This window comes from Xyrauchen texanus, chromosome 39, assembly GCF_025860055.1.
Source record: "Xyrauchen texanus isolate HMW12.3.18 chromosome 39, RBS_HiC_50CHRs, whole genome shotgun sequence".
NCBI classification, from domain to species: Eukaryota; Metazoa; Chordata; class Actinopteri; order Cypriniformes; family Catostomidae; genus Xyrauchen; species Xyrauchen texanus.
In genome coordinates this window covers 22999638-23104837 of record NC_068314.1, presented here as the reverse complement: position 1 = coordinate 23104837, position 105200 = coordinate 22999638, and the positions used below count along the sequence as shown (strand labels likewise).

The following is a 105200-nucleotide window of genomic DNA, read 5'->3' as shown; positions in this document are numbered from 1 at the left end:
TTAATTTTAATGTGTTCTAAGCTGTAATCATCCTTGTGTCTGAATAATGTTTATTTGTTATCTAAAGATATAAAACAATGGGGTTTTGTTGCTGTAGTCATATGTGCACTTTGTTTTTCAGAGGTTCTTTATCTAATGCTTTATTGTCGGTATGTTGCTTGAAATTATTTAATAAAAACAAATATTCAAGAGTTAGTTTAAAGTGTGTTCCTTTATCCTATCTATCAATGCCATGACTTTTTTAAATAACAATTTGTAAAACTGCATGTAAATAAAAACAATGTAAAACATGCGTCATCTAAATTCTGCATTTGAATTCTGTCCCAAATGCACACTTTTACCAATCATGACCCCTCGTGGACTTGCTGAATAGTGCCCCATCAGTCTGTACCATTTGGGACAGGGTTTAAAGTAGTGTCACCGGCAGATAAAGCTGCAGGTCCATTTCCATTACGATGCAAGCCTGTGCTACAGCTGATTACAGCACCTCCTGCTGGACACGTGTAGCACGTTATTCATTAGGCAACAGCGCTTTCTATTGGACATACTGAATGTCACAAGTCAAACGCTGTGACCGGAACACCGATGCTTTGTGTTTTTGATCTACTGTTGAAATGTCAATACAGATTTATCACTCATAAATAATGCAATATTGGTTTAGGTTTCGATTTAACGTGGATAAACTTGCAGAAAACTACTGCATTGTAACACAGTTACTGTAAAGTAATTTGAGAAAGAACTGCGTCTGCTGTAGGATATATATCTGACCTACCCATTACATCTGCCGCCTTTGATTCACAGCTCAGTTTATACGCTGTCAATCACAAACATCACAGTTTTAATTATTGGCCGTTGAGAAGTCCCGCCCATTTCAGGAGGGATAAGAATAAATTGATTGAAAGCCCAATGTCCAATTAAGTTAATAATCCAATGCTTTTTCCAATGCAAATGGCGCGCTCATTAAAAGAATAATCGACACAAAAATTAAACTTCTCTCATCATTTACTCACCCTCATGACATCCCAAATGTGTGACTTTCTTTCTTCTTCTGTACACAAATGAAAGACTTTTAGAAGTATATCTCAGGTCTGTAGTTGCAAGTGAATGTTGTCCTGAACTTTGAAACAACAAAAGGCACATGAATGTAGCATAAAAGTAATTCATACGACTCCAGTGGTCAAATTCGTGTCTTCTAAAGTGATATGATAAATGTGCCAAAGAAATAGATCAATATATAAGTCTGTTGTATCATATAAATTCTCCTCCCTGTCCAGTAGGTGGCGATATGCATGAAGAATGTGAATTGCCAAAAACAAAAGAATGTGCAAGTAAAAGTGGAGATTTAAAGTAAAAATTGGCTTAACTATTGATCTGTTTCTCACCCACACCAATCATTTTGTTTCTGGAGATATGCATTTAACCACTGGAGTCACATAGATTACTTTTATGCTACCTTTACATGCTTTTGGAGCTTCAAAGCTTTTGCCACCATTCTCTTACATTGTATGTACCAACTGAGCTGAAATATTCTCCTAAAAAATCTTTGTTTGTGTTCTGCAGAAGAAAGAAAGTCTTGCATATCTGGGTTGGCATAAAGGTGGGTAAATAATGAAAGAATTTGTATTTTTGGGTGAACTATCAATTTAAGCTCAATATTGGAGCACAGAGAGTAAACTTTATTTCCACATTTTTTATGAGATTTAGGGGAATCCATGCTTTACTGGGGTTTTAAAAATGGGGTCCATGGTCCCCATAGGGGTACTAGGGGGTCTTTGGAAATAATTAAAAAATACTTTTTGGAAATCATTAGATTAATCATGATTATTGTATTCTAATGACAGACAACTGTAAGAAATAATAATAATACAAATCTGCAATTACTGTAGATTTGTGATGAAAATACATTTCTTGAAACTTTAGTTGTCACTTTTAGCTTGTTCACAGGGAGTTGTAAGTCCATATTCTCAGTACAGCTGCTTTGGAATTACACTATTTATAGTGAACACATAAAAAAACATTCATTTCAAACTCCTCTATTAAAGTGTCTGTGTGTTTGCATGTTCTGCGACATGGCTGATTGTTTGTTTTTTGTTTTTGACAAAAATTCTGACCATTAATTTCTGTGTGTTTTGCATTGTGGATGTTTAAAGTGTCTCCCCTTAATTTATGTGTGATTCTGTTTTGCATTGTCTGATTAATTGATTTTTATTTGACAAATAAAACATTTGCTCTGTGTTATAGTCTCACCCATTCATTTCCTATGGTGGGTCAAATTTGACTCAAACGGTACATATGGGGGATTGTTTGATAAAACCACCTAGGCTCATAAAATCTAGTCCAGTGTTTGAGTTCAGAAGGGAAGTTTAGGAAAAGTCATCAAGCCTTGTACCGCTCAGGTTAAACTAAACCATATTTATTACAAAAACAAAAGTAACCCAAACTTTTAGAAATTAAGGGTTAAAAGATTTCTAGCATGAAACTTTCCAAATACTCTGAACAGTGTTCTCTAATTCAGAATGCATTACACATAAACAAGCATACATATCTTGATAACCATCTGATTATTTGAACTTATCATTCGGTATAATTTAATGCCATAATGAAATGTTTATTCCTTTATTTTTAAATCCATGGTAAATATAACAAATTATAAAACATTGTAAAAATACATCTTAATTGTCAGTTTATTTGCAGTCACATATAATCTGATGAAAATTTCTCACAGTTTTAACGATACATGTTCATTTTAATTAATCATTTCATAAACAAAAGAAGGAAATAATTCAGATTTTACAGTGACATTAACAAAACTTTATACTGCATACATACAAGATGTAAGTGTCTTTCAAATGCGAGTGTAATTTTGACAACAAACACTGTAATAACATGAAAACATTCATTTCACCCACTCTACACATATTAAAATCTAACCATACATTAAATAACTTTGTTATTTATCATTATACACATAGACAAGGTATATAATCACATGTAGGTGTGTTGATGATAAATGTCCGATTGGTTTCTGGTAAGTACATGGTTTAATTCCCCTCTTATAAAAAGGATTATTATTGCATTTCTTGTATGATTTTTGTATTATTGGCAGTAATTCTTTTGGGTAATGATGTCTCTTCTCAGCTTAGAAATGAGTCTTGTAGAGGAGACAGATGCCCTGTCACTCAGAAACATTTGAAAACAGCACCATACAGTTATGTTATTAATTTCCATGGTCATTATTTGCAGCGTTTTAACAAAATATATTATTACTCTTATTTGCATGGTCAAGTGCTACACAGAATGTTTCAAATATGAAATAAAGCTGTTCATGAATCATTTTCAAAATCAAAAAATTATTATAACTAAAAAGTAACTTTAAAGAGGCAAGACAAGTGAATTTATGAATATGAATGTGTTTGTAGGCTAGAATTAGCACAGTCCTCATAAATTAGTTTAAATATGATAAAATTCACAAAAGGAGAAAATTGTTCATAAAAGTACTTTAAAAATATTGAAGTATATAAGTAGTAAATGTTAACATCAAGTACCTCATGAAGTGATGTGAAGAACATTTTGACAATCACACAGACATTTAAAAAGTGTAATGTGATAAGCTCTATTTGAAATATTAACGTTGGCATCTTCCATTAAAAATAGCTTAACGAGTATTATGATATTTTAACTATGCTTGCAAATGAATATTTATCATTGATGCAAAATAAAAAAAGAATTAATTTTACATTTAATACAAATTATATTCATATTAATTTATTCTAAGACAAGGGATATCAAAAGGATCTACTGACAAAAAATATAAAACATACAAAATACACTACCTGGTTTTAAACAAAAGTAATCGTAATATTTACTTTTATATAGGTGAAATTACATTGGACCATTAGACTAGAATACACATTCCCACAATTCCCCTTCTCCTTGTGGGTGGCAAACTCAGATACATATTCAAATGCTCAAAAACATACATCTCCACACACACACACACACACACACACACATAAAAACATGTAACGGTGCCTTGGCACAGACTGGCACACAACCTACTGAACAGAAGCATATACTGGTGCTTTTAGTGTGGCACGATACAGAGTGTTTATTAAAAAACTCACAAACTTGTCTCTATATCCAAATCTGTCTTCTCTTCGTCATCTTGCGGTTTCATGGCACCTTCAACAATTGAGCTGCAGAATGTGATAGAGAGAAAAAGACAATAGAGTACTTGTAGAACCAGAAGGATGTTAGCTTGACAGTCGACAAGCTAACGAACACGAGCAACAAGAGCTTGTTCATGAAGCAAAGGAATCCTATTTTGTGTGAGCTCATGCTTTATGATCCGAAGGTAAAGCAATAGAGCATGTACAGTGCTGTGAAAAAGTATTTGCCCCCTTCCTGATCGATTTTTCAAACGAAATTAAATCTTCAAATGATATAACGTAAAATATATCTATATTTTCTAAGCAAAAAAGTTATCCAACACCTATACTGTCCCCCACTGTGTTATAAATTACTGTCACTTTATATCTGTCTGCTCAATAACTGCTATGTGCATAGAACACATGTTTTTAGAAACTGTCATCTTTTTGCCCTACTGTGTACTGGTCGGCGCTGCACTGTCTCTCACTGTGCCTATTGTCCTGTTCATTGTCAGAAAATTCTTGTACGGTCTCATACTTTTTGCACATGCACTTTATATAGGTATATACACTCACCTAAAGAATTATTAGGAACACCATACTAATACTGTGTTTGACCCACTTTCGCCTTCAGAACTGCCTTAATTCTATGTGGCATTGATTCAACAAGGTGCTGAAAGCATTCTTTAGAAATGTTGGCCCATATTGATAGGATAGCATCTTGCAGTTGATGGAGATTTGTGGGATGCACATCCAGGGCACGAAGCTCCCGTTCCACCACATCCCAAAGATGCTCTATTGGGTTGAGATCTGGTGACTGTGGGGGCCATTTTAGTACAGTGAACTCATTGTCATGTTCAAGAAACCAATTTGAAATGATTCGAGCTTTGTGACATGGTGCATTATCCTGCTGGAAGTAGCCATCAGAGGATGGGTACATGGTGGCCATAAAGGGATGGACATGGTCAGAAACAATGCTCAGGTAGGCCATGGCATTTAAACGATGTCCAATTGGCACTAAGGGGCCTAAAGTGGGTCAAGAAAACATCCCCCACACCATTACACCACCACCAGCAGCCTGCACAGTGGTAACAAGGCATGATGGATCCATGTTCTCATTCTGTTTACGCCAAATTCTGACTCTACCGTCTGAATGTCTCAACACAAATCGAGACTCATCAGACCAGGCAACATTTTTCCTGTCTTCAACTGTCCAATTTTGGTGAGCTCTTGCAAATTGTAGCCTCTTTTTCCTGTTTGTAGTGGAGATGAGTGGTACCCGGTGGGGTCTTCTGCTGTTGTAGCCCATCCGCCTCAAGGTTGTGCGTGTTGTGGCTTCACAAATGCTTTGCTGCATACCTCGGTTGTAACGAGTGGTTATTTCAGGCAAAGTTGCTCTTCTATCAGCTTGAATCAGTCGGCCCATTCTCCTCTGACCTCTAGCATCAACAAGGCATTTTTGCCCACAGGACTGCCGCATACTGGATGTTTTTCCCTTTTCACACCATTCTTTGTAAACCCTAGAAATGGTTGTGCATGAAAATCCCAGTAACTGAGCAGATTGTGAAATACTCAGACTAACTGTATATGGTTGAAACGACAATAAAAACCAATTGACTTGACTATATCACCCATGTGAAAAGCTAACTGCCCCCTTAAACTTCATAGCTGGTTATGCCACCTTTAGCATCAACAACTGCAACAAACGCTTCCGATAACTGGAGATCCGTCTTTCACAATGCTGTGGTGGAATTTTGGACCAATCTTCTTTTCAGAACTGCTTTAGTTCAGCCACACTGGAGGGTTTTGAGCATGAACTACCCGTTTAAGGTCAGGACTTTGACTTGGCCACTACAAAACTTTAATTTAGCTTCTAAAGAGAGCCATTCAGAGGTGGACTTACTCCTATGGTTCGGATCACTGTCTTTCTGCATAATCCAATTGCGCTTGAGCTTCACCTCATGGACTACTGACTTCTGGGAAGGTTCACTAATGTGCAAAGTTTTCTCCATTTGGAGATAATGGATCACACTGTGGTTCTCCGGAGTCCCAGAGCATCTGAATTAGCTTTGTAACCCTTCCCAGACTTATGTATTTCAATCATATTTTTCCTCAATTTCTGGAATTTCTTTGACCTTGGCATAGTGTGCTGCTGGGTGAGACACTTTAGCCAACTTCATGCTGCTGAAAAAGATCTATTTATGTGTTGATTTGATTGAACAGGGCTGGCAGTAATCAGGCCTCAGTGTGTCTAGTGCAGCTGAACATAAAAGCATTATGAATGCAGATTAGATTTGGGGATTTAGTAACTAAGGGGCAAATACTTTTATTACACAGGCCCAATAACATTATCATTTAAAAACTGTATTTTTTGTTTGCTCAGATTGCCTTTGTTTTATGTTAGATTTTGTTTGAATTTTTGAAATTTAGTACGAGATATACACAAAAACAGTTCATATCAGGATGGGGCAAATCATTTTCCACAGCACTGTATTACGATTTATACATTATTACTGGATTATCAGGCCCCGCTGTGTTATAATTGTGCAAGCACTGACATTTCAAGCTTGACCTTTCCACAACTCATGCTTTTCCATGCATTTTACAGTACATCCTCTACAAATACCCACAAACAAGCCCAAGATAATGCTAGTTTTGTAAGGACAAAAAATTCCTTGTTATTTCCAGGTTTTTCATGACTGTGGGAACCCTGTAAAGAGTTTCCTTGAAAAGAGCTGAATATTAGTATTAACATGCAATCAAGGAAAATGCAAAGTAAGAGTAGTTTTTAGAAAAGGAGAGACAGATAAGATTGAACATTGAGAAAAAAAATTAACCATTTAAACCAAAAGATTGATGCTCAACACCCACAGCGCTAGTTTATATACAGTACATTGATCGTGCAGAGAAGGTTTGGGTTGCTTCTTACCTTTGGAAATCAGCATCTAAGACTTTAGGAGAGGGAGCTTATGAGTGACAGGGGATGAAAAATTCAGTCATGATGTGAGCCTGATTTACACATGTCCAAAAAGTCTAAATAAGTCATTAAATCCAAAACCAGAAACTGTCCCCATATTAAACTAAAATACTTCTACTATATGTATTTGATCTATCCTAACACAATGTTTGCACGTGTGTGTCAAGATAAAGGAAATTATTTGAATTGTCATGCACATTCAAAATACAAAAATAATTGAATTAATGCTATTCAAACCTTTCTGAGCTTTGATCTTTTTTGGTGCTGTCAGTGGTGAGGCTGTTCCAGACATTTCCAAAAGACGCCTTTGTCACTTCATCTGAAATGTTGACGGTTGATGGGTCATCCCTTAATTAACACAAACACATCAACAATTCAGTTCTCTCTTTTTTTTGGTGTCATGTTATCAAAAATGTTATTGATGTTGTGCACTTTTATTTGATTATACATTTTTTATATTAATATTACATTGTGCTCACATCAAACAATGTTTTCTTCCAACTTACTTGTAATGCCCTTCTAGGGGCACTTGGACGATCCCTTCATCTTCCACTAAGACACACTGATTCTCCTGAAAGAAAAAGAGAAAGAACAGACCTTTAATCAACCAATCACTAAACTGTCCTTTTTATAACAGGGGTTGTCAACCTTTTCTGACCCAGGCACCCCCATCCAGACTTTAAGCCAAACCGGGGACCTCATAATATAGTAATGCGATAATTGGTCAACAACACTGTAAAACATAAACAAATACATTTTAGAAATAAATTACAAAAGTTTTGTATGTTTTAAATATCTTTCTATGGATCCCCTGCAGTAACTTCAGAGGTCTGCAGACTGCCCGTTGAAAAAACTAATCGACAATGATTGAGCAACGCTAGTCAAACACATTGTCACTGGCTGTAACCAATAGCTGTATGTGATGGAGGGTGGTGGTACCTCTTGTTGTGCATCTTCCATTTTTTTCTTCTTGCTCTCAGGCATGAGGTCATCAAGCCAGCTGAGATCTCGCTTCGAAAAGACAAAGTCCAACAGCTTACGAATGAACACCAGAGCTAACACCTGCGTGAAAACACACAAACATCAACGGTTAATATATTTTTCATTGGGACGAGGGAATAAATAATATTTATTGCAATATTTTTTTCTTCCTGAAATTATGATTAATGATGATTAATGTTGTCCTCTTTGCAACCTGAACTTCAGAACGCACCACAACGAATGAAACACAATGAATGTGTTTCGAGATGTGTTTATAAAAATGTATGTTCTTTCTAACTTTACTTGATAAAAGAAAAAAGAAAAAACTGAGATTCAGCATCAAAGCTGTCCATCCAGCTCTTGTTAAAAGTATACAGAAAAACAGTGAAGCACTCAAAAGCATGTTTGAACAGCCCCTAACTCACCCTATACATGAAAAACTGACCCAAACGCACCTGGAAAACCAGTTTGTCTAAACTCGTCAAGTTTGGATCGGATTGAACTCCTCACTTGCACGTGTAGAATAACTGAACAGTGATTTTAGTACTCGAATAGAGACGCATCAAACAGTTAGCGGAATGTTTACTGTCCACGCACATATATAATCATAACATGATGAAAATAAACATTGGCAATTTCCTCCCTAAGACATATATGAGATACACACAAATGGCATACCATCATAGGAAAGACAATGGCAGCTCTGGAGGTTTTGATGACCCAGAGAAGCACCAGGCAGCTGAGTTGGATGATGGTGAACAGATGGACCTTTCTCAGAGGAACATGTCTCAGATAGATCAAATCTGGCTGGTGTTTTGCTGGCATCCCGAACAGCTTCAGACGATCAAAGAACTGAATAGCAAACACACAACATATGCACACTTAAAGACAACACAAGAATGAGTTTTCAGTGATTGTAAAAAATAATAAGCCAAAAAGTTAACCTATTTTGTGAGTCAATTGCATCAGTAACAAAGAGCTCAGTTTGGTTCTGTATATACAAGGTGGATTTAAAGAAAATGACCCAAGTTCAGCCATGAAACTCTATGTGGCACAAGCTGATAGGTTCTTTGAACTTGTTATTATCTGTTAGCCAATTGGTTCACTCACATGTGACATGTTAAGCCAAATGGCTTGCATGGTGTAAGCTGATTGGTCCTTTGACATCTAATTGCGCATCCATCAACTTGCATCTCTCTCTTTCTCTAACATTTAAATTGCTCAGTTTCCAGAAAAGCTGGTTTCACTGCAGGGCACTGCGAGAGTTTTTCTCTGGAAATGGTATTTACTCAGGTGATTACTGGGACATTTCTTATATCAGCTTGCATGGTACGGTCTGCTTTTCACATTGACACAAAGAAGCACATCTTTAGCAAGGCTAGTCTTAGACAAATCTGGCCTGGCACACATCACTTTCTTTGGTCATTAGATTAAATACAGTAAAACCAGTCATTACCCGTTTAAGCTATTTCGCCAACAGACCCATGCACATAGAAATTTAGTTAATTAGCACCATTTAGCCAGTGGCCAAGGCAAACCTGACTAGCATACACTTTGTGCACATTGCTCTTTGAGAAGCAGTACACAAGTCTTGTCGATAGATCTGCTTGGTTGGGGGGATATTTTGTGTTTATGTGCAATTCATTTTGTGCAGCTTCCCTGCATTGTTGCAGGATTGTTTGTATATCTATTTGTACTGCAGCATTTCCTACATGCTGGATGTAGCATGTCTTGCGTTTGGTTTAATTGTGTTGCTAGTTTCACTACATGGCCTAACTAAATTACTTATTTCTTATAGCATCTGATTCTGAGTTTAACTGACACATTTTATTGAATAATTAGATAATAGCTTTAATATTTGCAGTACCTGTATGCCCCTGAGAGACGATGCACCCATGTAGAGAAAAACTCCATACAACACAGGCATCGGTATATACTGTGGACAAAACACTTTTAATAAATAAAGAGTTATAAAGGAGCACACCACAAAAGTACTCTAAAATGCTAACATTTATTGTATTTGACTATCATTTGTTGATCAAAATTGGCAGTCTTTCTGAATCCATTAGCCAAAGATAACTAACCTTTAGTACGGAGGTCATGAACACTGAGCAGCCCATGAGCAAGAATATCATGAGGCCGGTGAAACGTTGCTCTCTGATGCCCAAGAACTTGGGCTGTTCACCAGGGGCTGAGCATTCAGACTCCAACTTCAGGCTGTTCACATGAGAGATCGAAAGAACCGTTGCGGCCACAAACCATGGCAGGCCCATCAAAGAGCACACGCCCAACATCACACCCACCACGAACAGATCCAAATGGTACCCACAGCCTTTCTGAATATGCACACATATGGAAAGATGTAAGGGGGCACATTCTTGAATCAAAACCCAGCTAGATGGAGTGCAGCAAGATTTTCATAAAGTTGAACTTGACATGTGAGAAGCTGAAACAGTAAAATGTGTCTGAAACAATAAAGACAACAATCTAACGCATGTATCCATATACCAACAATTACAGAAATGAACAACACTTGTGTGAACACACCTCAAAGCCAGGAACATACTACTGAAGCTCGTCACCCTCTGATGTGATCAAAATGCCTCTAATCACAGATGCAATGACAGATTTAAAATTGATTTCAAGCTAAATTGTGTCAAATGAAAATCCTGAGGCAGTAGAATGTGAAGGATTTTAAATGCAGTAGCACTTGTGGATAGAGACACATCTGGTCTTGGTACCTTCAGCTTGTGTTCCTTTCTGTTAATAATGACGGCAGTGATCTGTTGATCCATAAAGATGAGGATGGTGCACAGGAGAGCAGGGATGAAGGTTACAATAATTGTCCACCACGGGTTTGGCCCCAGGGGACTGATGAACCAGCCACGGTCGTCTCTGGTTGGCTGTAAGAGACCAGGTGATCAATCACATTTATATGCTAAGGATCAAGGCTGTTGCCACTATAGACGTTAAGGCACTGTAATGTCTTATCATAATGTAATCCTCCAGGGGATGGTACCCCTGGCAGAGGAGCTGAACTGCTGGCTTCATTATGGGCGGTCAAGTATTCTGTAACGTTGCTGGCATGGCAACGATGGAGTGACTAACCCAAGTGCAGTTTATTAAACAAAACGTGAAATCCAAAAACCATAACTATGAATATGAATGTAACTTTGTTGTTTTGTTCATGCCATGCCATGCCAAGTCAAGTCCAGTTTTAGTTCAAGTCAACTTCATGTTTATGTTTAGTTCACATTTATAGTTAGGGTTTTTGGATTTCACGTTTTGTTTAATAAACTGCACTTGGGTTCGTCACTCCATCGTCATCGTCTTCATCACTGTCCATGCCAGCAACGTTACAGGTGCATATGTAGCCTAATATTCAGATTAGTGGTCACTTTAATGGGGTTCCCAATGGTTTATTCTTAAATTATTACATTATGGTTTCAAACAGCTCACCCAAACAGAATTTAGAGTCAGAACTATCCCTTTTATAAGTAAAAATAACTGTCAAGCACACAGTTATGTGAGTACTATATGTTGGTATGGAGATTCTCTTAAATCACTTTAATCTTGACTCACTTTAAAGTTGTTAGGAACCTGTAGTTTTGGGGAAGGGATTCCCAGGGCGTAGTCGACCAAAACCATGGTCATGATGGTGAGGAATACTGCAAAATCACTGATCACTGCCCTCACCTGTAGAGAACACACAGGTAAGATTAATTCTTGAATGGCAGTTAGCATGATAATAATAATTTTACAATATAAATTATTGTCCAGATTGCTGCAAAAGTGACACATAGACAGTGTTGCAACATGTACTGTATCTAATATTTTCTCCATGCTAGTCAGGATGGACCAATGATTACTGTAAATGGTTTTTAAAAATAATGTTACAGCGATTACAGGTGCAGAGTTCCATTTGTATTCCATTTCTATGAATTTAAATGTACATTAAATTTCTGCATTTGGCAGACACTTTTATCCAAAGCAATTTACAGGGAATTCAATGTATATATGTTTTATAGGTTTGTGTGTTCCCTGGGAATCAAACCCATGATTTTGGCGTTGGTAGCACCATGCTTTACCAGTTGAGGTACAGGAACCTGATAGAATAAATAACAAGTTGCTTTCTGGTGTACAAATGTCTACAATAAGACAAATGACATACTGAAAAAATGTCGGTCTTGAATAGACCCCCACAACATATAATGACCTAGATAATAGCCAGACAATTAACCTCAGGTAATAACCTATAGGCCCTTTACCACTTACAATCCTGGTACTTTTCCCTTAGTAACTTTCCAGATGAGAAATCTTAAGTGGAAGGGACACCCATGGAGACTTTTCCCCTGTAGCATTCACACTCACCTAAATAACTACCATAGTGACGTCACGTAGTATCAACCATTTTTCTTGTGACGTTATTTGCATGTGTGATTCCTTAGCAACAACAACAACAAAATCAACAACACAGACAGAGAATGCCGGAATCAGAGTTACATTTTGTTAGGGCTTTTATACAAACTTTGGCTGCATCGGAAAACGTTGGCAGCTGCCTAAACAGTTAACTGCCATAAAGTTGGCTTGATGTTGGACGTTTGATATTCTGAAATAATCGCAAATTTAGGGACCATCTCTAAAGTTAAATATGACATTGCTGTACACATTTCCAACTTCAATAGCATTTGAAGCACATCACCTACAGTCACAATACCAACTCCAAAGTGTTCATCTAGGTGTCAGCAATAATGCACACCTTTTGTTTTATAAATGTTTTATATTTATTCAAATAAACTGTCAAATCATATGTAAACATAGCTTTGTGTATCCCTACTGTAAAGACTTATATACCATAATTTGAAGCTCATTAGCATTTGAAGAGAATTACTTACAGTCATACAACAAACTACAAAGTGTTCATCTAGGTGTCAGCAATAATGCACACCTATTAGATATAGTAGCACTTCCCACAGTCCCTGTATGCCCCAAAATTGCCTACCCCGGACAGTGGCGTTGCCCTAGGCAAGATCCAACATGCCACCCCCCTTAAGAATTAATAATGAATATCCATAATCCTTATCATATAGAGCCTTCAAGGCTGATTAGCATGTCAGGAACAACTTGGGGCACCTTTCGCGATCTTGCCAGCTTTGTGCGGGGGTGGGGTGGCACGTTTTGGTGCACCTTTATCCCATCACGATTTTTTGAGCTCTGTGTGGGGGAGGCTAATCAGGTACCCTGTCGGGCCACACCAGAGAGCGCTGCCTATATCGCCTATGCCAGGATCAGCTAGTGACCCCAGATTAGGAGATAAAAACGTCCCCTATAATGACTTGAACAACGTTAAAACACACACACTCCTTACCTTAGTGGGGAAGTAGCGGCTGGTTTTGAACTCCTTGAGGAAGGAGGACATAGCAACCGTTGAGAAGAAGAGCACGATAGACCAGAAGAGAACATCAGGGATGTACGGACCGTGATGTCCACAGGCACTGCCTACAAACTCACCCCTGTTCTCTACACAGCCCTGAGACAAAATGAACAAATCAACCAATCAATCAATTAAACCTCTTACAAAAAAACACAACAAATATAGGATAAAATCTTATAAAATAATGTGTAAAATCAACGGGATTTGTTTTTAGTGGATTAGATTGTGTGTGTGTGTGTGTGTGTGTGTGTGTGTGTGTGTGTGTGTGTGTGTGTGTGTGTGTGTGTGTGTGTGTGTGTGTGTGTGTGTGTGTGTGTGATTGTGAGCGTGTATTTATCACTTTGTGGGGACCAAATGTCCCCATAAGGATAGTAAAACCCGAAATTTTTGACCTTGTGGGGACATTTTGTCGGTCCCCATGAGGAAAACAGCTTATAAATCATACTAAATTATGTTTTTTGAAAATGTAAAAATGCAGAAAGTTTTCTGTGAGGGTTAGGTTTAGGGGTAGGGTTAGGTTTAGGGGATAGAATATAAAGTTTGTACAGTATAAAAACCATTATGTCTATGGAAAGTCCCCATAAAACATGGAAACACAACATGTGTGTGTGTGTGTGTGTGTGTGTGTGTGTGTGTGTGTGTGTGTGTGTGTGTGTGTGTGTGTGTGAGAGCTTAAAATATAAAGCAGAGAGAGGCAAACTGAGCCGAACAGGCAGTGGATTTGCTTTATTAAATTCTGAGTCTCTGAAATGTATTGACCCATTTCTGAGCCAAAGAAACACACACACACAAGAGACTAGTATGCAGTGTATGAACACAACAGGACATACTTTTTTCCACAGTGAGCTTTACTTTCCATTTTGAGTTTGCCGAATGTAATATCCGATGCAAGTTTTAACTTTTTTACAACAAATTGGATAAAGTTACATCCAATTGCATGTACTTTCATTAAGATTCTTTTTCATTTATATACAGGTTATCTAAAAAAAAATATCTTTCATATTAAAAGTTGCACATATCCCTTTATATTACTCTCCACTTTGCTAAGACTTTTGAGTTAATAAAGGGTTCATAACAAAAATTGGGGTCTCATCCGGGATCTTCTAAAAATAAATAACAACATTTGGATGGCACTCGATGAATTAAACATCCAATGTGAGGAGTTCATGTGACCAGAATTCAGCATACTACTGTTTGAAAAGTTCATCAGTGCATATTGCATACTATTTTCACAAAGCAGGCAATATTCAGTCTATACTGCCCAGTACACAGTATGTATTATGTCATTTAATATTCCATTCCAAACAAGGCTATGTACAGAATGGAATACCAGCTTAATACTTGCTGTATACTGTGCAGTATACACAGTACAATGCATACTATTATAAAAAAAAATTGTTAGTGAATCAGTATTAATGAAAAAATCGTATTACTCTTACTACAGTATTTCTACTGTATACAGCAACGTCAGAAATAGTATGGAAATTTGTGATTCTGATTTTAGCCATTCTCACCTTGACATCTAGGCTCAACCAGTCGATCTCAGATGCACTGATGTTTTTGCCCTGCCAGTAATGCATTGTGGCATTGCTGGGCTCTTTCGGCATTGTGCACACACATCTGCAAAACACAAACACACAAAAACACACTGCATTATTTTTGTCAACATGTGTACAGCTGAGTTAATCCTATGGCTGTGACTATTGCATGAGCATTTGTAGACTCATAACTCAGCAAAAAAAGAAACGTCCTCTCGCTTTCAACTGCTTTTATTTTCAGCAAACTTAACATGTGTAAATATGGGGGGGAGCCCGGACCTCACCCTTCGATCCAACAGGTCCCAGACGTGCTCAAAGGAATTGAGATCAGGGCTCTTCGCTGGCCATGGCAGAACACTGACATTCATGTCTTGCAGGAAATCACGCACAGAACGAGCAGTATGGCTGGTGGCATTGCCATGCTGGAGGGTCTTGTCAGGATGAGCCTGCAGGAAGCGTACCACATGAGGGAGGAGAATGTCTTCCCTATAACACACAGCATTCAGATTGCCTCCAATGACAACAAGCACAGCCTGATGATCCTGTGACACACCACCCCAGACCATGACGGACCCTCCACCTCCAAATCGATCCCGCTCCAGAGTACAGGTCTCGGTGTAACACTCATTCCTTTGACGATTAATGTGAGTTCGACCATCACCCCTGGTGAGACAAAACTATGGCTCGTCAGTGAAGAGCACTTTTTGCCAGTCCTGTCTGGTCCAGCGAAGGTGGGTTTGTGCCCATAGGCGACATTGTTGCCAGTGATGTCTGGTAAGGACCTGCCTTACAACAGGCCTACAAGCCCTCAGTCCAGCCTCTCTCAGCTTATTGCAGACAGTCTGAACACAGATGGAGGGATTGTGCATTTCTGGTGTAACTCGACAGTTGTTGTTGTTACCATCCTGTACCTGTCCCGCAGGTGTGATATTCCAATGTACCGATCCTGTGCAGGTGTTGTTACACGTGTTCTACCACTGCAAGGATGATCAGCTGTCCTTCCTGTCTCCCTGTAGTGCGGTCTTATTCGTCTCACAGTATGGACATTGCAATTTATTGCCCTGGACACATCTGCAGTCCTCTTGTCTCCATGCAGCATGCCTAAGGCACGTTCACACAGATGAGCAAGGGCCCTGGCCATCTTTCTTTTGGTGTTTTTCAGAGTCAGTAGAGATTGCCAACCATCTGTAAGCTGTTAGTGTCTTAACGACCGTTCCACAGGTGTATGTTCATTAATTGTTTATGGTTCATTGAGCAAGCATGGAAAACGTTGTTTACACCCTTTACAATAAAGTTATTTGGATTTTTACAAAATTATATTTAAAAGACAGTCTCCTGAAAAAGGTACGTTTCTTTTTTTGCTTAGTTTATGTTTCAGTACTCACGAGTACTGAGTGAGTTTGTTGAGGTCGTTGTGCATGTTGAAAGGGTACGTCTCTCCCATATGGATGAGTTTTTCCAGAGCTTCATAGATGAAGATGATGCAGATGAGAGAAGCAAAGGCTTCCTCTGTGAATCGGGTGATATAACACACCAGCGAACTTGCATCTGTGGCAACCAGCAATAGACAGAAAAAGGCCGTCCATAGACCAATGCACACACGTAGGGAGAGGTAGGACAAGCCATACTCTCTGAGAAAACACACACACATGCCCAAATGCTTAATTGATAATATAGCATAATATAATATAGAAAATATTAAATATATATCAGTATATCATATTATATAATAGCCTATTATATTATAGTCATTATAAAAAAATGCTGAGTTTGACTTGAGTTTACACTTAAAGGTATAGTTCACCCAAAAAATTCAAAGTCTGTCATAATTTACACACCCTTATGTTGTACTAAACCTGGATGACTTAGTTTCTTCTGTGGGACACCAAAGTACATGTTAGGCATAATGTTAGCTACAATCACCATTCATTTTAGTAGTATAAAAACAAAAGAGGCAATCAAAGTCAATGGTGACTGTAGCTAACATTCTGCCTAACATCTGCTATTATGTTCCACTAAAGTCAGAAAGTCTTTCTGATTTGAAACAACATGAGAGTGTTTAAATTAAGAAGAAAAAGAAAAATCAGTTTTGGGTGAACTATCCCTTTAAGTTTGTGTCCTGCATTTACAATGACACTCTTTATCACTAAAACACTTAATGATCTGAATGAGACAAAATATTAAGTGCAAATCATTGGAAAGATCCTCACTTGCAAAATTTGAAGAGGATTTTCTCAAAGACCAAGACCGGCCCAGTGCTGCCCAGAATTGTTAGGGGCTGCCCAGCAAACAAAGAATAAGCTATTCCTGTCATAGATGCTCCAAACAGAGACTCTATCGCACTCTAAGACAGAAAGAGATTGGGGAGAATTATAACATCAGTCGCAGAGCATAATTAACCCTGCAAAATTAATACACACAAGCATGTTCTTACTATGCGTCCTTCTGTAGCTTCTCCAAGCAGGCCTCCAAAGGTGATAACAGGAGACATACAGGCACAGTACAGGAAAAGGAAAGAGGCCAGACACTGCAGACTGATGGCATCTGTGTAATCTGACAGGTAGTGAGGAGCCTTACGCTTGATGTCCAGCCAAAGCCCACCAAATAACCTGCATATATCAGTAATAAGTATATAGAGTTATTTTTTTATGTTCAGACTCTATGCCACTTGATGGTGATAGTCTTAATTGCAGGGCCACAACATGGGATGCTGGTGTGCTGGTGTCCCAACAAGGTTTTCTGAATGACTTACCAGCACCAAACCAGCATAAATCAGCCTAGACCAGCATGGGAACTGCATTTTGGTTAAGCTGGTCTTTTCATAAGAGAAATGACACATACACTCACCTACAGGATTATTAGGAACACCTGTTCAATTTCTCATTAATGCAATTATCTAATCAACCAATCACATGGCAGTTGCTTCAATGCATTTAGGGGTGTGGTCCTGGTCAAGACAATCTCCTGAACTCCAAACTGAATGTCAGAATGGGAAAGAAAGGTGATTTAAGCAATTTTGAGCGTGGCATGGTTGTTGGTGCCAGACGGGCCGGTCTGAGTATTTCACAATCTGCTCAGTTACTGGGATTTTCACGCACAACCATTTCTAGGGTTTACAAAGAATGGTGTGAAAAGGGAAAAACATCCAGTATGCGGCAGTCCTGTGGGCGAAAATGCCTTGTTGATGCTAGAGGTCAGAGGAGAATGGGCCGACTGATTCAAGCTGATAGAAGAGCAACTTTGGCTGAAATAACCACTCGTTACAACCGAGGTATGCAGCAAAGCATTTGTGAAACCACAACACGCACAACCTTGAGGCGGATGGGCTACAACAGCAGAAGACCCCACCGGGTACCACTCATCTCCACTACAAATAGGAAAAAGAGGCTACAATTTGCAAGAGCTCACCAAAATTGGACGGTTGAAGACTGGAAAAATGTTGCCTGGTCTGATGAGTCTCGATTTGTGTTGAGACATTCAGATGGTAGAGTCAGAATTTGGCGTAAACAGAATGAGAACATGGATCCATCATGCCTTGTTACCACTGTGCAGGCTGGTGGTGGTGGTGTAATGGTGTGGGGGATGTTTTCTTGGCACACTTTAGGCCCCTTAGTGCCAATTGGGCATTGTTTAAATGCCAGGGCCTACCTGAGCATTGTTTCTGACCATGTCCATCCCTTTATGGCCACCATGTACCCATCCTCTGATGGCTACTTCCAGCAGGATAATGCACCATGTCACAAAGCTCGAATCATTTCAAATTGGATTCTTGAACATGACAATGAGTTCAGTGTACTAAAATGGCCCCCACAGTCACCAGATCTCAACCCAATAGAGCATCTTTGGGATGTGGTGGAACGGGAGCTTCGTGCCCTGGATGTGCATCCCACAAATCTCCATCAACTGCAAGATGCTATCCTATCAATATGGGCCAACATTTCTAAAGAATGCTTTCAGCACCTTGTTGAATCAATGCCACATAGAATTAAGGCAGTTCTGAAGGCGAAAGGGGGTCAAACACAGTATTAGTATTGTGTTCCTAATAATCCTTTAGGTGAGTGTATACCGTTCATTCACATGATTCATATATGATCACTCACCTTCCAGTGCGCTGTAGCTCTGGTCCTCCATGACCTCCGTGTTCCTCGGATTCCCCCAGATCTGCCCCTCCATTGGCCAGAGGAGGAACCCTCCGTTTTTCCTGCAAGATGGAGACACAACACCATTAATACAAATGGTCTCAGTTGGTTACAAAACATGAAGATGGGTATTCTGGACTCTTTGTCCCAGCATTAGTTAGTCAGTGGGATGTTTAAGAAGGTGTGTCACCTGAGAGGGCACATTTTTGGGCGGCTCTATTCTAATGGTGGGATCCCACTCGCCCGGGGGCAGCACAGTCACCTGGTCCAAAAACTCATCGATTCCTGCTACAAGATCAGTGCGATCCTTTGCTTTATAAGCCACGTCATGGAAAACCTGTAGGAAAGATCGTCAAGTAAACTCAGTACACAATATATGGAAATAAGGCACTTTCTATAAATACAATACTGTGTTCCTTGATATCCCATTACTTTTTAAACCTGTTGATATGCACCCCCTTTTTGAGCACAAACCATGAAAATGACATACCTGAACTTAAAATGGTTGTATTTACTGGACACTTTGGAGTATGCATACAGTTGTGCAGGGGAATTGCGTATCAACAGGTTAATAAATTAGAGGCACAAATCCCAATACCATCTCATCCCTTTAGTTGTGAGATCTACAACCTATTAGATATGTTACAGTAGATAAATTATTATCTAACATAAATTGAACCTAGTGTACGTAGTAACAAAGTTTTGATTTTATCCTGTCCCATCTCAGAAGTCATGACCTTCTTGACAGTATCCAACAGTTAAAATCATACAATATTATCATTTGCTGACATAATCTGTTGAATCAAAAGTGAATTCATATGAATAAGGCCCTATTTTGAACTCTATTTGTGTAAAAAAAAAACATGCACATTTCTCTAGTGGTATTGCTCATAATACTGACCTCATCTGTCATCAGCGTGGCAATAGAACGCCCAATCTCATGGTACTGAGGCCCCTTCCCCATTGGCCCAAGCAGGATAAAGAGAAACCTGCAAAATCACATGAGGCCACACAATTGAGCAAAATGAAATGGATTGATTGAGACTTGCTAGCATAACTATTATGGTACTGTATGCAGAACTTTCTGCTCTTACCTGGTCGTGATTGGGACCTCTGCCAACCCGTTGAGCAGCACAGCGGGGGACAGACGGATGAAGGAAACCACAGGTTTCTCTAAAAACTCCAGCTCACCCACCAGGATGTTGGAGGCCTCTGCCCCCGGTGGGATCTTCTTCATGAAATGGAGGTCTATCTACCGCAGCACACAAACAAGCACGTTTTCATTAAAAATACTGTAGCACGACACAATCATTTGGGTATTCCGAAAGGACAGCTTTCAGGTTTTCAGTTTAATTTAATATTCAGCATTTCGAAAAGAAATACTTCTCTTTTGAGCATTCGGTACACGTTATTCGATGGTTATTAAAATTAATTATAAGGGATTTTAAAACATTTTGATTTCCAGTCTTATGTCATGGAATTTAATAAAATAGCAAAATCCTCCCAAATTAATTTTATGAATCTCTGGAGCAAGATTTACTACTGTCTGGCATGGGATTCATACCTTGCTAAAGTCGACTGCACTGTTCTCACGACTGCCTTCCCCATGCCCCTCTGTACTGGCGGGTTGAGCTTGAGGGGACACCATCTGACCTGAGAACAGAACACAAGCCATATAAAACAAAGAGGAAATATATATATTGATTGATTGGCAGAAAGTCAAGTTTATTATGATCGTTTAGGACATTAGGTCTATGAGCACTTACCTGAATATGAATAAGAAGGAGGAAAAGGTTGAGTTTTGTCATGGGGTTTCTGAATTTAAATCAATTTTAAAACTGCAACTGAATGCACCAAAGAAACCATTAGATGAGGGTGAATATTCAACAAAACTGTACTTCATGTACTACACTATATTGCAAGAACTACTTCCTCTATAGTCAAATGCAAAGCTAATGCGTATTGTTGGTTAGAATTTAGAATACCTATGAGTTAGTGTATATGTTAACTGCTAATCTATGATCATATTGCCTGATAGTGGCTCTTCCTCAGGGTCAAGATTGTACATTTCGAGGTGGCCATAAGGCAGGCTGAGTCGCTTGCTGAAGGGGATGTGGGTGTGGGGGGGCAAAAGAGATAGTTGTCTGGGGCAGGGGGGGCAGAAGGGCATAGATGGGGTTTCTTGGGAGCGGACATACACTTGGGACCGCAGAGGGACGAGTCTGGACATAAGAGCACCTTTCTAGTCCTGTCTCACATTTCGTCTGAACCTAGACCAGAGAGAGGAGTGGAGACTGGGAAGTGGATGGGTCATGACTATAACTGGGACACACACAAACACACACACACACACCAACAAAAGGGATGATAAGACAGAAGCATGGCAAATGTAGGAGAATATATCTACTGGAGTGTGTGGAACAGTACCATTCTTATCCATAGAGTGCGGTTCAGACTGCTTCTTGCCGATATCTGCAAAAGAGCGCACAATGGGGATCCGGTTGGCCAGTTTCTTCTGGTTCTGATGGTGGTGCTGTTTAAGGAGGGCGTTTCGTATCTTTTTCCTCACTTCATCTCCCAAAGCACCTGACATCTCATGCTGGTCCAGAACCATATCTTAAAAAGAAAAACAATAAATAAAAGGGCAAATAAATGTATGCAACTTTTCAAAATACATAAAAATAAAAATGGTCTATGGCTGCATCACAATTTGTATACATGTATACTGCACTAAAACATAATTTGCTGGAGGTGGGAAAGTATATACTTCTGAGTGTGTAGTATACACTTTTGAGGGTGTATTATTGGGACTTTGTGTATTAGCCCATCACAAAATTGTGTTGAGATACCACAGGCCACCTTGTTGCATACTATAAGTCCATTTTGTTCTTTTAAGAGCCCTCCAAATAGTTTTGGTTACTGGCAAAACATATACTATAATAAAATGACTATGTTTACTCGGAAACTAGAAGGCATTTATTGCTAGAAAGCAGCTTAAGGATTTAAATAAGTGTATGCGTTAACATGACCTGTGTTTGTGGCTTTCTCTTTACTCCCGTATACATGTGGCTTGTGTACATAACAAACATGACATCCGAGGAAGTCTTCACCATTTTATTCTCGTTGCTTCGCTTTATTTCAAGATATTCCAGAGTTGTTGATGTTTGATTCCTTAACTTTCTATCGTGACCTAAAGAGTCTGTTGTACTGCAATAGTAGGGTTTCCCTCTAACGTAAAACTCTGGGATTCCCCCAGTGTACAAGCGTATATGCAAACTTGAGGAACAGACAATATTTTACATTGGTGTTTATAAATGGGTATAGTTAATAGTATATGTGCTTTTCCCACAGTACTCCAAGAAATGTTGAATTATTTCTGCTGTGCTGACTTGTTGTTGGGCTCCATTCAATGACGTTTGTTATCCGGTCTGTTCGCTGCACAAATGTTGCTATTCAATGTCCGTGGACAGATTATTTTGGTCCAGGAATGGTGCAGTTACTGCATCTGCCAACAGGGGCTAACTATGCTAATGCAAATCCTTGACCCTTTGATTCTTTCAAATGCAAAATGGTGAAAAAGGTGAGAACAATTTTATTGTGGGCAATATTATAGCCAAAAAACCTGCATCCATGCACACATACAAAGTATATCATCCGGGCACACAAATTTCTTTGATTTGGGACAATAATTATAATCTATTATGCTATTTAGAACACATGTGAATTGGCAGACAGATATTTGTGATTTGTGGCCCTGTATCATCATCCCTTTCTAATAATTTTGTAAAGATAAACAACTAATCCTAATAGCTCAAAAGTGGACAAACAAGCAGAAAAGGTTGATCGCTTTTAATTCTTAACAAAGAGCACCCAACCTTAAAAGATCTGCGCCCAGTTGCAAAAAAGTTTAGAAATAATTGTCTTATTGAGACTATTGTCACTAAAGGTTTTGTTAAAGGAATATTCGTGGTTCAATAAAACTTGAGCAAAATCGACCGTATTTGTGGCATAATGTTGATAGATTGCTGATTATTTTGAATCGAGGTTACAGTGGGGGCAATTTATAATTTTGTGAAACATATCATTTTCTAAAAGCACTTACATTAATTCTTCTGTTAAAAAATTGTGTATTACTTGAGCTGTAAAGTTGCTTAAATGGTCACTTTTAAGGTTGCTATAGGGTTTTAGGGTTTGCGGCATTACATTGGCAACAAAGTTAACTTAAAACTGAAAAGGTTAATAAGTGATTTTATAAAATTAAAGTCATGTTAAAATGCATACTATTAACACCTTGTGGCAATACTTCTGAAACAGAGAGTGTTTTTCACTTACATTGTAGGCGCCCCAATGTAACCCAGATTTTTGCCTTTTGCTTTTTTTTTTTTTTTTACAAATGGACAAAAAGGTCAAAAACATTTTTTAGTAATCAACATTTTGCCAAAAATGCAGTCGATTGAGCTAAACTTGTTTTTCACCCGGAATATTCCTTTAACTGCAGGGTTTTAGAGCCTGTTTTTTTTTTTGCAGGGTTTTAGATACCTGCGATCTCCTCCAGTGAGCCGGCCCTCATGTCCAGCATGACGTTGCCGTTGAGAATGCAGCTCCGCAGCTCGAATAGGCTGTGCAGAGAAAGAGTAGCAACGTATGGCTTACTCCACCTCTCCCCTCCATCCTCTACATCCTCCTCAAACTTCAACCATCTAGGGATGGGTGAAACAGACAGAGAGAGAAACAGACAGTGTGAAGGAGAGAATGAGAATCTGATTTCACTTGATTTTCCCTCAGTCTGCTTTTGGGTCAAAAACTCACTCCTGTTTGACTTAGTTTGGCCAGTGTAATCTCCTGTACCAAATGGCGCACTTGATTTTGACTTGTGGTCTCAAGACCTTCATTTTTGCATATCTCAGAAGTCCAACAAACCATTTTATGAGGGGGCACTCGTGAGCAAACCCGTACAATTTTCAATCTTCAAATCAATTCTATTCAAATTGATGAGCTTTATTGGCATGACTGTATTACAAACAATGTTGCCAAACTGTTTTTGTGACAATTAATAATATTAAAAGAACAAAAAAGTGTTAATATTGAGCATCAAAAGAAACTATTGCTATTAACTGCTATTAAGAAAGAAAAAAAATAATTATGAATGAATAAAATGGTCATATGGATCAGTGCTTGTTGGTTTCTCAGGGTATCACATATTTCCCTGCCACCCTGCAACATTCCTCATTCTCTCCAATAGGATGGGAGGTTTGTCTTTATTACAATCATTTTTTAAATCAGGGAAGATGTCTGCAATTTATGGAAAGTATTCTTCCAAAATGTCTTAATATTTTGTGCTTTGAGTCAAGAAATATAGCTCTGCCATGACTGCTTCGTGATTGCTCAGCCTCTTACAATTTTCTTCCTTTGCAACATCTGTTCACCTGCAATGCCCCCTTTTGCAGAACTTTCAATGGTGCAGAATACTACCCAACAGTGGACTCGGAGGAGGACTGCAAGGGCTGAGGATGGCATTTGGGACAAGGCCTTGTGTATGTGAGCTTTTGCATGTGTGGTTGTGACACTCTACCTGGCCATCTCTTTCCACTCCGCGTCCTCTCCCTCTTTCAGGCAGATCTCATCCAACTCGGTGAAGAGTGCATGAGGAATGTGCTCCTCGTCATCCTCCATACCCAACAGGAACTGCACACGCTGTGATGGTGTGTCAGCTAGACAGAGATAAGAGTTAATTCAGTACAACGCTGAACATGTCCTTCTTTAACATGTCCCCGTTTACTCACTCAAGCATGTGACAATCTTACTGTATGACGGAGATTCTCTGCCATCTTCGGTTCCAGAGTCTCTCTCCCGTGACCTCTTCCTGTGGCGGTGTCCATGGTGATGATGCCGTCTATGTGACCTCCGACCCAAAGGTACATGCACCCCAATGTAGAGGGTTCGATGGCCTACCAGGGTCAAACCAAAGAGTACAATTACCACAAAATAAATCATCCTTCACAAAATAGCTTTACATCAAATCTAATATAATTAAAGGGATAGCTCAACCAAACACTGACATTAAATCTAGCATAATATGTTTGGATACATCGTGTGAATATGCAGAAGTGCAAATGAGATTTGAGAGCTACAATGATAGGGAAGATTATCACTGAATACCTATTTAAATTCTGGTTTGTTTCTAACACAAAGCTATCATATGGCTTCAAAAGACTTGGAATATAGTAGATAAATCATATGTACCACTTTTAATATTCTTTTTTATTCCTTTCTGGAGCTTTACAGTCTCTGGTCAATGTATGGATTGGTTGTGGGGGGGCGTAATTTGTGTTAACTTTGGAATGGCATGAGGGTGAGCAAATGTAAATTCAGGGTGAGAAATTTCATTTCAGGGTTAACTATTCCTTAAGCATCATCTTAAAATTGTCTAGTAGATGCAGTAAGCTGACTGTCTATACATTTTGTTTCTTTATTTACCATCACAGATTAAACTATGTACATATGTATTTGAACATAAAAACACCACACAAACACACACATTGATTCTTTGATACCCCAGGTAACTTCTGAACCTTACTTGACTCCATAGGATCAAAAGAACATTGGAACAAATATTATGATGTATTTTCTGAACTTTCACATTCACTCACACACACACACACACACACACACACCCTTCAATATCCCAGGCAACTGAACTATTCTTGACCCCACAGGAACAAGGGAAAAATATTATAACAATGTGTTTTGGGAACTTTCACATGCTCACAAAGAGTAAGAACAATGTTTACTAAAACAATAATTGTGTGATAAATAACACAAACATTTTTGTGAATGTTTTTTATATAGTCATAATAATCAATAAATAATGCTATTTTAGTTCCATAGTCCCACCAAAAAGTGTAAAAACTGTTCCAATTACTAGAAATCAATTTAACAAAAAGATCTAATGCAATATTAGTGATAATATATTCATAATGAGAGAATTATATACATTTAAATGGACCAGTAATTTTTGACCGGCAACACATTTCTGGCATTTTTTACAAAATAAAAGAGTGTTTTTAAAAAATATATATATAATTCTGGTTAAACATTAAAAGAAAGTAGTGTGATAAACAGAACAGATAATTGTATGTATGGTATTTAATATAGTATAAATATCCATAAAAAATGTAGTTGCATTAGCTCAGGTTATTTAGGCATATTGTCAATCAAAAAGAGGTACAAAAACCTGTTCTAGTTAATCGAATGCAATATTTAGAGATAATATATGGGTTATTTAAGATTCATAATCCATTTAAAAGGGTTGATAATTTTGACCCAGGAACACAAGGTGTGGACAACGAGGAACACAGCACAAGGTTAAGGGACCTCACAAGGTTTAAGCAAGGATGCATTTTAGAAATAGAGAGGTTCTTCAAGGACAGACACTCTCAGGGTCCAAGTGTGTGTGTGTGTGTGTGTGTGTGTATGTGTGTTTCTCTAAATTGAATATTTCCTTAGGAATAAGCAAAACTAATGTCTAAACAGTGTATTAATTTCCTCTCTACTTTTCTGCTCTCTCAAAATTAGGGCACGAATATACAATACGTTTGAGATCAAGTGAAAATCTTGTTTTTAAGTTGTGTGTTTTTCACCAACTGTGTTTAGAATGCATAAATGCACAAAGTGTTATTATTTGGTTTGTTTGGAGCAGCAGTTTACAACAAAGAAAATATTTTCTGAGCAGGTAAAAAAAATGCTATAACGAGGATAGCCATATAGTATTTTACTTAGAACATTGTTTGTTCCAGTGTTAGGCTGGTAAATTACACTTCTGCTATTTTTAAGCATTAACAAAATTGTCATTTTTTTCACCCTTTCTGTTCAACCCGGTCTCATAGAATCATATTAATATACATACATATTTGCAAACGCTTTTTACGTGCCTCATTGTATGTTTTGCCTCAGTTTCCTGATGAAATTAATAAAATAGAGCTACAACAACTATTACTTTTATTCACTTTCACACAAATCACAAATAAAACAGCAAATTCTAAGTTATAAACACGTACTTTACACCCAGTTCATCACTCAATGCTATCTAATGACACTGAAACCCTTTAACAATAGAGTATGCCTTGTAAGGCAGCATGTTTTAATGTTTGCATTACGCAATCACGCAGAACATTTATACGCTTATTCGTAACAGCTGCATTACGTGTAATTAACCACTTAATGTAATTTGCAAAGATTTTGCCACTGTCACATAATTTTCTTGTGATCAGGCTGGATTGTTGGGCCTATGAACTTCAAGGTAATTTAACAAAATGTCAGTGTTTGATTTTAAGGTTTTTTATTATTTGTATGATAAACAATTCTGGTAACATGTCAGATCAGCACCTGATATCCAATGTAAAATCTGATCCTTCAGCAAAACCAGCTGATAACCACTGCATTAGAGTGTGTGTGTGTGTGTGTGTGTGTGTGTGTGTGTGTGTGTGTGTGTGTGTGTGTGTGTGTGTGTGTGTGAGCGTGTATTTATCACTTTGTGGGGACCAAATGTCCCCATAAGGATAGTAAAACCTGAAATTTTTGACATTTAGTCGGTCCCCATGAGGAAAACAGCTTATAAATCATACTAAATTATGTTTTTTGAAAATGTAAAAATGCAGAAAGTTTTCTGTGAGGGTTAGGTTTAGGGGTAGGGTTAGGTTTAGGGGATAGAATATAAAGTTTGTACAGTATAAAAACCATTATGTCTATGGAAAGTCCCCATAAAACATGGAAACACTACATGAGTGTGTGTGTGTGTGTGTGTGTGTGTGTGTGTGTGTGTGTGTGTGTGTGTGTGTGTGTGTGTGTGTGTGTGTGTGTGTGTGTGTTTTCAGAGGATCTATTACCTTCCAGTTCTTCTTTCTCAAAATTGGTGTTGAGCATGGATCGAGTCCCACCCCTATCCAGCACAGCTTCCTCATCATGCCTCTGCAAAACAAAACACATTGATCAGAGATTACTCACACACAAAAATCTATGTTCTCTTACAGTATAGATGATAAATAGCAGATAACTAAAACACACATATACAATTTATATAATGTAGCAAAGCTAAAAAAAAAAAACAACAAATGAGCTCTACATACAAACAAATAAACACATGTATATGACATGTTATATTGTCATGGCAGAAACTTGGCACTTTGTGACACCCAAGGTTACAAACAACATCACATTGATAAGAAATTAAAGGAATGGTTCGAATCAAGTTAGCCTCTATAGACAACATGTGTGGTATAATGTTGTTTACCACCTCAGCTTGTAATGAAGCAATAGGCCACTCAAGCATGTGCATAGTAAGCGATTTTATCACATCTCATGTTAAAAAGACTTGTGGGTATATTTTTGAAACTTTAATTTAATGCTTATTCCAATGCAATGCCTAACCCCATAGAATTATACTCCAAGTACGTTATTGTAATATTTTTGATGTTGAAATTATTTTCTATGGTAATCGTCAGCATGCCACAAAAGCTATCGACAGAGCTAGACTGATACTCAAGTGCACTTAGGAGGGAGGTGTGGACTCTTATGAGTCATGCCAGTTTAAAAGAGGAGACCACAAGCTCAGTGGGATAAATATTTTCATTCTCATTATTTCTTTAATCTATTTTCTTTCGAACAATGACTATACCAATGGGACCACTAAGAAGAACCCTGTCACAATTGTCTTTAGTGTACTGACACCACACATACATGTCTCCAGACAAACACTACAGACACATACACATTCAATGACTTCCAATAAACAAACACCGAATGTGTAGCACTTCACATATCAATATTGCATCATTATACTCTCTAATCTATGCAATCCTAGCATCACAGCCCATACCTGTATTTCCATTATAACAGGAATATTAGGAGTATTACAAGAAGCCGCTTTTCAAGATGGTTCAACAGACAGACCAAAGCTGCCATGTTCACTTATTTCCAGAATACTTTGGGGTTGTTAATGCTTGGCCCTCATTGCACAATTAATTGTCACCAACCAGTTATCAAAGCTAACAAATCTTTCCGCCTACTGTTCTAGCCACACGCTACATAATCTAATTGCAATTAATTGCTGTAGTTTGTCTGCTTTCGTCCTGTGTTTCAATGTTTGCGACTTTGCCTTCTGGTGACATCTGGCAACACTAAGACAGACTCTCATTCACTCTCACATCGCCAGTAGATGACATCTCTAAATAAGCAGCCATCTGCCTAAGCCTAACCTTAACAGACAGTTTCCATGACAACTAATTTGGCCTGCCACTAGTTGCGTCCAGAACACAGATGACATTGTTTTAGTCACGGTTTCCTCCGCAAAGCCAAAGACTTACAAGCCTTGTGGATCAGAACCTAGAAAACCACAGATGAGACCGTCCAGACCCCCTGTTAAGCCTCGCTCACACCCCTAGCGACAAAGTGTCCTGATCATATTCATTTACAATAAAGGCTGGTGAATTTCGACAACAGCGACCATTGGCGACAGGATGTGGGCCAGTCAAGCAACACAACTAAATAAAGTAAAGTTAAACTTTATGCAATTGAGGAGCGACATTTGTCAGCAACTTCATGTAGGAGTGAGAAGTCAGTGGAGCTCAGGTGAACCACCTATTGTGAGATACTGGAGCAAGATGGAGAGGTTGAGTGATTTCACTGTTCTATATGATTTATCTGCAACCATATGCTGTGTAAAAAAACAATGTCAGAAAATGTCAGCATTTAGATTGTTTGTCTTGTTCATATGATGCACTGAGCACTGCTGTAGTTCATATACAAAAAGTCACTGGTGGTGTGAACAGGACTTTATGGAAGTAATATTTAGGATATTCAGGATGGAATATTCATTCATACTCTGTAGCAGGGTAAACAATTGCTTGCACACAATCAGTTCCACATCTTTAGGGTAACATCTGGTTTCAGCCCAAAGCAGAACAAAAGCAATTCTTTTAAAAAGTGAGATGATCTGCTTGTATCTGGACAGAATGAATGATGGTATTGTGGATGGATGACATTAAGAGCCCTATCAAGAGAGCAATGAGATGTCGACAGGGCTAGAGACAAGAGCCGTTAAGCACAGATCTCTAGGAGCCCTCATGGCTGATGAGCATTTTAAACAGGGAAGATGCAGAAAGTGGACCACATGGGAGGAGATTAACATTGAGTGCTGGAACATCTCACACATACACACGCGACCGTCCACGTGAGAGGACAAGAGGATCATGGGAGAGGTTAGCATATGCTGTAGGTTGGCTGGTTAAACCGCAAAAAAACAGGCACTAGGCTGGAATCATGCAGGATCACCCAGTTTTCTAGATGAATGTGTTACAGATTCATTCAGAAATGAGATCCAACTAGATTTTTGCATTTCCAGAAGAAAATATAAGTGATGCTTGCTCATGCAAAACTCACCACCACAATGGTAAGATGTTGTAAGTGATTGCCAGGACATTGCTCTGCAGTTGCTTAGGTGGTCTTAGGAGTGTTTTTTAGTGTGTTGCTACGCTGTAAAATTTTAAATATGCAATTGTTTCCTTATTTCTACCTAATATAACACAAAATAATTACTTTTGTTGATGTAACCTAATATAGTCATTTTGATTCAGTCACATTAAATAATGTTTTTAACTTGAATAAAAGCAGTTCACTGTTGATGCTACCATATCTGACAAAACGTTTTGTATGGTTTCCAGGTGCTCTGTGTAGTTGCCTGGCCATTGCTAGGTTCTTCTAGGTGGGTGCTTACTGGCCCAGTCAAAAGACCCCTTCCCCAAGTCGCTATGACATTCTGGTCCCTAGATAAGTTTCAGTTTCCTCCAATATAATGTATATGGCTTTTTATTGATTAATTAATTTATTGCCTATTTTATAATTTGTCATACAAAAATTTTAATTTCGATTGCTTACTGCTGAAAAGTAATAGTCCACCTCTCAAAAAGCCACATGATTTGAGATATCATTCATGGGTCAAATCCCAAACCCAAAGCAATAGTAATTGTGATGCTTGCCTTGCATGCACTAAAAAATGCATCAATGATGATGTGAGTCATGTTCTTTTGCTGTGATGCATGTGTGTATGGTCTGAGGTGGTGGTGGAGCAGTCATGCGTGCAAAGGCATAAATGGAAATCCAGGGTGAACTATATAGATTACCATGACAACACAGCCCCGAAGACTCCTGGGAAGTCACTTCCAGCCTGCCTGTGATGTCATCAAAATGAGCCCTAATCTCTCCATCTTCTCTTAGAGGAGAGATGAAGGACACACACATGACACAGATACTCTGATGACTCATTACCACATCTACAGACCATTTCATATTTACAGAGTGTGAAGGGAACTCTTAACACATAGGCCTATAGACACAAAAAAAAACCTGTTGACACTGCTTCAGAGGGAATAACACCTGTGTAAGCATATGAAAACACACACAAATACAAACTCACTACACATGTTCAGCCCTCACTAATAAAAGGTAACAGTGTGTCCCGCAGGTCTGATTCTTTTTATATTAATAAGCAGCATCCTGTTTGCAGCTGAGATGTGACATTATATCAGAGATCCCCCTAGTCCTTTCTTTCCTCCCCCCTTTGATTTCGCTCTTTCAATCCTAATCTTTCACACTTCCTTTCTCCCCTATCCATTTCCTCTTCTACTTTTCTATTCTATTCAATGCAATGTATTTTTTTTAGCATTTTAAATAAACAATACTGTACATGTGAAATACTGTACATGTGGAGCATTTTTATTGCAGGGCTCAACTTTTTAATGCTGGAAAAGTCACATTTTTTCATGCTCTGTCAATGCTGTCACTGACATCACAACAAAAAATTATTACATATGTTATTTTTAGCAACACATGTGAGAAAAATATATTTGATTGAAAACTCTGTGACACCCATGGTTACAAACAACAGCTTGTAATGAAGAAACTTTTACAAAAACATAGGGATGTTTTCATAGTAATTCAAACCATTTGTTTTAATTTGTCAAACCAATTTTAATTCAGAATAAACACGCTTTTGCTGAAAAATACCATTGTGACCCACTGTGCAAACATTACTTAAAAAATTAGTTCAGTATTACAGTGGGGGGGGGGGAGGGGTTCTTCTCCTGCAGTTAAAGGAAGTAGAGGGAAGCTCTACAAGAACCCCCCCCAACTGTAAACACTGTAAATTAAGTGAAAACAACTCTCCGATCAAAGGAAATGAAATTGGTACAGGGACTTGCCTTATTTTTGTTGTAGTGAGAGGACGTCCTGATAAGACGAGGTCCTCAAATGTGGCTGCTACTAAGGAGAGAGAGAGAGTAACGCATGGCAGAAAGCGATGTGCCTGCAAGCAGCAGAGGGGGAGAGGGCAGCTTGCCCCTCGTGGAGAAAGCAGCAGAGGGGTGCCCCTCCCCTTTTTTGGCAGCAGGGGAGAGGGCAGCATGCCCCTTGTGGAGAAAGCAGCAGATGGGGGCCCCTCCCCTTTTTTAGCAGCAGGAGAAAGGATAGCATGCCCCTCGTGGAGAAAGCAGCAGCTGTTTTTCCTAGCTTGTATGTACTCCACGAGTAAGTTCCTTACTCTTCCCTCTTACATTTCTTGTAGTGTGGTTCAACACTGATATGTTGAATGTGTATCCGCTCGTTTCTGAATCATCTTCACGAGGCTCCAGCCTGTCATTAGTGAAGTCCATTATGCACTGTTTTAGTTGTAGCTTGTATACTATATAGTCATGGGGTCCGTTCATCATTTCTTGGAACTAAAGTCATGGAATACACCTATATAGTTTGAGATTGCTTGATTTCTACCGTTTCATTCTCTAACAGCAGCATGCTCCCCACTAATTAATGCCGAGCATGGTTGTGTGAACAGTTGAGATTAGCTGAAAGCGGTCAATTCGTTAAGTGATTAAAATAGTTAAATGAGGTAGATGTCACGGAAGGCTGACATCCTGACGGCTGTGATGATCTGAGTTCATATATCCCCAATCTCTCTCTATGCCTAATTGAGACAACGCACGCTCTCTGGAGTTTGTGCTGCGAATCATATAAAGTATATCATGTCTGATCTCTGAGACATCTTGAATATTATCCATTTATTGACTTGGGTAACAATTCCTCAGCTGGCATACGCGACAGAAAATGAAGTGTCACTTATGCTATTTAGGCTAAAGTTTGGCTCATCTAATGGAAGGCTCGGTGTGTAATCAACAACGACAATTGTTTTTGAAAATCCAGCCGCATAGATTGTGTATCGAATATACATGGCTGCTGCATCCAAAGGTAGTCTTTCAAGCTACAATTTAGCTGAGAAGGGCCACTTCTTTAAAAAATTAAGTGATGATTGGAAAGCCCAACAAAGGAGCTCTAGCACCCGGTGATCCACTTATGTGAAATACCAAGTACCAATCTGTGAAGTGGACCAAGGAAGGGACGGAAACAGATGTCCGCTTAAGGGGTAAGCTTTATTATTACAGTTAATTTTACTTGTATCACACACAACTATTCTTTGCTTTGTGTCAGGCTCTCTCTCCATGCTCTGTGGCTGCTGGCTTTTTATCCGCTCTCCTCACGCTACTGCAATTAGAGACAGGTGTTAGACATAATTTAGCTCAGGTGTGAGCGCCCTTACCGCTTTTCTCTCCCGGACGGGCGCTTGACCACGCCCCCGCTGCCACACAATCTTAATCAGTAATCAGTAAGCCAATCACCTTAAGATATGGTAATATCTTGTCATGAGCCATACACACCAAATTATTTAGCTTTATAGAGATTATTTAGCAGATATATCCCAATGGTCAATGGATGTAGAAGGGAAGTACTGCCTTACAGATAAAGAGTCAATCCCCTTTAGATATGGACATCACCTGTCAATCACTAGAGGGAGTTCTATGGCTTTCCCTAGCTCTGGCGGCAGTCATTTGAGACCCTGTTTACAGCTGGTAATAAGACACATTTCTGATGATCCTATAGCAAATGGTCAGCATCATATATACTGTATATATATATATATATATATATATATATATATATATATATATGTGTGTGTGTGTGTGTGTATGTGTGTGTAAACAGGGTGATTCAAACTTCAAACTTGGTGATACATCCGCAACACTGCGAGCATGATATAATGAAGCTGAGGTTGCATGGAATGTTGCAGCTAGGTCTTTCTGACCATTCTGTCTATCATTTTTTATTTATGTACTTGCATTACATACTGTATAGACTTTCAACAATTCTATGTAAAACAAAATTGAATATAAATCGAAATTTAATGCCTAATGATAACATTTGTTTTGTAATTCAACGTAGTCCCTTAAAATGCATTGGCAATATGCTTGCACATGTGAGCTCCCGCCACTATTTTGAGAAATCGCTGAAGTGAAAAGATGTCTGAAGATTGGACTCGTTTGTGGGTAAATGGGGCGGCTATCTGGCGTCTCTGGAGGGCTCTCGGAAAGGGGCAGTGGAGAGAGAGAGAGAGATGTAGTAGAGAGAGATATGTGTGATTATTTAAATTTTTTTTATGTATCATTTTTTGTGTGTGTCTTTAATCATGTATGACCACTGGGATGTTGTTGGGGGCCAGGGTGCAGTTGAGGATTGGGAGGGGTAATAGTGGGGGTTCTGTGTATATATGTTTTGTTTTTCTGTGTTTAATATGTGAATTAATAAAAGATTGTTAATCAGAAAAAACTAAGTGAATAATTAATCTAAACTAAAACAAATTTACAGGTGTACATTTTTATTAAATCATTTCCTAGTGATGTTAAATGAATACACAGGGGTTCAATACAAGTTAAGCTCAATTGACAGCATTTTTGGCATAATATTGATTACCAAATAAATTTAAAAGATTCAATGTTCTGAAGAAGCTCAGTTGTCAAAGAGGACTTGTGGCACCATTACACTTGATCCCAGATTGTAAAGTTTCAGTTCAAATAAAGTTTCAGCGTGTAATAAACGGTAAGCCAATATTTTTTCCCTTCTTCTCTGGTTTGCTGAGGAGCCACTGTGCCTTCTTTAAACTGTTTATTGTTACTACACTGTTACAAAAGTTGTCTACAATGTTTACATGAAATATAGCCTTTTACAACAAATGTACTTGCTTGGAGAAGAAATTATAAAGAGAGTGATCAATTTTGAGTTACAGATTTTATTAACCATGTAGGAACAGTTTAAGAACATTTCAAGAAAAATGTATTTGATTTTATAGGATTTATTTGAAAGAATTAAAATAATAATTTGATGTCTATCCTTTCACTGTCCATCTGGTCAAAGTTGATATGCATTTTAGAAAAGTAATTAGCAATGAGTAATTTAATTACTTTTAAGAAAGAGTAATTAGTACAGTAATCTAATAAAAAATTTTAAGATGTAATTATTTATTAGTATTTCATTCCTTTTTTGGTGTAACTTACCAAACACTGGTAGTCAACCCCAATAATTGACTAGCTATTGGATGAGTAGTCTGTAAGCTGACCACCCTGGCACATCTTTGGTATGGGGTGTGTCAGTGCCTGTGGCATGGGTAACTTGCACATCTGTGAGGACACCATTTGTGTAGAAAGATATGAATATATGAATATGATATGCTGCATTTTCCAGCAGGACAATGCTAAACCACATACTGCCTGAATTACAAGTGCCTGGATGTGTAAGCGGAGAGTGTGAGTGCTAGCTTGGCATGTTAGCAGTCCTGACCTGTCTCCAGTTGAGAATGTGTGGTGGATTATGAAGCGCAAAATACAGTAATGAAGGCCCCGTGCAATTGCGCAGCTGAAGACTTGCATAATGGATGAATGGAGGAAAATTCTGTTTGCTAAACTTTGTCAAAAGCAATTCCCAATCTAAAATGTTTTAGTTAATCAGAAGTCCTTAGGGGCATCTAGATGTGGCTATATTGGTAGATTAATTGGTTGATATTTGGCAATGTCTAATGACTGTGCCCATTTGGCCTATTAACAGTCTTAAATTTGAACTTCACAGAGCTTAGAGATTTTCTGTTTGCAGAAGGTCAGCCTGCTCTAAAGATATCTGTAACCTTTCAGCCATTAAAAACCTTTATGAATCAACTGCTAATGTGGTACAAACGTCTTCAGGATAAAATCTGAATGTTTTCAAAGAATCATCTTCCTAAACACCATCAACTGGCCTGTCTTACTCCAAAAGTCTAAAAGTATCTCCACCAATTCATCCTTTCCAGTCTGGCCCTATTGCTGTCCTCTGTCCCCTTCATGCCCCATTTAACGACAACAAAGCCCACTGTTAGAAGAAAAAGAGGAGCGGTGGAAGGAGGGCGAAGGTGATGGAGATGGGACATTTTGAGATGCAGAGTGAATGCATTAAGCTTCCATATATATTATAACTGTGGTTTCAGAGACATTCTCTTCTGGCAGCATGATTCTGACAGAATTATAAGCATTCTCCAAACAGTATCCATTAACTCTGAAGAAGTGCATGGATATGTATATTCACACTACATTCCTGAATAGCAATGGATCTCGGGAGACATTAAACTGAATACTAAAAGTTCCTAAAGTGATAGGACCTTTTATTCCTTCCGCTGTGCTCCGTTAAAAGTTACAGTCAGAATTTACACACAAAAATCTCTGCTCGAACTCAGTAAACTGCTTACCCTAATAACACAAGACTTCAACAGTGTTGAGACAAAGAGGCCTTTTATGAAGATCTGAGGAAACATAATCCATCATCAGAGGTTGCATGATACAGCATTAGCTAAAGATCATAGAGAAGTGGCCTTATGAAAAATGTTAATAGCGGATAAAAAGGGCTAAATGTCATTTGCGTATCGTGTGCGATGGATGTAGCTTTTCTGCTATTCCCTGAGTTAGAGAGTCTGTGATGTGGGACTTTAAGTTGCAAGGGATCAGGTGCATAGGGTTATCATGATAGCTTAATGCAAAGAATAATCACCAAACTACAGCAAATAGTTCTGTGCGGGGGTTTGTATAACATTGTGACGTCTTCACAACAAAAATCCAGAAGGATCTGCAACAGATGAAGAAGACCAGCTACACCAGAACTAACAGCTGTGAGACTGACTTTTAAAATCAGACCAGACAGAGCAGCCCTTGACGAGGCACGCCCAGTCAACTGTAGCTGAACTGCATTGAGAGCCTTTAGGGTCCTTCAGCCTTTAGGGCAGTTTTCTCTCAATAGAATAGCACAAATAGACCACAGCAGATTCAGAGCGGTTTTAAAGCACAAACAGAGATTCATATGGTTCAGGCATATTCTGGATTTTTGGTAGAAAAAAAAAACATTAAAGCAAAATAATGCATCTCTATGAACTACTTAATTCAGAGTCTAATCATTCCAATGTTGGAACTGTGTCCTTGTGGTAAATGTTAATGTAATGTAGGAGACTTGGTTTCAAATCCGGCCTGGGTCATGTTCCAATCTCATTCTCCTCTCTCTCTTCCATTATTTTCTATCCTCTTTCTCATCTTTGTCTATCAATAAAACGATCCACCATTGATACTTATCCACCATTTTTTTTTACAGGTTTTTTAATGTTTGAATGTTTAATGTTATCTGATGATTTTTCAGAGTTAGTATGTAGCCTATTTTGGGAGAAAAAAATGTTTAGTTCAGGAAGCATTTTATAATTTTATGCTGTTTATTTGCATAGGATTTTGTGTCAACAGTCCTTTGTACTCTGAAAGGCTATCACTTCCAGTAATCTTCTACATGATACAAAGCTTTTTGTCGGTTTCTGGGATGCATTACTTTGTGACCCAGTTCTGCCTATGGATGAAATCTTTATTAAACAATAAACTACAACTGAAGAGATGAAGCAGTCTTCTCCATAAAAGATGGAAACAGACTGAAATTACCACACCTCGACCTTCAAGTTTCAAGTTTTATTTGTCACATACAGAACATACACAGTACGACATGTAGTGAATTTCTTGATACGACTTTTCTCCCCACAGTTTATGATAAAGATTATATATATATATATATATACTGTACATATACTGTACATATGAATAGTGTGTTGTGACAGATGTAGAGTAGCAGCAACAGTTTGACTGGCAATATATATATATTGGGCAGGGTAAAGTGCAATTGTGCAGTCAATACAGACAATTAAAACTGGATGCGTGCAGTTGTTGCCTTCAGAAGTTATTTTGATGTGCTCTAATCCTTAAAGGGTTATTTTACCCAAAAATGAAAAATCTCTCATCATTTATTCACACTCATGATATCCCAAGTGTATATGACTTTCTTTCTTCAGTAAAATATATCTGAAGAAAAATTATGTATCTTAGATCGGAAGGACACTCTTCCACCCACGCCCATTTGCACTTTGCGCTGGTATGAAAATTGCCCTTCAAATTAGCACTCACGAAAAGTGGATAAGACATTGCAATCGGTCATAGAACATAGTGCTGCGCTTTGCACGCTCATGACAATAAAGCCTGTAAAGTTGTTTAAATATGCATTGTTACATTCGCTTTAGGGTTTACATATGTAGCGTATATATATATATATATATATATATATATATATATATATATATATATATAAAAGCATGTTTATACTGGGGTGTTATGAACAGGTGGACCCTATATATTGACAGCACTACACAGTGTGACACTAGACATCGGTCACGTTAGTCAACCACAGTGTATGTACCAGTGTTTCCCAACCGCTGTGTCTCGGCACACTAGTGTGTGTCAGGTGTGCTGTAGAAAATTCCACAAAATAAATAAATGCATGAAAATAAATGATCATTTCAGGGATCCAAACTCACCTTTCGGAGAATTCGCCGTTTTGAAACCATAATCGGTCACTTTTGTGATTGTGAAGAGCAATGATTAATGTGCAAAGTGACTGATATTTATACTTGTTAAGTGTCTTTCACATGACTCGCATCAGCGCTGCAAACATTGAAGTCTATGAAGTGACGTCACACCAAAGTGTTTTTCACACACACGTTTTTGCTTCACCAATAATGTCTTTGTGAGTACTAAGCAACAAGAAACATTCAAAAACTGTCCAAATTGGTGAAGAGACATTGAATGTCTCATCAATTCTTTTAATTAAATATTACCTTATCGTTTACGAATATCAGAGACCCAAGTTATTGAACTAATTTAAATTCACCAAGAAAATGCTTATTAGACCTAAACATAAACGAGTCCTTTTGTTACTAAAGTACCTTTTATTATTTCTGCTATCAAAGCAACTGCAAGCTTTTTTTCTCTTCCAAATAATGTTTTCAATGTTTATTGTGCACACCTCCTGCTTTTTTATGTGGTAAACTCGTAAAACTGGCCATCTGTGACGCTTTCTGCAACTCTTGTCATGTGGAGGGAAATGTTGCACTTGACGCTGGTGTTGAACGGAGCGTTGACGCCTCGACTCAACTCATGTGAAATGAGCTTTACAATGACAAAATAACATTATGGTCTTTTCCGATAAAAGCCATGCTCAGCAGTTTAAATAGGCTACTGTAGAAAATGATACCATGGATCTTCTTTGTTTATAATTCTTAAATTGAAGTCAGTAGATTTGTAGCCATGCAGGTTTTAATAAAGGAGAAGGTAAGGACATTATTTAAACTCACTATTATTGGATGAAAAATAATGCTCAGACTGAAGGAAGACTATAGATCTGCTTGTTCTTTTAATGCTTTAACATTATAAAGTCTCTTGGTAGATTTTGGTCATGAACGACTCAAAATGATTCACTGACTCACTCATAGCACATAAGATGCTCATTTGTCACCACCTAGTGACATTTCCATAAGGGTTCACTGAACTAATCAGACAACAAATTTGTGAAACAGAAGTAAGCCTCACCAAAATACTCTTTATTTTGCAGATACTTCTTAACAATTGTAAACTTGAATAAACTTGAATCACTAAAATAGCTGAAATTGATGCTTTTAGCATATTCTTTAAAAAATATATCACCAGAATAATTTTTCGTGGACCAGTGATTGTCTCAACTTTTTCGCCCCTCAAGAGTTTGCATCCCTGTAATATGTTGTGCCATTACAAGAACAAATCTACATATTAGAAAAGATGCAAATTGGTTGTTTTTTCATTACCCATTTAGCGCTCTTGCCACCTGTGACCTCACACAGTGCAGCCTACCTACTGTATGTGACTTGTTTTTGTTTTTCAAATTTCCAAATTTAAAACATTACAAGTAAACACGCTACTAAGACAAGACAAGTTCTTGAAAAGGAAAAATATTGACGATGGCTAGCTTATGTGGGATAGTGGTATGGTTTTTTTAGTCGTAAAAATTGTGCCATGGCAGAAAAAAGGATGGAAAACACTGTTCTAAACCATGTGATCATGCAGTAGCAACCATGAGTGGTGAAAAGGATTATTGGAGTTGTTGAAGAAGGTGAGTGGGGGGTCCAGAGCTGTTTGATTGGTTGAGAGTGGCATGACTGATCCCAACAGATGGCTGTGGTTACCATGGCTATGGAAGGATCAGCATCAGCATCCTTCCAGAGAGCCGAAAGCAGAATGCACTACCATGACACTCACACAACCATGGGCAAGCACAAAGCCACTGCCTCATCAGCATAATTAAAATGCATATTTATGACTTCTTTCACCAACGGTCCAAATATTTTTGTCCATCACACATGAGACAAAAATGATAATTATTATTCAAATTCTTCCTCTGACCTTGTCTTCATTCTTCTCTTGTCCAATTTCTAATTTTCTATTCTATTTATGCCCTAGGCATAGATACCCCCCCCCACACACACACACACACACACACACACAAACACACAAACACACATACCCATACATACAGTACATCTGTGCCTTCATTCTAAGTGAGGTATTCATCTCTCCAGTCTGAGGGGGGGCTGCCACTCAACACCCCCTCTGACAACCGGATATAATTTCTGTCCCTCACATAATAACAGAGAAACATGAAAGGTACACAAGGAGAGAGAGGAATGAGCTGCAGAACAGAGGATGTGGGATGCAAGAGACCAAAATAGCTCTACGAAAAACAAAACAAGAAGGTAGAGGAGAAAGGGTAAGAGGAAAAGCACATCAATTGTACCAATGTCTTTAAATGACAATGACACAAGCACAGCGTGTTCTGTCTCTTTATATAACAATAATTCAGCACGTTGCAAGCCAGTCTCCACAGGCGCACACAGACACAGCATCCCTTTCAAGGACGCAGCAGAGCTAGCCTAACGCTCCAGCCTGCCAGACCGCAAACATTCCTCCATCCTACCTGACAGTTAAAGCTCGTATTCTCTGAGGATCGGTGCTGCATTCTGCCTGCAGCGGGTGTCTTATCCCAAGGAGAGGAAATGAGCTGAGAGGTTGCGCCGGAGCACGGCTGATGTTCCTCTGCACACCTCTCGCCGAGATAACCCTTCTAACACGGCTGCAACCCTGTCGCCAGGACTGTGTTGTCCAACTGTAGAGATCCAAACGTGCTACATGTGTTTTTGAATAGCAGTCATCCACCAATCAGGAAGGAGATTAGTGGGCTGGCACTGGCTGCGTGGACTGGTATCTAAGCTCTGGGTGAATGAGCTTGTGTGCTCTGTGATGCACGTTCTGTTTGTATGGTTTGGTGTAGTCTTTGGGTGCTGTAAGCAGTTCTGAGCTCTGAGCTCCCTCCTCTGTGTGTTCTAGCTAAAACCTTTTGCTGCCTTAACATCATCAGGGGAAAGTCTAATGCATACTAGGAGATGTATTGTTTCACACTTTAGCGCTAATGATCAATACAGTCCAGTTTAGCCTTCAGGGCCCAACTAAAGGGACATAGGGTATTATGACAAGTTTTACTTCCTTTTATGAAGTTTTAACAGAGACATCTTCTTTGTCGACATGTTGCTTCCAAATGTACCAGTACAGATTTACTGAGTAGAAAAGAAACCAGTGTTTTATTTTTCCCTTTTTTCTTTTCTATTTTTTTCCCCAAAAATCTTTCAACTTGAGTGTGTGTAAACAGAGCAGCGCCATTCAATAATGCGCTGGCGCTGCGCATACTATATATTTACTTATTAAACACAGCCTTTTGTGATTCATAGAGCTATCACACGTCTTCAAGTGGCTTTTAATAAAATGAGTCATATGAACTGCTTTAATGGTGTTTTTATGGTTCTTTTATGTCATTTTTGGAGCTTGACAGAAACGAACATGCCTAACACACAGTATTTGGATTGGGCTCGTCGGACCGATACCCGATCCGTCAAAAGCTTCAGTATCGGAACCGTTACTGATATATCGGGTATCGGATCGGTGCATCCCTAGCTCTCTTCCCATGTAGAAACCAGGAAGTAATCACGTTCACATAATGAGTGATGACTGTGATTCATGGGTTCCATTTTCCCTCTGAGATGACATTTTTACTCGATTAACTGAAAGTGAAGCAGTGGGGGATTGTGATGTGCGAATGGTTTTCACGTGCTGCAGTAGTCTGTTGGGTATACTGCAGTCTCATCACATTAAAACTTTTTGTTTAGCCTCCGATTCAGCTCATGAAAACACACTGCGTGATCATGAGGAAGGACTACATCAAGATATAGATTGGAATTCAAGTGCGGATTTTATATAAATAAAACAGTCTTCTCTCTCGCTGTTGCTTGCGTGCCAGTGATTACCTCTCCGCGTGCCAATGCTGGCATGCGTGCCATAGGTTACCGACTTCTGCTGTAGTACATCCTTAACAGCCAAAAACAACTCACTTTACAGCTCGCTTTTGGCACCCCTGAGGGAATTTGGGGCAGTGGTGGCTCAGTGGTTGAGGCTCAGGGTTACTGACCAGAAGGTCGGGGGTTCAAGCCCCAGCACCACCAACATGCCACTGTTGGGCCCTTGAGCAAGGCACTTATCTCCAGGTTGCTCCGGGGGGATTGTCCCTGTAATAAGTGCACTGTATATCACTTTGGATAAAAGCGTCTGCCAAATGCATAAATGTAAATGTAAATGTAAATTTCACCAGGAAAATGCAGCACGCATGTCCACAAGTTCAAAACACTTCCTGCTTCAGCCACTGGGGGGTAGTGCTCGAATTTCGGTAAGCACAGACCAAGTTTAGCTTGAGAAAAGTCAACATTCTATATCCAAATTCACTGTTAGATCAGTCTGCCATATGAGACTACATTAAATCAAGCACCGTCATGTTGACAGCTCTGAGTACGATACATAAAAGCCCCTTTAAACAAAAAAAAATGTAAGATTGTACTATTTAACTTGTATAGGGCACTATATTGAGTTTTTCATTATGTATTTTTTTCCTTTTACTACTATATTATATTTATTTTCTGTACTTTTTCCTTTTTTAATAAATTAGTTTTTGTTGATTTATTTTATTGTTTTTTTTATTATTATTATACATTTTCAATTAAATTTTTTGTAGGGCTGTTGATTTAACGCAATAATTCAGTGCGAATAATTTGACAAAAAATAACGTGTTAAAAAAATGTACGCAATTAATCGCACCATAATAAGGAAGATTCCTGAGAAATGCAAGCTTGTAGTACCACCTGTTTACTCCAGAGGGCAGTAAGTGAAATTTCAGCTGTGTGAGCAACGCACAGTTTATACAGTGAAGAAAACACTTCAGCAGGAAGAACAACGCAAACATACCTTACATTCTTGCGTTCAAAACACTCAGAGCGCAAATGCGATCTAAGGGATCTCAAGATGTGTTTAAAGATTGAGTATTAAACTATATTTAACTTGAAACAGTGACCTAAACATTTTATGTTTATGAATCAACACAACCGAGACGCTACACAAGCATGTCTGACGCAGGTGTAGATTGACGGGCTCTTAAACAAACCCTCATAATAAATTTCCAACTGATTGACAAATTCTCTTGTGAAATGGATTTCTGTGAACTGTATGCCAATGATTGGCTTATGATCAATAATATGGTAGTAAACAATACATTGTATTCTAAAGCCGCTTTTTGTATCGTCTTATCAGTGATGAACTCTTCTGCTAAAAGAATGTAGTGCATTTTAATTATCTGAATATTTTTTATTATATATATATATATATGTGTGTGTGTCACGGTTTCGTGTCACCCGCACCATGTTTCGTGTCACCTACACTGTGTTTCGCGTCATCTGCACGATGTTTCGCGTCGTCTGCACCGTGTTTCGTGTTGTCCGCCCCGTGTTTTCTGTTTCACCCGTCACTAGTCACTTTCCAGGTCACGCTCCCTGGTTGTCCGCCCGTGTTTTCTGTTTTACCGTTCACGCTCCCTGTCATGTCTTCCTTGTTGTCCCCCAGTGTTTCACTGTCTCTGTGAAAACTACACTTCCCTTCTTCCCGTCGTTTCCGGCCCTGTCTGCGTGTTATAGTCCTCACCTGTTCGTCATTTTGTTATCACCGTGTCTGTCCATTTAAACCCCGCTGTTTTCCCCTTCCGCTGTCGATCGTTGACGTTACATGTTCTGTGTTAACCTCTCTCCCTGCTGCTCTTGTTCCCAGCTCTCAGCCCGTTCGAGGATTTCCCTACCCTTCGTGTATGGTCGCTGTCCACAGTCCTCCTGTATGTTATCCAGCATTTTAGTTTCCTTTTCCCATCGTGGACCTTTTATTTTCCCCAGTGTTTGTGTTATTTCAAATAAAGACCGCTTTTGGATCCACACCTCCCGTCTGCCTTCCCCTCCTTCCACACAAACGTTACAGAAAGATCGACCACAATGGATCCAGCGGCTTTCTTCGTGGGACTGACGCATATGGAGCTAAACATCCGGGAGTTCTCCCACTTTTTCTCCTGCATGGCCGGCTACACCGGTTGGGATGACAACCTCCTGAAGACCGTCTACAGGATTGGTGTACCTACACACCGGGGTGATGATTTGCCGGAGATTGGAGACTACACCTGGCAGGAATACGTAAGTCTCGTCGTGGAGGAATTCGCTGCCGGGGAACCTCCTCTCTCGATCCCGGCTCTCACCTCTGGGCTCCCTGTCATGCCTACCCCAGAGCCCACGCCTGCCCCGGTCTGCGAGCCAGTGCCCACGCCTGTAACGGTGAGCGAGCCTGAGCCCACGCCAGCCACGGTCAGCGAGCCTGTGCCCACTCCAGCCACGGTCAGCAAGTCTGTGCCCACTCCAGCCACGGCCAGCGAGCCTGAGGCCACGCCAACCACGAACAGCGTTCCAGCATTGTCAGCCTCATCCGCCCGGAGGAAGAGGAGAAAAGGAAGGGTCTCTTCTCTCCAGCCTCCGTCTACCGCAGCTCCGTCCCCAGAACGCCCCTTGGCTCGGCCCCCAGCATCCAGCGAACCCAAGCTTGCGCATACCACGGTCAACCAGCCCATGCCTGTAGCCTCGACCGTCCCTGAGCCAGCGCCTGTAGCTTCGACCGTCCCTGAGCCAGCGCCGGTAGCCTCGACCGTCCCTGAGCCAGCGCCGGTAGCCTCGACCGTCCCTGAGCCAGCGTCTGTAGCCATGACCGTCCAAGCGCCAAGGCCTCCCGAGCTTTCCAGAGCTCCGCCTTCCGAGCTTTCCAGAGCTCTGCCTTCCGAGCTTTCCAGAGCTCCGCCTTCTGAGCCTCCCGAGCTTTCCAGAGCTCTGCCTCCCGAGCTTTCCAGAGCCCTGCCTACCGAGTCTTCCAGGGCTCCTCTCGAGCTTCCCAGAGCTCCACCTCCCGAGCCTCCCAGGGCTCCTCCTCTCAAGCCTCCCAGGGCTCCGCCCCTCAATCATCTCGAGCCTCCCAGGGCTCCGCCCCTCAAGCATCTCGAGCCTCCCAGAGCTCCGCCCCTCAAGTCACTCGAGTCTTCTAGGGCTCCACCCCTCAAGCCTCTCAAGTCTTCCAGAGCTCCGCCTCTCGAGCCTTCCAGGCCTCCGCCTCTCAAGCTTCTCGAGCCTTCCAGGGCTCCGCCTCCAGAGCCTCTCGAGTCTTCCACGGCCCTTCTCCCCGAGCCTCCTATGGCTCCGCCTCCCGAGCCTCCTACGGCTCTGCACCCAGAGACGCCAGAGCTTTCTAGGGCTCCGCCTCTCGAACATCCTACGGCTCTTCTCCCCGAGCCCCCTACGGCTCCACCTCCAGAGCCTCCTACGGCTCCGCCTCCCGAGCCTCCTACGGCTCTGCACCCAGAGACTCCAGAGCTTTCTAGGGCTCCACCTCTCGAACATCCTACGGCTCTGCCTCCCGAGCCTCCTACGGCTCTGCTCCTAGTGACTCCAGAGCTTTCTAGGGCTCCGCCTCTCGAGCAACCTACGGCTCCACCTCTCGAGCCTCCCACAGCTCTGCTCCCAGAGACTCCTGAGCCTCCTACGGCTCCGCCTCCCGAGCCTCCTACAGCTCCGCCCCTAAAGGCCCCTACAGCGCCACCTTCCTCGGCTCCACCTCCTGAGCCTCCCTCGGCTCCACCTCCAGAGCCTTCCAGGCCTCTGCCTCTAGAGCCTCCTACGGTGCCACCCCCATCGGCTCCGCCTCCAGAGCCTTCCAGAGCTTCGCCTCTAGAGCATCCTACGGCACCACCTTCCTCGGCTCTGCCTCCTGAGCCTCCCACGGCTCTGCCTCCTGAGCCTCCCACGGCTCTGCCTCCTGAGCCACCCGCGGCTCCGCCTCCTGAGCCCCTCGAACCTTCCTCGGCTCTGGCTTCCTCGGCTCTGCCTCTTGAGCCTCCCTCTGCTCTGCCTCTTGAGCCTCCCACGGCTCCGCCCCCTGATCCTCCAGAGGTGTCCATGGTTCCGCCTCCCTCAGCTCCGCCTCCTGAGCCTCAAGAGCCTCCCTCAGCTCCACCTCCTGAGGCCCCAGAACCTCCCTCAGCTCAGCCTCCTGAGCCTCAAGAGCCTCCCTCAGCTCAGCCTCCTGAGCCTCAAGAGCCTCCCTCAGCTCCGCCTCCTGAGCCTCAAGAGCCTCCCTCAGCTCCGCCTCCTGAGCCTACAGAGCCTCCCTCAGCTCCGCCTCCTGAGCCGTCAGAGCCTCCCTCAGCTTCGTCTCCAGAGCCCCTCGCAGCTTCGCCCCCGGGAACTGTCCCTGTCCTGAGGCTGCCTCCCAGGCCTCCTGGACCTGTCCCTGTCCTGAGGCCGTCTCCCAGGCCCCCTAGACCTGTCCCTGTCCGATGGCCTCCTCGAACTGTCTGTGTCCTGTGGCCACCTCCCAGGTCCTCTGAACCGGTCCTTGCCAAGTGGCCAGCTCCCAGGTCATCTAAACCGGCCTCTGTCCTGTGGCCACCTCCCAGGCCCCCTGAACAGGCCCCTGCTCTACGGCCTCCTCCCTGGCCTCCTAAACTTGTCCCTACCCGATGGACGCCCCCCAGGCCACCTGACCCGGTCCCCTTCTCACACCCCCATAGACTGCTTACCTGCCCTCTCGGCCTCCCTGGTCTGCCTGCCTGCCCACTCGGCCTTCCTGGTCTGCCCGCCTGCCCTTTGTACCCCCATGGTCTGTTTCTATGCCCCTTTTTTTCCCCCTGGTCTGTCTGTTTTCTCCCTAGTCTACCCCCTCTCTCCTGGGTTCTTCAGTCATTGTTATGGTTTTTGTTGTTTATTTTAGGACCGTCTGGAATCCGGTCTTTTTGAGGGGGGGATTATGTCACAGTTTCGTGTCACCCGCACCATGTTTCGTGTCACCTGCCCCCCCCCCCCTTCTCTTTGGACCTGGTCTACTTGCTCTAGACTAAACATCTCTGAAATACCTTGCTGTTTCACTCTTTAATCGTGACACTCACCAAGAACTAACAGATACTGACAAGTTTCAGAGCATGTCCACAGATACCCAATCAAGCACAATCACCCTCTCAAGAACACGTTAATAATTCACTTACAATTAGTCACAATAAATCACATCATTTGGATGGGTTTTAAAGATCAGTCACAAAACAGAAATCAAAAATTTATTAAATGGGCAACACTGAGACAAGCATGAAGTAGGGAATAAAGAATTGGGACTCACCCCGTTATCACTAGCAGGACACTGAACCTGCAGAGGAGCAGAGAGGCAATAAAGTAACTCTCACACCACTGAACAATTCTAATGCACACATCATTACAGTCAAAAAGAGCTCAGGAGTGTTTTAAATATACATGCAGTGTTTTTCTGAATGTATAGGCTTGTGTTGTTTACATTATTACTGGAGAAAAGGGGCAGGTGTTTCTAGGACACACCCCATGAAAAGACCCCAGGCAATTACAAGTTTTATTTTCTGTGTGGGTGCATTTCATATTGAAACAGGAAGTTGGGGTGGGACATATCAAAGAGCTCATCTCTTTAAAAAAAAAAAAAAAAAAAGCCAAAAACATTTAGTTTTACAATACAGCTGTGAACCATATCATGAAGTTGCCAGTTTAACACATTAATTTGGTATGATTAATTATATAAAAAATATAGCAATTAATCATGTCACCGATCCATAATATGAATTATTCCTTACAGAGGAGCAATTCAAGCTTGAAGTACCAACTTCAGCAGGGGGAAGAAATAATTTGTATAGGAAATGCACAGCTGTTGAGAGAACAAGCCAAACTCAAGCACGCTTGACACCTGCGACAGTACAAGATGAGATCAGAAACAGTAGGTTGACTTTTCTTTGGCTAAAATCAACCTGTGCTTACCCAAATTCTAAACACTGCCCTCAGTGGCCAAAGCGGTTATTCACAGTAACTTTATTCACAGTAGCGCCATCTTTGATTTTTAACGGGAATGAAAACAAGCCCAAACATGGCAGAAAGGTGGCATCATTGTAATCCATATGACTCCAGTAGTTTAATCAATATCTTCTGAAGTGATATGATAGGTGTGGGTGATAAACAGATCAATATTTAAGACCTATTTTTTTACTATCAATCTCCACCTTTGACCAGCCGGTAGCTGAATGTGAAAGTGAAAGACACTTCCACTCCAAAATACTGAAGTGAAAGTGAAAGTGTAGATTTACCGTTAAAATATAACTTAAATATTGACCTGTTTCTCATCCACACCTATCATATCACTTCAGAAGATATGAATTTAACCACTGTTGTCTTTTGGATACTTTTATGCTGCCTTTTGGGCCATCAAAGTACTGATCACCATTCACTTGCATTGTGTGGACAACATAGCTTAAATTTCTTTTAAAAATCTTCATTTGTGTTTTGTTGAAGAAAGAAAGTCATACACATCTGGGAAGGGTGAGGGTGAGTAAATGATGAGCAAATTTTCATTTTTGGGTGAACTATCCCTTTAATTAGGTTATGCAAATGTAATTTCAACATGATGAAAGCTATTTCAAAAAGTGGTAGAGAAAAAATTGGCAAAAGCTAAAAAAAGGTGGGGATATGTCCCACCTGTCCTACCTATTAATGACTCCTACGACTAGCACTAATAGACATAAAGCCACAAAATGAATCACAGAAATAAAGACTTGACACTTAATTCAGAAGATCAGGTGAGTTTACGACAACATTTTTGTCCATCTACCAACACAATGAACAAAAAAATATGTACTAATGTATTGTACCAATGAAGAACAAAGATTTACTCACTCTGCTTTAACCTGTTTTAGCACACACACCAGCATTCAGGACAGCAGCTGCAACTAAGTGGACAGTGACTTACAATGGTCAGAAAAGACCCTCTGGGACACAGTTCTCTGGCATCAATTTAGCTCACATAGAGAGCTACAGATAAATGTACCAGCAGCCAATGAGGATTCAACCTGCGCACCAGAGACAATTCAACCTACTGCTGGATCTCTGCCAATGACATTCAGTTCAATCTGTTCCTCACATAGCAGACAACAACAACCCAGTTCATTAGCATAGACAGGGCTTTCTCAGTTTATTACACATATATAACACATACAGTACACTGTTATTAAGTGAACTAAAAGCTGAAAAACAAAATAAGATGTTGATAAAGCACACACAGAATGCCTCAATAAAAAAGTTAACATGATTAAATTGTGCATTAGAAATGGGTGAAAGATGCTGACAGATATAGGCTATGTGACTGACATTTATAATAAGCATAGTTCCTACACTGTATTACACTCTACTTAATAAAATCTGATTTCCCAATGCATTACGTACATGGGTTTGAAAGAGTGTGCAGCTCATCATCACATCCGGTCCCTTATCAGGCTAATTAAGCCTCCGAGAGAGATAAAGGCCGACTGCGGAAGGTGGTGCGGGGAGAGCGAGATCGTTTACGGTCAGCTGACCGTCATGTGTGTGTTTGTGCCATTGGTTTAAGTTTCTCATTAAACTATTATTTATATTGTCAAGCAGATTCTCGCCTCCTCCTTTCCATTATTCCCTTTACACTGGTGCCGAAAACACAGGAAGGAGGAGGGATACGCCGTAGTAGAGTTCTCGCCACTGCCATCCACCCCAACGGAGCAGCTGCGACCACTTGGAACGGTCAGGGCCACTGCCAGGGGCGGAGGAGTCCCCTACCAGCCGCTGAAACGCGGCAGGGTGTGAGACAGCCGACCGCGAGTGGGGAGGGGCTCGCTGCCAACCGCCTGGATCGGGAGAACCACTTCCAGGGGTGGGGGAGGCCCCTTCTGTTCCCCAAGAACACGACGAGGCATTCCATCCGCCAGGGGCTGGAGGACTGCCTCAGATCCACCCGGAGAGGCATGCCTGTAGTCCATTAGAGGGAGGAGGAGTGGCCGAGGACCAAGTTACAGCGTATCGGAGAACTGGCGAGCAAGTGCAAGTTGTGCAAGTGTACATCATGCCGGGGGCTCCCAGCCTGAGAGAACGAGGGAGGATTGTGACAGGGCGAAGGGCAGTGCCGGGTCGTGATTAAACACACCCGGTCCCTTATCAGGTTAATTAAGCCTCAGAAAGGGAAAAAGGCCGACTGTGGAAGGTGGTGCGGGGAGAGAGAGATCGTTTACGGACAGCTGACCGCCATGTGTATGTTTGTGTCATTGGTTTAAGTTTCTCATTAAACTATTATTTATATTGTCAAGCCGGTTCTCGCCTCCTCCTTTCCATTATTCCCTTTAGAGCATTTATAAAAGGAGTTTTTAAGTGTACACCAGTCTAGGAATGTGAATCCTTTGAACAATAAGGGACAGTAAAATAAATGCACCATCAAAAGATTGTGTATCTGTGAATATCCTCAGAAGCTGAGACTTTGTTCAGGAATTCAAAGATAGCAGAATCCACTGGATGTCCAAAATGTCACTGTGGAAGGAGCAGAGACCCCGCTCTGTCAGGTGGAGAGCAATTACAGTAAGAGGTTAGAGAGAGATTACAAAACACAGGCAGGTACTGCCATAAAATATGCTGTGATTAATCCAGGTGTTTGCCACTAAACAGGGCCGTAACCATAACTACTATAGACTTTGAGGGGGACATTGTTCCCCTAATCCTGAATATGCAGTTGGGTTGGGTCAATGATCTATTAAATCATTCAAAAATAAATGCAATTCACATGAAACAATGACTTGAATACAAGGTCTATGATGGACTTGTTTTCAATTTCTGAGTTCAAAGTCAATTTTATATTTTTTTCAGAGGCTTAAAGTAAAAACAAAATGTCAAGTTTAATCATCCAGAGACAGTAGATCAAGTCGAAGTATCATTTGGCTACTAACCCTCATGTAAAAAAGGACTTAAATATGGATCTGTTTCTAAACCACACCTAACATATCGCTTCAGAAGATCTGGATTTAACAACTGGAGTCTTATGGATTACTTTTATGGTGCCTTTATATCCTTTTTGGACCTTCTGAGCTCCGGTCACCATTTACTTGCATTGTGAGGACCAACAGAGCAGAAATATTTTTCTAAAAATCTTTGTTCGTGTTCTGCAGAGGAAGGAAAGTCATACACATCTGGTGTGGCATGAGGGTGAATAAATTATGAGAGAACTTTCATTTTTGGGTGAACTATCCCTTTTAAAAGCTGAAATAAGTTTGCATGATAAACGCAGAATAATCTTTTATAATTATTTATTATTTATAAAGAATTTGCTGAATTTAAACTAAATTAAAACCACCTGCCTAATATTGTGTAGGTCCCCCTTATGCCACCAACCAAACAGCACCAACCTGCTGTTCAATGCTATTCTGAGATGCTGTTCTTCTCTCCACAATTTTACAGAGTTATCTGAGTCTACGGTAACTATTATCTGAGTTACCGTAGACTTTGTCAGTTCGAACCAGTCTGGCCATTTTCTGTTGATCTCTCTCTCTCAACAATGCGTTTCCGTCCACAGAACTGCCGCTCACTGGATATTTTTCTTTTTGGTACCATTCTGAGTAAATTCTTGAGACTGTTTGTGCATGAAAATCCCCGGAGATCATCAGTTACAGGAATACTCAAACCAGCCCATCTGGCACCAATAATCATCCATGCGATTATCTAATCAGCCAATCATGTGGCAGCAGTGCAGTGCATAAAACCCCCCAACGTTCAAGCCAAATCTACGCCCTTGCAGTCAACCCATTAAACAGATTATTTAACTGATCAAATATGCATACCTATCATCTCCATTCCAAACTCTATGACCCCAAACTCCACCCAACCTGTGTAAACCTTAGTCAAACATGCCGTATCCATGTAACATGAAGCCATTTTCACAGTAAACGAGAGTCTGTATTAACAGTGTAATGAATAAAGTATTCCATTGGTGGTGGGAAAATGATGGCCATGATGGGCTCCACCAGCGCACATTTTACCCAATGCAGCTTTAACCACATAAAACGCTTTTACCTAACACACTATAGCATCATGCCATTGTTCTTCCATTCACGGATCACAGATCCAAGATGAAACAGGCTCTTACCGCAGGAAGCAGTGGCTCCATCTGCGCTCCTTGATCTTTCACATCCATCCCTGATCTTCTCCTCTCCGGCGCTGTCCCTCAATGGGAGTTTTCTGAAAGCTATTGTGGGGATCGTGGAAATAAATGGCATGTAGGTGGATGTGGAAGCGGGGTAAATACGGCGTAAAGTGTTTTTTGGAGAATGGAGAGCGAGCGCTCTTTCTTTACAAGCGCGCGTCCGTGCCTGCTCTCCTTCAGCGTTTCATTTGCGCTCGCGTGACGCACCTCCAACCGGCAGCACGTGAGTTAACAGAAACCACCGGGACGACGTGATGGATGGATGTAATACCGGGGAAACACACGGATGATACTTGAGGCTTCGGTTTAGGCAACAAGAATATTAGAAACGAACGAACCGCAGAGGATGAGTTTAGAGTTCGCTCAGATACACAAATTCCAAACTTTATATAAATGTGCTCATGTTTAGGTAACCCACAAAATGTGTTTGATGTTGTGACATGTACATTTACTGGTTTTATTTAAGTCTAAATATAATTTCATGTAGCTGCATAAATCAGACTACATTAGTTTACACCTAGGCTATTTTAAGCGTCAGATCAGTTAGAGATAGCTGAAGAAACTGCAGTACGTTCACTTCAGTGTAAAGAGGGGTCGTTCACTTTGAACTCGTTTTTCGTCAATCTTGTTTTTCGTAAAGAAATATAAATTCTTAGAAGCCCTGTTATTTAACCTACAAAACAGCTTTTAAAACTCGTCTCGAGACTGTTCTGTTATATTCATTACGCGTGACATTTCTTGTTGTGAACGGTGTTGTAAAAATGCCTTATTGATACACTCGGCAGAATAATTAGTTAATATACACACAATATTTATAGGCTACCTTACAGCCTTTTCAGAGGAGTGGCAGTCACATAATTTAAGAATTAGCTGTACTGACTTGTAAATGACATAATTACAAACCAACATAACGCCTTTATCAAATAAATATGTAATTTAGAAAATATCGACCATTTTGCTTCAAGGACTGAGTGCCCCCTAGGCTTTTCCTTGAGACTGTGGCTCCATCTTGTGTTGTTCTAAAACATTGCTGAACCGCTAATTAAACTCCCGCGGTTTTGGAAGCAGCATAATTCGTGTTCCTTTGACTTTACCTTGATGTATTGTTCATAAAAAATAATGAACACACGTCAGGAACAGTATTAGGTCAACGGGTTGCATTATGGAGGTGGGTCTTTGGTTATTTCTGGTTCAGCAGCTGCTGAAAGGTGGAAAGAGTTACATTCTTCTCTTGATCCCTTGACTGTAATATACACTAAGAGAGTTTGTAGCGGTATGTAGTGATGTATTTCTGCAGCTCTGTTTAAGCCTGTTGCTTATGGGAGAATTAAACTCCTCTTTCCTTCAGGTCAAGGACACACTCTCCACAAGTGTGTTGCCTAATTGTCATGGCATGACAATTGATTGTCTTGCATTCGCCGGAAGGTGGCACTCCATACTAACGTGCAACGTTACAAACCGATCAAAGTCAATCAACACGATCAGTCGCCACTGAAACCGAAGTGGTCTGTAGTTAATATACTTTTGAATTAATCAAATGTATTGTATTTTTATTTTTTTTTTTTTTTTTTTTTTTTGCTATCTAACATAAAACATTCTAACACCAGTAGAATGATATAATTTAACATTTACATCACAGAAAGCAATCCAATCTAAAGAACCATTTCTCAAACATCAAGGTTATATATATATATATATGAACAGCTGTTGACATCCTCTCATTAGCATGTAAGCGCAAAGGAAAAATAAATAAGGAACAATATACAGAAATACATTTATGATTAAACATCATAAATTTCACGAAACATCATACAGGTTGAAATTGCATTTCCTCAACCATGTATTTATGTTTTGTATTATATTATTTTGCATTGATTGGTGCATTTATTTATCTATTTATTTGTACAGTGCCCTCCACAATTATTGGCACCCCTGTTTAAGATGTGGTCGAGGACTTCTAAAAATTCTCCTTTTTTTATTAAACAACATAGAACCCAAATGCAAAAAAAGAGAAAAATCCAACCTTTTATTTAAGTACATTACTTTGGTGGTAAAAAAAAAAAAATCACACATTCAGAAAAAATAAAAACTTGAAATCATGTGTCCCACAATTATTGGCACCCCTGATGTTAATACTTTGTACAACCCCCTTTTGCCAACAAGACAGCACTTAATCTCCTCCTATAACATTTCACAAGATTGGAGAACACAGAGAGAGGGATCTTTGACCATTCTTCTTTGCACAATCTTTCTAGATCATCCAGTGTCCTGGGTCCTCTCTTATGCACTCTCCTCTTTAGCTCGCCCCACAGGTTTTCGATTGGGTTGAGGTCTGGGGACTGAGATGGCCATGGGAGGACCTTGAGTTTGTGACTGCTGAACCATTTTTGTGTAGATTTTGCCACATGTTTTGGATCATTATCCTGCTGAAAGTCCTGGTAGTTCAAAGTGTTCATAATGCCATGCACCCTAACAAGGTTCCCAGGGCCTTTGGAAGAGAAACAGGCCCACAGCATCACAGTTCCTCCACCATACTTCACGGTGGGCATGAGGTGCTTTTCGGCATACTCATCTTTTGTTTTACGCCAGACCCACTTAGAGTGTTTGTTGCCATAAAGCTCAATCTTAGTCTTATCTGACCAAAGCACACGATCCCAGTTGAAGTCCCAGTGCCGCTTAGCAAACTCCAGACGTTTACGTTTGTGAGTGTTAGTGAGAAAAGGCTTTTTCCTTGCATGCCTCCCAAACAGCTTGTTGGCATGTAGAGAGCGTCCGATAGTTGTTTTGGAGACTTTGTGACCCCAAGATGCCACTCTTTGATGCAATTCTGTGACAGTGAGCTTAGGTCTTTTTTTTACTTCTCTTACCATCCTCCTCACTGTGCGTTGTGGCAAGATAAACTTGGGACCTCTTCCAGCCTTGTTTGTCACTGTTCCAGTTGTTTTAAACTTCTTAATGATTCCTCTGACTGTAGATACGGGCAAGTTAAGGAGAGTGGCTATTTTCTTGTAGCCATTGCCTGACTTATGAAGGTCGACACACATCTGCCTTACTTGAATGGTGTGTTCTCTTGTCTTTGCCATGTTGCCAAATGGGTAAATTAGGCCTCTGTGTCACGTCATATTTATACCCCAGGGAAACAGGAAGTCATGAATTACTAATTAAAAGTTCCTAGATACCCTGACCAACTTTAGCAACTACAGAAAAATATATTTTAAAAAAATCAATTACATTTTTCAGCGGAATTGTTAGGGGTGCCAATAATTGTGGGACACATGATTTCAAGTTTTTATTTTTTCTGAATGTGTGATTTTTTTTACCACCAAAGTAATGTACTTAAATAAAAGGTTGGATTTTTCTCTTTTTTTGCATTTGGGTTCTATGTTGTTTAAAAAAAAAGGAGAATTTTTAGAAGTCCTTGACCATATCTTAAACAGGGGTGCCAATAATTGTGGAGAGCACTGTATATCCCCTAGCAATAGTAATTATTTACATATCTATTTAAGCATGAATATACAGATTCATTTATGTATATGTTTGTGTATTTATTTAATTATTGTTTTTGCAGGTTTTGTCCTCCATACAGGCTGAATCAAGTCTGATTCTTTGTCTCCATTTTTTGCATTGTCCTGTGAGACCTGCATGTCTGTTTTCAATGTATTCTGAACTTCTAAAACAGGGGCGATGGTGGGAGATGTACTCTGTTGTGGCTCTTCCAAAATCCTGAAATCACTGGAATCATCTGATTCCATGTCGCATCCACAATATCTGAACCATCAATGTTCTATACCCTCAAAGGCGATCTGTTTATTTCCAACTTATCTCCATCCTCTGGCAAGTAATTTTGTTGTGTTGATCTTTCAAGTGTTCCATCTAGGACCCAACCAGGCTTGAGGTTTTGTTGCGGTTCTCTGACGAACCGTGGGACTCCCATCTGGGCGGGCTGGAGCAATATTCCAAAGCTCCACCAGTGTCAGGAAGAGGCAGACCTTTGACCCCCACTGTGGCATTAGAGAGGGGAGCTGCTGTATAATTATCAGTTTCATTTGATGGAGCAGCTGGAGGAGAAACAAACCAGCGCTGCCTGGAAGTCGTGGTGTTCTCTTGAGTTTGCGTTAAGGTCACAAGGCTGTCAGTGGTACTAGGGTCAGTGGCAAGGGTTGGAAAACCTGAATTAGTGTTGTTGACAAACTGGTCCTGGAATAAAACACTTGGCATTGAGTACCGAGAGCGAGAAGTCACCGGGTGAAGGGTCAGTTGGTCAGTGTTGCAGCTGGTGTAACTTCTGCATATGAAGAAACAAAACCAGGAGGAAATCAGGCACACTTTACATAAGCATGTCCATATTAGTTTGTAATTATATTAGTAAATACAAAGAAATACTACTGAGCAACATTATTTTGTGGAAGACCTTTAAATTACACGGTTACTGTTATTGCTTCTGTTGTTAATTCTGTAATTTCTGTAAAGTGTGATCCTATGTGTAACATGGCCACTATAAAGGCTTCTATCTATCACATGACCAGTCGACTACTACTTGCTTAATCTCAAGAACTGTCCTGCTTCTGGACACATTCACGTATATATTCAATTATTAATGGATGACACTGAATATTATTTTCGACAAATATTTGCATTCTTGCCCCTAGGTTTCAGTGTACTACTGTACGTCCAAGACAACGTATTCAAAACAATTACTGAGTGTGCCTTTAATGTTGATAAATGTTTGTTAAACAAAAATAATGAAACTTGTACAATCTGACAATATAGTCAATTACTTTAAAACAAATTCTCATTTCAGGCGAGACGATTCACGCAGCTGAAATAGTCTTCATAATGAAATGAAGAATGTGTACACTAAATTGAACAGTGCTGATTAACAATTAATTGAATCAAACGAAGGATGCATATTTTAGATTATTATTATATCGGATTGCATTTACATTACATCTAAAAAGATTTATGAAGTAAGGTTTGCATCCCACCTTGATTACATTTTAAATAAATCATGGTCATTTTCGTAATCTAATCAAATGCAGGAATTTTGGCACCTTAAAGGACAAAAAAAAAAAAAAAAAAACAGCAGGCTAAGAAATAACGCATACATCTTTTGCACGTTTATTTTAAAGAGACCACATTTCCATCATGCTATTCAAACCAGACAATATTCAAACTACGTTCAAAATAAAAATTATTATCCTGGATTCTTATCATTTGGAGCAAATCAAATTACAGCTCACCTGAGAAGAGAAGCTGGAAGCTCCCTTGATGTTTGTCAGCTTCAGTTTTCCGAAAGAGATTGAAAATTAAAAATATAAGAGATTAAAAGAATACAATTGTATTAAGAGTCATAAATGCTGTAAAATATATTTTGTTCGTTGTGCATTAACTAATGTTAACAGAGATACAAGCCTATTATTAATTATTAAAAATAACTTATTGTAAAAACGTTTAAGTAGGCTATTATAGTGTTTAGAGAATAAGCAAATGAAATAAAACTTGAGTTTAATTATTAAATTAGAGTAAGCTACTGTACGTAGAAATTAGGCTACTAGTAAATAATATAGATTATATAAGTAACACTGGCACTGTAAAATAATGTTATCATGATTTTATGTTTTTATTTTATTAATAATAATGTTAGTAATTAATAATAATTAGCTATAATAAATAATAATAATAAATTATTATCTTAATGATTTGTTTTAAAATATATAAATTACACTATGTAATAAAATTTTTGTTCCTGGTAGTAAGTGTTATTTCCTAATTGCTTATGCCTCAAAAGTATAGAAAATGGCTATTATTCCCCACAAACTTTGCTTTAGTGACCAGGACAGTGATATTTTGAAATGTACCTATTTCCAATGGGAAAACAGGTGAATTTATTTATTTTCGTTCACAAAGTCAGAAAAAAACAACATATGAATCCAAATTAAAATGTATTTATTCTAAAGAAATACAAAAATGACTACAAAAGATTTAGAAGTGAATAGTTTTTCGAGATTTACAATTATACTGTAAATCACTTTCACGAATCAGCCCCCAAATGTACTCATCATACTTCAAGGCGTCCAGCAAGGTCTTGATGCTGTTGTAATCCTCTCTGAGGTGCACCGAGTGAGCCAGGAGAAGAGACGGGCAGGGACAGATTACCGACCGGGCCAATGGTGCCAGTCCCCAGGGGGCCCTTGACTGCCCAGGGGTGTCCTGGGCTTTTAAGGCTGCGCAATCTAGTTTGGTGATCCTCCCCGCTTGAAAACTCTTTAGGTCATAAAATAACTTTATAAAGGAATAGTTTACTCAAAAAATGTAATTATCTCATCATTTACTCACTCTCATGCCATCCCAAATATGTATGACTTTTTCTTCTGCAGAACACATACAAAGAAAACATTAAAATAAAAATAAATCTCAGCTCTGTAGGTCCATACAATGCAAATGAATGGTGACTAAAATGTTAAAGCTCCAAAGAGCACATAAAGGCAGCATTAAATTAATCAATATGACTCGTGTTTTAATCCATGTCTTCTGAAGCAATCCAATCCATTCTTTCCATTGCAGTGTCTAGGCACAATCATGATTTCACGGAGCACTAGATGGCAGTAGGAAGTGTAATCAAGGTTGAAATCATGATTACCAAGGAAATTGCCATGTCAAGATTTCAAGTGAATAAGGAATTTTATTTTTGCTGTTCTCGCCCAAAAATTATTAGATTGTTCAGAAGACATGGATTAAACAACTGGAGTCTTTTGGGTTATTTTTATGCTACATTTATATGCTTTTTGGAGCTTCAATGTTTTGGTCACCATTTTTTTTTAACTCTTCATTTGTGTTCTGCAGAAGAAAGTTATGCATATCTGGGATGGCATGAGGGTGGGGAACAGATGGGTAATTATTATTTTTGGGTTAACTATCCCTTTAAATAGAGTGAAACCTCCTAGACCTGAACATCCATGTTTACTGAGCAATACAATTTCACAATGACACCCAGTTAGATATAGAGCTGAAGTGCCATCTTAAATAAGGGGAAATCCAAGGACAGCTCTTAAGTTGAAACTGCTTTCAGATGCAGTAGTAAACAAAGATGAAAGCAATGCATGTTTTGGCCATTTCTAGAGTTTGCCCAGTTGTTTTCTAATGTGGTTTAGAATGCAAGACGTTTATCATCTGCACACTCTGAATCCACTTAAGGAGGATAGACAAACACAATACTGGAATTTTATGTTTATTTCTTAAAAAGACAGAACAGTTGTAGAATATGAACACTTTTGCACAGAGGGGTGGAAAAAAATAAAAATTCACTGGAACACAACTGTGTCCAGCATTGCTGCGAGGCACTGTACAATATTGGATGTCATGAGAACATCCACATGCTCTTCCAAATGCCGCTTGGGATCCTGCATAAAGAGAGAGCAGATAAGTGGTCTATGAAGTCCTGTAATCCTTTAAGATAACCTTAGGATGTGAAATGCGAGAATTCAACACAGTAAATACAAGACAGAAAAGGAGCTTGGATTAATCACCTGTTTTCCAACGTTCTTAATAGCCAGCTGCTCAGGGGTCATTTTGTCCTCTTCCTCTACAGCCTGAATGGACAAATAGAGAAAATTTAAAACAAATGCCCCATATCTCACAAAACATCTTTCATAGGCTAAAATAAAAATCCTGCAGTTGCTCACCTTATTGTAGTTCTTTGCCAGTTCGAGCATCTCCTTGACGATGGTCTCGTTCAGTTTGCAGTGTTCGCTGTAGTCCAGCAGGGTAAGACCCTCCATCCAGCTTTTCTTATTGAGGTTTAGTAACATCTAAACAAAAAAAGACAATGTGATCTCGCAAATATAAAAAAGGTTGTCTTGGTACTGGGAGAAGCAAAATTCTGTCTATCTACAAGCCCATACCTTCTGCTCCAATTCGTTCTTCCTGTAGTTGATGGTAATGGAGTAATAATGTCTGTTGAGGCCATGAATCAGAGCCTGTGCAAAAAACACAACTTTATTAATGCTCTTCTTTCTTCTTTTTGCTTTGTTACATTTAAATCAGTTTTGATTGTTCTAGTTTGTGTGGATACGTCAGGTATTAGCAAGTGAGAGACAGAGAGGACGAAAGAGAAGAGAGGTGAAATAGGTGGGAGTGTGGCAGAAATACATATATTGAAATGTAACCTGAATAGATGGTTTGTTGAGGTGTCCAAGGTTAGAGGTGGTCTGCCGTGGCTCATGGCCCAGAACCATCATATTGGCATTTATTAGCCTAAAAGCATCAATAACAACCTGCGGTGGAAAGGAAAGAGTTGAGTAAGATGACACGCTTTCTTTCTATGCGTTTGCCATTCACGCAATAAATCATCAATAATTTATAACTAACATTCATTTTAATACATTGTGGGATCTAAATGCACTCGCAGACAAGTAACCTCAATCTCTTTCTAGACTGTGTGGACACCAGCAAATCAAATCTGGTCCAATCCAAAAGAATAAAAAAAGACTAGAGGGAAGGGAGAGAAAGACAGAGATGCTTGTAGTAAGAGTACAGGCTTAGAAACAATAGCTAATGCTGTTTGCTGCCACATCACATATGCAGTGACAGTACATCTGAGCTCACACACAGGTCAAGCCTGAACAGTATGTATGTAGAGCAGAGCAACAGTCACATTCAGAAACATTACAACTATGTAGACACAACTACACAACAGAATAGAGGGAGATTGTGACAACAAAGCCAACACAGAGAAAAGTGGAAATAGACAAATTAAGACCTATGAAAAATGGAGAAAAATAGAGCCAGAGAAAAAAACTTTGTGCTCATTAAATCCTGACTAAACCAAACTGGTGTAAAATCCTGTAGTGCCCCATGTCTTTGCTGAGGGGGACACTCTTTCTGTCGTAACGTGCGGTGTGGATCTGGGTGTGGGATGTTTGAAGGGTGAATTATCAGCCACAGGAGAAAGACAAAGTGAGGACCATGTTGTGCTGACACCACAAAGTCCTCATCATACATTTTTTTAACCACTCTTATGGAGTTCACAGAGAGATACTGTGAAGGTGTGAGTGCAATGCAACCTTTAAATCCAGGGTTTTCAAAATGTAAAAAAATTAAACATTATGTGAATCCACAAAGATATTTTAGGTGGTCTATGGACAGATTTATAAAATATAAATAATTTTTTTGAAAAAATGTTTGTTTCTTTATTAGGCAATCATCGATTTATTGCCATTGATAACTACTCTTGATTGATTAAATTATTAAACTAAACTGCCATTCTGATGAAATGAGGAGAGCACGCATGTATGCGATAAGCATAAGCATGTCAAGTCACTCCGTAAAGATTACCTCAAGAACAACAGTTTAACATTGTATTTGGACTCGTAAAAAAAAAAAAAAAATAAAGAAATTCTACAAAAGCCACATCCATTTATAACTTTTATGCAAGTCTGTGTGCTTTTACATCCAAATAATGACTTTTACTCAATATTCTAACTTTGAAATAAGAAGCTTGTTGCGGTCTATTCGTTGCAACCTTTTCCCACTGACGTAATCTGTTTTATGTTTTGACTGCATGTTTGAAAGTATGGTGTACAACAGTCATATTTCAGAAGTTATGAGAATGGACCGCTTCTAATTTGTAAGCAAATTTACAAAGCACTTTGTTGAGAGTTGGTCATATTGCCTAAATGCATTGTAAAGTCCAGCTTCAAAGCTTTAATACAACCCCATTTTGTGTTGAAAAAGTAATTAATCTGATGATTAATCTGATGATCAGAATCAGAATGAGCTTTAATGCAAAGTGTGCTCACGTACACAAGGAATTGTTTGGGTGATAGGAGAAAGTGAACACAGAAATTAACACTGAGACTTGAATATAAAACAAGGTAAGATTGTAAATAGACATACAAAAAAATAGGACATATAACATAGAATGGCATATGTACATGTGAAAGTGGTAATATATGTGCAAGGTAGGGGTATGTACAGTTATTGAATTAAATATGAGTGAATTTACATATGTACATGGCATATTTATACATTATTGCACTAGTTCTGAAGGCAGTTTAATTGTTTATGTGGTAAACGGCCTGATGGTAAAAACTGATCTTGTGCCTGGGTGTCCTGGCGCTGAGTGCTCTGTAGCGCCGGCCAGAGGGTAACAGTTAAAAAAAGTGAGTGGGAAGGGTGTGTGGGGTCCAGAGTGATTCTACATGCACGTTTCTTCTCTCTGGAGATTTACACGTCTTGGAGGGTGGGCAGGGGAGCACCATTAATAAATGTATTTGTACGGGTAGTTGGGTATATTAGTACAACACGTCCTACTTACTCTTCTTATAATACCATCTTCTCTACCTGTTCCCATCCCCCAATCTAAGAAGATGGGAGAGATAGAGTCCTCACACAATCTAATGTGATTCAGAAGGTGCTAGCAGAATTCACAGCAGCAGACCAAAAAAAAAAAAAAAAAAGACATCCCAGAACTCTCACACTCTGAGGAAAAGTGTGAGCACACATTCACACACACACAGATACCAAAAAAGGTGCTCAAGGAAGAGACAAGACTCTTCTCTGAATCACTGAAGAGTTGATTGGTAACATCTGTAAGTCTTGAGTATGTACGTGTATATGGACCATTACCTTTCCCTTGACGCTCTGGATGGGGTCGACCACCACGGCGACAGCACGTTCTGACAGAGCCTCAAAACTCTGCTGTGTGTTAATGTCAACACCCGACAACCAGCAGCCAAAACCGGGATGACTGTGGTACCAGCCAACCACCATCTCAGGCCTACAACACAGAGACACACAAACCTTAATAACAACGCTCAGCCACACATGACTTCAAGCAGTATGTCATTCTTCCAGAATTCTCAGTGTATTGATCAGAGGATCAGAAGAGTGTCACCGCTTGGATTCCCTCACCTTCCTGTCTGCTTCAACATGTCCAACATCTTGGCTTGAAAAACAGGGTCCACAGCCTCTACACTTACACCCTGTCAACAGAGCAAACATTGATAATCCTTAAACATTTTCCTCCAATATTTGGTTGCATGATGAAGCATCACTTTCACAAAACCCTTGGGTGTGCAAGTACTATAAAGCTTGTGCTCAATTATGTTCTCACCTAATGTTTAAAACGATATTTGACTACATTTAAAATGAAGTATGGGCAAAGGCAAAACCAGCTTTAGTAATCATGATGTTAATTGATGTTTGAGGTTCTCACCGTTCCTGACTGCGGCATGGCAAACACATCGATTACACGTACAGTGTAATCATCCACAAACTCTCCTAACATCAGACCCATGACTTCCATGGGCACGCCAGCACGGCCGTGTTTCAGCATCTACACACGCACACAGATACAGTTGAAGGGCAAATGACCATGCATCTTCTGCTACAGAATGCTTAATATTTTATATAGCATGAGAAAAAAAGAGAGCGTAACTGTGTATTCTGACCTTTAGCAGGGCGAGAGAGGAAATGTACACTTGTTCAGCTGTGTCCACAGCGGGGGCATCTGTGGGAGGACCCTGAAGAAAACACACACAGTTATGCTTCAGTATGCCTGACATCAACATGCAGTGACACTCTGACGTAGTAAAATCATAATCAGAGATCTAAAACGTTTTGGGATTTGGATTATTCTACCAAATCAGTGCCTTTTGAGTTCTTCAATTACGTGTAACCAATGTGTGGCAGGGCGGAGGGAGGGGCCGGGTCGTGATCCTACACACCCGGACCCGTATTAGGCTAATCAAGCCTCCCGAGAGGGATAAAGGTCGACTGCAGAGGATCGTGCAGGAGAGAGAGATAGTTTACGGATATGTCTGTCATGTGTGGGTTTGTCTTTTGTTTAAGTTTTAAAAACTATTATTATTATCCGCCCTGCCACACAATGACTTTAATGATGAATTGCTGATGCCAACTTCTATGATGTGTTATAACAGGGAACTTTCCTCACATGGCAAAAATGTTATACAATTTTAAGTGGGTTTTTTTTCACCGTCTTTCTTATGAGGATGGCTTTTGGCCTGTCCCCAGCCCTGTGTTTCTAACTTCTAATTGGGTATCAGCAGATTTTTATAAAAAAAATATAATTAAAAAAACGTATAAATAAAAGGTAGTATTTAACATCTGTTCTCTCGCTTAATATATATATTTATGTTTTATAGGACAAAATATATTTTTCAAGAAAGTATTGTGCCCAAGTTGTGTGTCAACTCTGTTACCATCATAACTCCCCTTACTAAAATAATGTACAATTCCATAAAAAACTCCTAATGACATCATCCTCCCTGAATGTGAATGCTACAAGTACAAGTTTTACTACTTTATCTTATATATTTTGTTAGATTTGTCAGTAGGGGATGATCTTAAATTGTCATCTCTGTTACCGTGATGTTGTACAGAAATCAATCAATAATTAACCAGTGAATATTTGTAGGAATATCAACAATAAATTCTCTTTCTAATAAAACACTTTGTAGTGTCAAGACCTTGAGCATAAGCATAGTTATGGCTAAATTAAATTAAACCTAAAACTGTTACTTCAACCCGGTTACTTCTTTTAAAGGCATAGCCATATCCCATAGCTATATTTAATAACATATATTAAAAATTAGATTGAGATGGTACAGTGCAATTTTTTAACACTTAAATTCATTGTCTGATAGAATATTTTCACATTATTATTTATTTTTCATAAATGTTATGAGGGTCATGCTATTCTCCGCGATCCACGCACAGCTTACCACGCACCCCATTGAGAGAGAGAACCACTAATCTTGACCACGAGGAGGTTACCCCATTTGACTCCACCCTCCCTAGCAACCCAGCCAATTTGGTTGCTTAGGAGACCTGGCTGGAGATTTCACAGATTTCTGAATGACCCATTTTAAATTGGAACAGATTAAAAATGGATGTTCAGATGAGGAACACATTAATGGATTGAGAGATGCCGACTGCTACAGGGGTCTGACTGACAGCTGTCAAGAAAAGTGTCAGATAGATGCCAACGAGATGCTCGATAAACACAGAGGGAACAAGAGATGCCTGGTGAAATCAATCAGTCACAGTTTTTTGTGATCCTTATGTAATTGTTATGAACCCATTTGCAAAGGTTACTGGGCAGGAGAAGAGCAAAAGTTTCACACAATACAAGACCACATGGACATGTGAATATCAAAGAGCCAATCAGATCTCACTGAACTAAGCTATTTTGACCAAGTAAATCAAGGCATTTCAGGCGCATTATGAAAATCAAAATAAAATAAAATATTCTTAAGTGCAGTTTAAAACATTTTTGTACAGCACCAAAGAAGGAAATCAATATGAAACCAGAAAGATGACAAGAATTACGGGTGGACTTTCATGTGCGCCACCCTCTCGCACACCTATCCTTACCGACTGACATGCGTGTGGTGTGAATCAGAGGGAAGCAGCCTATTATTGGATGTGTTCATTAGCAGAGAGAGCTGAGAGTCATCTTGTGAGTACAATACTGCCACCCTCCCTCTCCCCAACAGCACTACCCCCCAAAAGAGCATCTGCTTGCCACCTTCACAAAAAGTCCTAATAAAATCTCAAGAACAGGGATCACTGGATTTGATCCCCATTTTTAAATGGATCAAATATACTAACACACCATTAAGACCAAGTCTGTTATTATTCTACCAGTGCCTTTTACCCATTCTGTCATGATTTGTCTGATGGCAGGCTTAGTGTGAAAGTGCTAATGTGCTATGTGATACAAAATTTCACATTCAGCTTAATCCAATAACTGCAGGTCAGCTGCTGTGAGATGGTCAAAAAAATGTATCTGTTTCACAAAATATCTCCCATTATCTGAATAATGTGGCAGTTTACCTGGCTGAGTCCTGGCATCCCCCCTCCAAGCCTCAAGAGCCGGTCCATTGCTGAGACAGAGACATGCAAAATCAAACCCAACATTGTTTAGTTCACAGGGTTTTCAATCATTTTCATACAGCAAAAGATGGATAGTTCAGCAAATGTCATTTAACGATACATGACTCATGGCTATTCATTTAAAAGTTCATAAGCCATTTATGTCCTGTTTAGATGAACGGTGGACTGTTCTCAAAATGTAACTAATTAAACACATTCCAACTTGTCAACCCCCAAACTTAATAGAAGTAGGTATTCAAAGATCAAACATAGTTTTCTGAAGTTTTTTTATTTTTTTACAAACTGTCAAAGCTCAGACTGCTAATATGCTAGGCTAGTTAGCAGGGTACCAATTATGCACAGTGTATTGAAATACCAAACTCATAAACATCAGTAAAATGACAATGTGCAGACTTACTCCAGAGTTTAAAATTAAAGGGTAATAACTATGATGTTATCAACTTATTACTTGTTAATCATCCTTACAAAAGAGTTGCATGAAATGCTAATGATGCTACAGAAGCTACCTACATCGCTCAGCAATAGCATACAGAATTTATAACCACACAAACAGCGTGCATACATTATGGTATCCAAAGGTGTTTTCATGACATACGTATATTGTTTCTTTACCTGTGCAATGAGAAAATGAAAAAGACAAAAAGCCTGCTGAGTGTCAGCCCGACTACAATGAATCAGCCAGAAATACTACTGTGAAACACACCACAACAGGGTTATACAGGAAGAGAGATCCGCTTTTCAAAATAAAGGTCTCTCAACGTGTACAAATTGATTCAATATTTATTGTCAATTTTAGAATGAAGCACTTGATTTTAATATAGTATTCAGTACAGTATAATAGATGATATGTATACATTTCCTGACATAAATTGGCATGCCTACAATTTATCAACATTTACTGGCATCTAATGATCCCTTCTTTCTTATTTCAATGTCTGTGTCAAAAACAAAATTTTTGATAATGTAAAGAAAATAAATCAATACAAGAAATTAAGAGAAAATAAAACTAAAGGACAAGGTTAAAATAACAACAACACTAAAAAAAATAATTCTCTCTTTCTCTACACCATGAGATCACATGACTCAGTTGAGCTGTTGGTCACAATGTTTGAGCTGTTGGTCACAATGTTTGGTCATTGTGACAACAGAAAAGTGTATGTTCATGATCAACTTGCTTCCGATTAACACCTTTACACCTTTTTTGTTTCACTTTGACCCCACTGATAATTGCAGTAAATAACTTTATTAGTGGAGAATTGTGTATTACATAAAATAAAAATAATAGTAATTTGCAGTAAATAAAAACAATGATTTTGGAAATGATGGTCACAACCCAATCATGTTGTTGCTGTATATGTCCATTACACTTACCAGATTAACTCATAAATAAAGGGGATAGATAGATAGATAGATAGCAGAATAGCCCATAGACATTTGTGCATCACAAAAATTCTTAGCATGTTTCAGAATCAATTAAAAGATCACATTTACAACAACATTAGAATTAATTATTTAATTGCTCTATTATAAATATTCTAAAGGTTAGAGTTCAGTAAATGCCTGATATAAAGGAGCCCTTCAAACAATCACAGCTGAACTCCTGAGTGTTTCTATGGCAGCTGACACTTCTCTTCAATAATTATCCCCACAGGACACCAATGCTGATGAGAGTCAGGCATGACCCCAGGGCAAAGTTCAATGGAGACCTCTTGTCCTGGTAAATTAAATGTTCTCCAGAGGGTGGCAGCATCCCTCTCACCCACAGAAACCACTGAAACTCCTGTCGAGAGATCCGGTGCATAACAAAGAGACACCCATTTCAAGATGCCTTTTAGATAAGCAAAACTAAGTTATTGTTCACCCAAAAATGAAAATTCTATCATGATTTTCTCACATTCACATTGTTCCAAACCAGTGAGACTTCCTTCCGTGGAACACAAAATGTTAGGCATAATCTTAGGACTAGCAGCCTCAGTCACCTTTCACTTTTAGTGTATAAAAAAATTAATACAGGCTAACATTCTGCCTAACATCTCTTTGTTTGTTACGGTTTTAGACAACATGAGGGTCAGTACATGATGAGAGAAATTTCTTTTTGGGGTTAAAAAATAAATTTAAATGAATGGTTCACACAAAAATGAAAATTATATTTAACTCACCCTCATGCTATCCCAAATGTGATTGACTTTCTTTCTTCTGCTGAGCTGAAAGAATTTTTCAGCTCTGCAGGTCCATACAATGCAAGTGAATGGGTGCCAAAATTTTGAAGCTCCAAAAAACACAAAAGTCAGCATAAAAGTAATCCATAAGACTCCAGTGGTTGAATCCATGTCTTCGTGTCTTCAAGCGATATGATAGGTGTGGGTGAGAAACGGATCATTTTTACATTCTTCTTGTGTTTTTGATTATTCACATTATTAATGCATATTGCCCCCTACAGGGCAGGGAGAAGGATATCCTTCTAAAAAGGACTTAAATATTGATCTGTTTCTATTGATCATATCTATATCTATTGATAAATATTGATCATATCACTTCTGAAAATCTAGATTAAAACATTGGATTTTTGGATGACTTTTATGCTGCCTTTATATGCTTTTTGTAGCGTCAAAATGTTGGATTGAGTTTGGATGAGAAAAATGGGGAGGATGTATCCCCCCAGGAGTGTGTTCATTCATACATCATCAGTTTGAAAATATACAGTAATTCATATAAAGCAAATATAATTGTTTTACTTGTAGTGTTAGGATGTGGGTTTGGGTTAGTCTGTAGTAATCATAATTAGTTTTATATAAAAAGAACATTATTCTATAGAACGTACGTATTCAGATAGCTAAGTAAACTATGTGTTTCTGCACATAGAGATAGGATAGGAATGATTGTGAAAGCCAGACATCTTCTCTGGTATGTCAGCAATGTGTTATGACCCTCCCCCACACACACAAACACACATACTCCCCCTTTCCCTTGTGCAAAAATGTGAATTACCCCCCCAGTCCACTCAGGGGGGCTCATTCCATGGAATCTCAGTCTCCAGACCCCTTGGCCCCCTTGGCCATAAATGCCTCCAGCCCTTCTCTGACCACCCACCCACCCCTCTTCTCCAGGACAGGATCCTGTTACAAGCTTTTCCCGCCAAGCAACTGGATATAAGACTTAAGGCTAGAACTAAAGATTGCATTTGGCCGCTAAACTCGCTCAATATGTGCAAATCGCGTCTGTGAATGAGCTCTGCGTTCTGCGTCCTTGCATTACGTTCCATTGCTATCATGTTACTATATAAGAGCCTGGGCTTCTCGGGTGGTTAAAAACTCAGAATGTCCAGGCTGTACCGGTATTAACACTGCAGCTCCATACTAATATCAGTCCTAATGAAACTGCTCTGATTCTGGGTAGTAATAACAACATAGTTACAAAATTGGAAGTGATTGGAATGCGAGTCGTGAAGTCAATATGTGGAGAATTTCGTCGGAGGCATGCGGTGAAGTGTTCTGTGTTATGGTGGTAGTGCTGGGGGGGGAGGGGGGTCATTCCTGGAATGTTAAGAGTAAAAGTTCATGGATCAGATTACAGGAAGGAAACCAATGGGAAAACAGAAGCACTGAGAGGAAACAGGCATCAAACTGCCTCCTGATTTTCAGCCAGTTAAAAAGCCAGTAAAATACTCATAGAATTCTCTGCCTTTGCAATATGATGTTTATGATGGTTACCATGAGAAGAATGGAAAGACATGGCCATCTTTTCTTTAATGTAAAACTTTACTTTAACATTCTTCAAAAAAGGGAAGTTTGTGGTGCTTGCCCATGCAAAATTGCAATGCAAGATGCTAAGGTGTGGTGGATATGTGGTTACTATGGTGTTATAGGTTAGACCAATATCTAGATTTGCTAGATTATTCTGTGGGGTTGCTAGGTGTTTGCTTACTAGCTCAAGTGAAAAGAGCCCACCCCCAAGTCTCTATGGTATTTTGGTCAAAAGATAGGGCTTGGGTACCTTTTTTAATGTAGATCTATAAGATTTTTTTGACCGTTTAATCATCTACATTCTAATCAATTCTGATTACTTAGAAAAGTCCTACTGTACCTCTCCTCAAGCTGCATGATATTAGGTATCATTCATGTCCATATCACAAATGTTGCGGGACAAGTTACATGCCAAGGTTAAGGTTAGGGGTTTTAAAAAACAGGCCAAATTCCCCTTTTCTTCCCAACCCTCCATATGTGGTGTGGTTTTGTTAGGTTTGACCGGGTTTTTGGAGACGTAAAAGGGATATCACTGTGTGACTTAGATCCATTTGGCCAATAAGTGAGCCATGTTTGGAAGCCTCCCAGTAGGTGATCGCAGTGGGCCTTAGGGTAGAGGAACTCCTCTGGGAACAAGAGAACAGAACATCCCATCTATTATTCAGTAATGGGGTTTGAGATGACGCAGGCCAAGAGCTTACAGTGAAATATACCCTGCCCTTCTGCTCTTGAAATAGATGCAGCCCAGGTTATCTGTTTGGTGATCTAATAAAAATATAAGAAAGAATATGGAAGGATGCAGCAGACAATAAAGAATATTTCATACGTGTTCTATGTGAGAAGTTTTATTTGAAGAGTTCCTTCCAAAGCGTTTGAAGAAGAATGCTGTTCTTTGCTTTGTTTTACACAAAATTCAAAGCTGAAGTGTGTAAATAATATGTTTCTGGGTTCACCAAAAGGATTGCAAAAATAATCCCACCCCAAACTCACACCATTGCATTGGTTGTGCTAATTTTCCTCTGTCAAGCTAATCGGTATCAAAAAAACAGAGCAATGTTTTGATAGCAACACATAACCTTAGTGTTTACTTGTACTTTTCTGGGAAATCAACCTACAAATGGCTCACTTACAGTTTTAACTTACAGTCTCTGCATTTTAAAGGAATAGTTAAAAAATGAAATTTCTCTCATTATTTACTCACCCTCATGCCATCCCAGATGTGTATGACTTTCTTTCTTCTGCTGAACACAATGTTTACATTTACAATGTAAAAATGTTTAGAAGAATATTTCAATTCTGTAGATCCATACAATGCAATAAATGGTGGCCAGAACATCGAAGGCCAAATAAATCATATAAAGGCAGCATAAAAGTATTCCATTTGACTCTAGTGGTTAAATCCATGTTTTCTGAATCGATATGATAGGTGTGAGTGAGAAACAGATCAATATATAAGTCCTTTTTTACTATAAATCTTCACTTTCACATTCTTCTCCTTTTGTTTTTGGCAATTCACATTCTTTGTGCATATCGCCACCTACTGGGCAGGGAGGATAATTAATAGTATAAAAGGACTTATTGCTTCTTATTGATCATATCGCTTCAGAGGACAGGCACTAAACCACTGGAGTCTACTTTTATGCTGTCTTTATATCCTTTTTGGAGCTTTGAAATTCTGGCCACCATTCACTTGCAATACAGAGCTGAGATATTCTTCTAAAAATATCTGTGTTCAACAGAAGAAAGAAAGGCATGCATAACTGGGATGGCATGAGGGGGAGTAAAAGATGAGAGAATCTTTATTTTTGGGTGAACTATCCCTTTAAGCTTGGATAGAACAATGTATTTTAACATCAGAAAAATAACATTGTAATGATTACCCTGTCTTGTCTCTCTGTTGCCCCCTTGTTTTCCATCTTGTCACTTTTCACTTCTTAAGTTTTCACTTTAGTCCCTTATTTAATTCCATAGTCCACCCTGTCTCGTTTCACTGTTGCCCTCTCGTTTTCCATCTTGTTGTCACTTTAGTCCTTTATTTGATTCCACAACCCTCTGTTAGCGTTCGTATTCACTGTTCATTGTTTACACCTGCCCTGATTAATTTGCCTTTGGTTTCTGTTTATCACCTTGTTACCTTGTTTGAGTTCTGTCCTTTCATTGGCCACCTTTCCCACGTTTGTCTATTTATACCCCGTGTCTTTGTGCTGTCTTTGTCGATCGTTGTTTGATGTCAACCTGGTGTGTGATTCTCCCTCGAATGCCCTCTTTGGTCATCTCGTGTTTAGTTTATACTTGTATGTTTCATTTCCCCATCGTGGGCTGTTCCTTTGTGTTTTTCCTGTGCTGTTCATTTAATAAAGTTTGAACTGCGTTTGGATCCGTACCTCCTCGTCTGCCTCATTGCTCAAACGTAACAAACATACTGCAGCTTTAATTCTGTGTAATAGTGTGTTTAACAAAAACATATGCTGATGGCCTAAAAACTATTTCTGCTATGATTGGTGTCTTTAACAATCCATTTTATTCCTGAAAAAAATATTTTCAAGAGATATTCTAAGTTCATTCCCCATTTATGAGAAACGAATGAGTCAGGTCAATGATGTATGTTAAATTGCTTTCAGCTGAGCACAAATGTTTCCTCCATAACGATTTTAACATGGTGGTTGTAAAAATGGCTCGATGTGCCTAAACAGGCTTTACTTTTACACACTAGCCTGGCTCAGATCTGTCATTAAAATTCATGCATGTTTAATGCAGCAGAATTGCTTTAGATCAATCGCTTTCTGAGAAACTCAAGCAAACCACAGAGTTTCAAATCAAAAGGGAGAAGTGGATCTAACATTTCCTGGCATTGCGTTTGAAGATGGGACATCAAATACAGTATGTGCCTTAAAGGGATAGTTCACCCAAAAATGTAAATTCTGTCATCATTTACTCACACTAATGTTCTTCCAAACGCATATGACTTTCATTCTTCCGTGGAACACAAAAAGAGATTTGGGGGGCATATATATACAGTGTATATATATATATATATATATATATATATATATATATATATATATATAATATTCTGCCTAACATCTCCATTTGTGTTTCACAGAAAAATAAATAAAAGTAATTCTGGATTGGAAAATCATGAGGGTGATCAATTAGAAAAACATTTTTAATTCAACATTCTTGAGACTGTTGTTGAATCTACATGCCTAAATGTATGGTTGATGGCACAAGAATTTAACTGATACACACGATATACTGCAGGAAATGTTAAACTCTCTGACCTTTACAATGCTGGTTAAATGTGCTACCCAGTGGGTTTACAGTTTTGGCCTCTGGGTGTTTGACAGAAAGATTTTTTTCTTTTTTTATAAAATGTGGCTACATTTTATGAGTGATGAACTACGTAAAATATACATAGTAAACCTATCAGTCACACTACATTTAATGGAGAAATGAGCATGAACCTGTGGTCATGAGCCCAATTCAACAAAAAGGTCATGAGGTGATGTAAAATGTCAAAGTTCATGGGTTTCATAAATATGAATTAATGCACAGCTCTGATTCGGAGATCCATATGTTAGTCATAAAAAATGCTAAAAGTTAACAAATGCTAAAAGTGTAAAATGAATTTACCGAGTTACGGGGTAACCTCATCTGGTTTTTGTATAGTTGAGCTACAGTCTTCATCTGTCTGTCCAGGTATACATGACGTGAAGCTTAATCAAATACTTGAAGGAAGAGCATAAGCTGAGTAGGTGTTAAATAAAAGTTGCGTGCCACCTCTGTCTTTCGGAGAATACACAACACCGAGGCAAGTTGGGTCCAATTAACATGTATGCTGGGAAATTTTTCAGGTCTAGTCTGACATCAGCAAAAATTAGACTGGTCCTATTTCAGGCAAATTAAAGCATGTACATTACATTTATAAAAGACAAAGTATTGTCTATGTCTGACTGAAATCAAACATTTAAAATGCGTATAAATGTGCTGACTGAAAATCTTGCCCTCTGCTGTATCTTTCAGACATCATTTGCAGTTCCGCATATTCAAACTTGTCATGTTGCGATAGTGAAAGGGATAGTTCATCTAAAAATTGTCTCATGATCAGTACTGCTGCTCCTTATATGCATAATACGCAGTCTGCAAATGGCAACAACTCCCTAGTGGGCAACATCTTACCCTAGGGGGGCACCAAAAACTCCACCAGCTGCCCTTACTCTCATGTTATACATTATTCAAGGACCCAGTAGCAGTCGTGTAACACAGTCGATCACCTCACGCTCACACTTTCTCAACTTCAAATTTAAGTAATTTTTTTTCTCCATAATTTCTCCTTCCTGCCCAATAGGGGGCGATATGCATGAAGAATATACATTACCGAAAACAAAAAGGAGAAAGTGAAGGAAAAAATACTTAAATATTGATCTGTTTCTCACCCACACCTATCATATCAGTTTAGAACATCTGGATTTAACAACCAAAGTTGTCTGGAGTACTTTTATGTTACCCCTATGTGGATTTTGGTGCTTCACAATATTGGCACCCATTCACTTACATTGTATGGACGTACAGAGCTGAGATATTGTATTTTCGGCAACACTTTATTAGGTTGTATTCGTTTACATTAGCTAACTACATTTGTTAAACATGAAATGACAGTAAACAATAATTTTAGAAGCATTTAATTACAGCATTTACACCTTGATTAATGTTCATTTCAACACAGTTTTAAGATTATAAAGTTGTATATTTAGTATTATGCATTATGAACTAACATGAAGTATCAATGACAAATTGTATTTTTATATTTTAACATTTATCATGATTAATAAATCCTGTTAAAATATTGTTAATTGTTAGTTCCTAATGCCTAAAGCTTTTACTAATGTTTACAGATAGAAACTTATTGTAAACTGTTACATGATTTTCAGTGAATAATGACTTAAATTCTGATCTGTCCAGAATCAAAGCTATCATATGGCTTTAGACAACTCGGAATATAGAGCACAAATTGTATAGACTACTTTAGTGATGCTTTTTTGTACATTTTGGAGCTTGACAGCCCCTGGCAGCCTGGACATTTTGCCTAACATCTCCTTGAGTAATATGATTTATTAATGTGAATTTGTTTTGGCCAAAGTAGTCCTTTAATAAAGAAGAGATCTGCCTCTTAGAGATGTAAAAAATAAGGGTTTGGTTATTTTCTGATCGTAATCATGTGGAAAGCTTGACTGGTTCAGGGTGATGCATTCAGTACTTAGTCTTTCCTTTACCTAGAGTAATGGAAACAATGAGCACTAAATTAAAATCTAAATCTGGTTCAATTGTGTCAGGTAAGGCTGTATGTCCATATTCTGGGCTTGACCTCTGCCCTTGTTACCATTCATGAGTGTGTCAAGGGAGATTACTTTGTTGTAGAAATAGAGAATGAAAGACAGCACGTGCTCAGTGAGCTGCTCTATTTGTGTCTGGGCGTACAGCCAAGTGATCTGACTCTCTACACCGTGGCCTTGAGAGGGGGCCACTGGCCCTTTAAAATAGACCATTGTAAAGACTCTCTCTTGACGTATGTGAGTCAGTAAATATGTACAGTATATGTGAATGTATCAATGTGTGTTAATGGAATGGTTCAGCCAAAAATAAACATAAGTATGAGTAAATGATGACAGAATTTTCCTTTTTGGGTCACTTACCGCTTTGTAATTTTGGTGTGTAAGTGAACTCTGTAGGCATAACGCTTGTTGATTGTGCCTGCAAATTTATGGAAAAGGACATGGATGCAACAGGGGATTACACAAACATGAGAGCCGAGCCCAGGCTATCGCTACACACAGAATCAAACAGTGTTTACTTGCTCAGTTTGGAAGGTTGCACAGCAACGGCTTCAGCCCAGTCACTGTGGGCCACTATTGCTTTGTTTTGAAGCATTGTAACTGTGGGGAAAAGTGCGTGTGTATGTGTGTGTGTCTGAGCATGTGTGTGTATGTGTGTGTGTGTGTGTCTGAGCATGTGTGTGTGTGTTCGTGTGTGTGCGTGTCTGTGTGTCTGAGTGTGTAATGGGAGAGGAATGCATGTTAAAGCCCATGACTTTAGGACAGGAAATGACTGAACACCCACATGATTGTGTGCATGTGTTTGTGTGTGTTAAAGGGCAGGGTCCTGGTGGATGAGACTGGATACTTGTGGATGAGAGCAGTAAACTTAGTGAAATTAATGCATTTTCAAAGTGTGGACGTGGTCAGTTAAGCCATCCGTAGGCTGAATTTCATAATGATAGTGTAAACACTGTGGCTATGGCAAGCTGTGTGCTAAGACAAGCATCACTATTACTACTGATTGATCATACTTGAGGTTAGAGGCATGCCCGGATCTAATGGTGTTTTAGAGGGCATTGTCCCCCAGAAACTTTTGACACCTCCACCCTGGTCGGTGGGTGAAACATCCCTGCATAATTTTTTAATATATGTATTTTATTTATCATTTTAATGTATTTTAAAATACATGTGCAAAGACAACTAACACCCTGTCTACGCCAGACACAAGCATGGGTGACACATCATGTCAAAAGCAATAAAACCACATTATAATCAATTATGCTGTCTACACTGTAAGAGTTTGTTGTGGCGCGTCTGTCACGGTTTCAAGGAGTCACATGGGGTAACCTCCTCGTGGTCATGAATAGTGGTTCTCACTCTCAATGGGGCGAGTGGTAAGTTGTGCGTGGATCACGAAGAGTAGCATGAGCCTCCACGTGCGGAGTCTCTGTGGTGTCATGCACAACTAGCCACGTGATAAGATGCGCGGATTGACAGTCTTAGAAGTGGAGACTTGTCCTCCGCCACCCGGATTGAGTTGAGTAACCGTGCCACCATGAGGACCTACTAAGTAGAGGGAATTGGGTATTCCAAATTGGGAGAAAAGGGGATAAAAAAAAAAATACAAAAATCATGTTGGATCATAGTTTCTTTTTTCTAGTAAGACCTTTGATATGAGGGCAAAAATCATATTCTTGATAATAATTTTTGTATTGTTTTCCTGTAAGAATATCTAAAAATCCTTAAAACAAGATCAATATAATGTATCTTGTTTTAGAATCAACACTGCATAAGATATTTAGAGTTTTTATAGTCAAAACAAGTGAAAAAATCTAACAGTGCTGAAGAAGTAATCCAACGTATTTAGAATACATTACTGACCTCGAGTAATCTAATGTAATACGTTACAAATTACATTTTACAGCATGTGTTCTGTAATCTGTAGTGGAATACATTTCAAAAGTAACCCTCACAACCCTGTGCATTATATCAAAATGTATTATATTAAAATATAAAAGTTGCCCTGGTTCTCCTCCTTTATGATTTAATAATAATAATAATAAAAACATAACTCTGCAATCTGCTACATTTATGCCACGAAATGTTATGTCAATTACATTTTTTCCCCCTCTTGTCATATATGGCAAGGCAAGCAAAATAAAAAGTCATCATGGGTCAACATGGGCGCAATAACCAAGCAAAATTTAGTTTGAAAATCTAAAATGAGGGATATCTGACAAAACATTTCATGAAGATAAAGAATAAAATGCTTACATTGGCTTATTACTGAATAAGACGTGTTTTAGACCCAACAATAAAGCCAAAGACTCACCTGACAATGTGACACTCTGAATAGTCTATTACAGGCACAATCTGCTGTTCTACCTGACTCTCCTCAATGACCCCCCACAATGCTGAATCAGAGCTTTCTACCTCTCAATTTCTCCTCCCTCTCTTGTCCCATCTCTGTTGACCTATTGAATTTTCCTATACAGCTTCATGGACTTCTGGGCTTCATTCTGTTTGACCTCTGGTGTTCAGTGACTGACCCTGTGCGGTGCAGGCACTCACCCCTGGAGAGATACAAAGCCTAGGCTGAATTCCCCTTCATCCACCTAATAGAGACCTGACCGTGCCAAACAAAAGAAAACTTGATGAACTGAGCTCTGACACTCGCTGCACAGAAAACAGAACATAGTTTGCTTTTCAAGCACTTTAAAAGAGCTTGTCTACTTCATCAAGTACCCTAATTGATATGAGAGTGAAAAGAACTGCCTAATTGCATGATTTAGTCTCACAATATTCCCTTACAGATGACACTAATCACAACAGGAATTATTAAGCCATGTTTCTTGCTTAGAAAAAAAATGAGAGCCATTTGAGTCTCACACATGTATGTGGTTTTATGATATGAGTGTAGATAGTGGTTAGACTGGTACTCAGTAGCGGCTGTGTGTGTATATTTTTGAAGCTTGTTGAAATGCATTCATTCACCAGAGCTCAGTCTTGTCAATATCAAACCTTGTTTTAATGCAGCTCAATGCACCTGCACTGCACCAAAAGGCAATAATAACACAAAACTAAAAAAGATTGATGAGATGTAAGTAATACGTAATTGTCAGCTTATGCACACTGCCAAAGAGAATATATTTGTTTTAATATCTTGTTCATGCTGATGGTAAGTTGGAACCTAGTCCCAGCCTTTTCTTGATAAGCTTAACTAATATCAAATAGTGACACATACAAGTTGTGGTTTGTTTCTATGGAAACAGCAGGTGTTGTCAGGGTGATTGTGGTTATTGGTTGTGTTTGTGGTTGATGGAGCAGAGTGGGATTGTGACTTTCTTGTCTGATTTGACACCTCAGTTTCAAGCAAGTTTCTTCTCCACATTCTGAACAATACAAAGCAGCTTGGTGAAACTAACCACCGCCACAGGTGATCATATTGCATTTAAGTCAATATTCAAACAGAGTGAATAGGACAGCATGTCTAAGATTATCATATACTTAATAATATACAGTATTACATAATATTAATAACACAATTGTTGTCGTTATTATTAATAATAATAATCTTAATAATAATAATAATCTTAATACTCATTCTAACCAACTATTAAATATTAAAGAAATAAATTGTACTTAATAATGAAAATTCAAAGAATAATAATTATTAGTATAAGCTTTATCTTAACCAACTCTGTAAAAAAAAATATAAATATTAAAGTCATGACTAAAAAATGTAGAAATGTTAATTTGGATGTTACCTCATGAAGCACATTTTTAAGTTACCTGACCATTTTTTTACTGTGGCACATCACAAGCCACAAGAAAATTGAAAGACTGAAACGATGCAAAAGAGAGATAGACTGATGTTGTTGTTTCATGTGAATTTCACTATCTAATAACAATCAGTTGTTTTATTTTTTAAATATATACCCTTTGGTAGTATTGTATTGTTTAAAGCCATGCCATCCAATAAAACTATTTTGAATGGATACAACTAGATTTTGAATACGATCTGTAAAATGTACTGCTGGTCTTCTGGTTCTGCTCTTCACGTGCATGCATATTATCAGTAGCTCTGTGGCCTATAGGCCTACTCCAGTTCACTCTGGTTTTCTGCCCCACTAAACTCTCACTCACATAACACTGAGAGTGGAACTGTAAACCTTGTTTAGAAGGTGCGTGATGACATAAAACCATCTGACTGACAGCAAACATGCAAAAGTGTTACATGACACCTAAGGGAAATAATACAATGGTTTTGACAAATGCAATTTTCAAATCAAAGAGACATTCAGTTAATTTAATATTCTAAATTAATATTCATTTAATGTACCAAATTGCAAACTGCTTTCGTGTAACACTAGGTATTTTTTACATTTTGTAGAAGCTGTGAAATGTGATTAGAGAGGAACATTACCATAACAAAAAAGTAGATAAGATAGACCCCAGGCAACCCTCTAGGAGGTGTCATCTCATTTCAGCCTTGTTATTACTGTTGCAAGAAGGACTGTTCACACCCCTCTTCCATTATACCAAATGGGACTTTTGTCTCCCTCTATGTTGTCTGTCCCAAATTATACAGTTACGTCAGAACACATGAGTTAAATGCTATTTGTAGCATTCAAATATAACGAAAACTGTTAAATAGGGTGTATCTGTATGCTCGGATCACCACCCTGGCCGTTGTGGGACAGTCCTGCAGAGTGCTGTGTTTTGTGACTGTGTATTGTAAATGGGGAACTGGTGGCGAGGTTGTGGAATGTGTTGCTTGCATGCGGGATTGAACCAAACCGCGTCTAGGGGTGGACCGTTGATGCTAACGAAATATTAGGCGGTTTGTATCTATTTTTGCCTTTATAGTTCAAGTAAACGTGTTTTAAATACATAGATATTCACAGAATGTGTATAATTGACATGAATGTGTGGGTAAATACGCGTTACCTAAGTTAATTTGATACGCCATCACCCTGCAGTGGAACTGCAAAGTGGATCGTTCCTCGGTAGGTGTGTCTTTCCTGCGGGCAACAGAACCGAGATCAATGAACCAGGCGATTTACCGAAACTGGTCGGACGACCCAAGGTGGGAATAAACCATCGGTGAATAGTGATCAAGAACGACTATTTTTATTAAGTCGAAATCTCCTCTGCTCACAAACGGATTACTGGCATTAAAAGTGTGCGATGTGGAAAATTTACAGTTCGGTACTGTAACACAATATCGACTGCCTGATTTTGAGATTTTTTTTAAACATCGCTGGGTCAGATAACGCAAGGGAATACAAGATGATCTTTGCAAATACGGCCAATCCAGTAAGAACTCCGTATCGAAAGCAGGTACGTAAAGTGAGACACATTGCGATTGGTATTATGGGATGGACTCAGAGTGGTAAGTTGATCCTTTACCTGGGACAGAATTTATTTAACTCGTTCTTGCACGCACATACGCGCATATTGGCTGTGTTTCAAAGTCTAGCGAGCTGCCTAACTAGATTTGTGATCATCAAAGCCCGTACAACATTTTTGAGCTCCGGTGGTTCGAAATGCATAAAATGCATTAAAATGTTGCACGCACATATGATGCCTAAGAGAGAGAGAGAGAGAGAGAGAGAGAGCTGTCTAGGTTGGCAGCGGACTAGGTTTTGAGACACAGCCACACACATCACTACTCGATTGTCGTTTTATTGAGGCGGGTTAACTAATTATTCTGCTTTTGTAATTAGGTCTTTACTTCAAATTGTGTTCTTTTTTCCAGATATCTCACCAATTCGTGTTTTCTTACCGATAATTTTCACACCATTTATCCTACTGTACAATAGCACAATGTAGTTGTAGCGTATTTATAAGTCTATTGATGGAACTGGAAGGAAACCAGCATATATATATATATATATATATATATATATATATATATATATATTTGTATTTTTTTACTTTTTGTTTTTTTTGTCCTACTTTGTGATTTCACAGAGTCCGTGAATTAAAATGAGACTGTAATAAAGTGTTACTTAACTAAAGTGTTATTTAAAGACTTTATTTTGTTATGTGCGTGTTGTGATTAAAGTAATACCTGACTTTTTGAACAGTTTAAGGGGTCACTACGTGTATAATGTCTCATTATGATATGAATATTAACAGAGCTGGCGTTAATGAGTGGAGAGAGGTGAGGATGTGAGTGTGGTGGTCAAAGTCTCCCATGGCAATTTGAGTCAGGAGTTTGCTGTGTGTGTTCTGAATAATCTCTGTCTAATGAATATTCATGAGCTAATCCGATGGGTTCCAGCAGTTGGTGGACCAGCGGTGGGCGCGCCCTATGAGATTATATTTAAACATTGCTTGTCATATACATTCCAGTTCTGTAAATGTGAACATTTATGGATGACACACACACACACACACACTCTCTCTACATGAAATCACACATTTACACATGCATTTGCATAGGATCTCATGTGGTGGAGCTCAGAGCGATGACTGTGATAGAGGCAGCAGAAGTTAATGGGCTTCAGCATTTCACAGTTTATAGGAACCATATGGTCTAGGATGACTACAGCGCATAGCTCAGTACCCAAGGGACACCCAATGTATGAGAGCTGGCTTGGATATTGAATGTAATCCCCCCACCACTCTCTCTCCCATTGCTTTTTCTATGGCTCGTCTACCCTTCCCAAGACTTTGCTTGTTTTTTTCTTATTGATAAAGCTGGACATGTTCCCAGGCAATCTCTGAATAGTTTTAATACAGATGAAGTCAATAGATTTTAATCTTGAAAGGGGAAAAAAGAAGGGATAGTGAGAAAACCTGGCTTATTAGCTCCTTCAGTCATCTGCTAGATTGCAATGGTAACTGGGACATTATCTCCATCTGTCCATCCTTTTCACATTTCAATTTGAGGTTCATTCCTTCCTTTAAATCACCCCTACATTTCTGTTTCATGTTCCTCCAAGTTATCCCTCTATCAGCACGTGATTTTTACGCTGTTGTGCACCTAATTGAAGGAAAAGTGGCTCGATCTCTTGCATCAGTAATTAACAGGCGCTAACAAGCTTATGGGGCCACGTGCAGTTTCATCTGAGCGCACAAGTGCGGGTTGCTAGTGTGGAAATGGGTCAGTGTGTCAAAAACACAGAGAACTCCCACTAACCCAATGGATTTACTGTCAGGTGGCCTTCAATGTGGTGGGGGGCACATACACAGCCATCTAAATAAGGACATACTATACAATATAGACTTATATATTTTTAACATAACATTAATTATAAATTCTACAGACTAGTGCTAACCCCTAATCCAACCCTTAATATATATACACACTAATATTTATGATTAACATGTAAATTTCACAACAAAGTTCCATCAAACTGTATAGTGTAATATTTTAGCTAAATTAAATTAATAAAACTGAAATTGTTTAGTTTATTTAGTAAATTATTATTATTGATGGAATTTTTTTGAAAATTGAATGCACTCACAAATACATGTCTGTAAGCACCTATACATGCACTGCATTCATAATTGTCTTGTGTGTATAGGCCATATTTTCTCATTATCATTGTTTGTATGAATTGCATGAGCTTTAACCTTGCTTGTTGTTATTAGGTTTTGCTGTCACTTTTGTGGGGATTTTGTTATGTGATCAGTTGCCCGCTGATCTTTAACAGGCAGCCATTTTGTGATGGCTGCGAGAAATGGAGCCGTTTTAATGAATGACTAAGGAACAGGAAGTGAGTCAGTGATGTTGGCTGTGGTGGCCGCTGCTCGGGGTGGGCGAGAGGCCCACACATCCTTTATCCCAGAGCTCTCCTGCACCATGTGATCTTTTTCTTAAAAAAAGTCCTTCCTCTCTACTACAGAGTTCTGAGAAAATCAAGACTTGAACAGCTACAGTATGAATGAACAAATGAGTTTGGTACTGTGGTTTGGGAATGAGTCAATCTCATCTGTTTTTTTAACCTCCCAACAAATATTTTGTCTCTTGAGAACAACTGGCACTGAAAAAGTTAATAAAACTTAATTTTTATAGCCTATATCTCACATAATGCTCTGATCATTGCATGACCTTTTAAACACATCGTAATCATTTCACGCAACCATGTGACAAGCATTTAAAGAAATAGATGCCGCATTATGAATTTCTGCCGAGTTAAATGGGGCTTTGCCCAGTGAAATAATCCCAACACATTCGGTTCTGGAAGAATGCGTAGATTGGACTGATATGAAAGTTGAAGGGCTGACTGTGCCTCTAGGCCTGTTTGCGCTTTGCTTTAATGGGAATTAGACTGTAGGGAGCCATGGATGTGGGTAGACTAACTGGCGATGGCTGACTGTGTAATAACAACACTAGTTCACTACAGATAGAGTTAAAGATATCACCATGATGAATAGAGTCGCCCTGCCACAGCATGTTGGAGGAGAGTATTTTCTTTTTGCTCCATATTCTTATGATATCTCAGTGATTAAAGGACTTTTTTTGCAGAAAAAGATATGCTGTATCGAAACAGCGTTTTTATATCCCATAAAAGGGCTTGGTGACTCTTGGTTTTCAAAAAGCACAGTCGCTTTTAGAGGCGGAGCAAGTTTGTTAGAGATTGTTCCTTAGGACTCTCAAACATCAATGAATCATGAACAACAAAACCAGTAAGGCTGTCAAATTTAAATTTGAAATTCGAATATTCATCAAATTTAAGATACAAATGCACATTTGAATGCTAAAATGAGCATTTGAATTTTGGATGTGTGCGAAGCACTGACGATGACTTATGGGGCCATTCAGACCAATCACATTCTTGGGCTAAAACAGACCCAGTGCAACTTTTTAAACAGAACGCAATGTCTCAAGACAAGTTTTAAAGACTGAATTTCTTTTTAAATTAACACAGCGTCTAAAAAAATACATTGCCCCTGCATGAGACGCTGAAAAAAACAGCGAGAGCTGACGCAACATTCAAAGCCATACATCTTGCGCATGCTTTCATGGAAAAAGACTGATGTTTTCAGAGTGAATGGCCTCCAAGGTGGAGGACTTTGGCAGTTGTGTTTTGACTATGCCTATGCTTGCTCTTATCTCCCATCTTGCTGCATAAGCATTAGGCATGTACATACTGTACAACTGTATTTAATGAATACCGCTGGTATTATGAAGCTTGAATCCGTCATAGAAGGGCACCTACTATGGCACCGGAATAGGCTACTGTGTAACACTATGTTAACATAGAACCGTCTATTAAAGCTTTTCTTTTCTTGTTTTACTTTTTTACTTAAGATGTGGTAATATGAACTAGCTTAATCTTTCGACTTTATTAATTTTCCACACTTTTGTTAACATTTAGATGTTCTTTTAATAAAAAATGGGTGCTTCTCAAATGAAAGGCTGCAGCCCAGTAAGGCTGTGTCCTTCCTAGACCAGTCCTTCTGAGGCTCTAGGCTAGGTTCCTCCTCAGCATTCAGCACTATGACTCCGCGTTCATAGGGTGAAACAATAAATATTTGTGAAGCACTGCAACTACATACAAAAACGGTGCTAATTGATTTTGATTCCTTGCACCCTTGTGTGGATGTAGGAGATAACGAAAATTACAAAATCAGCCCTGTTGACAGCCCTAAATACCAGGAACGTGTATTAAGTCAATTTTGGACAATTTTGATTTCATGTTGGCGTACGTTTGGTGCTGAAAGTGAGTTTCACAGGAGAACATTACCATAAAATGTAATGGTTAGCCAGTATAAATTAGGGCTGGCCAATATGGCAAAAAATAAAAACCTTGATTTTTTTCAAACCTAAGAATGATTTACGATTCTAGATTCGATTTTCCTACATGGTATTTATTTTTTAAGTAACTCCGACATGATTCAAATAACATGTTCCTTATTAGAATGCAAGGCAACCTGGTTAGAAAAAAAGAAGAAAAAAAATTATTCTAGAAAACAAAAGTGTGTAACAGAAATGCACAAAAAAGTGCAACACACAGAAAGTTGTCAAAAGCGTAAAAGTAAATACATTTAAAACACTGATGTTCAGAAAAATTTTATCAAATAAGAAAAATACAAAATACCTCAAAGCCAATTTAGGTATTATTTTTTATCTAAATCAAGTCCATCTCGAGAATGCAATATCTAGAAATAGTCATGTTTGTCTAGAAAGTATTTTTAGTATATCAATCATTTTGTATGTATAACCATAAACACCAGCAGATAGAGTCCAGATATCCAAAACATTTCAGTGTAGTTGAAAACGCAAGAAGCAAAAATCTCTAAAATAATAAGCAAAAAGTTTAAAATAATGACGTCAGTCAGTGATGTCAGCACGTGATGCCCTCTAGCTGTACACACTGAGCAGAGCAGCAAAATGAAATGATATCGCTGTTTGTCAAAATGATCGTACGCTTCCTAAATGTTGGCTATAAATGCAGTACATTTGAAACATGTCACAGAACAAAGCAATAATTAGCAATCTATCTGAATCATCATGGAAAAAGGAGATGTGGATGATTCACCCATTTATAGTCTGTCCATTATATATAACTGCCTATAACTTTCATGTATATTCTTGTGTACGCTTAGTGCTTCATGACTTACACAACTTACACAGAGCATAGTTATTCTTTGATTAAGCTGGTGTAAACATGCATGTATACGAAGTATACCTACAATCACACTGTACAATCATACAGGAAATATTACTGGTTTTTACATCAGTCTCCATGTTGTTAACCTGTTACGTTGTAAAGCGCAGCCCCACATATTTCCACACATGTTAAGCTTATCAGATTGAGAGCGGCATCAAGCCAAGTGCTTTGAACATTTGGTTTTCTCTTTTATATTCAGCCATTGGTGGATTGACAGTGTATATAACTACAGCGTCTGCTAATATTTTACGTAAAACCTTGATTCCATGATTTAAAAAAAAAATAATATTGTAAAAAAACAAATTAAAATTATTTAAAAAAATTTGGCCAGCTCTAGTATAAATCGGCCAATATTTAGAATTTTTGTAATTATTGGCATCGGCCGATAAATGTTCTCATCTGGCCAATTAGTTTCTCCAGGGTGCCAAGAATCATCTGCTTGCACGTACAGGAGCTGTCAGAGACATGTAAACGACCAACCAATCATGTTTTTTTCCACATTCCATCATGCAACTACAATAATAGAATGGTGTGCAGCACATTCTCATTAAAATAGTCCTCATATCAGAACCGAGACAGATGCGAATGAGCTCATGTTAAAGTGCTCACGTGTTTCATTCTCTCTCTTTCTCCTCAACACTTTCCTGTAACTTCTGACTGTCATGTCTTATGATATAAAGGCAAATATCAATATAACTTCTATCATATACTGTCTGCAAAATGCGAATACCTTGTTTATACAGATTCACGAACCTCCAAAAACTTGCTCAAATCCAGCATTTTCTTTTTGTGAGTGCTCATATACTGTATTCCTCTGGAGCATGCATTCTATCAGCCTGGATCAAAACTGTGTCCCTCTGACTCGCGAATGTAACCGTTCCTGCTCCATCCACTCCGAGTGGGATTCGAACCGGGGTTAGCCGGCATGGGAGGCTGATGCACTAACGAGGAGGCTAAAGGCTACAGCCTCTTTGCATTAGTTGCTAGTGTGTCTTATGGGAGTGGGGAGTGAGGTTTACACACACCGCACCGCTATCGTGTACCAGCTGGCTCCCATTACACGAATGTTGCAAGAGAAGATGGTCAGCCCATGACGCTCCAAGCAGGCAATTCAGGCCTTGTAGAAACTTAAAGCTGTCAAGAGATTGCTGCGAGCTGAATCCACACTAGTGTGTGCAGTAAATATCATATTCACTCACTGTGTACAGTACTGTAGAGTAGGTACAATTGGTTTGATTCAGTGTTTTGTTGCAAAATCCTAATGCACAAATGCCATCCGTGTTTGCTAAACAACTAAGTGCACTGTTGTTAATCCCTTCTTCCTCTGCATCGGCCATTAATAAACCCAAATTGGTCGACCACTAGTAAAATGTCTATCTGTTTTTTATTTTTGAGAACTCTTTTTAAGTTTCAGTGTCAGATATGAACAAAAGTTTCAAAACGTTTCAGTGCCAAATATGAGTTATTTCATGCATTTGTTTCTGTCAATTAATTGTAATCTTTATTCCCCTCCCATGACAGCCTCCTGTTGCTCCACCCACTCTCCCCATGGCTCCACCCAGCCCGAGCACCAACAGCAGCACTAACAACAGCAGCAGCAGCAGCAGCACGACTGGCTGGGAGCAACTCAGCAAAACGAACCTTTACATCCGCGGGTTACCGCCCGGAACCACCGATCATGACCTGGTCAAACTCTGCCAGCCGTGAGTGTTTAAAACAGCATATACTGTTATGATAGATTCACCTAGGTTATCAGTTGGTATAATGGATGTGCATTAAACCTGTCTGTGGCAAATATATATTCAGTCATTTCTATTTTCCTTTCAGTGTGAGATTTTATAGCACAGCAGAGTTGGCGGCTGTTAACAGCTTGAATGTGTGAGATTGCCAGAATTAGGTCAGGTTATGGAATAACCCTCATGAGCCACGATTCAGCTAGTTTCAAGACAACACCACTAATAGCCAGTTAAAATAACACCACCCATGTTGATGATATTATAACTCCAATATTGGCAATGTTTGAAATGGAATACTAGGTACTCCGTACTGAACACTGTGAAACAGTGTCCTGTGTGCAACAATAAATGTTTCTGAACTGTATTTTCCGTCATTGTTGTCTCATAACCTCATCGTGTTGCATGTGCAAAGGCTTGGTCACATTTACCTTTGCACAGTGATGTTCTGTAGGGGAAGATGGCATGGACGGATGTTAAGGAAGTGTGAAACCCATAAAACCTACTTGCTAAGAAGCCTCTTTTTTATGCTGCACTTTATACTCTTGGAGAGTGAATTCCTCTCCATTAAAATGATTTCCCCGTCCTTAAGTGTTGCCATGTACGAAACATCACCCACACAGAGGTCACTGCCTAACCAAGCAACTTCAAATTTGCTTGAAGTCAAAGCGAGTCAAAGTTCACTAAACTTGAACCCCATGTGAAGTTCTTGTAGGGAAATGTATTCGCCACTGGAAGTCAATCAGGTGACATTCCTGATTGTGCAAATTCCAGCCTGGTCTCCAGAAATTGATGTGAACATGACAACATTTTTGCAATTCGAAATGCACTTGCTGTATATCATGTTTGGCTGCAAGGTTTCAGTGAAATGTCCAGCTGGGGTGCCAAAAGCAAGTACAACTGTGTCGTAATCATATGCGGTTTTAAGGTGAATTTTAAATAAAAAAATGTAAAGCGTACCTCACTAACCTAAATCATTTGCCTAAACCTAGCCAAAAGTGTTTTAAAATATATATTAGAAGTTAAAAAAGACATCCTTACCTTATCAATGCCTAAATCTAACCATTAGTGTTTTAATATGCAGAAGCAAAATTCATTTCATGCTGCTTCTATCTATGACTCTGTAATTAGTGTAATAGTGTCATCTTGAGTTAATGGCTGGACTTGAATGGTGGTCCTCTGACTCTTAGTGCAATGCCCTTTCAGGAGAGCTATAGTGCAAGCTATGTGTACTGGAATAAGTATTTATATGTAGGAGAGTCTGTAATAAAAGCATTACAATGTAGGCCCTATCGTTTTTCAAAAGATGTGTAAAAGTGTGTCGATATCATAAAATAGCAGGTTCTGAGTAATAGAGAGAAAAAGACATATTTATGAAGTCATAATCAGCCATTTAAATCATGATTTGAGTGAAAGTGAATAAAACACACAGACGCTACTATGTTACTATGAGACCAGGTTGGCAAATTCCCATTGAGATGACTGTATTTTGATTCAGCGAGTGGTGTCCTGTAATCCTCTTGGAATAAAAATGATTGTTTTTCATTTTTGTATCCAATTTTCCAAAAATGAAATCCTAACTCTTCTATAGAAATACTATATCTTAAGTCAAAAGAAGAGATGCTAAAAACCGAGGGTGATATTGCAGAAATAGGCTAGCAAGAGTAATGTGCTATTACACTATTTTGACCAAAGACAATATATATTTGTAGGTTATTTAAATACTGCATTATCTCATCAGATCACTTGAATTTGTAATGAGGACCGATCCATTACTTTGAAAGTGAAATAAAAGGTGCATCCCAAATTGCATACTCCTGCGCCTATGCCATTCTGTAGAGTAAGTAGTATCAGTAGTGTGTTCACCCTGAAAATGCAATGAAAAAAGTGTACTGTACCTGGAAACGTCTTTGAAGACAGCCCCTTACAAATGTGAGTTAAATGCTTTACAATCAACACACGCTATTTGAATATGCACGTTATTTGAGATAGAAGTGTTGAACAGATTTCAGAGCTAGCGGCAACACATCACATACATACAAATGCTTCTGTATAGTAAAAAAAACTATTAATGTTACATTTGGGACAGTCCTACACTTTGAAAATACATACATTAGCTGGCGGAGTGCATAGTGTAGGCCTGTAGTGTAAAGAGAGTGTAGTGCGTCATTAAGGACAAGCTAATCTTTTTTACTTGTAGTGGTCCTGTTCATATCAAAGTTTGTCCAACTCTCTCTCTTTCTCTCCATCTTTATGCTACACAAGTTCTTCACATGCACCCTCTGAAGCTCATCACACACATCAACAACATGTGTTTGTCAGCTCAGGTTTGATCACTGCCTACAGTAGGCCAACAGCCATGATTCAGCAGTTATTAGAGCAGGAAAATTCTCATGTTGATTAGATCTGCAGACATCGTTTGGGTTTCGTTTTTAAATACCCGTTGCTTAGTTCCCTCAGACTGTTGTAAGTCTGCTGTTACACGGCTTAACACAATGGCATACTTAGTATTGGTACAGGCAATGTTATTATGTAATCCTTCACATATCAGTATGATATCTTTGATCTAGACAAATATATGTGCTTGTTTGTGTGTAGGCCTCCTGATCCCATGTGTATTCTATTCAGACATTTCCACTATGGGTACATTTACCTCTTGCTGCCCCTGGAGACCAGTCATTGCTATGGTAATCCTTCAAATTGATTGTAAAGAGTCAGTTGGGGGTTGGCCCATAATCCTCTTGGCTTGTGTCCTGGTTAAAAGTGAAGTTGAGGTCATATGTACATTCAAACTGTGGACACAATACCACTGACTTTATGCTTATTAGAACCAGCCCAATATTTTGGTTAAACGCCATAAGGAATGTGTCTATTCAGCTCTGAGGTATTGTGGTGACATTGTAACCTCATTGTTCTGAGCTGTTTTTATCACAGTGAGTGACCGTTCAAGCTAGATCGGTGGATTGATTTGCCTTGATCCGCATCAGGCTGAAATACAGTGTTGCTTTGGGAGCTGTTGTCGGAATTCTGTTGGTGGGGGCAGGAAACGGGGCCTCGCCGCTGGAGCGCATGGGTCAAGGCCAAGGTCGAATGGTTCTCTGGTGTGTGGAGTCTTGTGATCTGTGTGTGAAATGTGATTGGCTCCGATTTCCCTCCCTTGTGTCACGGCATGGGACACGCTCCAAAATGTTTAGTGTTTGCTTTTGCAGCTCTGGTTAATATCATACTGTGCATGAATAATCATTCCTCAATGGGAGAATTTTAAGGCAAAATGCTTAACTATATGACAGTAATTAAATACTGCTTTGAAAAAGCAGCTCTCAGTAAAGGCGAATGAAAAATAGCCTTTACCAGTCAGCGCTGCTCTCATAGCTCTTTACTGCATAGCCTTCATGAAAGAGATGTCAATAAATCTAATGCTGCAGAAATCTGAATACAATTATTTTTCACTCCACAAGCACTTGAGTTGAGAAGCTGTCAGGTCAATGCCCTGGTGTAGCAGGAGTGTGCATCGTGAAGAGGTTAGGTGACAAAAATATACCAGACTACTGTTTGAAATTTTTACTGTTGCATAATTTGTACTGCCTCACATACTATTTTTAACAAAAATAGTGCAGTATACAGTGCATACTGTGCAGTATATAGAAAGCACAGTAATATTCCATTCCAAATATAGCCACACTGCAAAAAAAAAATTGTAAGGAGGGCTCTATTTTCTTGACTAGGCATAGCGCAATACCCAATGACTTTTTATCCAATTTTCAAATAAGCGCCAATACTAAGTGCGGCACAAAGCGCAAGTTGGCATGGGTGGGAGTGTTTAAGCTATCTGTGTGTGCATGCGTACAAACTGTGGGTGTATTGTATGTTAATGAAGTGGCGCAAAGTGCAATTTGCTATTTTCCTTGTAGATAATAGGTAATTGCGCTAAGACGTCTGAGAACCATGCCTAATCTCTGCGCAAAGTTTAAAATCCAACAGCAGATGATATTAAAGAGCTATCAATCACTTTTAAATCCATGATTTGTGTGTCAGTAGATCAATAATTGTAATAATAATAATACCTTTAGTTTGCATAGCGCCTTTCCAAAGCTCAAGGACGCTGTACAACAATTAATCAGAGAAACATACAGTGTAACTAAATTACATTACAAAACTATTAACAGTGGCAGAGCAGAGCAGAACTTTTTTTTTCAGGCATCCCATAACACCGTCAAGACCGCATGTGAGACAGGAGGATACAGAACACACTGTGGTCCAGAGGCTGGAGGAAACACAAACTTCCTCTGTAGTATTTCACCGCTAAACACCACAGCACTGGAACAATGGCAGAGAGTTTACAGCAAGGACATAGTTATTGCGCAAAAGAACGTTCAGGCACAAATTGTCCATATTTCCATTCTTCTTATATACAGCCCATTTACACTACCAAATAAATGGACCGCCTTCATTTAAAACGATGTTGCTTGACAGGAAATGAAATATATAACAGGAAGCAGATGGTTCAATAACCGGAGAAGAACCTCAGAATTAAATGTCACATGACCCAGCTCATTAACACTTTCCATACGCAGTTTCACCAACCCACCTTCACCCACACTTAGCGCATGCATGTATGCATGAAAATAGCAAAACCTCACAGCCATGCCCACTGACATATTACATAGCGCTTAAAGCTCATAGCTCTTAAAATATTCCCCGGAATATTATTGTCTTGTTTTCCAGTAGAAATATCTAAACATCCTTAAAACAAGAAAAATGTATTTACTTGAGAAGCAGAATGACTTGTTTTCAGAGAAATCTAACTACATTGTGTGGGTTTTATGCTTAAAATGAGAAAAAACCTAATTTGCCAATGGGGTAAGAAATATAAACTTGTTTTCCGTTTGTTTTCCCTGAAAACAAGACAAAATATCTTGTCATTTTGCATATAAAGTAAATTGATCTTGTTTTAAAGCTGAAGTACCATGTAAGTAATGTAACTTTTTCAGTGTTAAAAATACTTTCTCTTATTCCAGTGTAATATGCAGAATCTTCTCGAAAGCTGTATCTGTCTTTCTGTGGCGCTATGAAAATTCCTGCTTGATTAGAGCGACTTGTATAGTCCCGCCCCATTAATGTTACTCAACCAATGGTTTGACTTGGGGGCGGAGCTATCTCTTTGTTTGATCAATGGTCAAACGAATGGTGTATTCAGAAAGCTATTTTGAAAACATTGTTTATGTTTGCAATTCTGTTGCAAACTAGTGGTGCAGAAATGACATATTTCAGCTTTAAGAATATTTCTATATTTTTACTACAAAACAAGACAAAAATAATGCAGTGCATTTACTTTCATCCCTTGTTCGCTGCACTATTATCGAGGAATCTCTTCATACACACACACACACAAGCTAAGGCAAGCATTTTCTTTGAACTGTGGTGATTTTGTGTGCTGTAATAACAGGTTTCTCATGGACACTCCATTAAAGCGGCTCAGTCCTCATCTGTCACACAGCGGCTCTTTAAAGCTGTTAGACTGACGGCATCAAGTGTCTTTGGATGATTATGTCACAAGCAGCTCTTTGTTTCTGAAATAAATGTGTTTAAAAAAGTCTTGGAGAACTCTTTTGGTGATGTTATTTTTTCGCGGCTCAGGGATTATCGTAGATCTTGTGTTTAATGTCCTGCAGGTCATGAATTCCTGCACTGTTGTGTCATTTTACATACAGACTGACTCAGAGGGCTGAGCCTGTGTTTAACTTTTGCTTTATTGTCCTCTCTCTCTCTCCCCCTCCCTCTCGGCTCTCTCTGTAAGCAGATATGGTAAAATCGTGTCCACCAAAGCCATTCTTGACAAGACTACAAACAAATGCAAAGGTTTGTCATGTAATATTGTTCTAAGGTCTAAAACTTGGCTTTAGTATTACTGGTTTTTAGGAATTGCATCAAACTTTAATACATGGTGTACATCGCAGTATAAGAATGATAGGCTGACTATTGCTGACATAAGTCAATACAAAGATATTCAAACAGTATACTAAAGAAAAGCTCAGCGACTATCAAATATCCTCTTTACATCAGTTGAATTACTTTTAATTTTTTCTATTATTACGTCCTAACCAGACGTGATGCAATAAGATTCCAGTGACGTCTTACTGTATATACATAGGCTACAAGTTCAAAATTATTTGAAATACCATGGTTTATCAATATGGTAATCATTCAGAACTGTAGTATTTATCAAAGTATAATGTTGTGACCGTCTGATACTATCATTGCACTATGCTAATTCCACAGTTCATCAGTTAGTCATGATATCATTTTAAAGACCTCAGTCATGGTTAATTGTGTGACAATTGAATTGTCACAAAATGATATTTGATCAAGTGGTTGATTTTAGATTAGATGATGTGTGCTAATACAGTGTGTCTTGTCTGTAGGATATGGGTTTGTAGATTTTGACAGTCCTGTATCAGCGCAAAAAGCCGTTGCAGCACTAAAGACCAGCGGAGTTCAGGCTCAGATGGCCAAGGTGAGTGAACCATTCATAACATCATTCCTTTTCCTGGGTATCTAGTTAATGCATGTCGATTCAGGAAATAGTGGTGATCATTCTCTCTCTCTCTCTCTCTCTCTCTTTCTTCTTCTTCTTTCCTTTTTTTCTCTCTTCCTTTATCGTGTCCAGCAACATGTACACAAACACATGTTTACTCACATCTAAATTAGGTTATACCATAGACTTCTGTTGTATTTATATAAAGCTAATAATAAGTGCTAGGTGGTGCACCGATACCAATTCTTGAAGGTTGATACAAGAACCAAGTACCTAGTCTTAGAGCGTCATCCGATACAGTGTATGATAAGAGTAGTTTTGTGTGTTCGTCTGAGTATGGCATTCTACATTGATAATTTGATATGGCCAATAACAAACATTTTTGTGATTAAAAATTACAGTTCATGGCCATTGACCGTTTTATCAGAAAAGAACCTAAACCCAGCTACACATGGGATACGTTATTCATGCTTTACCAACGTTAATTTAGGCATATGTAAGTTTTCCAGTCTCAGTATTTAGGATTACAACGACTTTCCATCAAAGTATAGGCTACATGTTAAAGGGACAGTTCACCCCAAATTGAACATTCTTTCATTGAACTGAACTGAGAATTTTCATTTTTAGGTGAACTATCCCTAAACTAAAATCATGGATGACTGACAAGTGTGAGTCTGGTGAAGCAAGTTCCATTTATTAATTAATTTAGTGATTCATTAGTTTGCAGAGTTGGAGAACGTACATTTTGGAAGTAGCGTGTTATATTATTGTGCTACTGGAAACAACATTCTGTTAATAAAGTAACCAACCTAAACAGTTCTTTGTAAATGTGCACATTTGTGGAAATTATCCCAAATAATTTGAATATGAATAATTAATCATTTTTACGAAATGAGGTTTTGTCAGATTTAGCTCACTTCTGGGGATCATTTTGTCATATGTACACACACACACACACACACACACACACACACAAATGCACACATTTCCTGTGTATCTATAGTGTGACTGAGAAGTATGCGTGTAACAATCCTGCAGTGACCTTCTCCCAGGTTCTGCTGAGCGTTTCTGCCAGCATCTTCAATTTTTAATCTGCCCTCTTTTTCCTCTTCCACCCCGCTGTCAGCATATTACTCTTCCACTTCTCTGTTAGGTGTGTGCGTGTGTACTGTGTAAACATGTCTGACGCACACATTTTAAGGAATGTTGACGTCACATCCTGGCGCTCCCTCATTTCTGCTGATGCATCTAGAATAGCTAGCTAAGATTATACCTTCATCCAATCAAATGTCATATTTAAATACACAAGTATCTGTTAGCTGAGGTGCAAGTAGAGAATTGTGTTGTGGAATCACAAATTATTTATGCACTAAATCGTGGCATAGACAGAAGATACTGCCTCCAGTGCCTCAAGGTGGATGACCCAGTCAATGTTTAAGGTGGTTGCAGCCCTGCACATACTTAAGACTATGCCGTGTGTTTTATGTTTTCAGCAACAGGAGCAGGACCCGACAAACCTGTACCTGTCCAACCTGCCTGTGTCTATGGATGAGCAGGAGCTGGAGAACCTCCTCAAACCCTTTGGACAGGTTGTATCCACCAGAATCCTCCGCGACACTAACGGAATGAGCCGGGGAGTGGGCTTTGCCAGGTCAGTGAGAATTCATGGCATCATTTGGGTACCAATTTTATGTTTATGGCGGCTCATGTGTCAGATGGGGTCATTTAGTCTATTTACCATTCCTCTATGTGATTGTGTTATGAAATATACCTCTCTTACCTTTCTCAGGATGGAGTCTACAGAGAAGTGTGATGCAGTGATCGCTCACTTCAACGGAAAGTTCATTAAATCCTCTTCTGGAATGCTAGGTAAATATCCAGCATATTCTTTTTCTTTCTTTCTTATAAATAGGTTATAGATTACATTTTTGGCTATTGTCAGTCATAAGTACAGTAAGTAAAATTGTGTGTGTGTGTGTGTGTGTGTGTGTGTGTGTGTGTGTGTGTGTGTGTGTGTGTATGTGTGAGCGTGTATTTATCACTTTGTGGGGACCAAATGTCCCCATAAGGATAGTAAAACCCGAAATTTTTGACCTTGTGGGGACATTTTGTCGGTCCCCATGAGGAAAACAGCTTATAAATCATACTAAATTATGTTTTTTGAAAATGTAAAAATGCAGAAAGTTTTCTGTGAGGGTTAGGTTTAGGGGTAGGGTTAGGTTTAGGGGATAGAATATAAAGTTTGTACAGTATAAAAACCATTTTGTCTATGGAAAGTCCCCATAAAACATGGAAACACAACATGTGTGTGTGTGTGTGTGTGTGTGTGTGTGTGTGTGTGTGTGTTTTACAGGTGCTTCAGAGCCACTGCTGTGTAAGTTTGCTGATGGTGGGCAGAAGAAGAGACAGAGTCAGGCTAAATACATCCCCAACGGCAGAACCTGGACGCGAGACACGGAGGTGAGACTAGTAAGTCCTGTTTCCAAATGTGGGTTTATGTAAGTGTGTGTTTGTACCCAGAAGCGTAATGAGCTGTTCGTATTAATTATATATGACTTACTGTAATACGTCACGCTTTGTTTGTTTTCCATTATTCTAGAATTAAACATAATTATTAACATATTTTAACTGTTAAATATAAAAAGCAAAACTATAATTTATAATGTTTATGAAGACAGCTGTGCTCAACTCTTTTCTTCCATTTCCTGTAGAGTGGAATGACCTTGACCTATGACCCTAATACTGCCCTTCAGAATGGGTAAGAATGTGTCTTAAATTGTCTTACATTTTTCTTCACTGCCATTTTGTATACCCTATAATCTATACTCTCTTCACCCGACACCTAGTGACCTAAAATAAAGACAGACGCATGTAAACAGTCACATTCTAAAGGCAAATCAATGTAACGGAACATGAAAGAGAGTATTTCTTATTTTTTGTACCAATTAATGGAATAATTAATTGAAAATTCTGTTATCATTTACTCACCCTCACGTTGTTCCAAACCTGTATGACTTTCTTTTCTTTGGAACACAAAATTAGCCATTCTAAAGAATGTTTTCACTGTTCTTTTCCATACAATGCAAGTATACAGTGACCAGTGGCTATCAAGCTCTAGAGAGGACAAAAGTGCACCATGGTGATGCCATAAAAGTAGTCCATTCAACTTGTACACTATATTGAAGCGTTTCAGTAAATAGCAACTTTATATTGTTCTTTAATGGTGCTTTTTTGTTATTTTTGGAGATTGACAGTCCCCATTCACTTTCATTGTTTGGAAAAGAGAAGCTCAGAGATTCTGCTAAACTTCTATTGTGTTCCACAAAAGAGAAAAACCTTTGGAATGACATGATGGTGAATAAATGTTGGCAGAATTTTCACTTTTGGCTGAACTGTTCTTTTAAAATGCTGTCTAGCGAGATAGCTCTGTAAGTTTGAGAGATAAAGACACACTAAAGGAATAGTTCACCCAAAAATGAAAATTCTCTCATTTACTCACCCTCATGCCATCCCAGATGTGTATGAATTTCTTTCTTCAGCAGAACACAAACAAAGATTTTTAGAATAATGTCTCAGCTCTATAGGTTCTCACAATGCAAGTGAATGGTGATCAGACCTTTGTAGCTCCAAAAACCACATAAAGGAAACAAAGACGTAATCCATTAGACTCCAGTGTTTAAATCTATATCTTCAGAAGTGACATAATAGGTGTGGGTGAGAAACAGATAAAAATGTCCTTTTTTTATTCTAAATCCCCACTTTCACTTTCACTTTTACATCTGAAAGTCACATGTGGTGCCAGTTTATTTTCACGTTCACATCTGAAAGTTAAAGTGGAGTTTTAGGGTAAAAAAGACTTCTGTTTCTCACCCACACCTATTACATTGCTTCTGAAGATATGAATTTAACACTGGAGTCTTATGGATTATTTTTATGTTTCCTTTATGTGATTTTTGGAGCTACAAACGTCTGATCACCATTCACTTGTAGTATATGAACCTACAAAGCTGACATTTTCTTCTAAAAATCTCAGTTTGTGTTCTGCTGAAGAAAGAAATTCAGACACATATGAGATGGTGAGAGAATTAAAATGTTTGGGTGAACTATCCCTTTAAGGAGAGAGCATCTTATTGGTTTGTACTATTAAAGTTTACACTGTCTTGTACTGATAATTTGCTCACATGTTTTTTGTTGTGCTTACATTGTGCAATTACCATTAAAAAGCAAATGTTTCAATGTTGTATAGACCCTCAAAAACATTGTACCTTGATGAAAGTGTGTTTCACAGGTACTATGCTGCTCCTTACCCCATGGGTAACAGATTAATGGCTCAACCAGGAGTGTCATACCTCTCTCCCATCTCTACTTACCAGGTACTGATCTTCTTCACCTCCCTCATCTTCACGCTTCCGCTGTGTTGATGTGAGTGCTTTTCACAAGCACCTTCTCCCTGATCTAACATCCGTGTGTCTGTGTGTGTTTCTCCAGGTACAGAATCCCTCATGGATGCAACATCAGCCTTACATCATGCAGCACCCGGTAAGGCCAAAATATACTGCCTTCTCTTGTTTTTACTTAGCTTTGTATGTCTTAGTTGCCCTCTCCTTTTCTTCTTCACCCATCCTTCGAAACAGATGACTCACATATAACACTGTTTATGCATGAGTCAGTCAGAATGTGTGTGTGTGTGTGTGTGTGTGTGTGTAAAGAGTAGAGTGAATCATCTGTAGTATGTCCTGCTTTTGCCCCAATGTAGCCAGAATTTACAAAGAATGAAGTGCATCAGATGAAAGTGTTTGTTTGCATACACTAGACAACAAACAACACTCAGGGTTGCTTGACACTAGTGACAGCACAAGACGAGAACGTGTTTTGCATTCAAACACAGCTGGACCAGGAGCGATTCTGAATGCAGGGATCTCGAGATGTATTTTTCTAAGTTACAAACTACTTTAAACTTAACACATCGACCTAAAAATGTTGTAAAATAAATCAGGTTCAGCCAGACTGATGAATTAAATTACAAAATGGATTGCTGTGGACAAAGAAGGTGCAACTATAAAATGAATTCCCCCATCTGAGTGAAACTGTTTGTTCATTTCTGAATTTATCTTTGTATTAGTTTTCTCATATTTATCTCTGATTTGGTCAAGTATGATTTTTGGACTCTCTTGTTCCCACTCACTCTGTGTTCCTCTCTCCCCTCATCTCTTGACTCCAGGGAGCAGTTCTATCGCCCTCTATGGAGCATCCCATGTCACTGCAGCCGTCCGCTATGTTGGCTCCCCTCACCCAGCAGATGGGCCATCTCTCTATGGGTGGCACTGCAACCGTACGATCCTCTCACACAGCTTGCACTAATATGGCATAAGCGTCTATGCTAATTAATATTTAATATTAACACTTGTGTTTTAATAAATCCACTTCTGCTCTTCTGCAGTTTATTCCTGCCAACACAGCAATGCCTGGAGCTTATATCCCCCAGTACACCCACATCCAACCGGCTGCCATCCCTCCTGAGGTCAGTGACACAATCAATGGCATTTATATCACAATCTGGTTTTGTCTTCTGTATATTCTGTCTATTTTAGTGAATTTGGTTAATTATTTGATTTTTCAAGTCATTTGTTCTGAATTATAATTTCTACCTGTGTTCCTTTCAGCAGGAAAGTGGTGTACAGCCACAAGATGTCTCCTCTTCCGATCCTTCATCGTACTCCTTCCAACCCAACAAGCAATAAAATGGTATTTCATTATTAGTTATTGTATTTTTTTAAATTGATCTAAGTAATTTAAAAATGTGGTTTGTTGTCGTTCTAGTTCACTTACTGTTCTTGCATTAGCGTAACTCATAACGCTAATTGATACTCAATGTTCAATTCTCCAAACCTAAATTAGGTTTAGTCCTAACCCTAAAATGATTTTGAATCGCATGAGTGTCCATGGGTAAATTCTCTAAAAAACAAACCAGTATGTTCAGGTCATATTTCACCCCAAAATCACATGAAAAAAAATCTGAAATTATATTTTGCTTTTAAAAAAAAAAAGCTTAATTAAGTGCCAATAAAATTTTTTGCATTGTGAAATGCTTTTCACAACAATTAAAGGGATAGTTTCACCCAAAAATGAAAATTCACTCATCATTGACTCACTCTCATGACATCCCAGATGTGTATGACTTTCTTTCTTCAGCAGAACACAGATGAAGATTTTTAGGAGAATATCTTAGCTCTGTAGGTCCTCACAATGCAAGTGAATGGTGACCAGCTCTCTAAAAGTCCAAAAAGGACATAAAAGTAATTCATAAAACTCCAGTGGTTAAATCCATATCTTCTGGTGTGATATGATAGGTGTTAGTGAGAAAATGATCAATATTTAAGTACTTGTATACTGAAAATCCACACTTTCACTTCCACATTCTGGTGTGGAAGTGACTTCCGCTTTCACATTCAGCCATCTAATGGATGGGGCTGGTTAAAGGTGGAGATTGATAGTAAAAAAGTACTTAAATGTTGATCTGATTCTCACCCACAACATCATATCACTTCAGAAGATATGGATTTAACCACTGAAGTCATATGGGTTAATTTTATGCTGACTTTATGTGCTTTTTGGACCTTCAAAAAGTGAGTTCTGTTCACCATTCACTTGCATTGTTTGGACCTACAAAGCTGAATTATTCTTCTAAAAACCTTTGTGTTCTGCAGAAGAAAGATAAATGATGAGAGAATTTTTATTTTTGGGTGAACTATCCCTTTAAGCACACTCTCATTCCTGAAATGCAAAAAAAAATTAAAATAATAATCTAATTCTCATTACTCTAATGTGAAAAATTATGAAATATTATCTCAATTGTATTTAGACTTTATGGTAGTATTTGTTGTACTGCCTTCAATTTATTGTTATTTTAATGTGGATTTAAATAAAATTATTCTGTCTGGAAAACAAGACTTTTTATTAATGTATTACATTAATGACAATCTGTTGAGAATTATTGAGAACAATAGGCTTCATTTTCTTTATACAAAATAGATATCATTTTTTTCTCTCTTTTTTTCTTTTAAGTTTAGGGTGAAATATCATGACCCAGATATTTCATTGTGTTATTCACCTCTATAGTGGTATTTGACTAATTTGGTGTTTTTCTCTTGTTACAGGTTAACTGTCTGAGTTCAGAGCCAGACACAATCTGCAAAGGGTTACTATGGTAACAGCTTTTGCTTTCTCTGTGGCATCAGACAGGAAGTGATGCTCGTGCATGGGTTCCAGAAAATTTGTCCATGATTTAAACGACTGATACAAGCAATAAACAGGAAAACTCAGAAAACTCTTTTGAAAGTGCAAACATTTTCTCCACCAAACCAAGACATGGCAATATTACACCATCTGTGGACAAAGAAGGGGGCAGAGATTTATTTTGCTAGGAAGAGGAAGGAGAAGTTGACAAATGCTTATTTTTACCAAGCACTATTTACACAGACCATGTCTGTGAATTATGTAGTGAGTGAACGTGATGACATGCATGACGTTTTTAAATATGGTTTTTATTACGTTTTTACAGACTGTTTCTCAAACAGACATGAAAAGATTTTTTGCTGTTGCAGTCAAAATGAAGAGGTTTCTGTCTGCTTTTGGTCTTCCACTCTTTGCCTTTTTAGCAGTTAAAATATTTACCTTTTAGGGTGGGGTTTAGGTTGACTGATGCAATGCTTGCTGGCTGTTGGTCCTCCTTACACCTGACTCTAAAAACAAAGACTTAAATTTTTTTTTCTTCAAATTTTGCTCTGAATCAAAGATGATTTGTTTCAGGGACTGCGTGTCTTTTGTGAATGAGTCTTTCTATTGAATCCATGTGTAAATTGTTTAGGTAGATATAGAAGCAAATGAAGATCGGGAAGGGCGGGGCTCAGTGGGAGGTGGGCATGACTGTTTTGGTTAAAGTGGGTGGAGTCAAGCTAGCTGAGGTATGTGTGGGTGGATGTGGGTGGGGCTAATAAAAGGGATATTGTGGATTTGCTGAAAGCTGTTCATAGGCTGATAATGATTTTCTTTTCGGTGCCATTTTTTAAAATGTATTCTTTGTTTTGTTTCGCTTTTTTTTTTTTTTCTAACAACACATCAGGATTTCTCCAAACAAGGCAGATGTGCAATGTTTCTATAGGTAGAAAGAAAGAAATTTCCAAATTAAAAAAATATTAGTGACTTTTTATACTTTGCAAGTCAATTAAAAAATATATGCCTGTATATTTTCAGCTCTCTCTGTAAATTCCTAAAATATTGGTAACAGCATTCATTATGTACATTACATCTACATTTGTATTATAGCACAGATTTGCAGAGAATATGTTTCAGAAAAGAGACACCACTAAGTTTCTGGATCAACTATGTAATTAGTCAGTTGTTCACTATTATTAAATCAGACAAAACAAAAAAACACTTTCCACTAAAGACCTTTTCTGCCTGCTATTGAAGACTTCCCAATAGTATGGACTACTGCAAAGATGGGGAATGGTCAAATTGAATGTGGTTTGGAAATTCTTTTCATTTTTTTTTTTTTTTTTTTGGTCAATCTTGGCTCTCAGCTTTAATCTAGTTTTTATAAATGTGTTCTCTGAGCAGGACGGAGGGATGATTTAATCACAGGTTCGTAACACGTTTCTAAGCAAGCCTTTTGTCTCTAATACAGTTAGATAAGCAGAATTCCGTGTGTCTATGTGTGATTGTGTATTTAGATGTCCAGGTCAGCTTGGCCTTAGATCTACCTCAGAGTTGTATCTGTTGTCTGATTGGTCAGGTTGCAGGTCTATCCTGTCCAGTCAGGTGTTAGAACACCGGCTCTGGAGCTGGTTTCATGCAGAACTTCATCTTTAATGTGTCTGTCTTCCTCTAATAAAACATCTAAATGTCTTTCTGTTGTTGGTTTTCATGTTTGTTTGTTTTTTCACATAATATTGTGACGATTTGAGCTTGATTGTGTGAATTACTTCATGTTTTTGTCCAGTTTCTTGCAGCAAAAGAGAGGCTTGTTTATTTTTTCCTGCATTTTTTTGTTTGTTAGGTTTTCCCAAAAATCCATATGAACTCTGGAAATTTCTGTTTGTTGTAGCCTCTTCACCTTTAGAGGCCTGATCTGAACAACCAAAGTGAAATTTTATCGAGGTGCAAAGGAGCCAATCATAGTTACATTGGAGAGATACAGTTTCTTTATTTCAGCTGTCAAAATAAACGTTTTAGAACAGCAATCCTTCACGCAGTATGTCAATACAGGACTGTTTATAAAATGTTGAATTTTTTAAAATTGTTTTATTGAACATATGCCACTTGCCCGTCCAGAAATGTAAAAAAAAAAAAAAAGAAAAGCTTTGTGCTCCTTTTCTATTTTTCTCAATTTTTTTATTTTATTTAAATGTTTTTGGTTTTTTTATTTCTGTTTTTTTTCTTTTGGGGAAAGAAAAAACTTTTTGAATTAAAAGAGGTCAAACTTGTTTTCCTGTGTTTGATTTGTAATTCCATCATTTCAGTTGTGTTTTGCCTCTGTGTTAGGGCTGCACAATTAATCACCATCGCGATTATTAAACCACGAAAGGCTGCGATTTAAATGTCTATCAATAAATTTACAAGACAGCATACGCTACATGCTTCATTGTGAATGAGCAGTGCTCGTTCCAAGCAAATACTGTAGCTGACTTCAGGCATAAGCAGGGCTCTTGACACCCCTCATTAAAGTTCTGCAGGAATCTTGAAGGATTATAGTTCTTTGTGCAGGAATCCTGAAAAAATAACTACAGCATGGAAATTCCTACAAGAGTCCTGCAGGTATATATATTTTACAGTGGTGGCCAAAAATATTGGCATTCTTGGTAAATATGAGTTTCTGAAAAATCTGTCTTTATTGTTTATCCTTTTAAACTTTCATCCAAAATATTCACAAAAATATATCCTCTAATGGATATCAAAACACACATTTTATCATAAAACAAATATTTTTGTCAAACATATGTGTGGCACAATTATTGGCACCCCTGGAAATACTTATGAGTAAAATATATCTGAAGTATATTCCCATTCATATTTTACATTTTGTAGTGCACCTGGGTGACTAGGAAGCTGAAATTGTTCAGCCAGTTTCAGAGGGGTGTAAATATGAAGCAACACACAGGTCAAATTCCCTTAGTCATCTATCACAATGGATAAGACAGAAGAATAAAGATATGATGTGCAGCATAAGGCTGTTGAGCTTCACAAAATGGCTAAAGCGTTGAAAATACCCATTTCCACCATCAGGGCAATAATTAAGAAGTTCCAATCGACTGGAGATGTT

At 38.9% G+C, this 105200-nt stretch overlaps 3 protein-coding genes across 11 annotated transcripts; 1 reads left to right on the top strand and 2 right to left on the bottom strand.

Moving 5' to 3' along the window:
* Positions 1 to 2465: 2465 nt before the first annotated feature.
* Positions 2466 to 53170, bottom strand: LOC127632485 (sodium-driven chloride bicarbonate exchanger-like). 4 transcript variants are annotated; one of them, XM_052111073.1, is made up of 27 exons: positions 52949 to 53170; positions 48122 to 48148; positions 28103 to 28184; positions 25001 to 25165; positions 24790 to 24928; positions 23757 to 23917; positions 21645 to 21833; positions 20782 to 20870; positions 20312 to 20469; positions 20119 to 20206; positions 19408 to 19554; positions 19179 to 19279; positions 17513 to 17687; positions 17289 to 17422; positions 16464 to 16709; positions 15055 to 15160; positions 13475 to 13636; positions 11689 to 11802; positions 10848 to 11009; positions 10191 to 10442; positions 9974 to 10042; positions 8785 to 8958; positions 8065 to 8187; positions 7632 to 7696; positions 7363 to 7473; positions 7078 to 7114; positions 2466 to 4196 (listed from the first exon to the last, which is right to left on the bottom strand). In XM_052111073.1, the coding sequence occupies exons 1-26, from the start codon at positions 52994 to 52996 to the stop codon at positions 7102 to 7104; spliced, it is 3300 nt and encodes a 1099-aa protein (XP_051967033.1). In that variant the 5' UTR covers positions 52997 to 53170; the 3' UTR covers positions 2466 to 4196; positions 7078 to 7101. The 4 variants fall into 4 exon arrangements, with proteins under 4 accessions (XP_051967033.1, XP_051967034.1, XP_051967036.1 ...); XM_052111074.1 differs by having other exon boundaries at positions 25022 to 25165; XM_052111076.1 differs by lacking the exon at positions 48122 to 48148.
* Positions 53171 to 58905: 5735 nt separating this feature from the next.
* LOC127632493 (26S proteasome non-ATPase regulatory subunit 14-like) lies at positions 58906 to 67631 on the bottom strand. The gene is made up of 11 exons (XM_052111092.1): positions 67535 to 67631; positions 66863 to 66912; positions 64456 to 64527; positions 64221 to 64340; positions 63917 to 63987; positions 63632 to 63782; positions 61171 to 61278; positions 60907 to 60981; positions 60688 to 60813; positions 60532 to 60594; positions 58906 to 60405 (listed from the first exon to the last, which is right to left on the bottom strand). Exons 2-11 carry the CDS (start codon positions 66908 to 66910, stop codon positions 60307 to 60309), a joined length of 933 nt encoding a protein of 310 aa, XP_051967052.1. The 5' UTR covers positions 66911 to 66912; positions 67535 to 67631; the 3' UTR covers positions 58906 to 60306.
* Positions 67632 to 80995: 13364 nt separating this feature from the next.
* LOC127632490 (RNA-binding motif, single-stranded-interacting protein 1-like) lies at positions 80996 to 104365 on the top strand. 6 transcript variants are annotated; one of them, XM_052111084.1, is made up of 14 exons: positions 80996 to 81323; positions 88133 to 88314; positions 94145 to 94203; positions 94767 to 94858; positions 96373 to 96530; positions 96669 to 96748; positions 97233 to 97348; positions 97591 to 97637; positions 99156 to 99252; positions 99368 to 99418; positions 100101 to 100211; positions 100320 to 100400; positions 100546 to 100624; positions 102037 to 104365. In XM_052111084.1, exons 1-13 carry the CDS (start codon positions 81273 to 81275, stop codon positions 100618 to 100620), a joined length of 1200 nt encoding a protein of 399 aa, XP_051967044.1. In that variant the 5' UTR covers positions 80996 to 81272; the 3' UTR covers positions 100621 to 100624; positions 102037 to 104365. The 6 variants fall into 6 exon arrangements, with proteins under 6 accessions (XP_051967044.1, XP_051967048.1, XP_051967043.1 ...); XM_052111088.1 differs by having other exon boundaries at positions 80997 to 81323; positions 97233 to 97339; positions 99168 to 99252; XM_052111083.1 differs by having other exon boundaries at positions 80997 to 81323; positions 100543 to 100624.
* Positions 104366 to 105200: the final 835 nt, after the last annotated feature.

Bases quoted from the DNA above. Each gene is read 5' to 3' on its own strand.
- LOC127632485 (XM_052111073.1), bottom strand. From the start codon at position 52,996: ATGGATGTGAAAGATCAAGGAGCGCAGATGGAGCCACTGCTTCCTGCG. The intron at 20,470-20,781 runs GTATGAATCCCA...GTGCTGCGGTAG, and splicing joins GTGCAGTCGACTTTAGCAAG to ATAGACCTCCATTTCATGAA. The intron at 19,280-19,407 runs GTGACACACCTT...TCCATCTTGCAG, and splicing joins CCAAAAATGTGCCCTCTCAG to GAAAAACGGAGGGTTCCTCC.
- LOC127632493 (XM_052111092.1), bottom strand. From the start codon at position 66,910: ATGGACCGGCTCTTGAGGCTTGGAGGGGGGATGCCAGGACTCAGCCAG. The intron at 63,783-63,916 runs GTGAGGGAATCC...TCTGTGTTGTAG, and splicing joins ATGTTGAAGCAGACAGGAAG to GCCTGAGATGGTGGTTGGCT. The intron at 61,279-63,631 runs GTAATGGTCCAT...TTTCCACCGCAG, and splicing joins TCCAGAGCGTCAAGGGAAAG to GTTGTTATTGATGCTTTTAG.
- LOC127632490 (XM_052111083.1), top strand. From the start codon at position 81,273: ATGATCTTTGCAAATACGGCCAATCCAGTAAGAACTCCGTATCGAAAG. The intron at 94,204-94,766 runs GTTTGTCATGTA...TCTTGTCTGTAG, and splicing joins GACTACAAACAAATGCAAAG to GATATGGGTTTGTAGATTTT. The intron at 96,749-97,232 runs GTAAATATCCAG...TGTGTTTTACAG, and splicing joins ATCCTCTTCTGGAATGCTAG to GTGCTTCAGAGCCACTGCTG.